A 142648-nucleotide genomic window follows, 5' to 3' on the forward strand; every position below is an offset into this window, starting at 1 on the left:
TGAAGTGTAAAATTACCGCTGCTAAAAAAAAAAAAAAATTTTTACAGATGACACAAAAACTGGCAGAACGAATAAAGGCAGTCATTCAGAGCAATCACGATCGCTTGGTAGCCGCGGCCCAGGCAGGCGGCAGGGCTGGCGCTGCCGGGATTTCGCACGCAACCGCGTGGTGGGGAAGGGGGGGGCCGGGGGGCCCGCTGCTGAGCGGTGAAATGGAGGACGGGGAGCGGCAGCAGCACTGCTCCGCCCTGGGGCTCTTGAGGGGAGCGCCCGCCCGACCGGGGCGGGCCGGGTGCGAGTGACGGGGCTGAGCCGGAGCCCCGATGAGAGCCGCACGGGCCCGGAGCCGCTCGATTCCCCACGGCCTGCGCGGCGGCGGGGCGGGGCGGGCTGCCGCCAGCCCCGCAGTGGAGGCGGGTGCGGGCAGGGCTGCCGGAAGGGGCCCCTCCGCCTCTTGCCGTCCCGGGCCGGGCGGGTGGGCAGGGCCGGCGGGCCGGGGCCCCTCGCCCCGCGGTGGTGTGGTGCGGGACAGGCGTGGGCGCCGCCGCGGCCGTTCGGCGAGCGGCTCCTTTAAATGGCGGTGGAGGTCACCGGAGGGTTCGCCCCAGGCCAGCCCTGTTCGCGCGGCTCGAGCCAATCCCTTTCCAAGCGCGTGCCCTCCCCGGGGCCAATCAGAAGAGAAAACCTCGCAGGCGGGAGGCCGCCCTCCGTGATGGACGGGCGCTGTTGACCAATCACTGCCAAAACTGGACGGCTGATGCATAGGAGCGGCACCCAATAGGCTCGCGGCCGAGTGGGCGGGCCCGGCAGCGCCGGGCGCCGCGAGCCCCCCGCCGGGCGGCCGAGGTAAGGAGGGGAAGATGGCGGAGTGAGAGGAAGAGGCGGAGAGGCCGGGGCCGGCCGCGGCCCCGCGGCCCCGGCCGCGCTCAGGTGAGTGCGGCGGGGAACAACGGCTGCTGGCGCGGGGCCGCACCCAGCCCGGTGCCTGGTGCCCCGCTCCCTGATTGGGCTGGGCCCGGGCGCCCGCGCACCCGCCTCCCCGTCCTGCTCCGTGATTGGGCTGGGCCCGGGCATGTTCGCGCCCGCCGGTTCCAGAGGCGCACTCCGCCCGCCGCTCTGGGCCGGGTCGGGGAGCGCGGCGGGGCGGCTGCCAGCGCGCCCGCCCGCCTCGCCCGGCAGCGCGGCCTCCGTGCTGGGCTGGCCCCGAGCGGCGTTGTGGGGGGGTGGCGAGGCGTGGTGTCCGTGTGGTGACGACCGGCGCCCTCCAAGGAGACCTGCTGGGGCGGGGCGCGGGCAGGGTCGTCTGCCCGCCGTCCTGAAAAGTCCGAGTAACTTCGGAGCTGGGGGCGAGGGCGAGCCGCACCTCCGGCCGGCAGCAGATGGCTGGGCGGGAGAGCCCGTTCCCTGCACAGCAACACACTGCAGCCGAGTTGGGAACCGCCGGGAACGGGCTTTGGGTGAGCAGCTGCAGCTGACGGCGTACGTGGAGAGGAGAAACCAAGCCGTACCGCCCGAAATGAGCCCTTTCATCTCCGGCTACAAGCATAGCGCTGGTTACAGTTACTCTTCTCTGGTGTTGTTATTCATGAAATCTGTTTGCTAGGTGGATTTTGCTGATCTGAACAGTTATATCCTTTTCTGGTGTCTTTATGTCATACTGACACAGGAGTGCACAAAAGGGATGGCTTCGAAGTCATTTTACAAAACCAGAACGTACGAGTAACTTACAGTGCAAAATTAAGTTTTACGGAGAGTGGAGAGATTACAGTTGAATTGACTGTAGCCTTATGAATTCATGTGATTGTTGAGAATAAGGTGAAAACGACTTTACACACGATGAAACATGTGAAACTTAGTAAAAAACATTCTCCTTTCCGTGTTAGTAACTTTCAGGTCAGGTATGCCCTGAATTTTTAAGAATTATTGGAGGTATTTTGTGCAACATGGTACTTTGTTTAAATTTAAAAAAAAAAAAGCGGGGGTACTTCTTACTGAAAGGAAAAGGATTACTGTCACTAGCATGAGATTCCTTATGTTCTATATCTGATAACGATGCAGAAGAAAATTGAAGTGGTTAAATGAGAAATACAGCTTTAGATCTTGGGGACATGTGGGATGTTATCTTGTATGATCTAATAATGAAGTAGTTGTTTGTAACTGGTGAAATAACTCCAAATAAATTTGCTAGGTGTGTTTGTCACAACTAGTTCTGGAAGCAGTAGCTGCTTATGAGACAGATTTCCTAAGGAACATTTTACCAATTTCATGAACTATATTATTCATGTAGTAACAGTAATAGCAGCTTATGAGCCACATTAAGGCACAGTATGCTGCTACTGATGAATAATCCTGCTTATACATGTCTGTATGAATTGTTAAAATATGCCAGGGGATTTGCCTTTGGCATATTACATATAAAGGTATTTGTGCTTTGTATTATCATTAAAAGAATAATAAGCAATCAACTTTCTTTCATATGAAGTTGTAACGCTATTTTAGCAATAAGTACATTCATTTGGAGTAATATTTATTCTTAATTGTTCTGACTGCACAGAGAAGTAGTATCTTAGGAAAAAAAGACCCAACAAAAAAATAGTTTTCTGTTACCCCGGTATATGTCAAATCAATTACATGTACTGTTTTACAGTCTTGCCAACAGTGGTGTGAGTCTGCAGTGTGAAAATTTGCATGAACAGGCTATGCATCTTACGATGGTGACCTGTCATTGAGGGGTGTCAAAAATGGTGGGCCAAGTAAGGCTAAAAATTCTGACCAAGTCTGTGAAGAGTCTGGAGCATCTCTTGAACACTTCCCACGTTCATTCTTAAAAATGTAGAAAAGGAACAGTGTTTGAAACCAATCCTGATATGCTGGAGGTTATGTGAATGCAAGATGCAAGGGCCTGCGCAGTCTTTGAAGGATTTAAAAAAAAAAAAAAGAGGAGGATTTCTCTAAAATAGAATGTGGAGGAAGGGATGTTTCTTTGCCTGAACAGTATTCAAGGAGCACATTATTATGGTATGTGTATCATGGAGTAGAAAGCTCAGCTGTAAAAGAGTCTTCCCTGTTTTCTCTGCTGCTGCACCAACAGTGTAATAAATATACATTGGCAACCTCACAGGAGAGGAAGGTGGTTTTATTTAAAATGTAAAGCAAAACAAACCACTCAGGCTTGGGGTCTCCAAAGTGGCAGAAGGTGAGCAGTGCCTGCGACGTCTGCCCAGCAGCCAAGCTCCACAGCAGGGCTGTTGGAGCTGTGTGTCCAGCAGTGCGGCGCAGTGTAGCTCTCACCTTGGAGCTAAGTCCAGGACCCCATGTAGAGGACAAGGGACATCAGCTGGCAGGTCCTTGCCTCTTCTAGGTTGACAACCATGCTCCATTCGCCTTAGTGTACCCTTTTGGAGGTAACAGTGCTCTGAGTCTCTACTCTGTCTTATCGATGTTCTTTGTCTCCAGATCTGGGTGTCTTCTGAAATTGCAGGGGGGTGTGCTGGGGCCTTGGTGACCTGCTAACGAGGATGCCCTTAACACTAGCCCTTTTGAGAGCCCTGTTCCTGCTCTCTGTGCCTATTGGTGCCTCCACACTTAGGCACTCCCTTTCCTTCTCTAGTCACACCAGTCTATTACAGTTCTCTACATTACCTCATAGATTGGTTTTAGATGCCTTTTTAAAAGGTACCTAGAAAATTAAAGGAGCACAAAGGCAGCTGGGTTTTTTGCAGGACTGTAAGCTACTTCTGTTGTATTTTGTGTTTATGATTTAAGCTTTTGTCATTATCAGCTTTCCAGGTTAAATTTGACACTTCTTAAGCTGTGGGAAGACCTTAACAGACATGTGATCTGTAACACTAAGTTAGCTTTCTGTATCTTCACATATCACCACATTTAACTTTCAAGTTTTTGTGTCTCGGTCTTTCTACATAAACCTGTTTCTAGATCTTTCCTTTATCGCATACGTTTCAGGTTGTAGGGAAGAGAGGAAGAATCATCTTCTGTGTCCCTGTTAATTCTCCTTATCTCCTGGCACGTTTTGTGTGCGTTTGAGAGAGAGAAATGCTAGTATTTTGGAAAGCCAAATCTGATGGATCTGAGTTTTTGCTGGCTAATGTAATTAAAACTAAGGGTAATTTAAAACAGAGTCTGAGGGCTGGGGTGAAACTTGGTAGCATAGCTGTGTACTATTCACTTTGGTATAGTTTTAAACTCTGGTGTGCTGCCAATGATTATTTTTTTTTCATTGCTGCATTGGTAATAGGGCATGTTGATCTATACGAAAAGACAAATACCGCAATTTTTCCGGTAAATTTATTTATGAGGTATCATCATCTCTCATTGGCTTTGAAATTCATGAAGTTGCCTGTATCCAAGAAGTTGTCTATCTGAATGTGAGATTTAATGTTCATGGAAACTAACCTTTAGTTATGGGAGAGAGAAAAAAAAAAAAAAAAAGAAAGAATGGGTGATAGGTCAATCTTAATAAAAATGGTATTTCTTGAATTTTTAACAGAAAAGGATTAATATACATGATGTTGCATTTTCACAAATATTTCCTGTTCCAGATCAATTAATGTGGGTAAGGTATGAAACAAGAGAAACAGTCTTATTTTTTCTTAAATTTTCTTCATAATTTCCACCAGCTTTTAACTGTAGAGTTGGTATTGTCACCATCAGTTTTAGTGCCTGCTAATTTTCAGTAGCCTTGATTTATATCTGGTTGATTTTGCAAATTCTGTTGGTACTAGTGTGAACTCTTCTCCCACATAATCTGTGAAAGTCAGATAGAAAGTATACTGAGCAGAGTAGTTAAAAACTGGGGCACCCAAAGTCAGTGAACTTGTTTAACCAAGATTTTATTTTATTTTATTTTATTTTATTCCAATTTCAGTATTGGATGAACTATTCCTTTGTATGAGTTGCTTTGTCACCAACTGCTTTTTTGTAATAAGTCTTACTTTAGTATTTAGTTTAGTTAATTCATAGTTTTAGATTAAGTGAAAGAAAACTCAACTTTTCAAAGACTGTCACTGGGAATTGTTTCCATGATGATAAGTAAGTTTGGGAGAGTTCCTGATAACTCTTCCTTATCAAATTAATTTGTGAATCATTTGCTGTTGGTTCCTCCATCTCTCAAAGTCACACAGTGCTTGGCAGGTTCTTGAGGAAGGACTTGCAGTGGGAAGGGTCAGAACTGGAACATGAAAATTGAGTAACAACCCTGAAATCGAGGGCTAGCAATTACCTGATGACTGTGGATTTTCTGCAGGTGCAGGTCCCTGGTGCTTGCAGAAATGCTGTATTGTGCAGGAGGGTGGAAGCTAGTAATATTTTGGTGAGGATACTGGGAGTTTTTAATGGTGTTAAGTTCTGTGTGATCAGATAGTTTTGCTTATAGCAATCCATTATTCTTCCAGTAAGGCTGTCAGCTCAGCATCCTTGAGAGCAGTCATTATGCTTCCTTGCTACAACTGTTTGTTATTAACATGAGTTTCTTGCCTTACTGGAGACTCAGATTGTGTCCATCTCAGTCCCTATGAAACTGAAATGTGTGTCTGTTGATGATAGCTTACCATAAGGACCAAGGTCATTGATCTTCAAAATATGGTCCATTAAAAAGGTATTTTGGTAGTGGCGTACACTTAATGCTTCAGGTATAGTTAGTCCAGCATGGGCTGTAAACTGTTCTCATTAAGGTAGAAACCAACAAATTTCAGGGAAAAAAGGTATTGTAATGTGTAAACTACATTCTGTGGAATGACCTGCACACATGATTTTACTTCAGGAAGCAGAATGGTTTCTGAACAAAAGCCTTTCAGTTATGTTTTGGGTATATAGTTCTCCTCCCCGGCCTGTTGTTGATTAAAGTTTGCCTGTCCTGGGTCTTCCATACTTGGGCCCAACTCACTTGACCATTCTTTCTTTTAAACTAAAGGAAGGGGGTGAATATGGTAATTTGAAAAGTAACATTGGCATGTTTTATTTAGAATGTCTAAAAATCTTAACTAGTTCCTGGAAGGTATGGCTCATCTTTTGTGTTATGTGCAGGTAATCATATATGATTTGAATAGCTTTCTAGATGCAAATTTAATTTCATTTGTTCATCTCTTTCTCTCTAGGCTCACTGAAGAGGATGTGGATTGCTCAAAAATAATGGTGAGTAAAGCTGTAAAGTTATTTAGGTCCTAAATATCAGGTACTAAACAACAAGTTTGTTGGTTGATTTAGGTATTTTTTTTCCGTCCAAAGAAATGAGTCATTGAGATTTTATTTTTTTGGAGGATACTTTCAGAGAACTGGAGTATTGCCACAGTGTCAGCTTTTAGCTTGGGCTTCACTTGAAAGAAACTTTGATATAACTATATATTCTATCAGGAATGAATGCCTTTAAAGTTATAAAATTCCTGTTCCATGATGTCATTTTGCTCTGCTAGGAAACACTGATAGCGTAATTATATTAACTTGGAGTAGTTATCTTAAAAGTTGTATTTGTTAAACAGTAGGATTGGAAGAACGATAACATAACCAAGTGTTAATTATCAAATAGAAAAAAGTACATTCAAAATTTCGAAGGATGACAATCAACTTCTGGAGTTTTGTTTTGTTTTGTTTTTTTCCCAGTGAATGAAATAAAGATATTCTGGTAGTTAAGGTGTGTAACAGGGTCCTATATTCTGTTCTCAGCTCTGCCACAAACCTTTGGCATGTTTTGTTGCAGCTCTCCAGGTCTGTTTTTCCCCATCTTCATAACAAGAATAAGACTTTCCCAACAGTGCAAGCATGGATGGTCAAGTTCATGATCAGCTGGAATATTTGCGTGCCTCGAGAGGAAGTGATGGTGACGTGTGATGTATTTCCATTTTCATGATCTGCTCACTACTTCTGACATAGGAGTTGAAAATTGTCACTGGCAGATTATTTCTGAACTTGGTCAACTAAAGGGTTAAGGTAATTGGAATAAGAGAGAAATACTGACAGAGATAAGTAAGGAGGGGTTAGAAGATATGGTGTATCCTCATGTTCTTTTACGTGAGAGAGAGAAACTAAAAAAAATATAAAAAATTCACATCTCATTGTAGTACAGGAGAATGATAATCAAATGTTTCTGGCACTAGCTATGCTGGAGTGCACCCACGTTACCTTCCAATCCAGGCTGGCATCAAACCTAAAGCAAAAAAATCATGTCTTAACAACTACTGTGACTAGGTAATACCAGGTGAGTGTCACCAATGAAAGGCCAGGAGATCAGTGACAAGATGAGTTATTGAAGTATGTCTGTGCTGTGGCTAAGTGGGGAGAAACGAGTGAAAGTACCTAATCTGTGTGATCTTAGAACTGTCATAAGTGCTTTTTTCTCTACAGCACTGACAGTTTTGTAGTTAATTAGGTGATAGTTTATGGTGTCTCTTTGAATTGTGACCTGCTGTAGCAGAGTATACTCTGTGTGTAGTGTGCATTGTGGTGCTACCTGAACATTGTCATGCTGTATGTTGGAGTCGCAGTTAAGAAACCCTGTAGCTAATTAACACTGTTATATTTTTAGATTCATTGCTTCTGAGTAAGCGTATAGTTCAGCATTTCTGTAGTATTGCCTTAGCCACCTTACGGACATCTGCAGTTAGATATAAAACCTTACAGAGCAAGGGATTATTGCAGTTTGTGAAGCCAGCTAATTTCATCCATTGGAGTCAGGCTTTTAAAGTAATGAACCAGTGGGCAATTTAATGTTGAATGTATTTTATTCTGATTCCTAACTACTTCTCCTGTTTTGTTTTTTATTCTGGGATTCCAGATCCTCTCCTGACATTCAAGAAGAAGGTGGTCCTGTTGCTTTCTCATAAGCTGCGAGATGTGGATGCTTCTCTTCTAGCAAGCAAAAACCTGTCCTTCACTTCCATGGAGCTAACCGAACAAAGATCTCTCCACTTCCTGTTTCAACCATCTCACCCAACATTTGATTGACCAGATGACTTCTCCCACAGAAGTACCCCACTGTTCTATCAAAGCTCAAAAGCAGAGTAACAGAAATCAGCATTTGTTTCCCTGAAGAAATGTCTTCTGGGCCAGCTCTTCATCCAGCTTTCTGCATTCTGTTCTAAAATGAGAAATACTTTCTAATCAGACACAAGTGGAAGCTGGTGTTCTTCACTGATACCTCCTTCTTCATTTTAGGAAGTACTTCACTGTGTCGTATTGGAATTCCCAGTGGATAAAGTGTCTGCATGCGTTGCTATGTCAGGCTGTCCTGACATGTATGAAAAATTGCAGCAAAGTTGCAGCAGGAAAACCAGAACATATTTTCTGTTCTGACATGATGAAGGAACTTACCAAACAACTGGGGACATCCCATACAGGTATTTTCTAGGCCAGGACCCAGGCTTGACTTTGTAGATAGATGTCTTGATGTCAGCTCACATAAAGCAGCTAATACACAGGAACAAATGCAGAATCACCTTGTCTGTAGTGTGTAAATGCATCGTCCCAGTGTGTGATCAAAATGTATATTTGCATGTGTAAGCGTATGTAAGTGCTGGGTATGAAGAGCTTTCACCAGGAGGAGAAATTACTCTGCACCATTTCATTTTTAGCAAGGAAAAATGGAAGCTTTAAAGGCCTCTGGGGTAACAGGATAACGATTAGGTTTATGTTAAATCATTCCTTCCCTCTGGCTTTTTATGAATCCTTAGCAGCAAAAAGAACAAAAATATTCTACTGTAGAGGAGATGGGGCAGAACATCTTTCTTTATTAAATAAATTAACTTCTGATGGGGTGGGAGAGACCAGAGGTGTAAAGTTGCAGTTTATCCACTCGGCTTCCTTGGCACAGTTTCAGGTTTTTGTACTGCTGATGCTTTTTGATTTTTCTGTGACTGAGAGCTGAGATGACCTGGATGTTTCCATCATCTAGGCAGAAATAGGCCCAAGAGAATGAACTGTCAGCCACGTAAGAGGGGTGAGTTGAGAGAGAGCAGGGTGGGCCTTTTCTGGTTCCTCTTATTCCTTCCCAAACTAAGGCGCAATCTGTTGTTCTTATGTTTACACAGGATTCTTTGTCTCCATCATTTGTGATTATATAGGGTCTTTTCTGTCATTCTGAGATGGGAGCGTATATTGTTTACATGCTCCCTGCTATGGCAAGTAAGATTTCTTGGCAAAAAACCCCTGAACTGGGATATGTATTCTGTTCCACTTCAAATCTGGAGCTCTTCTTAGTGCACCTTATTCAAGCTTGTGATTTAGAAAATGTGACTTATTAGCTAAAAACAATATTTTCAACTATGGATCAAATAAAGGTATATAGGTTCTGTTAATAGGTTTTGGGAGATAATAGCGTGGTTGGGGTGGGTGTTCTAGATTTCTTGTTTTGTTCTGCTTTTCATTTTGGAAAACTGCTGGAGAGAGCCAGACAACCTGAAAATGGCTGAAAAAGCCAACAACTGAATTCCTTCTTAAATCTTAATAATAGATTGCAAGGGCAGCATTCTGAAATTTAAAATGTGACATTTTATGGGACCAAGTTCCATAAGGACAAGTGTTGATGTTGATCCTAATCTTCAGAGTAAAGTCTTGTTTAGACTTGGGTTGTAACAATAAGATTTTATGACAGCTTCACCCATTTTTTGTTTCAGTGAAGAAAATATCAGACATGTAAGCTAAAGAGTGACAGGCAAGACACTGCATATCAAAATAATGCCAACTGTAATGAGCAGAGAGGCATGCTAAAATTGTGTGTAAAGTTGTGATGAGCTGTGTGATAAGAGTGATCTAGATGAGGCAACCACCAGCTTGGCCTGACTTCTTTTAAGAGCGTACGATTTCTTTGCTGAATATAGTCTGAATTTTCTGGCTTTGAAGGCAACCAGAAAAGGACACTTCCTTTTAGGGCCTCCTTATGCTGAAACCAATGGGATTTAATGTAGATGTCTGTAGAAGCAGGATCCATCTCTTAAGTGATGGAAAGTACTGTCAATATCATAGGATTATAAGTAGTTGGGAGGTATCTGGTGTAAGAAACATCTGGTTTTAGATCTGGGAATTTTCTTTTCTTCCTTCTGCCCATACTAACCCTTCTGATGTTAGAGCTAGCGGTTGTTTCTTGCACAGCTTGATGACAAAATACTTGGGGGACAGGAAGGTATTTTTGTTTTCTGTGGGCATGTACGAAAACTAAGAATTTTATCTGACCAGAGAGTAGAAGTTAAGCTCTTTGATTTCTTTTCCTGTGGGAATAACCCTCAACATTTTGTAAGCCTGCATTGTAACAAGAAAAATAGAATTGTTGATTTTTCCTGACTCCTATCCATGATAATGTAACATCAGTTTTCAAGTTTAATTTTAGAACGTAGTATTTTTAGCAGGGCTAAGGATCTGTGGCTTCCACAGAAGTAATACTCCAATATTGCATGCCCAGAAGACCCCCACTGCCGGACCTTTCTGGCCAGCACCTTTATAAAACTGCTGTGTTAGGAAATGCTGCCACAGCCTACTTACTTTTTCTTGCTCCACTTTTTCTCTGTGTTGGTTAGAAATCTTCCCACATGAAGGATTACAAAAACAAGGGGCATGTGCAATAGATCATATATATATACATATATATATTTTAATACTTGTGGACAAAATGATGTTACAAGTTGTTTGAAAACAACAAAATCACCAATGTCTTCCATTTTGAGATGTGTATAGTTCCATAAGCATTAGTGCTTTGTAGCAAACTGTAGTGCCATGTTAGGATCAGTGCATGAGCCTAGTAGTATTTTTACAATTTCAGAGTGACAAATTTATTAATAAACAGTGATGATAATGTAATTAACAATAGAAAGGATACAATAGAAATGTCACAAACATGGTCTAAACATGCAGTATCCTCCCTTTGACAATGGCAATGCTATCTTTAGAAATGGAATGCATTCACTTAATGGGCTTCATAGAGTCATAGTTGACTTTTTGTTTTTAATCTATCTGTCCTACTGCAATAGTAAGCTAGTGTATGTAAGCATCCAAAATTCTCATCTCAGTGGATTTCTTTTCTTTTTAGTCTTTGTTGAATGTGTTTTCTTCTGTGTGCTTGCATTTTCAATTTTATTATTACCCGACCTGTGATATACTCAAAAGTGTGAATATGCTAAGGGGTTTGTGTGCATTTTGTACACATCTCTGCTACCTGAAGATCATTTACAAAATCTGTTGAGTTTTTTTTTTTCAGATCTGGCTATATAATTGTAATAACTAGTTAAACACTATCCTCATTATATAATAAGTTAATGGTTGCAAAACGCTATTTGCCAATTATGTGTAGAAGACTTATCCATTATTGCAGGAATGGGGAACCTTTTTTGGCTGAAGTCCTATTGAATCTTTTGACACGTTTGGTGGATCCTGCATTTACATACATCTTAATGTTAATAATAAGAAGAGAGAATATAATAAGGTCAAGGGCTGTTGAAAAACAACACTGCAGACTGTATCTGTGCAGCAGGCTATCTCTAGCCTATGGATCAGAGAGAGATTCCCCACCCCTGTATTATTGAGAATTCAATAGCCTGTATTTTAGGTAACTTCCAGTATTGCTTTCCAGCTCTAAGGGCAATTTTAATAATTTCTGCCTCTCCCTCTGCTTTTTTCAGAAGGAAAGTTTAGACCAGGGGAAGTCCAAATGGTTTAGCACTCAATGGGCAGCTTGGGCTGGTCAAATAAAAGACTTGTATGATCCTGAGATGCGCAATGCTCTGTGGATGGCATCCTCTGATTTCCTAGGAAAAAGTCTTTTATTTGGTGCCAGTGTTGCTCTTCCCCCATTTCTCTCTTTTACAAGAACAAAATTCTCTTTCAGCTTAGAGAGGATACTGCATCTTTTTTTTTCCCTGAGACCTGCCTGTAAATGGCCATTAATGGGAGGGAGGGAATGGGTTCATTGGTTTTGTAATCTTCATACAAAACATCTCTCAACTAATTAATCAACAAGCATGTACTTTGTTGCAAAACCAGTAATCTGTGCAGAGTTAATGTACATCAGGGGCAAAAAAACCCAAACCTAAACAAACAACCCTCTTCATCTAATACATTTCCAAGAAAATTGGACAGGTGGGCCATTTACAGCAGAGCTCTGGGGGACCTGTGCTGAGAGTTAGGTTCAATTCTAAATGGAAGTAGCTGTACCATTGAATAAAGTAGTTTAGTGCTTGGGAGAAACAATTGAAAAATACCTCTGAAACTGGAATGCAAAATAGCACAGTATGTAGGGGGAAGAATCCCTGATGCAAACAAAGCCATAAGATGATTTAATAAGAAAATAGAACTTTAGTAGCAATAACTGTTTTGCATGTGATAGTAACTAACTTGCATTAGCAAGACTGTACAGTAGAGTAAGTGGGTAATAACCAAATAAGTTTGTGGCGCTCTGTGCTGCAGGTAGTTGTGTGAAGAGTCTCTTCCTGAGAAGATGGGCGAATTCCTCTTACATTCCTCTCATTGGAGGGAATTTGGCACTTGCATACTTAGTTAATGAACCTGATATTAAAAAAAAAAATTAGCTTTGTCACATGTCTGAAGCACTGATAGTGAGTGCTGGGGGAAGGGCAGACAGTTCTTTTTTAAAAGATAGCTGAAGTTTCCCTATATTTTTTTTCTTTTTTGTAGTCTAGCACTTGCTCTCTTTCTCTGGGAACAAACTAAACCCTTCCAAATACTGGACTGTGAAGAGAACCTGATTCTGAAGTTAGAAGCTTTTATTTTGGGAAGGGATTTTTGCTTTCTTTGTTTACAAAGACCAATCTGTGATGGTCTTTAGATAAAAAATAAGAAATGGGAAAACACTTGACACAAAACATCTGTACATCTCAAGCACAATTGTAGACTTCTAAAAGCATTACTTTAGAGCAAAAAATAATTTTAGCCTTGCTAAACACTATTTCAGACCATAATTGATTGCTGTTGATGCCTGAAGTTTTGCAGAGGCAAGAACTGGGAAGCTTCTGGTAACACAAGGAGATTGGCCTACAGCAGTAGCCTCTGCACCCAGTGAGGTATTTGCAATCAAAGGGTTACATAAAAGAGCCACAGGAGTGCTAAAATGTCCATGGTTGACACTGTTTTCAGTGCAGATATATAGTCTATAGAGACAATATGGCCCAACAGATAATAATGTATTCTGAACAGAATTATTACATCAGAGGTTTAGCTCTATCTGAGTGTATTTCTTCTAGAAAGCTGAAGTAATTTGGACTGTAATTTGGAGGCTTCAAGTGTTTCAGAATTCCGGAGGTGCAGCCCTTTGGCTCTTCATAAGCTGATAATGTGACTGTGAGGGCTGGAGTGTTTTTACAGCATCAAGTAACCAAGATAAGCATGAGAATGCCTAATTAAGTTTTAGCTAATATGTAATACGTGTATGAAGAGCTAATTGATCTGAAAGGTTGTAATCGGCTTAAATTTCAGCTATTGAATTATTGATAAAATTGGAAGCTGGCCATAGGGGACCTTAATTTGATTGTTATCTGATTACACTAGAGAAATTATAAATTTATTCTGGTCTGTGGTCAGCAAGTACATTTACATAATAATGAAATAATAATGAAAACATGGTCATGTTCGTACTCCAGAAGTATGAACTTTGTGGCTGAACGGAATTCTTCAAGGGTTTATTCAGTCAGAGAAGGGGGGGAGGAAGTCAAGACTGATGTAGCCAGGCAAGCAATCTGCATATTCTTCCCAGTTCAGACTTTTTATAAGGATCTGTATTCATTGGGCTACTAGACTAGAAATTACTATTCACAGCAACAAAAAGAATAATTCCTTTGCCTTTCAGCTCTTTTATGATGGCATGACTTTTGCTCCAACCCCCTTGATTTCACTGCTTCTAAAACTAAGTAGAAGTGTTAAATGTTACCACACTTCAGTGTGGGATATCAAAGGTGTAGTGACCAGTACTGACATGCCTCTTCAGCAGTACACCAGATGATACAAGTAAATGCTGTTTCCATACCCGGTAGTGCTGCTGCAGAAGGTCTAGCCAGTACTTGTGCTTGGAATTGCACCTTCAGGAATTGCACCTTCTGCAACTGAGGATAATTGTTCAAATTTAGGATAAAAAAGAAAGTCTTGCAAATACTCCTTGATAGTGAGTGAGAAGAAATTGTACCAAGCTTCAGGATACTGACACTTTACACAAGGATTACATTGTCAAGAGCTGGCAGTGGTTTTTTTTGAGCAGAGAAGGTAGAAATATGAGAGAAGAACAGTTTTTGATGGATAGCCAATCTTAGAAATAGCTGCTTCCTGCATCCCTAGGAAACTGTCTGGTCTTCCTCCAAAATGAATAATCCTGCCTGCTGTTCAGGTACAGAGCTGCGTAATGGCAGTTCAAGTTAGATTTCCCTTGGATGATCCAGCATTTTGCCCCTGTAGCGCTTTGACTGGCACACAAAAGCCAACAGTTGAACCAGGGTGTCTCATTTAACAGTGCAGAACACTAACCATGGATTCTGATGTCTGTTCCCTTTCAGTCTGCTCTACGCTTTCTCCGGAGTTTTAGAGAAAGTGTTGGTGTTCGTGACATAAGCAGAGTGTGTTTCTGTCTCTGAGCCTACGTACCGGGTTATAATAGACAGATTCCCTAAGGCTTTACAACATCTGAGGTTAAAGATAAAAGGTTATACTGTTATAACTTACTGTTTAGTGTGTCCTGTGTAAATCCTGTCTGCTTCTCTCCACTTCCCCTCCAAATGAGTGTGTTTGCAGGTCAAATAAAAGGCGGCTAGTTTGTAATGCCTTAGGCATGAAGAACTGTATGGAGAAACTGAAGGAAGGTGGCACAGGCCCACAAACCAAATCTTAGAGCTAGTATTCTAATTATGCATGATTCAAAATGTCTAGTGTAATGTAGTTATTACCAGTAAATTGAGATATGCATTTATACATAATGAAGCAATAGGAATTAATTATACCAATAGCTTGAACTTCCTGCTTTGATTCTCAAATTTTGTTTAGAGAATGTGCTGCCTCTGTAGAGAAAGGGGCAGAATGTATAGATAGGGACAGAAGCATGGCACCAAAACTGTAAATCAGGAACCAGGATCAGCAGAACTCGCCTTTATAACCTCTCGTCTGGTTCATATTAGTGCCCTGAGCATGTAAAAAGCAGGGCATGAACTAAGCATGTTTAGGGGCGAGATGAGGTTTCTCACCTGCTGCAGCTGTAGCAAGGAAAAGGGTGCAGAGTTTCTTACAAGGTGCAGGGGGGGGGGCAACGGGTGAAGAAAAAAAAAAAAAAAACACAAACACAAAAAACCCCACAAAAAAACAAGTAACGAAAACCACAGACTCAAATTGAGTGTTGTATTTGCCAGGCAGTAGGTAATAAGCTTGGGTGTGGTGAGAGAAATTATTTGGAGAAGACTGAAATTAATAAGCACAGTACATATATTTCAGGTGTTGAATAGCTTTTTAATAGACAGTATTTTCAGGTAACTCTCTAGCCACATAGGCAGCTGTACTGAAGCATACTGGTACCAGCCAGCAATAATGGCACCTGCAGGAATGAACCTGAAAATACTGGTAATCTTGTATATTTTTTAAGTTCTTTAAAGAGATTTTTAAAAACAGAAAATGAGATTTGATCACTGAAGGTCTTTTATCTTCTGCAACACAGGTTGCTATAGTCTTTTTTCTTTATTTCACTTATTAAATAAAGGGGAATTTGGGTGCCATCTTTCTGTAAACTTTTAAGTGTGTTCTCTGTAATATTTCCCAAGTCTTAGTGGATAATGCAGTGAATTTCTGCTGGCAGTTTGAAATAACGTAGAATGTGTGGCATAGCCTCCATCACTAATACTTTTTTCCAAGTTTAAACTTGTATTCAAGCATGTAGAATACTAGCTTGTTACTGCAGAATTCCATACTTCTAGCGTAGCTTAATTTTGTAGGTGGGCTTAACTTGTGCAGAACACTTCTCCGTGTACAGAGGCTCAGTCCTCTTTCTTAAATAGAAAGAGGAAGTGTCTTGCAGGAAGAAATTGTGTGTCAAGTTAACTCCTGTTCATACTTCATAGCCAACCGTGATTTGGGTTTAGAAGGGGGGGGGTGTGTGTTGCGTTTTTCTCATGAGTACTCTTTCTAGTTACACAAGAATTGCCAAATGAAGATAGGAAAATTATAAGAGAACTATCTTATGGTATCAGAAGTTAAACTAAATGAAATCCCTTGAGCCAACTTCAAGCAAAATGAGAATTTGTAAAACAAAGTAGACCCAGCAATTAACCACGGCCACCTAATTTTTATTGGGTATTCTTTAGAACACTTCTCATGGTTTTAAACTCTGTTCAAAATATTTTATTTTGTGTGATGAGTAATCAGTTGTCTCCTTTGTTAATGCTTATTTCCTTCAATATAAAAGCTGGGGAATAAACTACTTTAGGATGTCAGTGAAGATATCCTCCTTTTGAAAGGTACAGTGTAACAACAAAGGCAAAGTATTAGTTATAGATTCTTAAGTTACCTTCATACTAAAAAAACCAGAGTAGAAAATACTTATACTGAACTTCTGATGTCATGCTCATACAGATTAAGGAAGGGAATTACTGGTGTCACTAGAACTATGTACTCCCCTTGCACACGTTTTACATGGTAACAGTGAAAGAATGTCTCCCTGCAAATTCTGATGTTTTTCCAAAAGGCAGCTTGCTTTTATATCTATGCATCTTTGAGGATTTCAAGATAAGATTTTATTCTTTTGACACTGTAAAGAGGAACTGTTTAAAAATGAACTTGGAAACTCTGCACCTGTATACAAATTTTTTTAGCAATAAAGCAGCACAGGCTGAGAATGCACTAAAACTGGATGTGTCATTTGTTCAGAAGACAAGTTAACCAGCTTACTGTACACTCCACTTCTGAGACATGTCTACTTCCAAGAGCCTCCGACTTCTTGGAAGGCAACTAAAGAAAAATTGTTACTTCACTCATACTCAGATAAAAGCTTCAAGGATTGTTTTAGGTGGTAGTAAAAGGCTTCCATTGCTTGTATAGTTGGCCTAAAATTAAAAAGGCCCTCATACAAAACAGTTGTATATGTGGATTGTTTTTTGCTTTGGCAACTACATTTCTGAAAAATTCCTTCTGTGGTTGTCATGTCACAACCTGCAGGGAGGCACAGCTTTTCTTGCAGCTGCTGCTGAAAGTTTTGTGAAGTGCTGTGTCTCCCTCATGGGGACTATACTGAAGAAGCCACGACTCCCAACACTGCTGTGAACTTTCCAAAACCTGCTATGGGTTGCAAACCCTTATACTAGCTTACAGGAAACCCACAGTATGATTGGTAATTACTTCAGTAGCTTGTTCAACCACCTTAATTTGTTTCATTTTCTAGTTGTTTTTAGATCAAGAGAAGATGGCTGCTGGATAGCTAACATCAGAAGGCCTGACCCTGAGACTCACTTTCTAAGTGGTTGGTATTCCTTTATAAAGGGAACCCATCTCTCCCAAGCCAGACTGGCCCTGGCTGCACTTAAAGCTAGAACACATCTCTCAAGATGCCTAGCTAGAGAAGATTAGGTTCTACACTAGAATAAGCAAAATTAGTATTTACTGATTAATTGTAGATTAAGAGGAATTTGAATCTAGGACAGGCTCTGGGATCAAACGCCAGGTCTTTCAGGAATAAAAAAGTTCATAAGCATCACTTAAAGTGCACCCATTGGTTGATATTTCAGTAAGTGTTCATCTCTGATTTCTGAAGATAATGCATTCATTTTATGTGGTTTGCGTCTTAAACCAGAATTTACTTCTAACACCGTGCTGCTGTGAGCAGGTGCATCAGGCAGTTGTCAGTGCCAAGAAAACGCATCACTTGACATAGACATGAAGGACCACAGCTTGATTTACAGTGGAGGGCCTCCCACTTCCAGAGATTAGAGCAGTGTAGTTTTAAAAAAACCCAACTTACCAGCAATTATTTGCTCAAATTCATGCTATGTACTAAACAATACGTAATATGAGGAATCATTAATGTAATGCTTCATAATGGACCAATAATCCAAGCAAGATAAACTGATGTTTTTTTCTGCAAACATAATCTATGAAAAAGTGGGCTCGTGCCTCACATGGTATTATCAGTGATCTGCTCAATATGTATTTCTGAACGTCAGCTTTTTAAAACACATTTATTTACAACTTAATAATATAAAAAAAATGTAATTGACAGCTTTCTTTTCCTTTTAGGGGTGGACACTTAGCTAAATGAAGCAAGACAATTTAACACTGTTACACACAGTATAGATGTGAAGTATGTAACAAGAAACAGTCTCAATGCAGAAACCAGAGCAAAAGGGCATAAGTGAGTAGTCCGTCATCAATCGTGTTTCATAGACTGATGTAACAACAAAAGGGCTGTCACTCTGAAAGTAACACAAAGGTGAATTTATACAAGAGACCAATGTTTACCTGAGATGGGGAGATGCTTGCACAGTATGAGTGTGGTCACAAGAGACCAACTGGCCCTTAAATATAATGCATAAGTCATTGCACAACACAACTTCAAAAAATTCTTTGTTCTTAATGAAATAATAAAATACAGCAAATCTAAACTTTACATGCATATACTGTGACAACTTTTCAGAACCACCTTCCAGTTAAGGAATCAGAATAGAGCTCATTTTAGAGAAGACAATATTTATCATTACAGGCCATGAAACAGAACTTATAAGCATGTAACATTTACTTCAGGTAGTTATACTTTTAATATCCTGAATTTAGCTGTTACTGATAAGCACTATATTTTTGCACTTATGCTTGTCAAATCTGTAAAACAAACAATAAAAATAATTTAGACAGCATATGGTATTAGAATTTAACAGAGCACCCCTCCTCTCCCTGCAGAATGGCTGTTGATACTCTGTTATTGCTTAATCAGAATGAACTGAGACAACCCAGAACTCTTAATCAAAAAAGCATCACAGTGAACATTATCAGAAGTACCAGCTGCCCACCTAAAGCCTCTGAAGTGCCTTGCAGTGAGTTTTGTTTCTTCTGCTCCAAGCCTATTACGAGAATTATTTTACAAATAAGACCATGAAATACAGGGAGTACTGGGCAGCAGCAATGGAGTGCAATCAGCCAGTCATACATGGAAGCAGAAGGGAATGACAAATTGCATCACTGGAATGAAGTTGATCAGTACAAACCTCTGACTACTACAGACAACTACTAATCTTTATGGAAGGTTTAAAACATCAGCTCTTTAGGCAGCAAAAGGGAGAGGAAAAAGTATCCTTAATACTCCAATTACCAAGAATTAAGGATAAAGATGCTCTGTCCCAATAACAAGGGGTAAGTAGCATTCTTTTCCATCAAATTACTTTCTAGGTGTTTGGAAAGAAGCAGAACCCATTCAAAATAGAGAAATGCCCAGAAGTACCCACTACAGATTTTTTATGAAACATCTTGCCTGCCCAAGTGAAGGCAGCAGGCAGATCATCACCACTCCAGCAGAGCAGTGTTCTCACAACTGAGCAGAGGTGAAGAACAAAAGATTGTTCCTTGGTTTCACAGCTTCAGCCCCAGAAAGGCTTAAATCTGTTAAAGGCAGTTGCTCACAGCCTAAGCTTCATGTTGCTGCCAGAACTTGCCTCAGTCCTGTGCAGCCATGAGGCTGCACTTCCAGAGGACTTGGAAGGCATGTGGGTTGCCCTTGAATCTGAAATCCAAAACCTTGTACTCTGGCCAGCATTGTGCCATCCAGATTCATGTACTAAACACACCATGCAATTTCTGTGACATGCTAGCTTGCTCCTTTTGCAGGCCCCACATACAAGCAAATCTAAAAACTAATCAGGAGGCCATTCAGCAGTGTCTCACCTACCAAATGTAGCTAATGAGCCACTTGACCAACAGCTAGCTGCCACTGACACCACACCTCTATGAAAAGGTAGGAGTTTAAGATCTCTGTTAGAAAGTTCAGCATTGAATATCATCTTGTTACTATGTTTTGCATAATTCCAGAAACCTGATTTTAGTATTTCAAAGGCTGATTCTCTATAATGACTTCAGGGGCAAAACCAAAGTCACAGTTACACTACTATCTCTGAGAGTGATGTGCTGCATGGGTGAGGTATTCATTTTCCCAAGCATAACTTCAGTTTGTCAGATTTTCAAGTGCTCCATGTAGACTGAAGGGATGCACTTAAGCATCAGTTCTTTCCATACACAGATAAAATGACAGATCAACACTCAAACCCGCTATGGTGCATTACTTCATCACAATGAAACTCGGCAGAGATGCAGGAACAACTCCAGCAGTTCTTCAAAACTGAGTATTATTAGTTGACCCCGACTACTGCATATCCTGGCCAAGTGCATCTGATGCAGACCTTTGCCTTTCTGACACATTATTATTTTGTTTCAGTTCCTGCAGCTGCTTCATCAGAAGTTCTATGCGAATGTGGATCTCCACAAGCTTTTCTTTCAGCTAGGAAAAAAGAGAAATAAGAGTATTAAAGCTAGAGACAAATGTCCTAACGCTGAATCTTTGAATGATCTGCACGCCGCTTTGCGTGGCTAAAGAGCAGCTGACTTTCGAGATGGAAAATTATACCAGGCTTTAACCTCAAAAATGCATGGCTAGTTACAGCCAGAACTGGCACCCAAATCAGAGGCCTGCACTGCGAAGAGGAGAGAGATGAATGACCCTTTCAGAGACGTACAGAAATACTCTACTTAAGGAGGCAGAGTTGCTGGAGACTTAACCGTGATCAATCGAATCCTTCCCAGTTAACTCATTCCAAGTTTTTACACAGCCAGAGAGAGACCTTTGACAATATGTGGACACAGTTTCATTATGAGTTCAGGATTATGTGTGGACAGTCCCTCAAAAATGCCATTTCTGGAATCTGGGGTTTAACTTAACACATTGAAAGCACAAGAGAAAAATCCTGCTGACATTGTGTCTCAAAAAGCAAACACAAGATTCTTTCACTTGTTCCAGCCAACAAGCAAACTCTCCACGTTTGCAATGAAGTACTACCATTTTTTTACTTTAAAAAATGTGTCTCAACTTTAGAAGTGCCTGGATAAGACTTTTGCATTTTAGCCTCACTTGACCTACAAAAACACTCTGATGTAAGACACTGGAAGATGACTTTAAAGAGGGCAAAATTTAAGAAATGTCATGGGCCCATTTCCATGCTTAGAACAGAAACTAAAAAGAAAAAATAGTAAAGAACAATTAAGCACATAAATACTGGATAGACTGGCTGTCTCCTACACACAGTAACTTTATTTGAGCTATGGGACAGATAATTTACGAAGTTAATAACTAACCGACTTACAGGAAAAAAAAGAACTTAAACACCAAAAGAAATGGGAGATTCTAGTGTTGTCTCTGATGCTAAAAGTAAACATGCTGCTTTGAGCTTACATAGCCACAAATGCAGCTGTGCTAGAATCCCTTACAAATTAACACACTATTTTTTTAATTATTCAGCAGTGACTTATCAATTATAGGTACAACACAAGTAGTAATACTTGAGCAAAGTAAGTGATTGTCGTTTTTTTCTTTTCAAAGCGCAAAGATAAAAGGATAACACATTCTTGTAAAAAAATTTGTTAGAACTCAGTATATTTTGCAGATAAGTGATTCTAGAAAATGTTTGCATGTCTCATGCATTTAAATCAGTCATAGTATAAGTCAGTATTTTTCTCCATCTTATACACTTAAAAAAACCTGTATAAATATTTTTGGACTAATATCCAAAAATATCAGAATTTTAAAAATATTTTCCATAGAAATTAATGTAAAAACCTTACTTTCTGCACTTGTTCCTTTAAGGTCACTGCAGGAAAATTCACCTTAGAAGCTTCTACTATAATTTGTTTTTTTAAGACATAACTGGAAAACAAAAGGGGAAAGGGAAAAAAAAAACCCACACAAGAAAAAGAGTTAAAAACCACATAGTTGCATTCATCGTTTAGACAGATTATTTGATTATTTTGAAGTTGTTGCCAAAAGTAGTCAAATACATTATGAAAATATTTAAAACAGTGGTTTTACTTTGAAATCCTAAGAGCTATAAGTTATAAGAGCTATAATCATCAGCTATAAGTAATTCACAGTTTCTGTAGTCATATCCTCAATCAATCGTGGAACTCTGTTAATACCTTATATTAGCTAAGAAGATCTGGAACTGAAGGAGATTTTAGTATTGCAAACAACTAAATTTAAACTTTAACATGACATGAGGACACTCAAGAAGTGCAAGGCAAATCGAAGGGAGTTACACCAATACAAACAATTTAAACATAGAGGGTATTAAAATCCCACACCAGTGCGCTCAGTCAAAGGTAAAGCCGCTGTTGTTATCTGTAAATTAGTTGTACGCTGTATTATAATAACTTACAAATTCCCCATGAAATCACTGACCGTATGAGTACAGTATACTCACCAGAGGATGCTGTCCTGGAAGAAACAGAAGAAGCCTCGGAGATATGCCAGGTCACGGGAGGCAGAATAAAGAATGAAGCCCACGATCGAGCCACATACACGACAGCATAATGCATTGTAAGCACTAAAAGGAGAAAGGGAAAAATATTATTAAACAGAGGCTTCTGAAACCACTGATGCTGTATGCTTGTCAGAGGACACCAAATCTTCAATTCTATTAGGCCAGCAAATCAAAACGTAATAATGCTTTCTCTTTAAAGAAATAATACATACAAAGAGAATGTGAGCATAAGAAGTTGTTGTATGAGGAAATATAATCTCTGTAATAAATTGCAATTAAAGAAAAAAAATTATAAAGAAGAAAAGAGCCCACTTTTTCATAGTCACTTGTCTTCTTGAAGACAAGAAGAAAATGATGTCATTATCAGAGTGGTTTAGGCTATACTATTCAGACATAATCTAACTGGTAAAACAATGCCTGTGCCAGGTCACAGATGTGAAATTTCCTCCTGATAAAAAGAGATTATAATAGCCTCATGCAAAGAGGGGGGGGGGGGGGGAGTCTTATATTTAAAAAGGTCCCAGCCCTTATAGTTTGCAAAATATCCTTTAAACATCATTTTAACTACTGGTTCTGTAAGCCCTCAGGTGGTATTTACATCCTTCCTATCAGACTAATCCCAGTATTACCAAACCTGTTGCTAGTTGTAGGGTCACGAATTGCACTGCAGAAGTTACTCAGTTTTAGTATTTAAAAAAACCACTAAAACCCAATAAAAAAACCCAACCCAGAGATGTTTTAATTTAGGTAACAGATCTTTTCTTCTTACAGAAGATCCCAAAAGGCTAGGCTGCCTTTTACTGTGCTGCTCAAACGTTCCACTAACTTAAGTTTAGAGGAGCAAAACTCATGATTTTGACAAAAGCGAGAGCTCCATACCTACAAAAGGTTTCTCCATCTGAAATGACGAAGCAGGGGCACAAAAAGCACTTGGAATCTTACCAAGCCCGCAGGCAACCCCAGGGCACAAGCCAGCAGAGTTCCCAGTTCCCAGCTTTACACAAGTCCGGTTCTGCCCACGGGGTTTTACCGCGGCGGCCGCTCCCGGCAGGCCGGGGGCCAAAGGCAAGAGCAAGGCGAGCTACGCACCATCCCAGGAGGGCTCCCTCGAGGCCGATCAGGAGCGAGTCCTCCCACGTCACGTCGTTCGTGACTTCTGCGGAGAAAGAGAGACCGGCTCAAAACGAGACACCTCCAGAGCCGGTTCCCCGCCCCTCCGCCCGCCTGGCACTGACTGAAGCAGACAAGGAAGCCAAGCCCGCACTGCTCCTTCTGCGCGCACAGGTGCAGCGAGTCCCCCAGCACCGCCCAGCAGCCGCGGCAGTGGAATACGGCGCAGTCCTCCATCAGCGGCTCCCGTTGCCGCGGCAGCAACGCCGCCACCTTCGCGGGCGGCGGCGGCGAGGGAGATGAAGAGAACTGCGAGTGGCACAGGGGACCAGCACGGGAGAGCGGCCGCTCCACAGTGACGAGGCTGCTGAGCTGCGAATCCTGGAAAAGGCCCCTCAGCTGCCGCCGCACCGCCATCTTCTCCCGCCCCGCGTTTGAGCGCGCCGGCCTGGCCTCTCTATTTGCGCGCGCTTCACCGATCTGCGGTGCCATTGGGCACCGCGTGCGTCAATCCTCGCCGCCCGAAACGATTGGGAAGTGGGCGGCACCGTGTCATTCGGATGCCCAATCAACAGGAGAGGGCGGGGCTTTCCCTCTCCAGGAGGGCCTATGGCGCTTGAAAAATATTGGGTTTCAGTGGATGCGCCGCTATTGGTGGCTTCCGTACCTCCAGGCACGCCTCCTCTGCCTCGCCCAGCCAATAGCCCGGCGAGGCGGGCGAGTTCGAACGGCGGGGGCGGGGACGAGGCGCGCCGCGTCAGTTGAGCGCGAGATTTGAAGGGCGGCGGTTAGGCGGGGGCTCCTGCGGCCATGGCGCTCTCCTCGCTCCCGCACCTGGAGTCCCTGAAATACGTCGAGCTGCAGCGGGTGGCGAAGGCCGCCGGCCTGAAGGCCAACCTCCGGGTGAGGCGGGGGCAGCGCCGCGGCTGGGGCAGGGGCGGCTGGGGGCAGCTCTGGGATCCCGCCCGCCCTGCGCGGAGCGGTCCCGGCTCTGGGGCCGAGGGGAGCGAGCGTCGTGTAGGGAGCGCGACCCGCCCGCCCCTGGGGAAGTTGTTCTCGTTTTGGGAGCTACACCGACGGGAGCCTTCGGTCCCCGGCCCCTTCCGGGGCTGGAGGCGCGTTGGTAGCTGCGGGGGTTTTCTTAGGAGTCGGAGCTGGTGCCTCAAGGGACGAGAGTGCGTGTGTTTGTTTACCCGTCGTGGTTAAGAAAGAGAAACTGAAGCACGCACCGGTCTCTTTAGCCTAGCGCTGCAGATTTCTGACAGCGGCTCGGCCTCTCCTGGTAGGCACCGCTAGTAAATCCCTGGGGCGCAGTCCGCCTGCTGCGCCAACAGTGGGAGAAGGCACAAAGCCCTAAAAAAAGTGGACAAAGGAACTCCCTGTCCTCACAAGGCTAAAACTTCTTGCTTGGGGTTTTAGTTGTGCGTTATTTTGTCGTTAAACTTATAGTTCAAGTTTGATTTTATGCTATCCTTTCCAATTAGCTATTTAAGAGTCTTTTCTAGCCTAAAATATCAATCATGTAGTTATTTACTGCTATTATCGTTGAATGTATGCAATGGGTGAGAAGAATGCTTTGCATGTAGCGTGGGCAAAACAGAAATCTGATACAATTTTAACTCACATTCAGCTATGCAGCGCTTCTAAAAACAGTCTCGCTCATCCTTGAACAATTAAACTTTCTCGAAAATAGACATACTGGCAGAAACATAGTTGGATAAACTTGTGTTTGTGCATCTGTGGAGAATATGCTGCATATTTGTCTTTAAATATATATAATTGTTAACACTTACATTTTCTAATTTATTTATATATATTATCCATATTTATTAGTACTTTCTCTAATTTGACGGACTTGAATGGAGCTTTATGCATACCTTACTCCACTGGACTCAGGAAATGTTCTGCTTGTTTGCCGGATCGATTTATAGGACACTAGTTGGGTTTAGCCAGTTTTTTGTTTGATGACTTAATGCAATGTTTGGTTGAAGTGTTGTTTTGATTTCTTTCTAGGCAGACAAATTGTTGAAGGCACTGCAGCAACACTTTCATGGAGCAAAACAAGAAAACGAAAATATGGTAATAGATCAGCCATTCTTTTTAGAAGACGTGGGCTTAGCTTTGTAACTAGTAGAGCAGGGCATGTACTGAAGGCTGGCTTTTACCATGATGTGAGCTGTAATAAAAATATATTTTTCTTAACAGTGCCTTTAGTTTAATGCACTCATGTACTGATAGAAACTGATGTGCTAATACTATCTTTGAAGTGGCCTTCTATATGACCCAAAGCTGATCTCCTTTCAGCATTAACAATGTTATCTTTCAGCATCAGTCCAAAATATAATTAAATCTTGCTTTTTTAGCTCCAGGCAGTACCAAATATAAAAATTTCTTATTTTTTGCATGCCTAGATGAAAGGGACTAAATACTCTTTGGAAAGGATTTTGTATTACTACATTTTATTTACATTATAATGAAAGTGATACAATCATGATGTTTCATCTTAATGTATTGTTTCCTAACTTTTTTTGAAGTTTTTTCTTCTGTAAACCGTATTATTTTGTTGGATATGGCGATGGTTTTTACATTATTGATAGAAAGTAAATTGTTATTTGCTTTTTCTAAAATATGTCTCCCTTTAAGTGCTTCCTTTAAAATCTTTAAAGGTTTGAGGGCAAGGTGTAATCCTTGTCAGCTTATTTTTAATTTTTAACAAGAAGGGAGAGGCTCTGATTATTTTTTTTTTTTTTTGGAGGAGAGTATTCCACAGGAATGTACAAATCTGGGAGGGTCACAGCATCATGCAAGTCAGATTACAGATAAAGGATTAGGCTCTTATCATCTTATTTAAAATGCTATATAATAAAACAACTGTAGGACTTCTTTTTAAAGTCTTCAGACAATGAGTTTTGTTTAGGGAGATATAGACACTGACAGTTTCTTGATTACTGCACTCCTAAATGGCATGCTACTGTGTTTCCTCTGTGTGAAATGCTTTTTCCAATAATAAAATTGAAACTGTCTCTTTAGAGTATCTAATTTATGTTTGTATCAGATATGTTCCACATTATGGTATTTTTCTGCTACAGGACTCTGAAAAACCTGCATCTTCTTCCATCAAATCAGATGAACTGACCAATTGGGAGGAAATTATGCCTGACTCAGTATGTTTTATTACAAAACGACGTGGTAAAGGAAAGAAAATAACCCAGAAAAAGAGAAACACCAGTGTGGAAAATAATACCAGTGAAGAAAATACAGGTCTTTGTGATGAGAAAGAGGTGATGCATTGCTTGATTTTGTGTGCTGGTCATCCTTCCTCTTTTCCCAAGCATAATTTAAGCACTTGATTTTTTTTTTTTTCCTACCACCATTTAGCACATAGTGTATATTTTTTGTGTGTGTATATTTATATATAGAAGTTCTTATGTGAATGTTCTGGTACTGGTCTTCTGTACTTTGTAGCACTGATTTTGTCCATCTTGACTACATGCTATTCCATAATGAACAGAGATTACTTGCTAGTCATTACTTCAAGGAAATAATTTAAATTTCTCTAATATACAATTCCAAACTCTTTATCTGAATGCAAGACTTCTTTCACTAGTTCATTATAGTATTCCAGATATGAGACTAGTTTCAGAACTTATCTAAAATAAGGCTGTATTCCCTTTCTTAACGTAGAAAAAAATTAACAGAAGTTAGATGATTGCCTTAACTTCAGAATTTTTTGAATTCCCGCTCCTCTCAGTGGGTTCTTTGCTTGTGGGTTGTACGACTGAGGGAAGGGAAGTCTCAAGGTGAGATGGCAGTAGGATTGTTTTTCTCTAGAATTACATGCAAGTATTGGGTGAACTGAAAACTGTGTGAAAGACTTTTACTGATTTAGAGTTAGAGGAGGGAAATGAGAAGATGAGTTAGTCTGTTAGTGTTAGATAAAGGATTGTACAGTAACCAAAGCTGCAATATTAAAAAGTAACATAGCCAGTAAATTTATTTTTACTTGCAAATAATTAGCTTTGGCCAATAAAGGCAGTTTTATACTAAAATGTTAGAGCTGTGCAGGTAAAAGCTTTCTAATATAGATCTGTTTGTGAAATAACAAAAGTATTTCACAGGTTAATTCAGGTTGGACTTGAGAAAGTCTCTTGCTCAATCTTCCAATCAAAGAAGGGTCAACTACAAGGTCAGACCACAATGCCTAAGGCATTATCTAATCTGATATTGAAAACTTCTATGGATGGAGGCATTTTCTCTGGGCAACCTGTTTCAGTGACTGACTGTTCTCAAAACAGCTTTTCTTTATATCCAGTCAGAACAGACTGTTTAAATGAAGTATGTTTAAACTGCAGGAGCATTCGGAAATGAAAGAAAACAAAGTGCCTCGGGCTGAGTATCAAAAGGAACAGAAGGTATTCCAAAATGAGGAAGAAGTAACTAAAAAGAAAGATATTGAGAGTCCAGGGATAGGTCCTGGTCAGAAAGAACAACCAGGGAAGACTTCTACTAAAGTTAGTGGAGATCAATGTAAGTAGAAAATTCTGAAAAAGTAAGTTTAGTAATTTGTACTACCTAAAATGCACCTTTTGATTACTTTATTGTCTGCTAAGATTTTTGTGGCATGTCTGATGATCAGTACCTTATTTGAGGATACCAGAAAAAAAATCTGTCTTGTTTGTGTACTTGTTTGACAAACAGTAACACAAATCCACAAATACTGCAGTGTAGGAATTGTGCTGGCTTGACTTCAGAACTCTGGACCTCATATTTAGGATCAGTGCCTTTTGGAACACTCTGAAATGCCACTTGGCTCCTTTAAAAAGTAGCAAGAAAGGGAGAGCTGCCTTCCTCATGCTTCATTTTTCTTTTCCTCCAGATGAGCAGGTTTTGTCATTTTCTTTCTAAGAGTAAAATTAGCAGAAAAGGGCATACAGACAGAAACCTTTATCATTTGTTTAAACTGCCCACTAATACCCAAATGTATTACAGTGGATCATTTTTCTATCTGGTAGCTTTTTTTAGACCTTCAAGCATGATGCTGCTGAAAATATGAATTTGTTCCTCCCTCACTCCTTTGTGCATGAAGTTGACGTGAAGAAATTAGTTTGCTTGATCTGATAATTTATTGATATCGTGTGTCTGTCAAATAAGATACATACCATTACTTGTTCCTGTTAGATCAAATATATGTAGTCCTAGAGCTGTGTTACGGATATTCTTGCTGTTTGGTACAAAGACATTTTTATGGGAAGCCACCTCTAATTTTGAAACTAATTTAGCAAATGAAGATTTCTGATGAAGGTTCTTTTAAAAACAAGAAGCAACAGAATATGTAGAGAATGCTTTGGTTGAGGCAGCATTCATCCTGATTGTTGGCACATTACACCTCTCTTCCTGTAACTAATTATGAGTTTTCATACTTTCTAGGGTTTTTTGTTTCTTTTTTTTCAGTAGCTTCAGACATCAAGAGTTTTGTGACAAAAATACTATGTCTGCACTTAGTGGTGAAAAGCTGGGGGTTTTTTTTGTTTTCAACAACCACCCATTATTTGCTTCCAGTGAGGATTTCTTTCAGTATATTCAGTATTGAGATCATTCAACTTTACTTTAAAGGGGATGTGAATTAAGAGAAAAACAAATGTTTGCTCTCAATATAGGCAAATATTGAACTCGTGGAGTCTTTACCTGATTTTTTTCTTAATAAAATAAAATTAATCACTAAAATGTGAACATGAGCTTAATACTATGCCTGAGAGCAGAGATAATAAAAAGAACTTAGGATCTGTGTATGTGTGTAAGGCCGCAGCAGCAGAGATGGCCAAAAGGTATTTCTTTTGTTATCAACACTTAAATAACTCTAGCTTATGAAACAGATCAAGACCTGTGAGTTTAAAGGTGGTTTTGCTTCCCAGAAGCATAGTTCTCTTGTTAACTTCCCCCATAAAATACTTTACTATTAAAAGGTAATAACCTAGTATGACTGTAAAAGATACATGCTGTTGCTGACATATGATTTAAAAGGCCTCTGAGAGACTTAGGACATATCTATTCCAGTGATGTTTTTATTTCTTAAAATCTAAACCCACTTTAGGTGTGTTTTGGAACATACAATTTTGAAAAGGTTATGATGACAAAGTATTTTCCAGGTGTTCTAATGATTTTGTGTACTCTTACTGTACTAGGCAATGCTCATCACACAGGAGGGAAGATCCCTTTATATGTAGGCCGTGTATCTAGGTCTGGGAAAACCGGAGTCAAAGCTACTACACCAAGTAAGATACTCTACCAACTTTAGAAGTAGCTATATTGTCTTGTGTGTGAGGGGAGACTTGACTTAGAAATTTGGGCTGTAAAAAAACTTTCTGCTTGAAGAACATCCCCTCTTTAAAAAGCAAGCAAACAAAGAGTTCCCAAAGGTTAAGTTTTAAGATATATCTTCCAACTTGTAAAGTCATAGTAGTAAATGACTCGCATGTATGTTATAAAACTCATCTGTCAAACGCTGTGGTTTTTGGATATACTTTGGATATATACTTGCATTAGTGATTTTCAAAACAACAAGCACATGAAGACATGCTGTTACTCCTGGTTGTGGAGTTTTCACTTTAGTAACACAGCCCAGCAGTAGCATTTATGTGCATTACGTAATTTTTATTGCTTCATAAAATACTTCCAAATTTTAAACTAATGAATGTATTTCTTTTTTTTCTTTAACTGCAGAATTGGGGAGTTGGACTAGATGATCTTTAAAGGTCCCTTCCAACCCAAACCATTCTATGATTCTATAATTCTCCAGAGCACGCACCAGATGACTGGTGCTGTAGCTGGTGAAGCAGATTCTGTTTCATACTGTTTGGTTACTTGTACATACACAATTCTTAATTATGGGCATATGTTATATTTTCCTTGAGGCCATAACGATAGGTGTTGCAAGATTCTCTGATTAAGTAAAGTTCATCAGGAGCTTATCAGATATGTGACTTCTTATTTATGGAAATTCTTAGACTTTAAGAAGTTGCATGAGGCTCACTTCAAGAAAATGGAATCTATTGCTGACTACATTGAGAGAAAAAAAAAATTGCTTGAAAACAGCAGCAGTTCTGTCAATGAAGCCAAGGTAAGTGATAACACAGGAAGATACCCATTGTTCCTGCATTCACTTATTTCCAGAGCCTCTCTGTAAAAGTCCTGTAGAATCTCTAGAGCTGTAAGTAGCTGGTCATGTGTACATGCAGTGGAATGTTATGATCAGTGAAATTTAGCTGCAGTCCTATATAACTAGTTACATATAGTTATTTGCATATAACTTATATGGTTATGTAAGTTTTTATATATTAACAGTGTATGGAACCAACAAATAACTTGTCAGTTTTGAGTAAAAATAATTGTCACAATTACTTTTGTGAAGGATCTCTTGGAGCTTTTGTTTACGACTGCTTGAATTGCTGCAGAACTTAACTATCGGGATGAGGTTTTTTCAAAAAGCGGGAATTGAACATTAAGTTCCTCTTTTGTGCCTTAAACATTGTCCAATGGCTGCATATGACTCTTTTAAAATATATGCAATCTGTGTTGTTCCCAGTGCCCGCAGTTGTCAGTTCTTGTATTTCACGCTTGCATGGGTGAAAGCTGCTAGAAGGGCCTCTGAGTGCCGCAGACCTTAGAAAAGTCACTGTAACGTATTGATTCATAAATAAATGAATCTGTCAGTGGCCATACCAAAATCATAACACTGAAACTCCCGAACACCAAGTTTCTCTTTTCTATGGCATACACTGATACAATGTGTACTTAAGGCAAATAACTACCTAACTGGCCAAAGAACTGTATCACTGAGAGCATCAGAAAAAGGCACTCCACATTGCAATTCTAAGGTACGTGTTTTTGGATCAGTTTAATGAAAATAAAAGTTTGTTTAATATGTGCTTTTAAAGAAAAGGGGAAAACTCAAGAGACTCTCTGCTTCTGATTCATTGTGTATTTTCTCTTAGCTGCTTTTCTGATAAACTTTTAGCAGAGTCTGCTAACTCACGATTTGCTTTTTCCTAGAAACAAACCAGTGGCAAAACATTGTTATTCAGCTCAAATCCAGAAAGAGGCAGATCCTCTGCTACCTGCACTCCTAGTAACCTCCGGCGTTCACCACGCAGTTCTCTCAACACTGCCAGTCGGAGTATTTTATCTAGGAAATCTTCATTTAATCCTTCTGTCCTTTCAACATCCAAAATGAATGTCAGGTAAAAAGAACAAACTGAAACTACCAGTGAGAAATTTGGTATGATACACCTGAAATAATCAACACTGATAGTGATTTGACTACATGATTTCTATTCCGGGCATGAACTAAACTACGTGAGACTCATTCTGATTGCTAACTTTCAGCCTAGCTTAATGGCTGGTTTAAGCCTTACTGTACTGTTGCTTCTTGATTCTTCACTTTGATGTCTGATGGTAGAGGAATCTTGCATCTCTTGGAGCTTTCATTTTGCTAAACCAGCCAAGCCAAATTAGTTTTTGTCTCTTACTTGTTAAGTTTTCCACTTTGTCAGGCAACATAATAGCCTCTCTTATATCTGAACAATTTATCCTTGAGATTACTTAACTGGAACTGTATGAAGCATTCTGGGTGAGTCTTGCAACGGAGTTATTTGGGTTTTTTTGGAATACTATCTTTTTCCTTTCTTCCATCCCCTTCCCCCCTGACATTGAAGCAGGGGCTCGTCTTGTGAGTGACTACTACAAGCAGGTTGTTTCTAGCAGATGGGAACAAAGTTGACATCAGAAAGTCAAGAGGAATTGCTATATGAATGAACTTGTATTCAATGCTATTAAAATCTCGTCTCGGTTCCTTTTAAAACATCATGCACATTTCATTATTCCTACACAGTAATCTAATTCTGTTATGTTAATATTTTATTCTGCTATCAGTAAATTTTATTAGCTTGTTACTAATTTTTACAAAGTCTAGAACAAAAAACTTACAAAAGAAGGAATCAATAGGACAGTCTTTATGGTGCTCCATTAATAAATGAACCTTTGCCCAGTTTTCTTTCCAGTGGTTCCTTGTTACTATTTCTTTGTTGGTATTATACGATAGTTAGAAACCAATTCCAACTTTATTCAGTTTACTAAACTTTCCACAGTGACTGAAGTTCAGATTTAGACAGTCTATAATCTACCCTTATCCTTCTCCCCCTGCTAACAATACCCACTTAATCTCAAGTGTCAGTTGTGTTATTTTCCATTTTCCTGATAACCTTCACTTCTCAGTTTTTACATGTCAAGATTATAGCTGCGGGGACTTTTTTGTCCCTGAATAAAGTGTGTGTGAAATTGTTGTGAAGTCAGGGCAACTTCTAATGTTGACATCTAATAAATAATTGTGGGACTCTTGAATGCAGTTCTGCTATTCAAAGGTCAAGATTACAGGTTCCTTGTAAAATCATGGTAATGGTTGGACTGGATGATCTTCAAGGTCTTTTCCAACCTAGATAATTCTGTGTGATTCACACTTGTAAACTTACTGGCTCTGTTTCCACTTTAAATGTGGTATCTTTGAATTCAGTAACAACAAATGAAAACAATATTCATTCTGCCTGTGGTGTTCTGTTGAATGGTCTTTGTCTTCACTGCAGCCCTACTTTGTTCTTAGCAATACGTAAAACAAAACACTCTTAGAATTTGGTTTCTTTCTGTTTGGCCAAAGATGTGCCAGGGTGGATCTTGCAAGCTGCACTTCATCCATAAACTTCCTAGCCCTCACAACATAGCTTTCTTCAATGTTTACTTGCTGTCTTTCCATATCTTGCAGGCTTTCAGCTTACTCAGTACCTTTTTGGCAAGGGTATTACTTCATGCAAGATTCTGAATTTTTTTGTGTGTGTTTATGTATGTATACACACATACACATTAAAAATATATGTATACACACACATATGTACAGCACATGTGTGTGTCTTGGTATGCTGGTAACTTGTGGGGGTTTTGACTAAAATTTCCAGCTTCTTGCTCTTGTATATCCAAGTTCTAGAGTTTTGTTGTTAATTGTCTTTCATTTTTTTAAATTTGAATTTTAAAATTAACAATATTCATATGTTTTACTACAGAATTCAAATCTAAAGTAAATCATCTCTGCTGGTAAAGAAATCTAACTTATTGCATCCAAATATATTTGTTCTCCAAAATAACAAAGTCGGTTCTTTGTAATTCCTAATATTACTTATCGTTATCAATGAAGGCTTATACCCTTGCTGTTGGTTTTCAAGTTACTTTTATTCCAGTTTATGCATAAGCTGTGAACATCTTATACACAGTATAACTTTCCACCTGTAAGAAAAGTTAGAACACAGAACCTGCTGTATTCTGTCACATTGCTTACGTTCCTTGTAGGTGACTTAGTCTTCATATTTCTAATAATTTTCAGGTTCTCAGAAGCCACAGAAGATAATGAGCATAAACGCTCTCTTACCAAGACTCCATCTAGAATGTCTCCATACTTGGAGGCGATCTGCACACCTGATAACCAAAAGAGCTGCAAACTAATAAGTCAGAAAAACAGCAAGGGAAATGCAAGTAATAATGATGTGGCTGCATCAAAGGGTGAGTAAAATGGATGGTAAATATTTGGGTTTCTCGGATGAAGACACTTATTGAATTGTTATATAATTTTTTTTATAACCTAATGTCATGCACCCAGGTTTTAATTTCACTCTAATTTATGACCAATTCTTTAGAAACCGCAGTAGTTTTTGTTTCCTTTGGTTTCCAGTGTTTTGACTAAAATGATTAGGTTTTAAGACTTAAACATATGGTACTTAGCTATCTACAGGAAAAAATATAGAAAATCTGTTAGACCTCTAGGGACTGTGTAGCAAAAGATTTGTATAAGAGGTACAGGGAGATCCTGTCTGTGGTGAGAGGAGTCCCTGATGCCTTCCCAGAGGTCTCATTCTCCTTGCGGGACTGGCATGCATCAGGCTTCTGGCTGTGTTGTAAGACACCCTGCCCCAGCAACCCTAATTCAGGAACTAAAATTCATAAGAAAAAGCAGAATTCTTCTGATTGGTGAGGCCACACCTTGAGTATTGTGTCCAGTTTTGGGCACCTCAATACAAGAGAGATATCGAGGTGCTGGAGCAAGCGCAGAGGAGGGCAATGAAGCTGGGCCTGGAGAATAAATCCTGTGAGGAGCGATTGGAGGAGCTGGGGCTGTTTAGTTTGAGGAAGAGAAGGCTGAGGGGAGACCTCATCACTCTCTACAACTACCTGAAAGGACATTGTAGAGGGGTTGGTGCTGGTCTCTTCTCACAGGGAATTAGCGACAGAACAAGAAGGAATGGCTTTAAACTCCAACAAGGGAGGTTCAGACTGGACACTAGGAAAAATTTTTTCACAGAAAGAGTGGTCAGAGAGTGGAATAGGCTGCCCAGGGAGGGGGTGGAGTCACCATCCCTGGATGTGTTTAAGGGTCGTTTAGATGAGATGTTGGGGGATATAGTATAGGGAAGAACTTGTAGAGTAGGGCTGATGGTTGGACTCGATGATCCCAAGGGTCTTTTCCAACCTGAATGATTCTGTGATCTCTGCACCAGCACAGCTCTGCTATCTAACCAGTGATACCTGAATGTCACATGTACATTGGCACAGGGCAGGAACCCAGAGTTGCCTGCCTTGCTGCATGACAATATTGATGATTTTTAGGGGGAAAGAAAAGTTCCACCTGCTAATCTGAAGCTGCTGTGTTCCAGAAGAATGCTGGGTTTTTTTAGTGTGAAAATCCACTTGGTTCCAAATAAGCATAGCGACAAGGAAACATGGTTTGCTCTGAAGGAGTAGAAAAATACATGGAGCTATATATGCTATTGTGTAGCATAATTGGAGCAAAAGGGTTAATGCTCTACAACTCTTGCTCCCTCCATACCTCAAAGCTCCCTATTTCAAGCAAGCTGTATGTGTGCAATTCCACCTTTAGAGGCAGCAGACGATAGCATTTAATGGCCTTTTGGCCTTGATAGTTGTAAGGTGGCTTTCACAGGCACTTTCCAACTTGTTATGTACAGCTTTCTTACCACTGTAATTAAGAACGATCTCTTGATGCCTTTTGTAGTTATCACACCCTTCAAGTTTGCAGCTCACTCTGCAGAACCCACAAGCGCTAAGAAGACATTTGATCTCAAAGCAAGTCTCTCGAGGCCCCTTCCGTATCAGCCACACAAAGGTACTGTGATCCTGGGCAGTTTGGGTCCGTCACACCCCTCAGACTCCACTGCTCAAAGTAAGGTGCTGATACAACCATGGCAGCCTCTTTCCCTGTCCCTTCCCTTTTTCTCTCTGGATTCCCTCACAATCAGTGGACTGATATTAAATTTCTACATAATATATGCTTTAAGAGCCTCCCTACGGAAGAATAAGTATGACCAAAAGCCCATAAATATAAACATCCTTGTATTCCACTGAATAGATGTATGTACAGGAGATATTACACAATGAGGCTTTTTTAATTTTTAAGTGCACTATTGTGTGAGAAGCTGAACTTTGTATGGTGAGTGCTGCTTGTAAGTACAGTCACCTGTTACTACTTACAGAAAAACTACCTGTAGGGAATGGGCTGGTGAAACATAATACAGCTGAGGAGGCATTTCATCTTAGTCAACCAGCAGAAACCAGGCTCGCTAGTATAAAATTCACAATGAGAAGTTAAGCACACAACTACTAAACTAGTAGTTCAATAGTCTCTCTTTTTTGCCCTAAATTGTAGGACGACTAAAACCTTGGGGAGAATATAAAGAGAATACAGTCCTCAGTAAGTCTGGCGGTAGCAACATCTCTTTGCGTAAGAAAGATTACAAACAGCCACCTCTCCAGACAAGGTTAGTACACCACTAGCTTTTTATGAATAGTGTTATTTAAAATACAATGGCTCACTTTTCTTGTTAGGATTTAAAAATGCAGTTCAGGAAAGAGCACTTTTATATTGAAGCAATTTTTGCCTCCAATAGTCTGTCTGGTATCAGAAAGGCCAACAAAGAGGGCGGCTCTGAATCTGATGGTTTTATTCTGTGAAAGCTACCAGTGCTAGTGTTTGGAGATCTACCTTCACCTTGGAAGAAGTGGTGGACAGAGACACGTGGTTACCTTGAATGTTAAACCTGTATGTCTAAGCAGAAGTATTTTCCTAAATATTTGGATTCAGTCCAAAATGCTGCTGTTTTCTCTCTGCCCATGGCAAACACAGCACGCTGGTCAAGTAGATGTTAAGCCCTGGTCAACTTTGGATTCTTCTGGTTGCTTGTGTGTTTACCTTTGATTTAACTTGATATGGTCTGTGTCTCTTCTTTTTCCCCTTCAGGGAAGAAAGGCGTGAGAAACATGAGCAAGAGAGAAAAAAGAAAAAGGCAGAGGCTCTTAGAAACCGCAGAGGGCTTTCTGTGGGTTAGGAGGAAGAAGAAATATTGAAGAAATTACTGTAAATACTGTTCCTGTCATGTAAATATTTGTGCTGTCTGTGTATGGTTCTGGTTGCTATTAGCTAGTGGACTCCAGAGAGCATTGAATGAGGCCTTACAATGCATCTGGGCATAATGTTTTAGTGATCAGCTTCTCAGAGATGAGAGCTCTAAACTCTCATGAACTTTAGAACTACTTCTGGTTCTTTAATAATGCTTCATTTAACTAACTCATTTACCAAAAGATGTTAAAGAAGAACATGTAAGTGGAAAAAAAAAAATACTCCAGAAGCATCCTTGCAACTTAGGCCAGACTTGTCCACCAGCATGCATTTGTTACCCCCTAGAATGCTCGCTTTGGATAGAGAGCTTCAAAATGTACCACTGCTAGATTAAAGGAGTTGGAAACATCTGCTTGCCCCATTCTCCAGGTCACTTCTTAAATTCTGTAACAACAGCTACAGTAATTATTCCCCATTTTTAATTGCAGACCTATGAAATAATAGGGAATTTCCAAGAGAAGAAAAAATATTCAAGCTTTCTGGAAAACTAAAAGCTAACAGCATAACTAGTAAAATACAATATTTTTTTACAAGTCACAACTGAAAAGTGGCTTTACAAGCTACCAACTGGATGCTTTGAACAGTTAAGGTTGTTCCTTTCTGTGGCAAATTGCAGATGTTATTGAAATTCTGCTTTTCATATCTATGATGCTTAAAAGGCTACAGTAGTATTGAGGCAAATCCGATACCTTAGACTTGCAAGCTGTTGTTATTGTTACTCTTAAATACATAGAAACGCTGTCTGGATTTGTTATAGATGGAACTTGAAAGGCAATTTACTAATTGTAATCTCAGCTAGAACTTTGAGCAAATAATTATTTCAACAAATTTAGTGTCCTATCAAATATATGCTGAAATGTCAAGAACAAAGTTGTTTTTGTTATAAACTTAATGGGGGGGAAATAAATATTTTGTACATATGCTGTTTATCACTGGTTTTATCATCTAGTGTACAACCACCTCTTTAACGTAGCACTAGTTTTGTTCACACTTGTATTTACTAAAGTGTCTTTTTTGTGATGAGTTTTCCTTACTGATTAGCCTGCCTCCTGCTTCATGAAAGCATATTTAGAAAGAATAACCCTCTACCTTCTTTTGCTCTTGGGCTATTTAATTCTGTGCAAGAGGAAAATGATAATACAAGACACTGCTTCAGCTTGCTTCCTTGTGGCCTCTTCCATATAAAATGTAGGCATGTTTAACATTTGTAAAGTACACTTAAATAGGGTCACTGCAGTGGAGGTCAGCGCTTTGATTAGATTAAGTTTGTGACAGCTTAAATGAAACCATTTACTGCTTGTTCTTTGAAGTGTTTCTCAAATTACTGAAAAACCAGACTTCTCAAAGAGGCATGGAGCTTCTTACACTACAGCTGTGTTCAGAAGGTGATCTACTCTGCCCTGAAAGGTGCTAATCAAGCTCAGCTCTGCCTCCCCAGGGAGCAGAAGGAGGGGGGGTGGGTTCCTCCTGCCCCCACCCTGGCAGCATTACTTCTGTTCAACAGCCTCAGCTCCAGAAAGCTGTAGGAGGGTCAGGCAGCAGTTCTGAACCAAAGGCCAAGCCTGCTGCATCTTGGCAGGGACAGCATGTTCTTTTTTTAGTTCTTCAGAGGAGCCACAGCTAAAGGTTGAAATACTTCTGCCTTTTTCACTTCTGGTGCTGCTCTTTGTAAACTTTTTCCAGTTTAAAACTAGTGGATGGGGGTATTTTACAACTGTCTACAAGCCATATAATGTAGAAAATGAAAGTGTACAAAAAAGATACATCAAGCTCATGAAATACTTTTATTTCTGTAAAGGTTATGACTTCAGTTTCCCCAGTCATCAGTTACTACTTTGCAGGAACACATCACAGCTCTCCTCAGGCTCTGCTCCAATCAGGTTACATACAATCTCTCCAGGATACTGTCTTTGGCCACTCAGCTGTGCCAACATTGTCACTCTACTCAGATTACTACAGTCAATGCTTCACTCTTTGATGTTTCCACAGATTCTAAGCCACATGGTAAGTGTTATCAAAATGAACCACACATCTGATGAATGTCCCAAAGGCCACCAGCTCACCTTAGACTCGAGGATTCTTTTCATATGTTTCATAGGCAAATTCCTCTGTATGAGCTCTGTCATTTATCAGGCCGATAAAATCAATCTCCAGCTGGAATGGACCATCTATTTTATCTCCAATTGTGAATCCAAGGGTACTGATCTAACAAAGAGATACAGACCTTACAACAATACACAATGTTACAGTCAAACACATCTACCACTTTCATATTTTACAAACAAGTGATGGCCATCTACTTTAAACATATTTGTTCAAAATGCAGCAGCTTTTCTTAAGGCTGGAACACTTCACTATCACATTTTTGATACAGCCCCCAGTGGGAAACCACCTCACACTTGCCTTTTCACCAATGCATTGAACCCTTTAGTAAACATGGCCTGAGTCCAAAGCAACGCTGCAGTTGTTATCCTTCAAGGTTTGTGTAGGGCCAGTTTCACCATGACTGGGTGAAAATGTGTTTGTACATGAAGTCCCTTACAATTCTTTTGTGAGCAGCAAAACAGACCATGTAATTAAGGATGGAAGGAAATCTTGATCAATTCAGACACCCAGTATAGTGTGAAAGTGCACCAAAACACATTTTAAAATGCATAAAAATTTGTTACTGAGTTTTATGTTCAGGCATGGTCCTTAGCCACTGTTTCCAAATTAGAATAACATTCCTAAATACAAGAACATTCCTCATTCCTTTCCTCTACTCTTCCAATTTAAAAAAAAAAAAAAATTTTTATTCTAACTGCAATAAATGCCATGAAAGTTGGGATGGCTCAGGCACACTTCCTAAGCCCGTGGCTGGCCTGAAAGCTCTGCCGTGTCACCAGTCGCCTTTCAGAGCACCCAGCGTTAGCTGTTCTCAGAACAAGTTGGCCGCTGGTGGCAGGCCACCTCTCAAACTCTAGCTGCCCTTAAGCCCTGCTAGGAGTGCAGGTCTGAGCCAAACCTGTGATTTTTAGGACAGCTATACATCATTTAATGCCTAGGATGTGTCAGATAATGTTGAAAAACTGTAGGCTGAGACCAAATTTATACTGCAAATGTACGCTAAATAAATAACGGAACAAAGGGGAGGGACCAAGACATTTGATTAAGATTTCTTTCATTGCCTTCACTCCGCTTCCCACAGTTTTAGGTTTCCTTAAAACACATTTGTAAACTTACACTTCATATTATATGCAAGTGCGTCATTTTTACTGTGAAATATGAAGCATAATATAACAAGGAATGAAAATTAAGTGGAAGATGCTTAGATCAAGTGAATATTTTTAAACACTCCATATACAACTTTATATTTTCATTTCCTATTTTGAATGGCTGTATATTCCAAATCCTGATAAATTCTTTAGTTTCTGCATTTAAACACAGACCTTTTATAACAAACAACTTCCATAAAGCATATTTTTTCTTGTAGCTGGTCCTCCTTCATATCATTCATATCTCCTTTCTACAGCCTCAACTTCTGTTTTAAAACAGATTGTTTTCATGCTTCCAATCACTGAATTGCTCTCAATTTTTTCCCTTTTTTTTTTTTTTTCAAATATATAAACACAGATTTCTAACACTGTTTGTTTTCCTTTTGGTAGTCACTGGGTATTAAGCTGCCCTCAATTACATACTGGAGGGTCACAATTTAAAAGGAACAAAAAAGATACAGAAACAATTTTTTCCAACACGTCTCCTCCTGTGAACCAGTGAATTAGTCTGCCTATTTGCAGAAATAAAATAAAAAATGCTCAACACATTTACTTAATACTTAAGACTAGAAAGCCTGAAAAAAAACAAAAAAAGAGCCTATAAATACATCAGTGTGCTGCTCGCCATCAAGGTCACTGATACAGTACATCCTCAAGTAAAATCTCACCATATGATATCGCTGACAGTCTTCTGTCAGGAAGAAAGTTTATGACACTTTAATTATTTTTGGCAGTACTGTGCCAAGTGGCATTTTAGATTTCTTAGTCACTTTGATCATCAAAAAATTTTTTTATTGTTTTTTTTTTTTTTTTAAAAGTCAAGTTGTGAGTTGTTTCTTTGTTATATAGAACTCTTAAAAATAGTTTTGGAGCTCCTTTGAAATAAACTGACACTGCTATCACAAAGTAGGATAATTGAAATGCAAAGGCAAGCATACAATAATAAGTACCTTATAACAAGAAGAGGCCCTTTGATTTCAAATTCACAAACGTTAAAGGATTTGTAAGTTATCTATATCATGACAACATAATCTTACAGGAAATTTCAGACAGATAAATCCTATAGAAAACTTGCCTTGTCTAACCAGATAGGATGTTGGTCATCTTGGACTCTTCCCCGACTGGAGAGAAAGAATTTGGAGAACGGAATCTGGCAGAAACAAAACCAAACCAGACTTTAGTGTCACCAGTGCATAAAATAAAAATTTAAGGAGAAAAAAAGTCTGCATTAGCAAATGAAATGATGCTTGCTACACCTGGTACCAGCGGTGGTTGGATACATAGAACTGGCCCAGAGAAACGGGCCACAATGACCCTGTCGCTGACCACTCACAGCCTGCTCCAGGCCCACGCTGTGCTGTGGTGGCCGTTGGTAGCCATCGCACAGGACTGTCACCCTGTTAGGACACAATGAGAGACTGCAGCACAGAAGGTGGCTGTTCAGATCCAAAATGTCTTCTTCCCATAATGTCAACATAAAATAGAAACTAATGACAAGTCTAGCATGCGTGTGTATCGACAGCTCCTCTGTACCCAAGCTGTGTATTTAGTTCACAGTGCAAATTTCATACTGAGACATCAGACTTTAGCCAAGCAGTTCAGAATAAGGTAAGTGTGACTTCGAATGCAGTGGGAGCAAGAGGGAGGAGGGGCTGTGATAAGAGGTAGGAAACAGGAGGGCTGGCTGGTGGGGGCAAGAGGAAAGCACACAAGCCAGCAAGGGCACACCCATCTTCATCCTCCTGACTCCTCGTCTGCACAACACTGGGCTCTTCTCAGTAAGAAGCACTCCATGCCAATTCACACGGACGCGCAAACCTCCTTAATGTTGTCATCGGCAAATTACAAAAGCTCTCCAAGTTTCCTCAGAAAAAAGCCAAAACTCCAATTTCTTCCAAATATTATTTTGCATCACAGATTCAAAGGCCGTAAATGACAAACCACACGGGAACCTCTGACTGACTACAGGGAGTTAAGCAAATCCTGCCAGAGGTACAAACCCCACACCACTCTACATCCATTTGTATTACAGACAAAATGGTTATCTCAGAGAATATTCCTGGCAACGCCTGCTGAGCTGCCATCGTCGCATCTGTTCTATTACCCCAGTAATAGCTAACAGCAGGCATTTTGGTGAACATATAGCGAATCAAATCTTTTATACGCCTGATGCAGCGTGCCCTCCCACAATCCAGAGATGTACAGTCTGGGGAACTCCCAAGCCAAAGGCACGTGCCTGATGTATGATACGTGACAGAACATCGTTGAATGGACAGCAACAGCAACAAACTGTGGCTGTTGAAGGAATTCCCCTTCCACAGGGCTATGGCCAAGGCCTGAAGACAGTCTCGTTAGTTTGAGAGACTCATTAATTCACCTTTATTTCCTCCCAGTAGGGGCCTCCTCGCGTGAACATGAAGTAGTTGTAGAGATCATCCTTTTGATGAGAGAAGTAAGGGTCTGTATAAATGTTTACCATCCAAGGTCTGCCGTCTCCACGGACACGTAAATACAGACTGTTGAAATTTGACCAGTCGTAATACTTCTTCCTAGCAAAAGATCCCTACAAATTAGTAATAAATAGAATTATTCCTCCTTAAGAAAGGGAAACTTCCATTACAAATAACAGAGCACTACTGCTTTGATCACTGCCCTCATTATGTCATCAAATAGTATCTACTGTGACATAGTAAAAACTGGGTTACTCTTTCATCATACTAGTTGCTGATCTCACTGAATTTCCTTCAGGACTGTATTAGAGCCCACAAATCACAGTACTACCACTCTGAGGATTCGTGCTATACTTATAAACCACAATCTTGTAACTACCAGCAAACAGACCTCCTTCCTAGTACCAAATTCCCTGCCAGGCAAGTACACAAACAATATAGTGATGGATAAAAAATTATGTAGTTTGTTAAGTTTAAAGTAGTCCGTTAAGGTTAATATTCTGTGGTGAGTACTAGGTTATTCAGAGGTGATTACAAGAAACTGAACAAGTGGGATGATTTATCTCCTGTCATAACTTCTCTTATTGAAGACTGACATAAGCCCTAGAAGCATTTAATGTTTTCCAACACTTTGTCATTAACTGTGCACAAAGATATGGATTGCAAGCATGTCTAATTCTTGCTTGCATTTTTTTTCCAAAGATCTTGAAAGTCCTGGTGTTGTTATTTGCACACAGGCAGATCCAACAGTCATCAGAGAGTTACACAGAGGTCACCTGGAGAGATGGGGGGTAGGGATCAGGGCTATTCTTGGCCAGAATTGCTTTAACCAAGACAAAAATCCGTGCTAAAAATTCAGAGGCTTTCCCTTTATTTCACAGCACCACTACTGCTGTTACCTACCAACTGTCCTTCTACCAACTCATCTGACAGTTAACAGGATGAGTAGATCATCAATACCTTAATACAAGGCCCGTGGCTACTCAATTTTATGGTTTTGCCAGTTTTGAGCCTTTTTATTTAAATAAAGAAATGCCTTTGTATTTATGTTTTCACCCTCTGATTTCAAACTGCATTATAAAGATGGACTGATACACTCCACTACTTCAGAATTAGGAGGTGAAAGTCTGAGTCCCATTTGTACAAGTCAGTAGCAGTCCTGGAGATTTAACTCAGGTGAGATTCAACCTGCTGTTCCACTCCTCTGAGCGACCCAGTGTCACCATTTTAATCAGCATTCGCCTGCCTCTCATTTGCCCATTGATTTTGCTTGCTCTTACTCTCTGCTCTCCAAGTTTCTGGCCCAGAAAAGGTTTTACCTGTGTACCTGTGCCAACTCACAAACAACAGAACAGACTAAAAAATAAAACATTTTATACACTGAGTCAAAATGTCACTTTGCTTTTAAGTGTGCTTAAAAATAAGGAATGAAACAAGCAGCATCAATAATAAGCACATCCATTTCTGGTTGTTTTGCTCAATTTTGAGCTATCAAAGATTTGTGTCTCACTTTTTCTGATGTAAGCAGGAGTCAGACCTTTAAAAAATACATTGCAAAGCATAATTTCTGTTCCTGTGAGAAAAAAGGATGAGCTCATTCACCTAAACCAAATCTGATGAATAGGCCAAGTTAAAGCTCAGAAAATTTGTCCTTATGACACATTCAATTAACTTCAAATTTAGAGACACATCTATTTTAATCATACCAATTTTGGATATAAAAGTTCATTACAGATCCTTCATTTGCAAGGAGGCTGCAAACAGGGGTGTATTATGCCGTTTTGTACATAAATAAATGATCAAACATATACTATTTCTTTTCTAAGAAAGGAAAACAAAATCCAAGAAGTTAAGTTCCTTCCAGCTCAAAGGTCAGAGCAGGAATTACATCCCTGAAGGAATACCTCATACTCCTGAGAGTGATCAGTTTCAACTGCAGTAAACAGCCCACGTGTTGTCAGGGGGACTACACAAAAATGCTCTCTGATTAAACAACAGATGCTATGCAAACATGAAGCTGTACTTACCAGTGGTGGTTTAGCTCTCATACTACAATATCCACTGTATTTTGTCTCCCCATCACGAGGTACTTCCGTATTGAGGGTTCCATACAGCAGAGCAGTCTGGTTATTCCTACCCATTTTGAGGAAAACTTCACTTTTCCCTCCAATCTCTCTATCAGAGGAAATCACCCACTTTTTTAAATCTTCTTGGCCCCGAAACTCCCACAACACCCTTGTCTGTTCCAACAGGTAGTGACTAAGTGGATGGCCTCCAGGTCCTATTAAGTGATCTTTGGTCTCCTTCTTTAGCATGCTTAGCTGAGTCTTTAAGACATCAATGCCCTTCTTAAAACTGAAATCAATATTTTGCCAAGATGGTTTTTTCTCAGGCTGTGACCCTGGTCTCCTGTAGCTACTATACAATTTTGACATGGAATCACTGAGGAGAGGTCTGAGTAAGGGGTGCAAAACTTTTTGCCTGCAGCATCTACCATGTAAGTAAGCACTATTCAGCCACGTAATAGTCAGCGCCATAATGGTAAACTTGAAGAATTTGCTTCCAGCAAGGCAATTAACGGGTTTGAAGTTAATTTAACAACAAAACTAGTATCCAGAGCTCTCTTGCTTTAGTTACCGTAGTTCATCTCCACCTTTAATGAAAAAGAAAAAAGATTTTAAAAATTACATATAGGCTGCTTGTAAAACTGTTAAATTCTTAAACCAGATATTAACTAGAAATCTAAGCCATTGGAAAAAGGAATAAAAAAATAACATCAAGTATTATCACACTTCCTCAGAGTTCTAGTTTACTTAATGAGTTCCACCCTATGTGTTCCCCTCTCCCTGTGATGTGAAATACCACACGGATAAGAAAAACACAGTAAAATACTTCAAATAGAAATGAAAATAGAAAAAGGCAATTCCTGTTCATCCCTTTCTCTGTAAGTAAGTTTAGGTATTACAAGTAACACTGGCGAAAACAACCTCAAGGAGAAGGTTTCTAAAAGATGGCATCTATATAAGTATTATCCCCCATGAGAAAATCACAAATTCACACCGGGTAGACCCTGCTGCCACATGGACCAGAATGACAGTCTCACCTGACAGTCACAGATAACAAGACTGTTCAGACATAACGTCCTACAGCAGCCATACTGCCTGCTGGTTCTGTAAATCATCCAGCCCCTTGCCCCCTCAACGTATCTGGTTTAGGATTACAGAGAGGTTTGCAAAGATCAAAGAATTTAACATGTAAGAATGCAATTCAATAGGTTTTTTTAATAAAGCTTTGGAAAAAATCTGAAAATCTTGTCTTTGCTTCTCTCTGCATCACAGTTGGTAGGAACAGCTATGCCACATTGCTATTCTGTAATTGATAAGGAAGAGCCTTAATGTTCAACGTTCTGTACAAGGCTAATACCTTGGACTCATAAAATTAGTCAGACTAGTTGTCTGGTTTGGCAGTTTTTTTGATTTTTTTTTTTTTTTTGGCCACAGAATAAATCGCAAAACAACGTCAAATCAATTCTCTGAGCTCTTAAGAATGGAGCCAGTCATCCCACATATATCTTCTCTATGCCACATATCCAACTTTTCCTCATGGTAAAATTCGCTACTGTTATTCTCTAAGTTACACACCGTGGACTAAACCCACATGGAACGAATTGCCATTTTCTCTATCCCACCGTAAGACAGGCAAGTTCCTAAAAAAGAACCCCTCCTCGCAGGACTTCTATGCCCCCGGGAGTGAGGCAAAGCACACGCCGTGAAAGCAACGACAGCCGAACAGTGACCCCCTCCATTTCTGGGCCCCGCCGGCAAACCTGCCCCACACCAGGAGCGTAACCAGCAGGACGGCTGCAGCCCCCCGTCAAGGTGAACCCCACTCAGCAGTGACTTGTCTCCTCCGAGTACCACGAAGGAGAAAATGGGAAATAAATGTTACTTTTGCCCGGTTTTTCGCCTCTATGCCGCGCCGATCTAAAGGCGGCACCACACCACCACCCAGCAGTTACAAAACCTCGGCTTCCAGCGACGGGCTCGCTTTGCGCTTCATCACGAACCGCGCCGCGGCCTGAGCACCGGGCCCGGTTCCCGCCCGCCCCGACACCCGCGACCGACGGCCTCCCCCAGCGCTGAGGCGTCCCCTCACCTTCCCGCCCTCACCGGCGGGTCCGGCCGCTTTCCGGGCCCGGCGGAGTAATACGCACCGCGCCGCTCAGGTTCCGCCGGCGGCGGTAGCCACCGAGTTCCCACCCTCACGCGCCCGCCAGAGATCAAATCTTTTCCCTTCACGGTGCCGAGCACTTTATTCGCAAATATCTTTGCGTTTAAAGAAAGGCTGGTGAGGGGGAGATGCCTGTTCGTGAGGAACGTGTTGGCGGAATAATTCAAATCATCACTGGCGAGGGCCGGTAAACCGTCCCCAGGGCAACGGTCTCGCGGCGCAACGGTCACGCAGCTCAACGGCCCCGCAGCGCGGCAGTCCCGCAGCAAAGCGGCCACGCAGCGCAATGGCCCCGCCGCGAAACGGTCCCGCAGCGCAGTGGCCTCGCAGCGCAATGGCCCCGCAGCGACACGGCCTCACAGCGCAATGGCCCCGCAGCACAATGGCCCCGCAACAAAACGGCCCCGCAGCGCTGTGGCCTCGCAGCGCAGTGGCCCCGCAGCGACACGGCCTCATAACGCTGTGGCCTCGCAGCGCAGTGGCCCTGCAGCGAAGCGATCCCGCAGCGAAGCGGCCGCGCAGCGAAGCGGCCCTACAGCGCAGCGGCCCCGCAGCCAAGCGGTCCCGCAGCGGTGCGGCCCTGCAGCGAGGCGGCTCCGCAGCGAGACGGTCCCGCAGCGAGACGGTCCCGCAGCCCAGCAGCTGGGGCACACAGCGGCCCCGCAGCCAGGCGGTCCCGCAGCCCAGCAGCTGGGGCACACAGCGGCCCCGCAGCCAGGCGGTCCCGCAGCCCAGCAGCTCGGGCACACAGCGGCCCCGCAGCCAGGCGGTCCCGCAGCCCAGCAGCTCGGGCACGCAGCGGCCCCGCAGGCAGGCGGCCCCGCCCCAGCACGGTACGCATGCGCGGTGCCCTTTGTGTCCCGCTCGGGCGGGCGGCGCGGGGCAGGCCGGGCCGCTGTGAGCGCCGCGCCGCCGCCGCCGCCGCCGTCGGCGCCGGGGCGGGGAAGGGGGTGGGAAAAAAAGCCGGCTCCGCCATGGTGAAGAAGCGGAAAGGCCGCGTCCTTATCGACTCCGATACTGAGGATAGCGGTAGCGAGGAGAACCTAGATCAGGTGCGAGGGGGAGGCCCGGCCCGGACGCGGGGCCTGGGATCTCCGGCCCGCTCAGGGCTCAAGCGCCGCCATCCCTCCCTCGTTCCCTCACTCCCGCCCGGGGGTTGCGCGCCACCGCCGCTCTCCTCAGCGCGGTGCGGGCCCTCGCGGCCTCGGTGGAGAGAGCCCGCTCCCCTCCGGCGGGTCCCCGGCCCGCCCCTGGCAGGCGGCCCGCCTTGGCGGGTTTCGGGGGCTCTGTGCAGCGGGCCCGGTGCTCGCAGGAGGGCGGCGCTCGGAGGGGCGATGCTCCCGGGGCGGCTTGGCCCTGAGGAGGGGGCGACCGAGGCCCGGCTACCCGCGGCCCTCACCCCTCGGGCAGCGGGGAGAGAGGCCCAAAGGGCCGGGCAACTTTTCAGCGCTGCTTTCGCACGCCGGGAGAGCAGCGTGTCAGGTCCCTGCCTCCCGCCGGCCCGGTGAGCCCCTCGGGGCAGGCGGGCTCCCGGCGAGGGGGGGGGGGGGGGGGCGTTAATACGTGTTTAATGCTCCCTCCTCAGTATTAGCAGATTTGCTGGGGGAGCTCTTGATAGGAAACTGCATGGAGTTGGGAGCCTGTAGCTGTAACAAGGGGAAGTATTTAATGTCACGGCATCTCCTGGGATTGGAAATGCGATGTCTGGTGTCAGTTTAACGGTCTTAGGGCTGCAGAGGGGCGTCTTCCTCTTTGGAGGGGGCTGCTTTCAAAGCCTTAACCTTTTCGGTGTAGCAGGTGTTGATGATGTGATTCAAATGATAAATAAAGACATTATAGGTGAAGTGTCTTACAGCTGGCTTGTTCCGGGGAGAAGTTTGGCTGGCTAAATATGCTGAAGCCTAAATGTCTGATGTAATTTATGTGCTGGACCTTAAGGATTTTTAATATAGAAGCTGTTGCTATGTTGCAATACAAAGCCTTCCCAAACACTCAAAAATAGTTTTGCGGCTTGAAGCTTCAAAAAAAAAAAAAAATCAAATCGGAGGCTCTGTTAGACAAATATACGAGAGCAGAGCTTGCCCTGATGTTGTTGATCTTGCGTGCCTCTAGAGTCTTTAGAGCTGCCAACATCTTGCCACTAGTATGTTAGTTTGGTGGTTTCTTCAGTGCTTGAAAATAGGAGTTGGACTAGTTCTAGCCTAGATCAGGCAATCAGAATGATGGCGGTAGGAATAACCGCCTGGTTCTGCATCTGTTCCATCGTTCACTGGAAGCATGCATCTGCAGCTGTACCTGACTAGTAGGTGCTTCCTCCGCTGAGCTGTTTGTAGCAACTGTAACAGCAGGGATATGGATGTGCAAGGATGAAGATTAGCTAGCAGGGAGGCAATATTTTTGTGGTCTGATTTAAGGATGAGAGTATACTGAGTGAAGCCCCCATAGGTTAAACGTTTGACAGCTTCCCTTGGCAATCTAGGCTTCTTGAATCAAAGGAGTAGGAGCCTTCCTAATAAATACAGTATCATGGAAAACAGAACAAGGGTAGAAAGAAAGAAGGAAAATTGCTTGGAATAAAAGTAGTAAATATGACAAGATATCATCCAGGGCCTTAATCTGGGTTGGAGGACTACTTAGAGACAGTTGTGACAGAGAAGTTCTAGAAAAGACTTTCACAAACATTCAGGAGATTCCTGAAAAGAATGGCTAATTGTACAAATGTGCTCTGTTGATGTTGCATGCCTTCTTCAGAGAAAGGTTTGTCAAATGCCATTACTAATGGAAAGTTTCTTTGTTGATAAGTAGGCTAAGCCATTACTTTCTGCAGTGTTTATGTTCTTATTTGAGGTACTAAATTGTAATCCATTGGCTGTGGAAATAATCTTCCAGTTGTGAAACTACCGCAAACCAATCTAGTATTGACTGCCCAAAACTGCAGAAGTTGGTGTGACTGGATTTCTACTCACACCTAAGTTTCATCAGCCCCAGAGCAATGTTTTCAGAAATAAATTATGTGTCATGGACTACAAAGACAGTTGTGCAGCTTCCGAAATGTTTGTTTTGTACTACTGCTTCTGTCATCTGAACAAGCTGTGAACAGCAGATGATGAGATTATTTGTGAGAGCCATTCAGTTCTTTGTGCTGGTGTGTGTTGCCTTTGAAAGTGCTTCCTTTGGAGGGGAACAGCTCTACTTAGTTTCGAAGACTTTGAGCTTGATGCCTGCTCTGTGTCTGTCCAAAGCTTTAAGTGTATTCTGTGGTGTATAGGGACAGTGAAAAGGAATTGAACAGGCTAACTGAATATTATCAGCCATGACATTGTGGTGATGCCTGAAGTATTTCTCTTTTAAAGTGTAAAATTGCAAACATCTCTTTTGTTTAGAGGAAGGAGCTGCTCTCTAGTGGTGTTTGGCTTTTTGGGTAAATGCTACATAATGTAGTTAGGATGCTTTTGAATTATTACCCAATCCAGATAAAACAGACCTGGACGTGACTCTGAAAGTAGTTTGTCTTATGTCATTTATGCCAAGAAAGCAGTGGTAGTAGTAGTTGCTGCTTATAGCTTCAGAATCCTTTTGTAGTATCCAGATGTATTAAATTTTTGTGTGTGTATGTTTTTATGAAATGTACACTCTGTTCCTTAGTGGGGATAATCATGTTACTGGGATGTGCTCAAATATCACAGAGAAGGTGCATATGCACTGACCTGGATTGGTAAAACTGATTACAACATTTTAAAATAATTGTGTGGTTTTTCACTCCAGGAGCTCTTGTCGTTGGCCAAACGGAAACGCAGTGACTCTGAAGAAAAGGAGCCTCCGGTGAGCAAACCTACAGCATCTTCAGACTCTGAGACGTCAGACAGTGACGATGAGGTGAGTTTGTCATGTTATCAGTGAAATTACTGTGGGTTATTTGTCTGTCTGTACCTAAGCAGTGCCAGTGTATTTATCATACAGTATATTTAGCCTGCTGACTTCATAAAGCGGGACTGGCTGTCAGCAGGACTGAGGGAGACCCATTAAGCCCAGAGGATATGTACTCAGAAATACATTTTTTGTTTGTTTGTTTTAATTGATAGGCTCTGAATTGTAACTGTACACAAAATAGTCTGTCTGTAGAAAATATGACTGCCTGCTTAATCCCATGTTCATATGGGATCTGAATGGTCTGGTGATCTGCCTGCTTAAAACTAGTGTTTTTCCTGTGTAATGCCTGTGGTTGGAGTGATAGTGAAGCTACTAAAGCTGGACTCTGAATTAAGGGTGAGAGATTTTTCAGCTTTAGAAGAGAGCTTCCTTCCTCAGAGAAGAAAATAGTGGTACGATTTTGCAGGTGGTAAAACTCTTCTATTTAGCTGCTTCGATTCTCCAGGACCTCTGCTGTGAACTAGCTTGTCTGGACATTAGAACGTGCAGTAGAGTGTGTTTTTATTAACATTTTTGAAGTGAGGCAAGGAAGTGTTTAGTGTTACTTTGTTCTAGAGTTTTGTCAATTTGTTGTGTAGCAGTGCTTATCTGCTGGATCTGTTTTTATTACTTGTTCTCAGTACTACGTTCTAGAGCTGGTTAAAAGTCTCTGCTTTCATCTATAAGTGAAAATTGAAATAGAATTATTACAACAGAGGAACTGACAAACAGGTCATGCAGGTATTTGAATAAAAACACTTTCTTGAAGGCTTACAAGTGTCTTTTGCAAGCTTTCCGCACAATATAGTGAGGTTGTTTATTCCATCTATTCTTAAAAATTTAACAGCCTTGTGGGGTCGATTTTTTTTCTGAAACTACAGGAAGGATTATTCATTTTGACAATTTAAAGACTAATAGGGTAGGCCAGTGATAAACTGTTAACCATTTGGTAGTGTAGCAGGGTTCTTCCGATAAGTGTAAAGAAAGTCTGGTTTCATTTTCTTAGGCATTTTTAAATAAATATGCTTGGAACTCTGTTTCGATCGATCCTTTTTTTTTAAAAAAAAAAAAAAAGATAAAGACTCTTGTATCTAATACATGGTTAAGATACAAGGAGAGAGAAAACTCTGAATGAACTAGATATATTAGATTTGTTATTGGGTGACCACTCAGTCTGTCACCGTGTGTGTTCTGATCTGTTGGCACACAGCGTATTTACTTTAAGCTGTGTGGAGACCAGCTTGTCTGGAAAAGTAGACTTAGGTGCGGAGAGCATGTCAATGACAAAGCCTTCTGATCTGTGTTTATCTCTGAAAACTGAGAGAATAAATAATATGCTTCAAATTATATTTTTTAGCTTGTGTAACTAACTACACCTAAGGTCTGCCTTTGCATTATGTGTGGAATATGAAATGTATTTCTTCACGAATTTGCACAGACCTTGCAGATACAGTAGTATCTCTGTGGCACTGTGTGCATTTGATACTCTTTCTAATCTGTGTATCATTTCTAATTGATATTCTGTTCTTTCTGACCTCCATGCAGCAAGAGGAAAAGATTTAGAGAAGAGGTAATTAGGACACTTGCTTCTATTCCTGTGCCTGAAATATGCATTCTGAACTGCTGCTTGTCACAGCAGGGTGAGACAGGCTGGGTTATAACAGTTCTGCTTCTGCCAGTCATCTAGCTGTGTGCATCCCTAGGCTTGACTACACTACTCCTGCTGAACAACTTTGGTTTTAATTAGTGTTCTTGTGGATGGTTTGAAGTTTGCTCAACCTTGGGGGTTGGGAGAGGGGGTCTAAAAGTTGAAATCGTCTTACTGGTCTTCCTGCAAGATGAGGACCTTGAGGCAAAGGCATGGAAATTGTTGCCCTGGGCAAATGTACTTAATCACAGCCATGTGCTTCCACCAAGGTTTTGTAGTGTGCACATATATTGTAGTTCCTGGCAAGCTCTAAACGTTCCAGGATTGTCACCGTGTTGCATGTACAGGAAAGGAGCCTAAATCTCTGCTTCAGAGGCTAATGCTGCATTCTGTGTTTTTTAAAGGGAGGAAAGTTTGTGGGGCATAGGGGAGAGAAAGTGCATTTTTAGAATTATAGAATAACATCCTGTACAAATCATGCCACATCTATACAGTGGTGTCCAAGGGATTTCAATAGATCTTTAATGTTGTATTTTGTGTGTCTTGGTGGGAATGCGCTTCTGTGAATGCTCTTGGCCACACCAGGTGTTCATGGTGCAGATGCTGTGTTCTGTAACACTTTAAGGACCTGCGTGTACTGAATCGAATTACCTAGCTAAGGGACTGAAGGTGAGTTGCAGGCGGTGAAATAGAGGGATGCTCTGAACCCTCTTCTGGTGGGTCTGTGGAACGTGCATGGCTGAAGTGACTGAACTGTTGTTCAGAGAACTGACAAATAGTGACTGCAGGGCTTTGCAATAGGAAGTACTGCCTTTGCAAAGAGATACACTTTGCTGGAAGCAGTTGTAGAGGCAGACAGTTCCTATATCTGTGGAGCACCGTGTGGCTGTGACTACTCAAGAGCTCAGCATCCCAAACTGTTAGCTTGCTGTATGTAAACGGTTTGGTGTTAGCCAGGTTACAGCTGAGGCGACTGCTAGAGGTTTATGTGTCCACGAGGTACCCTCGTCGCTTATTTAAAGGCGTTGTGCGGATGGTGTTCCTCAGTTGCAGGAGGCTAATTCTGGGTTCTTGCTCTTTGTTTTATCCTGGCATCACTGCTTACAGGAAGAGAATGCTTTCTGTTGTGTGGTGAAGCCTGGATGACTTCTGCAACAACTTCACTAACATCAGTGTAGATTAGGCAAAAGCCACGATGTTCTAGGAGCTCCCGTTTGTTTCTCTTGGAAGGTTTGTCGTTAGCAGTGCTGGTGTAAGTCTCTGCATCCTCCTGTGCTCATTTGAATGTTGTGAGGGGTTCGGTTGTGCCTTTTCACAGCTCCAGGGTGATGGCAGAAGATACTGCCAGACAAGACAAGTTATACTGTGAATGCTTGGTACTAGTCTGGAGTTTAGTGAGGAATATCCATTTATGCCTTTACTTGCAAATGTGCAGATTCAGTAGGGAACTGCATAGCTGATGATCTTGTCAAGAATGATGGGACAGAGGTGGCGGTGAGCAGTGGTCATGCAGCTGGTGGGGAAATCACTCTCAAATAACAGTTAGCCTAGGAGACTTTATGCCCCTATTATGAAAAAAGGACTTGAAAGTTTGGATCTACTTACTGCGCTTCAAGTTAGAGCACTCTGGTATACTACAGATTAGCAGAAAACTGCATGTGTTCCTTCTGGTTTGGGGGTGTCTTTTGTGGATTTGTAGAGATTACAGTGCTAAATGTCATCTTTTCCTGTGTGCTCCTATTTCATAATAATGCTTAATTAGACCTTCAAGAATGAGTGGGTTCTCCAGTCCTGTGAGGCCTTTGCCATACATTTTTTCAAATTTAGGAAATTTGAAATAGGCTGTCCTTTAATCTTCTTATACACAGCCTTATCGGCTGTGTGTGCTTTGTGACTTCGACTTTTCTTGGAGACACTTTCCTTCAGCTGTTAGTGGGTGCAATAGTAAAGCTTTCCTTAAGGAAGAGAGGTGCTCTTACTTTTCCCACCCCAAACAAAGTGCAAGTGCAAATCTGAATAGTGCGGGGGAATTGTATGGAAGCTGGCATGTCCGGAGAAGTACTGACAAAATAGGTATAAAATTTGGTCTGTAAGTAGCTGTTTTAAATTGCAAACCAGATGGGGATAACTTCCGGGGACTTGATTTATGTAGTATGAGAGTATGCAGGAGCTCTGAAGGTGAGCAGGTGACTCCAAAGATAGATTTGTGGAGGTACTGGAATTGAATATTGTGATTTTTTTATTTAATTTTATTTTCACTGAATTAACTTTTCCTTTGTACCCAGAGAGCAGTTTTTGCTGAGAACAATCCAATCATAAGGCACTAATATCCAGAGAAGTCGCTAAGCCCTTGTTAGTCCAGATGATGCTTGCTGGCTGGTGATGCTAGAGCCGTGGAAGGCACTTGTTGACCAAGTTTTTTATGGCTGTTGCCATCTCCAGCTGTTTGGCCCAGGCTTCCTAAATAAAACACTGCAGGTATTCACAGCCAGTAGCATCCCCAAGTTTGGGGGTTATGAGAGTGCTGCTTCATTGGCATTTCCTATCTACCGTGTTGGTGTTGTCACTCAGCAGTTCTTGTCGTTTTTCAGTACATGGACCCCTTGAAATGCTTCTAGAGCAAATGTTAATCTGCAGTTTAAATTGAATTTGAACCTACTGTAGACAGACTTTTTTTTTACTCCTCGTTACCTTTATGAGCTCCTTTTAGCAGTAATCGGACAATAAGGGTGGATTAGGTGTCTGGTGATATTTTGGCCTGTGAAGCTTTCTTTCAGCCAGTTCCTGGCAAAGCCTCTTCTGTGGCTTTGGAAGTTATTTCCTTTATTTGATTATCTCCTTTCCATTTTGGTGTTGACACCCGGAGTCTCCTCTTTATGTCTGAAATGGTCCGTTAAGTTTTCTAAGTACTGGGCTGTTGTCATTGTGAAGGTGTTTGAGGCCCTGAGAATGAAAAGTAACAAGAGCTTTTTATTTACTGTTTAGTTTTAACAGTAGTCATAGAGAGCGTTTTCCTCCTTGTAGCTCTTGGAGCGCTGTCTCCAGAGTTCTCTCAGTTTTGAGAAACCTTGAAGACAGTAAATGCTGCCTTATCTTCATATCTGTGCTGCCAGCTGTTGTCTTCAGACAGGCTGAAACTGCAGCTTGGTGACTTGCTTCAAGGACTGCCTTTTGTTTTCCCTGTATGAATGGAGGAGAGTGGATGAAAGTTTGTAAAGTGGGCTAATGTTATGTACCTTGGTGCTCTTAAGCTGTCATGTTGTCATGGTGTGTAAGTTTATCTGGCCTAGGAAAGGAACCCATTAGTAAGGGACCTGTTTTGCTTTGATGTTGTGGCTTGTAATTTGCCTTTTGCTTATAAAAGCCATACCCGGGACCGGGGTGGGGGGGAAGGATATGGCAATGACAGGCTGGTAATCTTGGTTGTGCATCTGTCAGGTTTGTAACAAAACAAAAAAAACCACCTAAAAAACAAAAACAAAACAAACAAAAAAAACGAAACCAAAACAAAACCACGACAGTCAGGGGGAATATGTATTTGCAAAATAAAATCTCCGTGGATAATGTGTTTAGGTACTGTGTGAATAGAAGAAAATGGCAACTATCTGAGCAGTGGGGGTAAAACAGTTCTTCTGCGTTCTCCACTCTCAGCTCACTTATCTTTCTTCTCCTGACACCCCCCTTGATCTCATTTCATCTTCCTAGTGGAAATATGGTCAAGGTTTGCTGAGCTATAAATTACTTTCTTCAATCATTTTGTGTAGTTGCTTTTGTAAGAGCTGACTTCTAAATCTGGCTAATTTCTAATGTGCTTTTTTTTTCTTTTGTTATTGGCAGTCCATTCTGGGTCCTGTGGCTTAACTTGGACTTCTTAGAATCATAGAAACATTTTAGGTTGGAAAGCACCTTTACAATCACTGAATCCAACCGTTTCTTGGGGGAAATATGCAAGCTATTAGCACTATGAACCTTAAAAGCAAGAGAAAAAATTGAGATGCTCTTCTGGTTGCTACTTATGAACGAACCATAAAGCTCTGTTGTTCAGTAGTACTAAACAATAAGCAGAAAGCCATGTTGCAGCACACTTCTGCATGGGTTTAGTAACTTGCTGTGTCTGGAACCATGGAGGGTTCCAGATGGTGGCCGCGGCCACAGCAGTGAATAGAGGGGCTGTTTAGGGGAGGCGTTACAGTCATGGAAAGCATGTGAGAAGCATTGACTGGCTTTGCCTGACTGGAACACAGAAGAGAGAACCTGGAGAAGCTGTAACAGAGGACTGATTTTGAAAAATACGGTTATTGTTTGCCGTTTGAGATGCACGGAGTTAAGGGAAACGCAGTGAACAAATGCTTCTGACTCTGTGCATTTTTACTCAATGTTATGTGCAAACATGTTGCCTTTCTGATCTCCGCTGGTGACCTAGAGTGTGAGGAAGGGGCTCAAGACATTTGGATTGCAGGTTGCCATGCAGCTCATGGCTTTCCAGGATTGTCTTCCCCACCCTCACCCCAGATCTGCTAATTTCTAAGAAACTCCACGTTGGCTAGTCTCTCTCTGAACAATACAGAGTGCTCATTCAGTGTCCAAACGACGACGACTGATGGTTCCTGAGCCTGCAGAGGATTCTCTGAGTCTAAAAGAGCCTGGCATTGACTACATCATGGGTTTGAGGATTTACTTGTTCTTAAGACTTGCTCGAACCATTGTCTTGTCCTGTAGAGGTACCAGGAATGACCAGGCATTCGTGAGAGATTGGGGTAGCTGAATAACCCCTGAAGCACCTGAATTGGATGAGGAGGAATTTGGCTTTGTGACAGCACTGAAACTGGGAAGTGACAACCAGTTATTGGAACTTAAAAGACATAGAGGTCACTTGCATAAACAAAAATTTACGGTTGGACTAGATGTTCTCCAGGGTCCTTTCCAACCTAGATGATTCTGTGATTCTGTGAAAAACAAGATGAAGTGTATTCTCCAGGGTGAAATAAAAAACCAAAGCAAAATTTTGTAGATAAGGGCAGATTTTTATTACTTCTTTTATTCAAGAGGTTGTCACATGGTTTTTCTCTTCAGTCCCATCTTCCTGGACCCAAGGTCTCTCCACAATTCCATTTGTGAGTCAAAGGCTGAGAACACTGATCCACAACACGTGTATCTACAGCTATTAAACATTTTATTAACCACTGAAGTCCCACTGTTTTTATCTGATCTCAGCTTCTCTCATCTCAGCATGACCTCTCAGGGTCTTGATAGAAGTGTGGTGCGTATTATGGCTTTCTCTGTGCTATACAGCATGCTGATGCAAGGTGTAATTCGGTGTTGGACTGTTGAAAAGAGGTAGCACAGCTCTGGGAAGGAAGCGCCTCTGCATTCCTGGTTCAGAGGGCTCTGGTCTTCCCTGCTAAATGCTCAGTTCCACTTTCTCACTGTTGTGTTTTCACTGCTATGCTGGCAGAAGGCGAGCTCTTGAGCGAATGACAAAAATAGACTTTTCTGTAAAAGGAGATGCTTCCTTAAGGTTTGAGCAGATTCAGGTGGAGTACCGACTTGTTCTTAACTGATTTACGTGGGCATAGTTAACGACGAATATTATTAGGCAGCAGTATTGTAACAAGCCAATAAAGGCCTGAGTACGAGCTCGGGCTGATATAAAGCCAGATTCTTCCTGTGGATTTTCTCACCTGTCCTATGGACCGTAACAGACTGGGGGAACTACATAGGGCAGGCATTGCAGTCAGAAGTTCACCACTATGTAGCTTTACTTTTATATCAGAAAGCAAAACCTCTGCCTGGCCTTGGACAGATAATTTTGAATGCACAACTGATGCTTAAATATGGTAATGTAGCAGTTGGTACAAGGCTGGATGTGAGAATAACCAAAACCTAGGGAATTCTAAAGATATTAGTTAGAAGCTACTACCTGATCTACTACTCAGTCGAGTTTCATTTAAAGTATTTCAACACCAGGGTTCACTGAAGATGGTGCCTAATCAGGCAGAAGTCGGCATCAAATTTGATGGAATGATTACTGCCTGCAGAGTTGTACTTGATTCATCTCCCAGCAAGGAGTGAATGGGTGAGAAGCCTGAAGTTTGTGTGCATCTGAGGTCAAATCTAAAGATTTTTTTTTTCCAGTTAAGAGTAGTTTTGAGTGCAAGATCTCAGTTATGCAGAAGAGTATTTGCTCATTTGATTTAGTAATGTACTTTTTAATATACCGTATGCTTGAACAGATGGTGAATTGCATGAATGATGAGAGTAATATACAGGTATGAAGAGGGTAACAGTCTAAATATATATATATTTAGAAAGAAACTCATATCCCTGAAGATCTTGTGCCTGGAGAATTTCTAGGAGAGGTACTAAAGTGCAAAATATTGTACAGCTTTAATATAATACACAGGGAATCCTTACCAGTTCTGTTCTGTTCTGGCTTTGTCCAGGGAGTTGTGACAATGCAAAAATTCTATTAAGAAGTCAGAGTGGAAGGTAAATACTAGTCCTTCTCCTGGGACTTCAGGATTTAAAGTTGCTACCCACATGTGTGTGGTGGTATAAGTCCTGTATGTGGAAATTGCAGTCTAAGTTAACTGAAGATATGATATTAAGAGAAAAGTAAAATTAAGGCTTGGTATTTGATTATTTTTTTTTTCCTTCTTTTTTTTCCTGACTTGTGTGATTCTGATTTGGTTCCCACTTACATACAGAGATGCAGGTGGTGGCACTACTGTCTATGAGTGAGTGTAGTATTGTTTTGTTTCATGAAAATACAGATGCTGTGTACTCTTAGTAAAACTGAGATTTTTGGAAAGACTGTCATGTATAATTGGTGTGCCTTCATGACATCTCAAATCTGCTCTTGAATAAACTAGTTTTGGAAATACATCTAATAGTAGTAAACTGAAGCTAATCTTTACAAATGCAGTTGGATACATTTAAAATTGTTTTCCTAGGAAAATGTTTTCAGTACCTCTTTTCTCCTGGCAGATACTGCGGACTCTGAAGCCTTCATTGTTTTTAAAAGGAGTGTCCTACCAACTGTTGGCTTGCCCTAATAATAGATTTTTTTTTTTTAAAAAAAAAAAAAAAGAAACCCAAACCCAAAAAACCTTGTCAAATGCTTTTGTTTAAGTTTCCTATTTGTTGCCTTTTTTTTTTTTTTTTACCTTGTATGCTTGATGCATTGCTGTCAGGTATTGGACTGTTTCTCAGTCATTTTTACTCCAGTGCTTTGGGGGAGGTAGAAGAGAGTGATGTTCATGTTTCGTGATCCTTTTCTTGGTTCTTTCTTTGCAGTGGACTGTTGGAGGTTCTAAAAACAAGAAAAAGGGAAAAACGGGTAAGGCGGAGAAGAAAGGAGCCATGAAGAAACAGACAAACAAAGCTGCCTCTTCAGGCAGCTCAGATAAAGACAGCTCGGCTGAGAGCTCGGCACCTGAAGAGGGTAAGATGACACATGTGCATCTACTTACAGTGTAATTCCAAGTGAAGTGACCCCTTTATGCACACTGCAAAGTAATGTTAAATGGTGATGTTAAAGACTACCTTCAAAGAGTTTTCTTTGTGTTACCGATAGTCTGGATGACCCTTAAACTTGCTCTGTCTTGAAGTGCATATAATTCACTATAGCATTGCGGTAAGCATTCCATCACAGCCGCAACACTACACTAAATACTGTTTCAACTGAAGAAATTATGACACGTTTCACTATTTGACTTTCTCCTGGAAAAGTCTGTTCTTCCTTCTAGCATGTCCCATCTGTAGTGTGGGTAGCATTTTCTTTTATTTTCATTGATGTATTTTCCCTTCCTGAACTTCTCGTGATGACAAAGGGAGAGGCGTATAGTGTTGCGTGATGCAAATAGGAGCTTATCTTGCATGTATTTGATCTGAATTGGAGTTCTTGCACATTTATACTGACATGGCAAAAGAAAAATCATTACTATAACTTTGTCAGAGTTTTTTTACATGAATATTGAATCTGTTCCAATGCCGGGCAAATGTCCTGTGTTCGTTCTTGTTTTCATCATGCCCATGAAGGTTGGCAGGTTGTTGCAGTTGTGATTTCAGTTGATACTAAAAAAGTTAAGAAAGAATATGAAGTAGCCTACAATTTTAAGTATATCAAACACTGCGGAGACAGACCAAAGCATGAAGAGACTGAACCTGTATATATCAGTGCTTACAAATCAAGGGTTTCCACAGTATAAGCTGGAAGTTTCCAGAAATACTGAGACCAGAATGAAAGTGAAAGAAAGAATCCTAATGTCTGCTTTTGTAATTCAGTGTAATGTAGTTGATTAGGTGAGATAATCGAAGCACTTGGACTTGGATCAAGTTTAAAGGTGTTGTTACCCAATTATTGGGAAGCCAGCTGTTCCCTGAGCCCATGCATAACTGGAAGGGTTTGTCACAGTCATGGAGCTAGCATCACGGCCTTGCCAGTCCTGAGGGTAGTGTGTTTCAACTCTGTCTTGTGATGTAACAATTCATAGCGTTGCAGTCTTCAAATGACAAATTTTGGTTCTTAAGTTGCTATAATGAGGAGTATTTGTGGTAGTTGATAGTGGCGTTTGGTGTGTGCATGTGCACACTTACGAAGTGGTGGATGTGTATAAGCAACTTCTCAGGGACATAAGCATGTTACCAAGTATAGTGGAAGTGGAGTGTAAATTAATTTTTCATATCCTTTGCTAGCATGCTATAATGATGTGGTTGGGCTTTGCCCCAGCTGAATCTCACTGCCTTGCATTTTTATTTTAGGAGAGGTCTCTGACTCAGAAAGCAACAGCTCCTCATCTAGCTCAGATTCAGATTCTTCATCTGAAGATGAGGAATTCCATGATGGCTATGGAGAAGATCTGATGGGAGATGAAGAAGACCGAGCTCGACTGGAACAAATGACAGAGAAGGAGAGAGAGCAGGAGCTGTTTAACCGGATAGAGAAGAGAGAAGTGCTAAAGAGAAGGTGAATTTTATATCTGTATGGAGACTATGGTCTGTGCTCTGATGTTTGGGGTCCAAGCATTCAGCACTATAAAGTGAATTAAGCTTCACTGTAGATTTTTTTGCATAAACTGTCCTTGTAGCTAGTTGAGAAGCACACAGCAGGAATTCTGCATGTTCTTGTAAAAGTCAGTTTCTGAAAGTTTCTCAGGTGTTGAATACTCACGGTTCTGTCAGCTACCATTGTAGCCCTGTTACTGCTTTGCACACTAGGAGCCAAACAATCAGACAGACTGCTTTCTCTTCTGTCTTTTCTGTATTAGTTGTCACACGCTGATACTTTGAAAAAAGGTGTATAAAGTGTATATGAGCTTCTGGAATTTTTCAGAAAACAATGGCGAAACACAGAGCAGTGTTAGGGTTGCCTCTATATGGGTGTGAAGCTGGTTGGGGCCCTAACAGGAGAGAGATTGAAATAATGAGGAGTGGTGTTGGATATATAATTTTCAAGGGATCATTTGTGGATTTGTACCTTAGGTGTTGTGGCTTTGTTTGCTTGTACTGGTAACACTTGTCCTATCAGGTAGCTTCCAATCGTACTAAAGGTATTTTTCTTCCCATGTTTCTAACAGAAAAGATTTGGCATGTGTGGGGCAGGTTTTCTCCAGTTTCTCCCCTCTTCAGTGACTTCTTTCTTTTCTCGATGAGAAATTTCTCTAGAGGACTGACATCTGTTGAGTAAATCATGTCAATACAAGCTGCTGTCAGACTGTCCACTTGTCCAAGCCATGGTTAGAGTGCTGCTTGTCTGTCTGTGGATTTAACACCACTTTCAGTGTCTTATCTAGTTTGCTGTTCTCCTCAAAGGGATCAGAATGAGTGAAGGATTGGATTTAGATCGGGTAGAAGGACACCATATTTCTTAATTTCATTCACTGGTCCATGGTAACTGAAAGTCTGTCTTTTAAAATGAACACTGAGGAATACTTGATACAAACAAGCTAAACAATCTAAGCTTGAGTTACTGATTTAATCTTAAACAAGTTTGTCCTGTTCTGTGTAAAGGAATTGGCAGGTAGCACTAAGGGGGTGGTGGCAGGGGGTGGGTAGTTATTTAACTTTATGGTAAGATGAATCTTTCAAAATGCTGTTTAGCTCTTTGTACGTTGTACATCGTGCTGTGAATCCATTGGGATTACGGCAGGCATTGCATGCGATACAGTGCCTGTCCCCTGTGCGTGACACTCCATTTTAAAGGCATAAAGGGCAGCAAGCTCATCTGGCACTTCAGTTTGTTGTCCACAAAATCCAGGTGTAAAGGAGTCAAGGAGAATGGACTGTGTAATATGCATGTGGATCTTACGTTTTGAATTTCGGTTACTGGAAGTTAAATTTTTTTTTTCCTTGTATTTGTCCATATGTGCACTTCACTAAAGCAATTACCAGTCCATGGTGCAATGGAGTCTCAGCGACAGACAAGTTCCAGCAAAATCACTACTCTTCTGAATACAGTGGCTGAAAATAAGATTTCAGGGTGATATATATCGTGAAAGTAGAAATGGAAGTACCTATACTGGACTGCAGAAACTGCCTGAGTCTGATTGGAATGTAGCTGCTGAAGGAGGACTCCCTGTGTTGTCTTTGCAGTCGTTCCTATACAGACTGGTGCCAGTAGAAAGGTGGAGTTTGAGCATGAAAAAGTTAACATGATAGTGGCTTTAAAGAACCAAGTTTTTAGCTGTTGAGATTCAAATGATGTGAAATAGCCACTTGTTTTTAGATTTGGAGACAGCATGCAATGGTCACTACACTGGCAAAGATGAAGATGGATTAAGGACAGATTTCTGGGGAGTAGCCATTACTATGTGGTCTCCTCAGCCCTTTAGGTTAGCTGCCTGTAAGTCTGCAGTTTTCTCTGCTCAGCTTTTCTTCACCTTTTTATTTTTTGGCGAAGGGAGGGGATGGAAATGGGTGACAGGATAATATTAAAGGGTTCTTCATCTGGGACAAGCATTGGAAGTGTTCCTTACAGCCTACTAACAGCTTAAGCTCTGATAGCATCCAAAAGGTACTTTGCGCACTCGGAGAGAGAGGATTCTTTCATACATTCTTTTTCTTTCAATATCTGCTACTAGATTTGAAATCAAGAAGAAACTAAAAACAGCAAAAAAGAAAGAAAAGAAAGAGAAAAAGAAAAAGCAAGAGGAAGAGCAGGAGAAGAAAAAACTCACACAGATCCAGGAATCCCAGGTAGGAAATAACTGACCTTGGTAACAAACCGTTTTCCCTTGGCAATAGGAGATGGAATGCTGCCTCTCTGTGCCCCTAATGTTTTCCCTTAATGTCAACAGCGTGGTAAGCAGGTCAGAATTTAGTTCATTTATATGCTCAAGCTATCTTTAGCCTTTCCAGTTCATTTAAAGGAATTAACATCTTTGGCCTGCTGAGGGGTGCACTGATAACTCCTTTTAATGAAAAATGCAGTTGCTGTGATAGACCTCCCATATGAGAACAGGAGAGCAACCTTTTGCAATTCCTTTAGCCAAACTTCCGTCATTCAGTCTGAAAGATTAGATACGTAGTCTTTCTCACAAGTGAAAGTTTGAGAGAGCAGGCCAGAAACTGCTCAGCTGTTGTCTTAATTGTTTTGCATGCACATACTGTGGAAAGAATGCTTGGTTTCTAGTGGTAGGGGTGTCAAGGAAAAGCTTGGATGCTAGGAGGAGCAGAAGTAGTTCCATAGTTTTTCCACCTCCAGCAGAAAGAGGATGATAGCTGGTTTTGTGGTGAGGCCTCTGTAACTGAACTGTAGTTTCAAATGGCTAAATTGGCTGTAGTTTCAGATTATTAAGATCCTGGCCTTAACTATTTATAGAGTCTGGGTAGATGGGCTCCCAGAATGGAATGGGATTCATCTTGCCTAACTTCAGCCATCTAAGAACTACTTGATTGTTTGTACTTGTTGCCTTTGTCTTTGTGCAGTGGAGGAGGGTATCTCCAGCTGGCAATTCATGCCATGTTATTTTCTGGTGAAACAGATGTTGAACACTTAAATTAGGTTAGATGACTTTTCCCTTAGGCACATATTAAGTGGAGTGAATCTCATCTCCCTACCCCTCTCAACTCCGTATGTGTATACTTATATAGTTCATATATATAGTACATAATGTGTAGACACATATACATATATGCATATATAAAATGATCTTGTGCAGAGTTCTTTTACAGTGCCTTCCAGAAACTACTTTGACTTACTTCAAATGAGTGTCTCTTATGCTTATTATAGAAGCTGCTTTCTGTGCTACCTGGTATTCCAGATAGACCTGTTAGAAACAGAAAATGTTAGAAGACTTACACATTTTAAGATCTGGATCCATATTGCAGACTTTACACACAATTTATTTGTGCTTTAAGTATTTTTTGATATAACTTTTCTCTTTGCTACTGAATGAGAGCAAGTCCCTTGATTTGGCCTTGCAAAAGAAGCAAATGAGAAGAATATTAATTGCATTTTTTCCTCATTACTTAGTTGCAGAATTACTTCCAGCTTATTTCTCTAGTCTTTTTTTAATTTCAAGGAAGAGTTTTGAGACTAAAACTTGGTGGCAGAAATGTTGAAATGTAAATATGTTCATTATTTTTGATACAAAATAGAAAAAAGAAATATGCTTCAGATTGATTTCCCCCTCCCTAGCCTCTGTAAAAATGAACTTGAAAAAAATTATTTCAAAATGGAGTTTGTTAGTAGTTTCTATTTGAAAAGTTTTCAGAGTGTGCAAATAATCTTTGTTTCAATACATTTCAATTTATGAATTGTACTTGGTGTTGAGGGACTTTCTGTGCATGTTTTTAGGTCATGTCACATAACAAAGAGCGGCGATCAAAGCGGGATGAGAAGCTAGACAAGAAATCTCAGGCAATGGAGGAGCTAAAAGCAGAAAGAGAGAAAAGGAAGAACAGAACAGGTATGAAAGCATGTTGCTACAGTTTCTGAGGCGTTATTACAGCTTTCTGCTACTTCCTGTTTCTAATTAATGCAGCAATGCTACACCTCGGAGTGAATGAATTCCATGTCTGTGTTTCCTTTGGTCTTTTGCCCATCATGACCACCTAGGGTATTGTGTGGCACCACTGATGCTGTATTTCTCCCCGGAATGGTCTGAAAACAAAGCAAACTTTCATCACAGTCCGTCAAATGGCATTTAGTAATGCTTATTTCATGTATTTGAATTGGTCACTCAGATTCTGTTATTTAATCTCTAAACCATCCAAACCAAGTTTCTTGTACCTGTGCTCCCTCATCCATACTTGCTTGTTTCTTCACTAACACATCATCTTGTCTGTCTTGCCACAGACTTTTGATGCCACCCTTTTTATGACTCTACTGGGTTCTATTGTGGTCCTCTCCAAACACAAGATTTTTTTTTTTTCCTTGCAAAATAACAGTGAGTTGTCTGATCATAATAGTTTTATCTTGCATATCCAGTTGTTATGCCCATCTTGTATTGCTACATGCAGTCAAATTGGGAGACTGAAGATAAGCACAACTGAAATTTAAGGTGCTTTTAAATACTTCAATTTCTCTCTTTGAATATACACAATGGAGTCCTTAGCTTACTAGTGGATTTGAACATGTGGCACTTGTATGCAGTGTAAAATTAACAGCTATCTGCCTTTTTTTTTTTTTAAAGAAAAAAAAAAGTCTCAGCTCAAAGAAAGCTTTCACAACAAATTTACAGCTTAATTTTTCGTGTTCTCTGTCCTTCCCCCAGCTGAACTGCTTGCAAAAAAACAGCCATTAAAAACTAGTGAAGTATACTCTGATGATGAAGAGGAGGAAGAGGATGATAAGTCTAGTGAGAAAAGTGATCGCTCATCCAGATCCTCATCCTCTGATGAAGAGGAAGAGTAAGTAGTAAACATTGGACTGTGATTACTTGTAAGTGTGTGTTCAGAAAGAGAGATCCACTTTAAGTAGACACATGCTGTTTTAGAGGCTTGTTTGGGGGCAGTTCAGTGTCTCTACAATGGTCTTGCCTCTGGGCATTGCTTGGATTTGAGTCCTTGGCTTCTCTATCACGGAGCATAGAACTGATTTACTTCAGATGGCTTTGTAACTTCAGATCCTGCTGTTAGTGTTAGGCATTTGCACTGTTGTTTACAGATTTGTTTAGTCCTACAGTTTAGCAGCTGCAAAACCATAGGGTATTAGCAGGGCAGAGATATGTGCTGGCTTATCTGAAAGCATTGGCCTATAAACTGCCTTGGTGTGTGAGTCTACTGCAGCAACAGGGGCAGTGGGTAGCAAGTCAGGTACTTTGCGTTAAGCCTTCCTCATGAACACTAGGTGCAATTCCTCATGAATGCTAAATTCAGTCAATTACAGTCAATGTGATGAATCATTCCTTTTACTAGTAATTTAAACAGGTAGCACTCATCCTGCACCTTGCTCAGGACTCCTTTTTTTGGTAATTATGTCTCTACCTTTTTTCTTTATTCCTTCTCACCTTTCCCAAATCAGGAAGGAAGAAATTCCTCCTAAGTCCCAGCCGGTGTCTTTGCCTGAAGAACTGAACCGAGTACGGTTATCACGACACAAGCTGGAACGCTGGTGTCATATGCCCTTCTTTGCCAAGACTGTCACTGGCTGCTTTGTCCGTATTGGCATTGGAAATCACAACAGCAAACCTGTTTATCGGGTGAGTTTGGTTTCAAGGGATTTAGTTCTTTTTATAGTGCTGCAATATAATATTTGCAGCTTAGCAATTCTCAGGTACCTGTGAGTTTTTGAGTGATTAATATAGAAAGATTGCTTATAACTGGAAAATGTAATTGTTGCTGAAGAAGTGGAGGAGACTAGTTTAAAAATAAATCTATGGGACCAGTTAGGTGAAGAGATATATTTGGTGAGAGAGAGAGGGAGCACTGACAAAGCCTGTTCTTCCAGCTTTGGTTCATGCTGTCTTGTCTCATCATTTGTATTGCAAACTAGAGGTCAGGACTCTGCTTTGACCAAGTAAGGTTTCACTCCTTATTTCTGGGAATGTTCCCAGGTTACTGCATGATCTTTGTTCTTTTTTTAGTTTCTAGTGTTTCTAAGTGCCTCAGCAGAGAAGGGACTTGAGAACACAGTTTTGTTTTTCATTGCTGCAACTACACAATCATAGAGAATGCAATAACATTCTCAAAAACTACATTAAAAAGGTCCCCAGAGGGGCTGTGTTCAGCATGTGAACAACACTGCTGTATTTCATTTGGGACGTATGTTAATCCAAAACATCATTAATTGAAAAGGAAATAGGAAAAGTAGGAAAGCCTACACTGTTTCGCCGGGAAAGCAGAACTGAGAAGATAGAAAAAGTGCATCAAGTATTCTGATTGTATTATTTGTCAACGCAGAGGTGATGCATGAAGCAACTAATTCAGTACCTGATAATGTACACTGAAGAGTCTTGCTTTCCTCGATCTAGTTAGAATTGCTTGTTAGATTAAGGTTTCTGATCCCTAGTGAAAAGGCTTGAATATGCTGTGTGTATTCCAGGAACATAAGTGAAAACCCTCTTACATCCTTCCTCTTGTGTATTGTACTCTGTGGTATAGGTTGCTGAAATAACTGGTGTGGTAGAGACTGCAAAGGTTTACCAGCTCGGTGGTACCCGGACAAACAAAGGACTACAATTGCGGTAAGATACCAAAGTAATCCTCATTGGTTTGTGATTCGGTGCCCTTTTCATAGCAAATAATGTTCTGTGTGTGGTTTGGCAATGAGAGCTAAAAATCAGAGTGGGCCCTGCCATGCTGCTTACTGCTAGAATGTTTGGGTTGGTTTTATTTGGGTTTTTTTTTCCCCCTTGGGCATAATGGTAATTATATTAAAAAAAAAAAATCTCATGCAGGCACTTGTGATTGTGTCGACATCTGAGCAATTAATTTGTGTTAGTAACCCATGATCGCTTATTGCCTCCTGAGCTTTGCAGTACTCTCATAACTTTTCTTCACTGCTGTTATAATCAGATGTTGGAAACGTGCATCGTTTAAAGGCATATATGACTGGGTCTGGCGTATGTGTTACAACATAAAATGGTACTTTGCGGGGAAGCTGCTGAATGTAGCATTGGATTTCTCAGTTGTTCTTACAGCCCTTACAAGGTTCATGAGGTGAAAGTTAACGCTACAATACAAACCAGCCTGGTGAGATAGGACAAGGAGACATTAACCATTTGGGAGAAACTGGAAGGCATGTGGAGAATGCACGTGGGTGCAAGTGTGGAGTAAAAATGTCTTCTCTAAATCCATTGTGACATTCAAGAACTTCTTAGGCTACATCAGAGAGAGCTCCATGCTTTGAGTGAAATTTACACCATAGCAACTAATCTTAGTATTGGCTAGTAGCAGTACAGTGGTTTAGCTGGTAGTGCCAAAGGTGGTGCTCCACTGAAAATGTTTTTGAATTTCTGGCTTTTGTCTGGCCAGCAAATGAGAAATGAGATAGGGCTTGGCTCCAGCATTGTGTAATTCAGGACTGCTTAAAGGTTACTTCTACTGGTCCAAACATGAAGGAGCTTTGTGTTTCCGAAGATCATGCCATAGGTCACCAAGTTGGATATGTAAGGTCTAGGTGTGAGAGAGGTCTGTTGCTCTTTCTTCCTGAGGGTTTTACTGCCACAGCTGCCACAAGGTTTCCTGCAGACTTGCTCTCTAGTATCCCTTTGCTATGAATAGCTGACGTAGGCTCCTGAACTGTGACTGACCTGACTGAAGTTAGGAACAGATAGCATGTGAGCCACAGGAGTAGCCTTAAGTGTCTGGGCTCTTTGAATCAGTTTACAACTGTAGATCCAAGATCACAGTTCTGTACCATCAGAAAGGGATTTTGTTACACTTTCTTGTTGCAGGCATGGCAGCGATTCACGTGTGTTTCGTTTGGAGTTTGTCTCAAATCAGGAATTTACTGAAAGTGAGTTTATGAAGTGGAAGGAAGCGGTAAGTTTGCCAGACTTTAGTTTCTTCTTAGGAGCCTTCTGCCGGGGATACTTTAAGTGGAAAGTAACTTCTTTGTCTCTTGTGTTTAGATGTTCTCTGCTGGGATGCAACTACCCACACTAGATGAGATAAACAAGAAAGAAGTGTCTATCAAAGAAGCCCTCAACTACAAGTTTAATGACCAGGATATTGAGGAGGTAAACAGTGTGTTGTTTGTGGCAGTGCTTAAAGGTGACAGGAGCTCGTGGAGTAGAGCCCTAGCTGTTACAAAGCAAAATGATTTGCCTCCAAAGAAGAAAATAAAAGGCTCAAAATGAAGTTGCATAACTGGATAGAGTAACTTGGTGATCCAGCTGTTGTTTGGTGGTCACACGTGCTTTACTTTATCCTTTGTGTCCTGTTACCTCCTCTTGAACTTGTGTTGCAGAGCTCAGAACTCCTAACCTGAGTGTGGCAACTTAGTTGTCAAGTTCTGAAAAGCTAACAGTATCATGATAGATGTATTTATCAGTTTCTGCAGTTTAATACTTGCTTAATACAGACCAAATGTGATTAGCGTTAGATTTTTGTAGGTCATTAAGTGAGGGGAATGGAGCTGTAACTCATTACCAAGTCACAAATCAAAAAATGCAGCAGAGAAAGAGAATGAGTAAAATTCCGTTGGCAGTAAGTGCATTTCTTAGGTGATATCAATCTGTTGCTTCTAGTGTCCAAGTATTGAAATAGACATTTCACATTTGCATTTTCTTGCTGTTTCCTCTGCATCTTACAGATTGTGAAAGAGAAAGAAAGGTTCAGAAAAGCACCTCCAAATTATGCTATGAAGAAAACCCAGCTGTTAAAGGAGAAGGTGAGAGATGAGATGATGCCTGCAAGCTTAATTCAGTCTTTGATTTTGAAGAACTGGAGCTCATCTGGATTTTGGTGGTAGTCAGCAGTAAGATCAACTTTAACTATGCAGCTAAAAAGTGGATCTCAAGGTTCATTGCTGGGTTCAGAACATGTAGAACCCAGTTAAAGCTATTGCATTCTTTTTCTAAAGGCAATTGCCACCAATTATAGCTGTATCTTTTGTGTTCTTCAAACAAGAAGGTCTTAAACTGTTCTGCTTTAGAAACTCTTTTTCTTGTTTTTTTTTAATTTTCATTTAGAGTACCCCATGGTAACATTTGAAAGTTGATTTCCTATACTTTTTTAAATAGGAAAAATAGAAGTTGTGTTAAACTTGTCTTTTACTCAGGGGTGACTGAATTGTCATTTCATGGCCAGTAATTTATATAGAAAATAATACATTGGCGAAAGATTTACTTGCTACTGAACTATTTTACATGTAGACGACCTGGAATGAATAGACCTAACAGTGCTGAGAAGTCAAAGCCAAGAAGTCAAGAAAACAAGCAGTCTTAAGTACCTCAACAGATAGACATAACATGTTTTCCTTTGGCTTTATTTGCGCAGTCCTTTTTCAAGGCATTCATGCTTCATATACAGTAAAACCAAAGAGTTTGGATTAATCTTTAGTTCTACATTCTTTGGCTTTACTGTATTGTTTGGTCATCAGTTTACTATGCACGAATATGTAAATTGTTAGTCTCCCATTGCAGAAGAGTGCAATTGCTTTTCGTTGTCACCAGGTGGCATAATAAGATCCTATTGTTGGTCAGGCGCCGTGGTAAGGGACTGTCCCAACTCCCCTAAATACGTAGCAGCTGACAGTTGCAGAAATAATCATTATTTTCCTGAGCTGGTAAATAGTGATACTAAATTTCAATCAAACCTGCAACTTAAGTCATCTAACTGACTTGCCCTCCTCATGCTGGGATTAGTGTTCCTGTGTCTTCCTTAGTTTAAGGAGTTTCAAAGGTTTTCAGAGTTCTTCAGAGTAAGAAGTCCTGTTTTGCCTTGAGCTGTAAGGAGAGTTTAGCTCTTTGTTGTATTCTACCACGTGGGGTAGAACATTTGCAACTGGAATAGGGTTAGCTGGCTGATTCATGGGTCTATCCCTTGTTTCTCTGACTAGCTCTGTGGTGGAGAGTAGTGTCTAATGAGTTACTTTTTGGTTGAAGGCTATGGCTGAGGACTTGGGGGACCAAGATAAGGCCAAACAGATTCAAGATCAGCTTAATGAACTTGAAGAGAGAGCAGAGGCCCTGGATCGTCAAAGAACAAAAAACATTTCTGCAATCAGGTAAGAAGCAGATGTTGGAAGTTTTCTTTCTTAAATCATACCAATCAAAATATACAAAGAAGAGAAACTAATGCAGTAGTGAATTAACTGCAAGATTTTGTCTCTTGTTTTCTGTACAATATATTAATGAAATGTGAATCATTGTGGCTCTATTACTGTTTGCTGATCTTCACTTCCTCATATGTATCATTCAGCTAAAACTGTCAAAAATGTAAACTCCTGTCCACATACCCTAGTTGGAAGTTGTGTTGCAATAGGAGTAATCTGTGATCAGGATGAAGCTGCAAGAATGCTGTCAGACATTTTATTTTGTAGGGATTGATAAATGACAGTAATTTTTTTTGTCTTTCCCCCACCCTCCCTTTTTTCCTTTTTGCAGTTACATCAACCAGAGAAATAGAGAGTGGAATATCGTTGAGTCCGAGAAGGCACTTGTGGTAAATAGTGCTGAGTTAATATTTCTGTAGAAGTAGGGATGAAATGATGCAAACGGGAATAATTGCATGGTGAAGTTACTCAATTTTTTAAATGATGCATAAAATCTTTCATACAGGCAAATGACATAATTTTGAAGCAGATTGCTTTGTGCTTTTGATAAACTCAATTATCAGCAGATTACTCACTGTAGTAGTGACTTTGTGCATTTTGTATGGGAAAGAAATCAGGAAGGAGACTTCAGACAAGAAAAGAGTAAAGGGAATACTCAGTTCTTTGCAGTGACACTTCTATTAAGGAAAAGTTAAGCTTAACAACTGGTTAAGCCTTAGCTATCCTAGGTTTGTGCATCTGTTTTCTGTGTTATATTCAACAAGGATGGTTTTGCCCTGTGAAGCATAGGACTGTGGGTGTGTCAAAATCTTTCTAATCTGTAATGCTGTTGCTGGTTTTCTTCTGATCTTGATATTATACCTAATGAGTGCTTGTATGGATGGAATGCTGTGGGAGGATTTAGAAGGGTGCATGTAGCTAACTCTGCCAAAACCATTTGCTTTTTCTTCTTCAGGCTGAGAGTCACAGCATGAAAAACCAACAAATGGACCCCTTTACTAGGCGGCAGTGCAAGCCCACAATAGTGTCTAATGTGAGTGTGATACTTCAGTTCAATTGAAGCAATTTGCAGAGAAACAGAAACCAATGTAATATAGAGAGTAGGAAGGAAAATGTGGTTTGTATTAATTCCCAACTGTGCCATATGCTGTTAATGTTCCAGATGCCAGGGTGAGATGTAGTTGAGAGAGATCATGGTCTCACTATCCCAAAAGAAGGAAAAAGCAGTATTTTTTTTTTTTTTAATGCAAAGTCTGAAGGACATAAGTGATGTGGGCAGGTACATGGAGAAGCAACTGGTTTAGATTACTGTAGTGAGTTCTATGTAGAATTACTCAGATTTAGTTAGCTCTGGGCAGATAGCTTGCTTTAGGTGTGAGTTTCGCTTCTAATTAGTTGAAACTTTCCTGAAAGATCTGTGAAAGGAGAGAGGAGACCAGACATTTCGGGCCTGTGATGGATAAAGTAGTTTAACATGAAGTTCCCCTGTGATACTATAGCAAAGCCTGCTACTGAAGTCCCTGGCTATAGAAACCCCTCACTATAGGAATGATGGATGGCAAGGTGATCAGCTCCTACTTCTAAGTAATCTGGCTTTGCTGAGGCCTGTTCTGGAACAGTATATGGTTCTAGTATCAGTACTTAATAAAAACTGATCAGATTGAATCTCATCAGTCCCCACAAACTAGCAAGGGAATAGAAAAGGAACTTTCAGCAGGGCTTGAATTAAATAATTACTTATTAGAAAATAATCATAACTGAGTAGTTTTAATATGGTAGACAACTATAATGTAAAGTCTTTTAAAGATTTCTTCTCTCCAGTAGAGTGTTTCAGATAGATGTATTTGTTTCCAGCTTACAGTTCTAACAGTAGTGTTAAGACCAGGCCCGGGAGCAAACCACATCAACAGGAAATGTATTGCTTATTTTCTCAAAGAAAGACTTTCTGAAGGATAACTTAGTTTGTTACTGACAGGTGCATTACACAGCTATCAGGATGATTTCAATTGTCACTAAGATCCTGAAGGTTGGGTTAACTGATCTACAGCCTCTTACGGTTTTAGATTCGTGGATATGAGTGCTGTTTTAACAAAATGGCTGTACAGTTTTCACCAATTTAAATACAGTGATTTTATTTTTTTTTTCTTTTTTTAAATTTTTCCCCCTGCAGTCCAGAGATCCTGCTGTCCAAGCTGCCATCCTTGCCCAGCTAAATGCAAAATACGGGTCTGGTGTATTACCAGATGCTCCAAAGGACATGAGTAAGGCAAGTTTCCATTTCTGTCTCTGTTACGTTCCTCCTACTGTCACTGTTTTGCTCTAGAAGCTTATGACTAATAGTAGATGTGCATGCTTCAGTTCTAGAAATAGGTATCCTGTAGAACATTATCATAGAAAAGGAACAGCTTTTTCTTTCTTGGGGAAAGAAAATTAAGTTTCTCTAGCAGTATGAAAGCTAAACTAAGTATTTTCTGACGGAAGTGGGGAAAAAGCATTTTTATCTCTGTTTATCTGAAGAGGTAAGGGTTGGAAACTTACCTGTAGTTTTTATTTTAGGGTCAAGGGAAGGATAAAGATATGAACTCTAAATCAGCCAGTGACCTTTCAGAAGATCTTTTCAAAGTGCATGACTTTGATGTAAAGATTGATCTTCAGGTTCCCAGTTCAGGTAGGTGTTCCAGCTGAATTTGGGGATGTGATTGTCCAGCTCATTACAGTAGAGCTTACTTTTTCCAGAAGAGCCCTTTCAAAATCATTGGTGGACTTTTGAAAAGTGGAGAAAGGACTCAGTGTTTGTCATCTTGGCAAATATCTTGAACTGAGGAGGAGGAGATATGTGTTATTGACATCCGTTGAGAGAACGAGAACAACTGAATTGTGTTAGACTGAAAGCCTGTATATCCCCATATCCTTGCTCCAAATGCCTAGGGAGAAAAGGAGGTGATGTGTGTTCTGGTGTACTCTTCCAGTCTACAGTTGAATTGACTTGTCCGTTCCCCAAAGATTATATGAGTGTTGTATTTAATAAGCCTTATTATCTACCTTCATACTTTGTTAATTTTTCTAATTCGTTTTGAGGACAAAGAAGCTTTGGGTGTCTGTGGTGTCCTGTTCCATTAACTGTGTACATGCTATGTGGATAAAGTATTTTTATTTGATTTTGAATCTGCTGCATTACCAAGTTGCTGGTCCCTAACTTTGGTATTGCAGGTGGTACTGAAGCAAAATCTTAGGGGAACCAAAACACTGGACAGAGAGTGAAAGTATGCTTACAGATACACCTTTCTGACACTTCCTCTTTGTGGTCTCGATCGAGAGCCTGAGATGTGTGACAAGAACAGTTTAGCATCGTAGAATTGTTTAGGTTTGAAAAGACCCTTAAGATCATTGAGTCCAGCCATTAACCTAACACTGCCAAGTCCTCCAAGCGGATGAGGGTTAGGCACTAAAGGATACTGAAAACCAGGAAGGAGACTGAAAGAGAAGTATGAGGGAGACACAATATAGGTAGAGGTTTAAGTATGGCTGGTTTGATTTTTTTTTTTTTTCTCAGACAACACCATGTTGGCATCTTGCTTTGTGCAGTCTCCTTTCTTAACAGAAGGACCTGGGGACTGGTTAAAATTTGTATTGTAAACATGTAGAAATTTGGCTTCTGCCTACTTATTATGTGTCTCTTTATGCTTGCTATTCTCATGGGATAATGATTTATCAAAGATCCCAGAACTGAGCCTGAAGGGCTGTTTCTATTGTGATTTCAGTGCACTACAGAGTAGTTTTCTTAAGAAATGAAAGTATACTTATCAGCAGAAAGCTGGATTAACAGAGTCAAAATTGAACCTGCTTTATCTATGAAGATAAGCTACCAGATACTGCCTGCATTATTAACTGAAGTTCTAACCTGATATATACTAGAGAAGCTGAACGTGATTTTGTGTTGAAGTTGTTAGCAAAAGCAAGAAAAATCTGTAGTTTTCATGTGTTTTTGTCCTCACTGTTTTCTTATCTCCAACAGAATCTAAGGCACTGGCCATCACCTCCAAGGCTCCACCAGCAAAAGATGGTGCCCCTCGGCGATCATTGAACTTGGAGGACTACAAAAAGAGGCGGGGGCTTATTTGAGCATGCCCACTCTGCTGCTTCTGATCCTGCATGCTCCATGACGATGTCCTACCTTTTCTTCCTCCCTTTTCAGTTCTCCCTTCTGGGTTGGAGCAGCAATGGAGCTGGGAAGAGACTCTTTAAAACTGCCAGTCATCTGTAACATAAACCATACAACTATTTACTGTATAGACCTCCCTTCTTGCCCTTTCCTCCTGCCCCCCTCACAAATGTGGATCTGTGCTATTTGGGGTTTTCCCATTTCTTTTAGTTTGAGTTTTTGTTTTTATTTTGTTGATGCAGCTCATTGGTCCACTCTGTGTTCAGTATTAGCCTGAGGTCTGGATTTACATAGGAATCTCTTGGTGGTCGCAGAATCAGCACTTGGTGATTTCCCCTTACATACCACCACAGGCACGGTGAATAAACATTGGCGCAAGACCTTTGTGGCTGGAAGGTCATCTGCACTTTCTTCCTCTTCTTCTTCCTCCTTCATCCTAGCTTTGGAGAAGGGAATCTTCAAAAACTGGCTTAGGTTCAAAGTGTAAATTTTTTTGGGAGGGTCGTGTGACTTTTTTTCAGGTGTTTTTTATCATTTTTAAGCTGCAGTACTATTTGTATCCGTCTGTCACAGTTCTTTACGGCTGTTTTGAATTTCTACCAGCTGTACTTGAGCATCTGAAATTGCAAGAAAGAAACTCATTAAATGTGATTCTTCTTACTAAAACGGCTTGGCTGATATAGCTGTTTAACTTCATGTTCCCTTTTTTACTTACACTTAACTGATGAGAGAGGTACACAGCTCTTGATGTGGGACTTGTCATCTATAGCACATCTGGGGTCTCCAGCTGTAACTGAGTGGAGTAGCTTTTCCTGGGATGGCCCTGGGGTCCTCACTGGTTGGGCTTTAATTTCCTCTCCAAGCCTCCAATATTACATATTTGTTAAGTCACTGTGTCTTCACTGGGCTCCAGCTCACTTTGTTTCTTGCTTTGTGAACCATTTAAACGGGGCTCCTATAAACAAACAAAAAATTTTTTAAAAAAATCACTTTGTGTGGAAGGGGAAGGACACAGTAAGGACATAGTAAAGGTCAGTGGGTAATGTATGAGAAGTAGCTGATGCACATTTTTCATATATGAAGTGGTACAAGTGGGGTGCAGCACTAGCACAAGAATTGTATGGCTTTATGGAATATTTGACTGGACACAAGGTGACAGCTAAATTATCACTCAGGTGTAAAAAAAAAAAAAAAAATCAAAGTGTAAATATAAGTGACATTTAACAAAGAACTTTTCCAAACAAGATACAGCTGAATATATGGAGCTAAGAACTACGTTAAAAGAGAATTAGAAGTCTAAAAGGTTAGAGGCCCTCGTTCAGGTAGGCGTGCAAGCACGTGTTTGTTCCTACTCAGGCCAGTACGTACATAATAACTTAAGCACTGAACTGGATAGGAATGTTTCTGGGGGACCCTGAAGAGGGAAAATGCTGATGCTCTTCTTGTGTCAGAGCATTACTGTTTTTCTGAAATCATACACTGGTTGTGTTTAAACCTGTGTTTGATACTTTCTTGTTGGATTCTTAATGAAACTTTAATCTAGTTCTTATTTAACTTTCTTTTCCTTTTTTAACAGTAGCTTTAAAGAAACGCCATGTAATTGTGTGCAGATTGATACTATGGACTGTGTATAAAAAGAAAATCAACCTATGAAGCAGCTCGTATCTACCATGTAAACAAATAATTAGAAATCCTTCAGTGCTTATTTACCGAATAGTCCATAGTTCTAGGACATATGTGGGTTATTCTGTAAATATGTAATCATAGACTGCTTTATTTGATGGCCTATTTTAGCAGCTTCTCTGGAGTTGTAGTAGGCTTTCACATATATGTACTTTTAACTTTTTAAGAGTGGATTTATGGAATCTACCATGATAAATTCATAGGAGACATCGTGATTCACTGTGTAGATATGCATTTGATATGATTTTGTTTTTTTCAACAGCTTCAATGATGTTACAGATTTGTAATAAAAAAATCTAAAGTTATTTTGCAATAGCCAGTTTTCAAAATAATCACTCTCCAATGCTTTGAAGAAATAATTGCCAAATCAAGCAATTCAGGAACTGATTTTTCCACAGAAATGCCTCAGAGCTCTGAGGTGCAGTGACAAGTGGTTTCTAAAGGTAAAGTTAACTGAAATTCAGTATTTTTAATGTGCTTGCCCTCATGTATTGGTTCTAGGTAACTTCTACATTTGGTAATACAAGAATAGTGTGTACTACAGCCAAAATATCTATGAGAGCTGTACAGTGTTGCAAGTAACTTTTAGTGGAGATAACAGAAACAGGGGAGATGCAGTGAGTTTAGAATGCAGATCCAAATGATGGGCTATGTCCCAGTTATCTGCGACTCTGAGACTGCCATTTATCCTCTCAAAGTCTTTGGATTCTGCTGAAATACATACTGCTTTGAAGAGAGACAACAGTCAGTAAATTGTCATGCAAACCTCTTATATTGAGAATAATACATCAGGAAAGTACTCTGGAATAGTTACAGAACTGTGTATGAAAGCTGTAATCTTTTTTCCTTTAAGTGCATGTAAAGGTGAGTGACTACACCTCCCGCTCGTTAGAGAGGGAGAGATTTGTTTGCTTTGTTTCATTGGTGTCCTAGCATAGTTCATCACAATTGTACAGACTTCTATAAATAAACTTGGTTTGTTGGTTTAATAAGGTTGATTGTTTATCCCTTGATCTGAGGTGCTAAGGGTTTCCTGTCTGGAATTTGTTTTTTCAGAAACTGACACTTCATTTATCAGTCTGGATGATTTTATTTAAAATACTAATACTGTAATTAATGGAAAGCAAGCCCCCTCTTTTGCAAGAGGGGCTATTGACTCCTGGATCACTCTCTAACTCGAGTTGCTCCTTATTAGAATCAAACGGAGCCTCTTGGAAGGTCAGTTCACTTGCACCTCTGCTACGTTTCACTAAAACCCAGGCTACTTTTATGATCAAAGATGCTAAAATACTTAGCTGAACTTAGAGAAGCTATTGAATGAGATGAAGCAAGGCTCTTCTCAGGGGGTGCTTGGTGGGAGGGATAAGACACAACAGGTGTGACTTGAAACAGGGCATGTTCTGCCAAGATGTAAGAAGAATGTTTTTTACCCTTTGGACAGTCAGAGAGTGGACTAAGTTGCCCAGAGAGATTGTTTCATCTCTGGTTTGGAGGTTTTCAAGAGAAGGCTGGATTAAGCCATGAGTAATACGATCCAACCTTGTAGCTTATCCAGCTTTGAGCAGGAGGGTGGACTGGAGACCTCCCTGAGCTCCTCTCTGACCTGAATTAGCTTCTGATTCTATAACTAATTTCATATAGCTTTCTCCAGTTTTGTCTGTCTGCCCTGTGTGTACTGCCTGCTCCCCATTCCCCTCCTACCTGCAGCACACAGAATTTGTCTCAGACACAGTGGCTTACCGTGAGGAGCTTGGCCTTTCCCAACACACATCCTTTCTGAGACTCTGGGTGTATACATCTGCAGAGTTCATGCTAGGGCTGTCTGTGAAACAAAATTTTCTCTGTAGATTTATCACCAAACAGGCTAGAAGACTCAGTGTCCTAACACTGTAGAGTGAAGAGCTGTAATGGAGATTTGATTAGCAAGTGTCTGATGCACTTTAAACAACAAAATACATTTTGAGTTTTCTACCTTATGAGCTTTTTTAAAATGCACATGCTTTTAAGTTACTGTGCAAGGTCACAGATTTTCAAGGAATCTTTAGGATAAAGGGTCTTTTTATGTTTGGTTGTTTTTTTTCTTCTTTGGGGTTCTTGTTTGGTTGTTTTGGTTTGAAAAAAAAAAACAAACAATGAGACAAAACTGTGTTTAGGGAGTAGCAGAACAAAGAAGTCATATCTAACATATGTGAAGGAAACCATATATCACAAATTTGGGTATAGCGTGGAGCTGTAGACCAGTGAGGAAAGAGGAAGACGTAAAAGCATGTTAGCAAATATAAAAAGAATGCCAAGTGGATCCTAGAGGGGGAAGGAATAAAGCAGCAGCTTATTCAGCCCTGAGCAATGTGGCCTTGGTGCTGACCCTGCTGGGTGCAGGGCATTAATCTTGGGGACCTCCTGCGGTCCCTTTCAATCTAAATTATACTATGACCCTATTTACAGTAAATTTGAAGTAAAACCTGAGTTTACTTTGCTGAAACTTGTCAGCTCCATAGTCAAGCTGTTTTAAGACAACTGATGGGAGTTATCCAGGTTGCCAAACCCAGCACTTAACTACTTGCAAATGAGGATTGTAAGACTACTGATTTAATTACAGTCTGGCTTCTCTAAATGTACAGTCCATGCATAAGTTTCTTAATTTATATTTTTTAATGGAAAATGTAAAAAGCAGTTTTGCTACCGTAGCCCACTGCTGGGGGGACAGCGATTCTCACCTCGCGAAGAACCTGGAATTTAACAACTGGCTCTCCCTAAGTTCTCAGCATCCTGCGTTACAGTAGTCTGTGGGTGATAAAGTGTAACTTCTGTAGAGCAAATAATTAATCTGAGTGTGATTAGGTTAGGTAGAACGTATTTGGGGTAGAATGTATTCTTTAACTTTGCGCTCGATCTTTGGAATTGAAACCTAAGAGGAATTATTTGAAATGGAAAAGTACCATTTTATCTTGAAGTGCTGGCGTTTAATGTCAAAGAGTGAGCTGAGTGCTTTAAGAGACTTAATACCCTTATGCAGGATGAAGTAAAGCAGTGTCATTTTCTTGCTTTAAGAGTAATATAGTTATGGAGGGGGGGTGGGGGTGTGTGCGTGCGTGTGTGTCTTTTCTCCATATCAAGCTTAAAAAAGTTGATTCACTTTCCTTATGACTTTTTTTGATCCTGACAATAGCCAATGTCTTTCTAATTCCTGAAAGCTAGCTGCAGGCTCTGCTCTACTAAAGCTATTTACATGCCGTTCTGAGCTTCTGTCTTTCCACACATTTGGAATCTCCTGACAACAGAAGAAACACTGAGCCCTAATGAGTGTGGGAAAGAGTGGTAGTAGTCTGGAAAATACTGAGAACCTCTGGTCCATAAGGATGAATACTATGTACGCTTCAAGGCATAATACATGCTGCTTTCTGATAGCTCCTGTTCCATCTGTGCCAAATGTGGCACCTGGTTTCAGTGAACCACGTTATTTTCCCCCATGTTGTAGAAAGCCATCATGCATTAAGTAATTTTCTGGAATTATTTTTAAAGAACATAAAAGTTTTGAAATAGGTTAATTGGGAAATTGGTGGTTACTCATATAAATGCTTGCAAGCAATATCACTGACTTAATTGTATGTGCATAAATTATTAAAATTTGTTTGGTCTTAGTAAATGTATAAAATTTTGCTTTGAGACCTATGTTTTTGAATACTGTTCTAGAGGAATTATAGTAGGTCAGTGCAGAAGCCCATGGTCACAACAAAGGAAAAGGGAAGAAAACCATGAGGAAAAAAACTGCTGAATTTCATGATAATTCTCAAGTATAAAAATATTACATTTCCTTAATCTTCCTGGGTCAGGTTTTTGGTTTGTCAGTAAACCTATCAGCTTGTTCTGCAGAAAATACAAGGGTGGATAGGATAACAAATTACACTGTGGATGAGTAACTTTGTCAAGTTGTTAAAGCCCATTTTAGACAAGATTCATGAGTACAGATTAATGCTAAATAACATACATAGAATCAAAGAATACAGGCAATTTTCAGGCATGAGTTTATGTACGTACGATGACCAAAATACATCAAGTCTTTGGGGAGTTTGGATTTGTCATTCAGTGGGTTGGAGGAAGGGTCAGTACTGACTAGAGGCTGGGGGTGATCTACCTTTGTGAACAGTATGAACAAGATCACTATGCCTTGTTTCACTGCACCTGTTTCAGGAGAGAAATTCAAAAGATCACTTAAGAGCAGGGAGGAGAAAATCTCAAGGGCTGCAAAATGTGCCACTAAATCAAACAGATAAAACTTTATCTGGAATCCATGATGACTGTGACTTTGTGCTTTATGAAAAGACCATTCTCGAATCATTTGTTTGCTCTCCTTCATGACTATGGGCAAACATTCAATTGCTAGATATCCCACCTGGGGCACAGGAGTGTTTGCCTTGAGTGCAACAGCATCAATGGTGGCTACTTCAGCCCTTCTCTGTAATTCTTCCTGGTGGCACGTCTGCCATTATTTTTCAAGGTGAAATTGCTGTGCGAAAGATCAGCTCCTAAAACCAGATGTGTGGCTATCAGGTTTTAGGCCTTTTACTGGAAGCGGTAGTGGAGAAGCACAAGATGATGTGAGGAGGCTGTCTGAAAGTTAGTGATTTGGCAGCTGCCATATGGATGTTTTCTGAGGTGGCAGTTCTGGTTACAGCCTCTGCTGCTTACCTATGCCAGGTATTTCTCATTCAAGCAACAACTGACTTTTTTTAATGATTGATGCTATGGCAGGTAGAACAAAACTGTTGCATGTATCCCAGATATGCTTTAGGAGATTACTACAAAAAATGACATCTTCTCCCAAGAGTGGCCCTAATGCAGTGGTTTTTCTGGCTGCAGTTAGCACAAACACAAGCTCAACAGCTCGTTTAATATTGTAGTCTTCCTTGATTTGGGAAAAAAGCTGATCTATGCGACTAGAAAAGCAGATGACATACAGCATAAACACTGAAAGGGGAAAAGACTAATTTTTGTTTCATACTTTGCTCTTGAAGACTTACCAGTCACGAAAAACTGAGAGTAGCTATTTGTGTAATGAAGCTCTGCCCTTGGAAGTATTGTAATGGACCATGGAGGCAAACTTTTTCCACTACTAATGTAAACTTGAACACTACTAATGTAAACTTGAACACTTGAATAAGTGCTGACTTCGTCTGAAAAAGACTAGATGAGTTTTAAATGCAAAGAAGTCATTTTCAATTTTGATTTGGGATTAGTTGCTTATTAATTGATATCCATTGCAAATTTCCACAATATTTTCCCAAATAATCAAAGACAGAAAGTTGAAGATAAAAAAGCATGATAGCAAAAACTGAAATTAGAAGTAAACTGAGAACAATTTTAGCCTTTTGTAAAATTGTTTTTTAGCTCTGCTTCTAGTAAAAGTTTTGCTGTGAGGAGTTCTGCAATTTAGCTTAGCAAGCAAAGTCTGGGTGTGGGAATGAACTATTGTAACAGCATGGGATACATGATCTTTAACAAAAACTTTCACTTTAAGCTAAAATCCCATTACTGCTTAGAACCGAAGAGTTTTCAATATTACAGCACTAATATTACAGAATGCACTCCTGAGTTTCCTGTCACTGTCGCCTGTTTCAACTAGCACGATCTGTTCACAACAACTAGTATTCTTCCAGAGGCAGATAAGAGTACTGAGGGGGCGGAAATTATGTTTATAAATTGTATCTTGAAACACTTGAGGGCTGAATGCCCACAAGCCTGAAAACGTACAGTCCCAAATGTTATATAATGGTCTATTTAGCCTCTGCTGCAGCGAATGGAAAGACTCTGTGGGAGGCAGTGGGAATTGGATAGAGTCCTCATAAAGAATATTTTCACTCACCGGTGACCTGAATTGCAAAGTCACAGGGCAGGACTGTTCCCATAGTGATTATTTTGTGTTATTTACTGAAAACTAAGGTTGAGGTCTTTGTAGACTGCCACACACTGAAGTTTTGAATGCTGGGCAGAGACAAGCCTGGGTAATTCCTCTGGTCCTGCTCTCTTCAAGAAGTGATGCGTAATGGTATCCACTGTAATCTACCATAAAGTGACTCATCGCTGATGACAAGTTTATTGATGCCTGGTTACTAAACATAAGTTATGACTACAAAATGAGAGAGCATTTCAGGCCTGAAGGTTGCTTATTGCCCCTTTGTTTTCTGTGTTCCTGCTCATTAACTTTCACCTTGAAATAAATTCTGAGTTTTATCACACTTTGTGTATATATATGGTCAATTAGTTCCCTTTGCTGCAGTCTGTTTTCAAAGGGAGTAATGATGCTAACTTACCCTTGGAGGCAGAAGCCAAGCCCCATTCATTCATAAAAGGTTTTAAGCTATCCCCTTTGTCAGACTGTATTTATATGTATTAGGTTTCAAGTAACACAGTTTTTCAAAGTACCTGGGTATTTTTTGCCTGACTTCTTGGAGATGGTAGCAGATGGCCACAGCAGAACAGTAGATGTTTTTTCAGATGCTGAAATAGGGCCAGGCTGAAGTGGGAGTTTGTCAGGATCAAATGTGATCTGAACCTCAGCTTTGGAAGAAGAGGCTAGCTGAGGGGCTGAGTGGGCTGTCGGAGGACACAGTGAGTGGCCCACGCTGTGTGAAAACACTTCAAACTCTTTGGCTGAGTTTGGGCTTTTTCAGACACCAAAGATGAATTGTGTGGTCCAAGCCCTACCGCTCTGCTGCGTTTATTCACTTGAGCTCTGTGCTTTGGCAAGGTGGCAACAACAGAAACCAGAAAGGAGGCACAGCAGCCTTGTTCCTCAAACAGCCTTTCTGACTGTCCCTTCATCCTGCATCCTTCTCCCTCTGCAAGGGGGGAGCATGGGGCTCAGAGAAAGCAAGGACTGGGGTGCTGGGATGGGGTGAGGGGATCTAGAGATGCTGGAGCTGTGGTACCTGGGGAGCAAGGGCAATGAGAGACAGTGCCTTGAAGGCTGACCCACACAAGCCTGGGAACTGCTCTTCTGAAGCAGGGCCTGGCTTCACTGACTGCACTGGTGGTCCTTTGACTTGTTTTCCCAGTCCCCTGAGCTCAGGAGATTGAGGAGGCGACATTGCTACTGAAAGGGCTCAATTTCCGATTAAGTCTAAACTGTGATGCATGAAAGTTTTGCTTGTGTTTGTTTCCCAAGGACTCCTCAACTGTTTTTCCTAGGCCTCTTTTCTGTCTAGACAAAAGTAAAATGCTCCCTATATAACTCACTGACAGCAGCCTTCAATGGGCACTTGGCCAAACTAAGATAAGGGGGAACTTGAACAAAAGGACACAGAGATACAATCTAGGGAGGATGATCTTGCCGATTTAGGAAGAAGACAGCTGGACTTTACCTCACAGCGCATGCTCTGGAAAGAGCGGACACCATGAAGAAAACCACGTACTTCTTCCCTCGACCACCGAAGACCCTCACTCTATTTTTACTATGCATGCTCAGACGATGTAAATGAATTCTGGGAGCTCATTATCATAAGACACCCCTTTCCAGGAAATCTAATGAATATGTATGATTTGTGTGTATGTAAACTGATGTCCCTTGCTAGTTTGTGGGAGCCCTTATGGTGGAGAATCCCCAGGGCGACCCCAGTGCTGCTAATAAAGAATACCTGCTTAACAGTTATATTGGATTCTGACTGTAGAGTGAATTTCTTCGTTTCACTACTGAGCATGCTGATCAACTTCTACAGCTCAGCAGCGTCTTGTAAGCACCCTTCTCTAAATACCTTCACCGGCTTTTTGGCACAAGTCTGTAATAACACAGCTGTACTTGATTAGGTTCTGGAAAAAATGTGCCTGGAGTTTAATATTGCCTTTGGTTTCTTTATAAAACAATAAACATATATATGTATATTTCTACTCTTAACTACTGTGGCTGAAAATTAACCCTGGGAAAAGACCAACATGGTATTGTAGAAAGTCATTCAGTATTAAAAAGAATCGATTTGTCAAGTTCAGGGAGGAAAAGCACCGCTCAGCCATGGCAGGGAGCTATGGTAACCATCCACTTGGGCAAGCACATTCAAAAAGATCACCTTGAGGATCACATGGTTTGGGGTTTTTTTTTAATCTCTAAAAAAAAAAAAGAAAAGGGTAGTAACAAATGGCTACAGCATGCACATCATCCAGGAAATCAACCATATCAGGAAACTAGGTTCTTCAATAAAGCATTTCATATAAAATTGATGAAAATATCTTACCTGGTACCCATCTTTGCAAGCAGAAGACAATTTGAAGACAGCCTTCAGAAAATCTGGAGACTCTGTTTCAGAAGTTCTGTGGCTGAAATTAGACTGTTAAAAATAATTTGAAACAAAGCTACTGAGTCTATGAGTATAGTTATTTGTGAGGAGAAACAGACACACAAAACCAAAATCCAGGGAGGAGTAGTTGTTTGTATGTGGACTGAGCCATATGATTTGACCAATCTCCTTTTAATGGATTAGCATTTGGGCTGTTGTTAAAGTTCCAGGTGCTTTTTTAACTCTAACATTGAGCAAGGACAGCAAAAGATAAGTTTCTTGAGGGGTTTCTCTTGGTGCAGCAGAACTAAGACTGTAGTCTTTGGATGCGAGTGAAATTGTTTGGTTTGATTGATTGTGGAAGAGCTGGTGGCTCGCTTGCTGAACAGGTTGAGATGGTGCTCTAGCTTACACCTGATAAAATATTTACATGTTTTTTTGTCTCATATGCCTTGATCCCAGACTTTACAAAATGTAATTTAATTAAATAGGTACTTCTTGCATTATCAAGACAGAAAGAGGAGGAGCACTTACTTGTAATGGTAGAACACTTAAGGTGGAATTTCTCGTTCCAGGCAATAGCAGACCACGAGGCTACAGAGCTAACTCGCATCAGCTGTGAACACTGCATTCAGTTTCCACAGATTAAACATGAAGATTCCTGAAACTGGTAGTCAGGCTGGAGGGACAGGAGTTTTGCAGAATAGTCTTTTTTTTGGTCTTTAAATTGATTTGGGATTCATTTAAAATAGCCAAATGCTTGTGAGGATCTCTGAAAAAGTAAAGATTTCCTGTGTGGGACAGGCATACAGCTATAATAATCTTCACTTTCTTATCTGACCACACTGTAAGAGACTGATTTATCTCTTTGATAGAAAAGGACTGAAAGTTTCACAGTAAAACTGTGTGGTGAGGAAGAAATACAGTAGATTTTTTGAACAGCTTCCCAATAGGAGGGACTTATAAATCCTGCAAATCTGTCAAGTGGAGAAACAAAGATGCCAGGCGGGGAAGGGCTCCCACAAGAAGGCAGTTATGCTGTCAGAAGTTCTGCCAGGGAATACTCCGTTGCTGCTTTAGAGGGAGAAGCAGCATTCCTCTTCTAGGCGGAGAGGGGCTGCCACTGAAGCTGCCCTGCCGAGCCTAATCAAATATCCCTTTGGGCCATTATCCTGTCTCAGACAACAGCCGGTGTGGGATGATTAGGACAACAGTATGAGAAACTGGGTGCAGAGAAAGTGATCTTTCCCCTTGATATCTTCTCCCAGCTTCTCAACATCCACAGTTCAGGGGCATCCTGAGGCAGAGGTTGTTTTGAAACTATTTCACCTAGTAACCACCAGCAGACCTAGCCTCTTCGGGTTTGTTCACGGTCTCTTTTGGAACCAAGAAGAGAAAAGTGGCAGAAACCACTATATTTTTCACAAGCAATAGAAGCCGAGAGACATGGAGAAGAGCAGTCTCTGAGATTCATTAGTGAGAGTCTATTGGAGGAGGAGGAACTGCAATAGTCTTCATCACATCCAGAATTTACAGAGGAGTTGCGTAGTGTGGGGTGCGATTGTAGTCTTTAAAATAGCTGACTTATTGCTAAAGATCTTTTTTTTTTTTTTTTTTTTTTCCCCCCAAGCAATGAATGGGTGAAGAGGAACTAAGACAAAAAGTGGTACTGGGGGAAACGTATGTTTGAGTACTTTTCAGTTTGGGTATTCCAGGAACATTTGTGGTGAGCAGATGTCAGTGATATTTTTTAAAGCCTCTGCTTCTGATTTGGAACAAGAGCAAACTGCAACATGAGCAGTGTAGGAGCAGAGTGCCTGCCCAGCCACCACCCCTCTAAGCTGGCTGCCTGCTGCCGTGTGCTCCTTGCTGAGGTGTGAGCAGAGCCAGTACAGGGGTTTTGCTGGGGTGGGGCAATGAGCATCGTTCCTCTGGGAGGCAGCTGTGCTCAAAATCCCCTCTGTTGCCAGGGCTGAGCTGTGCTGTCATGAGAAAAGACTGTTACAGAACCTGTCAGATGCTGTCCCCATGACATTGCCATCTTCTTAATTTAATTACAGAATAACTTTGTTGGGGATTTGTCCTAAAATCTTATTTCTTGCGTTTGGATTGACAACATATCCACTCTCTCTTTTGAACCCTTTCCTGCCATATACTTTTCTAATTACATCAAACATTGGCTATATGCCTTCATTTTTAAGGCTATCTGCTCTTTATCCCCACCCTACTAATTATCTTTCATCATTAATGAGATACCAACTTCTGCCTCTAATGTCTATGACCAATTTAAACGTCTTTCAGACAAGCTCCTTCACGCTTTCTACCACGCTGCTTGTCGGGTTTCAGAGGCGCTTTGTTCAAACGCTCTCAGGGGTCTCAAATCATCCTTCTGTTTCCTCTGCAGAGCTCCAGTCCCCCACCCTGTCACATCCAGCCACGCGTCCCTCCCCTCCCAGCCCGTCAGGCTCAGCCGTGCCCCCAGCTCTGCCCTGGGCAGCACCCCTTGGCACCTGGGACTGCAGCCGTCCAGAGGGAGCGAGCAGCAGAGATACTTTTTCCATGATCTTGAGCCCACGTTCAGAGGCGGCTGCCAGTGATGCTGCCTGCAGTGCCAGCACCAGCTCCTGCAGCCTTATTTTGGGCTGCAAGTCACTGACAGACTTTTTCAACAGGTTGTTAAAAGGGAAACCATGTTCCAGGCTGGGACAGGGGGTACAGACTCGCTGCCATTTGGTTCTTCATCCTGCCAGCTGGCGAGCATTGCTGCTCAGCTGCCACTTCGGTTTGGTTATACTTAGTGCAGCTTTTCCTTTATTTTGCTTTAGTTTTCTGTTTTAAGATGAGGTCTGAAGAAGAGATTAGTTGTGAACTTGTTTGGTGAGCATTGCTTAAGTGCAGAAGAGAAGGTAACACAGAGCAAATAAAACACAGACCTCCGGTCCTGAGAGCAGATATGGGGCGAAAAGCAGAAAACTTAATCCTCTGTGGCAAGCCATGGTAAGTAAAGCAGGGAGGAAAGATTTTTCAAATCTAACAATATTTCCTGATCCTTTAGTACCTGTGGAGCCACTGGCATAGCTTATACACAAAGGACTGTGTAAAGAGAAAAGAAAAAAAAAGAAGATTTGCCAGCTCAACTGTTTGGCTGTTCACTGGAAACTCACGTCCCCGTTCTGTGATTGCTGTAATATTTACTACGACATCCAAGGCAAATACAGGGCCTCGGGACAAAACGCCAAGCATGCCTCAGGCAGGCTGTGCAGAGTTGAAGGGGTACATCTCTGAGGAGAGAATGAGGGATTGCTATTCCCCAGCACAGAGCACCTTAAGCAGCTGGGTTCTGTGCAAATGCAGCAGGTTGACAAAATGTTCATGAGTGGTATCTTTTTATTTAACTATTCTTTTAATGTGTTTGAAAAGGAAACTAAATCATGAGCCTAAAGGCTGTTTAAGTGTTCCGATTAAAAGTTTATACCCATACACTGGGTATTGAGAATATTTATTTTCTCACCTTCCATAAAGATAATAATTGTATTGCCTTCCACATATTTTCTCCTTCCACACAACCTTTCTTCAGACCTAAGATTTTTGTAAGGGTGTGTGAAAACTTAATTTTGCGATGAAAAATGGGAAAAATAAATCACAAATTTTTCTGGTTCTTTTACAGCTTTTACATTACATTTTAGTAATCTTGTTCTCTCTCAATATCACGTACTTTTTCCACTTTAAAATGATACGCAGCACACGTTCTCTTTTCATTCAGTCTTTTCCTCTTATGAGTAACTAAGTACAGAGATGAACTGATTCTAATGTTCCTTTTTTTCTTTCGTTTTTTCCCCCAAATCTCAGGATGTTTTTTAATGGGATGTAAGTAAAAAATGAAAATGTGTAATTTCAGGATGTGATTGGCTTAGGTAGTATAAATCAGGTGAGTTCGTTTTTCAGACACTACTTAAATAGGTTATGAACATATGGCTTAATTTCAAAGATACTCATCTCTTGTCTACTAATGTCAATCCAGTTTGGAGCAAACAAATATTTCCACCTCACATCTTACCAGCACAGACAAGCCCATAAGGAAACTCTTGTAAAAAGTGTCAGATCAGTATCAAAGGAAAGGCACAATGACTTAATCCCTTTACTCTGTTTAATACTTGAGATTTTTTACTGATGTATTTATCATCTGAATGAACAAAGCAAATGTTTTGTGTGAATGTATTTTATGTGAATCAAATCTATGAGTTGTTTGTTTGCTCTTACTTACAAATATTCATTCCAGTACTTTCTTGCATTAATCACAGGGCTTGAATGAAAAATTTTCTCTTAAATGTTCTCTTAAAACATTGCATCTTTTATGTTTGTGCCTTCCAACATCATGAACAGGCATCTCTGTGTGGACAGAGGACATTGTCCAATGCAGTAACTAAACCTAACTGTGGCATTCTGCAGCTTTGGAAGACAGTGCTGTCCATTCAGACTCCAGGTGTTATTTTTCAGTAGTGCTTTAACATTTCCATTAAAACTATGAAACAGTTACAAATTCATCATTAAGTTGTTCTGATCAGAGCTCAGAGATTGCTCCCATAATGAAGAAAAGAAGCTCGTTGCCCAATGTATCTCCAGACTTTATAGGATGGCAGTTTGGAAAGACTCATATTAACGGAATTGGTAATTTACTTTTTTTTTTCACTCTCTTATCACACCAAAGCTACAAATCCCTTTGGATTAGCCAGTCAACACTCGTCTTCAGTCAGCTGTTAGAGTCCTTGTTGTATAATCGCAAAACCATAGAATGATTGAGGTTGGAAGGGACCTCTGGAGGTCATCTTGTCCAACCCCCCTGCTTAAGCAGTGTCACCTACAGCAGGTTGCCCAAGAACATGTTCAGATGGCTTTTGAATGGCTTTTGAATATCTCCAGGGATGCAAACTCCTCAGCCTCTCTTTGACAACCTGCTGGCAACACGCCTCCTAAGTCAGCCCAAAACACTGTTAACTTATTTTTTGCAACAAGAGCTTGTTTCTGGCTCATGTTTGACTTTCTGTCCACCAGGTCTCCCAGGTCCTTTTCTCCTTTTCACTCCCAGGTGCTTTCCAGCTGGTTCACTCCCAACATGTACTGGTAACTGGGGTTGTTCCTCCCCAGTTGCAGGACTTTGCACTTCCCTTTGTTGAGTTGCATGAGGTTCCTATTCAACCCATTCCTCCAGCCGGTAGAGGTTCTTTGGATAGCAAGACAACTATCCAGTGTACCAGCCACTCCTCCCAGTTTTGTGTCAAGGGCACATTCTGCTCCATCATCTGGATCATTAATGAAGATATTGATCAGTACTGGATCCAGTATTTGATATGTTGGATGAACTGCTAATTACTGGCCCTCCAACTAGATGTTGTGCCACTGATCACCACCCTTTGGGCCTGACCATTCAGTCAGTTTTCAGTCCACCTCACTGTCTGCTCATCCAGCTCACAGTTCATCAGCTTCTCTATGAGGACCTTATGGAAGACAGTGTCAAAAGCCCTACTGAAGTCAAAATAGACATTTTTCACTGCTCTGCCCTCACCTACCAAGCCTATCATTTCATCATAGAAGGTTATTAGGCTGGTCAAGCATGACTTCATCTTGGTGAAACCACAATGACTACTTTGAACAACCTCCTTGTCCTTCATGTGCCTGGAAATAGTTTCCAGGATTAGCTGTTCCATCCCTTTCTCAGGGATCAAGGTGATGCTGACCAGCCTGTAGTCCCCTAGGTCTTCGTTCTCCCCATTTTTGAAGGTAGAAGTGACGTTTGCTTTCCTCAGCTCCTCAGGCACCTCTCCCAGTGTTTTGCTGATTAAGGATACCAGTTAAACTCAGACACCAAAGTGAAAAGAGTAGGCGTATTTTACTGATGATAACCAAATAATATAACAGTGTAACAGAGAAAATATCCAGTAAGAAAAAGCAGAAGAGTGCACTTAAAGCAGCAAACAGGAAAATACCATGTAATGCATCAGATCATTACTACATGAGAGAGAGAATAGTGATCAAGAAAAATACGTCACCACTTGCATATGTTACCATCATCCAGACCCGCAGTGGCTGGGCAGCCCCGGTTACAGCGAGGGTTTGGAGAGCCTGTCCCGGCAAGGGGAAAATCCTACGCGGTGTGTCCATCCATAGGTGAGGCTTCCAAAGTGGCTGTGAGTGGGTCCAGCTTTATATACCAGAGATCAGCAAGCCAGAATAGCTGGCACCTTTGTTTTGAGCGGAAAATTTCTGGTTCCATTCTCCTGTTGGATTCCACCCAAAGCCTGGCCAGGGCTCAGGGGGGGAAACCAAGGGAGTTTCTAACAAGGCCAAATACATGGGTTCTCAGCCTTGAACAAGGCTAAACAAGGGAGGCTGGATACATTCTCAGCAATTTGTCCTCACTACCGATTATATTCTAGGCTGCATCTTTCACTAGCAAGCTTACATACTTTGCTAGTGATTCCAGACTAAGTTAGCAGCTTCAGCTTGGGGCCTTGTTGTTCAGGCTGCAGTATTTCAACGCTTTAGCACTTTTTACATCAGCATGATTGGGTTGTTATAACTTAGTACAATACCTACTAGCACAATGGTTATCAATTATAAAATATACAGGATTCATCTATAGGTCAACTCTGGCGTGGGCCGGTTGTCCGAGCCTTAGCACTTCACCCAGTCACAATGACTGTTCAAAGATAATTGAGTGGCCTTGCAATGACATCAGTCAGCTCCCTAGCACTTGTAGGTGCATCCCATCAGGCCCATGGACTTATATATATCCAGTTTGCTTAAGTATTCTCTAACTTGATCCTCTTCCACCAAGGGTATGTCTTCCTGGCTCCAGACTTTCCCCCCTGTTCTCTGGGGCCTTGGATTTTTGAAGCTGGTCTTGCTAGTAAAGACTGAGTGTGAGTCTGAAGTGAAAAAAGCATTCAGTATACCTCAGCCTTCTCCATGTCCTATGTCACCAGGACCCCTATCTCGTTCAGCAGCAGGCCCACACTTTCCCCATTTTTCCTTTTGCCACTTTTTGACAGGAGCTCCTTCTTTATTCATGCTGGCCTCCGGGCTTTTTTTCCTGACTTCCTGTTCATTGGGATGGACTGCTCTTGAGCTTAGAGGAGGTGATCCTTGAGTATCAATCAGCTCTCTTGGACTCCTCTCCAGGGCCTTATTCCATGGGACTCATTCAAGCAGATCCCTGAAGAGGCCGAAGTCTACTCTCCTGAAGTTCAGGGTTGTGATCCGGGTTTTGCTCCACTCCTTCCTCTCAGGATCCTGAGTTCCACCATCTCACAGTCACTGCAGCCAAGTCTGCCTTTCAGGTTTGCATCGCCAATGAGCTCTTCCTTGTGTGTGAGCATGGGGTCTAGTGGTGCACCTGTCTTCGTTGGCTCTCCTCTCAGTTTGGTCAGGAATTTGCCATCAATATTCTCCAAGAATATCCTGGATTGCTTATGCCCTGTTGTGGTTTTCCTCCAGCATTTCTCAGGGTGGTTGAAGTCTCCCAAGAGGACAAGGGGCTAGGAATGTCAAGCTACTTCTAGCTGTCTGTAGAAAGCCTCACCCATTTGTTCTTTGTGGTCAGGTTGTTGTCCCACAAGCAGGGTCGTTTACCCAGTGTACAATACACCAGTATACACACAGAGCAGAGGTATTTTATTTATTTCATGTTTGCACAAATATGGGTGCAAGGTGGTAATTCCACAAAGCCAGCATACTGCACAAGAGAACTTCAGTATATTTATACTCTTCAAACTATATGAATATGCATTTACTGTAATGACCATTGGTTTGTTTCTTATTGCTTTGTCCTTCACTGGTTAACAACATGCCTTGTCTTGATCTAAAGTTATGGTGTCTTTTAATTTTTCTGCACAAACTCAAAGGGTGACTCAAATGTCTTCTTGGTCTTAAATTGAATTGGTGGTTGCGATCTCCCCATGCTGTCTTTACCTTTCCCCCAGTTACCATTGGTTTTTGCTGACTTTATGCTTCTTTAGCAATTACTCAACTTTCAGCACCTTCTGGGCAGGACGTTCCTTTCTCATCAGTCAGTTTCTCTGCAAGGGCCTAGTCGTTAGTGAGGCCTGCAATGTTTGTATTATATATAAGCAGGCATATATAGTAAAGCCATGACTCCCTGTCCTCCTCAGAAGACTTGGATGCAGTATATCTAATTCTGGCTTGAATAGTGTCACTATAACCTAGGCACTTATTCAAACGCATGGTTTTACACAGGTAACAAGGTGGCCTGTAGCAGACACTCACTACACTGTCATCGATACTGGTCAGCTCTGTCGTCCTTACCCATAGGCTCTCAGTTGGCTCATCATCCATCCCCAGGCAAAGCTCCATGCACTCAAGCTGTTCTATCACATAGAGGGCAACTCCTCTTCCTCGTCTTCCCAGCCTGTCCTTCCTAAGAGCCTGCATGCCCCTGCTGGAGCACTTCAGCCGCGCAGGTCATTCCACCATGTGTCTGTGATCCTAAAGAGATCATAGCCCTGAAACTGCACACAGATCTCTAATTCCTCATGTTTATTCCCCACGCTGCAACCATGAGTCTGCAGGCGCTTCAGGAGGGCAACTGACATGCTGGTGGGTTTTCACGTAATGGTGTTTTGTAGTCACTTCCTTGCTTACATGCAATTGTTTGTAAGCAATTGAGGTGACCTTGCTTAACCCTGTTCTGTTGATTTTGTGTTCCCTTTCATTCACATCATCCTAGGCCCTTCGCTTGTCAACCCTGTCCATCACTCCCTCTCAGGGCTGCTGGTAACTCTGTCCTTTCCCCATCATAATGCACATAACCTTCTGTTCCATCCTCAAGAATAGTTGTTCTGCAGAATTGCATGTGCCTCCTTGAAAGCAAAAAAAAACCCCAAACTAGGTTTAGTTTAAGAGTGTATGATAGGGACAGAAAATTCTATTCTGTCCTCAAATATTTATGCTCACTGGGTTTGCTGTTTCTTTTCATGCTCTACAGTAAAGACTACACAATGTGTGCACTGGTGCTAAGTAAGGTGGCAAGGAGGAATTGTCTTTTATCTTTGACACAAACAAATGTTACAAAAGCCTCTTCCAAAAACCTGAACCACACAATAAGCTTTCAGAGAAGAGAAATGGTTTGCTATGTTCACGTGTTTATTAATATTTCTCAATAAACTCAAAGGTCATAGAGTTCCCAAGTGGTCAAACAATGGTATACCACAATGGCTGTTTCATCATCTCCCTCCCTCCCTCCCTCTATCTCTTTCTCTCCCCAAGCCTGAACATGTTTTCAGCTTTGCCCCATGGTCTAAATGAAGATATTAAATGCATCAGGGTTAGGAATGAATATTTCTGACACACACAATGTGAATTTCACAGGAAACTGAGGAATAAATAAAACTGTGACTGTCCTCTACAGAAATCTGTCCTTTTGGATTAAAAAAAGTCTGTTGTCCAGGCTCACGATAATAGATTTAAACCAGTGAATAATTTGATCCAGAAAGAAGGGAAATGGTATTACAGAAAGATTTAAATTTTACTCAGGAGAAGCTGAAATCCTGGCGTTAAATTTGCTACAGCATCTGATTTTTTATGATCTGCAATAGCTTAGCCTCTGTTTACTCTGTGCAAACATGGTGCTGGTGTACGGTGCCTGTCTTGCAGCCCTGGCGGGGAAAGTCCTTTGTCTATTCAAGGAGCACATTCTGTGTTCCTTCGGTTGCTTCACCGCCTGGCTGCTGGGCCCTCCTGCCTGCCTTGCTGAAAGGAAACCTCAGGGAAAGAGGCAGAGAGACATGGTGGTGCCCGGCCTGGGGCGCTGATTTTTTTATTTATTTATTAACGGCTACTCTTAACTCTGAGCCACCAAGCCTAACTTCATTCTTACTGCCACAGAAAAGTGCTCCCTGGTACCAGGAGCATCATCTTTGTACCAAGAGCCTCATCTTCATTAGCAGCCAAACACAGGCAATTGTGGCAGAAGCAGGGTAGGAAAAAAAGTGTGTCAAGAAGCTGCACAAGAACTTGTGTGAGAAGAGGGAACCAAAATCCCAAGTGCCTGAAACTCCACAGGAGTGTGGCAGGCAAATTGGAGATGCTCAGGTGAGAGTTGTGTCTCACCCTGAGAGCCCAGAGAGCCATGTGAAAGGGAAGTAAAGCAGCTGTTTAAAAAGTTGCAGGATCAGAGTCTAGATACCTGTCAAAAATACAAGGTAAGTTAAGAAAAGTCAATCAGGTACCAAAGAACACTGACTTTCCAGAAAGAAAGAAACACAGCTTAAGTCCTTACAGCAAGATTGAGTAAAAAGATGTTGGGGAGAGTCTCTCTGATCCAAGGGCATCTTGCAATAGGAGGCTGACATCCAAAAGTGAGGAAAATATAGATGGAATTTCCCAGTTTAAACTTAGAAAACAGCAATCAAACTGCACTGGGATGCAAAATAAAACCAACAATGCTCTGAGTGTTGGAAGGGAAAAAGCCTATATAATCCTGGGTGATATTAAATAAACACCAGAAACAACTACAATGGGAATGGACAGAGGAGAATGGAAGTGAAAAGGTCTAAGGAGGAGTCTGCCAAAGGCAGTCAGCATGCACTAACAGGGAGCAGTACGTAGGGCTGCACAGGGAAATAACAGGCTGAAGCAGCCCGCAGCATTTGTAAAGAGACAGTACACCTGTCAGGAGCAAAACTATTTCACAAAAGTCCAAAGAGAAGGACTGAAAATGTTTACCAAGAAACTGAGTAAATGTATTTTGTGCAACACAAAAGAATTATTCTGAAGACATTAAAGTGAAAGCTATGCCAAGAGACCGAATCGTCTACTTATTGGCTGAAAACTTAACAGGCATTTACCAGACAGTGAGATATTAGGTTCATGTGCAGTAAGAAAAAAAAGGAAAATATATTTCTGCTAAACATGATTCAGAATGTATCGCAGAGAAATAATTTCCCAGGCATAAGTAATTTCGATATAAAGATAAAATCTTGGAAATAAATAGCTTATAATTGCTTTACAGAAGAAAATATTTATTCCATGCTTGTAAAAAACATGCCAGGGCTTGTTAGGAGGATATGTGCATTAGGTAGACATGTACTTACAGACATCATGATCAATCTAGAAACATTTTAAAGGTGTAAGAAGGAAATTGTTGTAATATAAGATGTACTGCCAAAAAAAATAAATCTACAAATGTTTCTTTAGCGCTCCAGCAAAAACATCTGGAGGAGGAATCTGATAAATAGAACAGCAAAGAAAAGCCTATTAAATGGCTTAATTCTGTAGTAATTATGGAGAATGAAGGTATAAAGGTTAGCTTAGCTTTAGCTCCAGGGACTAATGCAATATAAAAATGGCTAAAATTGTATAGTGTTGAATATAGATGTAGATGTAGAAGTATATCAAAGGATGTGAAAAAAACCCCTCAGACGTGCCCAAGAAAAGTTTGTAATGATAACTGCAGAAACTTAAGATCTGCAGTTGAACATGGCCTAGATTTTCTTGCATGGGCTTGAAAGAAATTCTGTACCAGTTTGGATTATTTTCTCAATTTGCATAAATAGTACTGTTCAAGTACTAAACGTGTAATCTCATTTAAAAAAAAAAAAAAGCTATAAATAATATCTGGTATGTTTGTGGTGCCATACTAAATGTGATAACTGCTTATAAATAGTACCCAATTTGTTTACTATAAGTTCAAATATTTTGCAAAAGGCTATGACTGTACCCATTTTCTACTGAGTATAGAGTATCCACAGTCCAATATTCCTGTGAAAAAAAGTACAGACATTTTAAAACATTAAAGAGTTAAGCCCAAACTCTTAACTGACATAGCTAAAAATATTTGAAACTATGACATTTTCAATAAAAAGCTGAGAACCGGACTTCTTCACAATATAATGGGCAGTATTAAAAATGTGAATATTGTGATGTTACTTGCACAAGGGAAAAATAAAACCCAAAATGTTCTAGAGAAAAGCAGACTTGAGACAGTGGCAAACAAGGTGGAAAAGACTGGAGGCTTTTCTAAATTTTCATCAGGTTCCTGCAAGATGATTATTGAACATGATCAGGTATATAAAAGGAATAGTGAACATTTGAATTCTTATGCCAAAAGGGGAAGGGGGGCAAAAAAAGAGAGGTAGGAGTTTCTAAGTTAAAATAAAGGACAGGCTGTTAAAAGTTGACATCTTTGGTGGACAGGAGTGAGTCAAACCTTGTAGAGAGCAAATCCCAGGAGCTGTTCTGTAGAGCCATGAAATTATGTGTAATTTTTTTTCTTATGGAAGACAGAATTGTAAAGCTGTCCCTTTCTGAAACTGGCATGACTGATCCAGATCAACCATTGATATGAGGCAGTGCAAGATACACAGGGTTTCTGTCAATACTTCATTCTATCCTAAACTCCCTTTTTTTCTCCTACAGTCTTTTAGCTCTATGTTAAAAATAGACCTTTCCTATAAGTTTTTGATTTAGAGTTCAAAGTTTTGGTGTGATAGAGAGTGAGACGATTTGTACAAAAAATAAAGAAATAAAGAATAAGAAAACCAGTTTAAAAGTAGACTATATTCATCTAATTAGATTATCTGTGAACTGGTGGATTTATTGGAGCAGCTTGGTGCATGCGTTATTTCTGGCTTAGTTACTCACACTCTCTTCTTTTCCAGTAGAATAGGGGGAGTGGGACACTGAACAAACAAGACAAGGAACAAAAAAAAATATTTTAAACTTGAATTGCAAACTGAACATTTCAGAGGATTAACTGAAGGTCTGTTAGAACCTGAATGAAAAGAAAATACACAGTTATGGCACGGCAGTATGATTATTTCCATTCACTGTTTATCTTACTTTCTCCAGCAAATGAGATTAAAGCTACAAGGGCAGATATGAAATTTTGTTGGGAAGGTTGCTTTTCAAAAATTATTAACTCCATGAGCACAAGACAAGAAGGACTTGTGAGCATTTCATGGGAAACCAAAGCCCTACAACCCATATCATTGCAACAGTCACTGCAACACTGCAAGGAAGCTGGGGAGCTTGCACTGAGCACGCCGTGAAGACTGTGGTAGCCCCAGAGAGTTTGTGTTAACCAGGATTTAGATGGGAGGAGAGCTTCATCTCCAAGACATGTCTGGGGACCTATGGAGAAAACAGTCCAGAGAGTATTTTCTGCCATAGACTTGAGGAAGCTGTGGCGCCCAGAGGTGAGTGGGATCCTGCTGACTCGAAGGACCAACCAGCCTGTGCAAAAGGATTGGGCTTAAGGGACTTCACTGAAAATGCTTTTCACAAAGTGCAGTGAACAAATTAAAATAATGTAAACCAAGCATTGCATAAAAGAAATACAGGAGTATAATAAACAGAAAGAGAAGTTGCTTTGATGGCCCCAAGCAGCCTCAGCTGGAGCTTCTACACACCCATGGGCTCAGGGGTTCTATTTAAGCTCAGCTCAGCCCTGCCTGGCCTACTGGGGTGCTGTTGTCCTGCTCAGGTGTACCTGTGGAGCATGTTGCCTGGGGCCTCCACTGGTGGGTGATGGCCTGTCTCCATGGCTCTGGCTGTGTCTGAAGCTGACCCCAGCCTGGTGGGTTGGTGTTTTGGCCTGCCCTGCCCCAACACTGTGAGCCCAGGTCCTCTCGGTCAGACCCAGCTGCCTTCCTGGCATCCCCTCGCACCCAGCCCTGCAGGAGCAGCTGCCATCGCTGCTCCCCAGCCTGGAGGTAGGAGCTTCTCCACGCGCACAGCGTTTGTTTGAGGGATGCTGCCCCAAGGAAGGGTCGTGGTTTCAGTGTCAAATCATTAGTGCAAAGCTGTGCTATGACAAATAAGCTGGTGAGTAGTGTATTTAATTTGGCTTCCTAATGCTAAGCCAGAGAGGTCAAACCTTTGTCTCATGGTTGTCTTTTGTGATACCTGCAGCTTTCTCCTGCTGTCAGATCCAGCTCAGGTTATTTATAGAAAACGTTGGTGAAATGACTGTCTGATATTAGTGACCAGCAGAAAGAAAGCCTCACTGGGGTGTAATGACTGCTTCTCTACTTCAGTCTCCTAAAATTATAGTGCAGAGCTCTGCATGCTCAGAAAAACTCACAGTGGTCACCATCTGTTCTGACCCCTCTTTGTCTACTTTGTTCAAATTATTTCTTTACAGTACAAAACTTTCTAAAATGATATACCCATTTTCTTGGTTACACATAATTTCAGATTTTATGGAATAGCTGGACCAGAAGAAACCCAGAAACTACATGTTTTGATCATGTGTCAAATTCAGACGAGCAAGATGCCTGGAATTCTCCCCTTTCTGTTTCAGGAAGATGCCAATGTTCAGAGTCATGTAGGAGGAAGAAAAAATGGCAAAAGATCCAGATATGAAGACTAGCTAGTTCTGTGACAGAAAGACATCAGTCTTGCGTTCCTGAATACAGGAAGACTCTCAGGTAGCTTTCCTTTTCACAGCTAATATCTTTTCAGTAGGCTCTTCCAGTACTTTACTACTTCAGGATTTTCCCTAGGGTGTGGGGACCTATGTTTAGGACAGACTTTCTCTTCTCATTGTTCCTGTACTTTTCATCCGCCTCCCCAAATTCATATTCTGCCAAATCCCTGCAAACAGAGTCTGAAACCTCAATTGGACTTCCTATAATTTTTTTCTGGTTGGAAACTTCTTATTTTAAGGCAAAGACAGGGATTAAAATCAGCAGTGTTTAGCCTAACTTACAATTATTGTCCCAGTGCTTCCCAAGTATTTAGGCACTTAGATCTGAGAAATCATCACGTATTTTCTACATGAATTTGTTTCTATTAGCTGTCTTTCATCAAATTAGGATAGGATAGAGACAGTGCTTAATATTAGATACAGTGATTAGCATGTTATCTTGCTCTTGGGAGTCCCAATCTTCACCTTCTAGTCTTGAAGTCAAAATAAACACCTGTTTTCCCTGCTTTAGGAGCACCTGTGGCACTAGGTCTTCAGTTTTGCTGAGATTTCTGACAGGGAAACTAAGAGTACTTCTTGTGACAAAGACAATGCTAAGGCACACTTACCAAGAGCACATACAGTAGTAGGGATACCTGGCTATCCATATATGCTTTCAGTAGTGATGACAAGGAGAAAAATGAGGCAACATGGGATCTCTTCTTGCAGAGGCCACTAAGTCCTTTATAGCAGTAATTGATGGTGGCAGCTACAAGGACTGGTGAAACTCAAACTGAGCTGTATACACCCGACCACAAGCAGGCACACTGAGTTCAGAATAGTCACCTACATTTCAAAAAAATCAGTGGTTAGGAACTTCTTAAGCTGAAAATGGTACCACTTACTACTTCAGAAGAGGGCTTTATTTTTTGCTTCAAAGCAACAGCTGATTAAAGCCATGCGCTTATTCAACTTCACTATGGAAGGAAAGCTTTATCTTTAAAAAGCTGAAGAAAACAAAAACACTAAAGATTTTACTTTTTTTCCAGAGCTTATTTGGATATCTGCAAGAATGTTATGCATTGTTATAGCTTGAGACTGTCTGCAAAAAGAAAAATACCCCCTACCCTGGTCATCTTAATTCAGTTTTTATTCTTTGAAACTTTCCCCAAATGGCTGTTCCTTAGGATGTTCCTCAGACTGTGCTGAGTAACAAAAGTGACGTTAAAGATCAGAGCCATTAATACTTTCATGCATGGCATTCAGTAATGTGTTTAACTCTAGTAGATTAGTATAACTCAATGTAGTGCAAGGCACTTCTACTCATTGGAGCAATGTGCCAACCCCTTTCTCTATGTTAGAGAAAAACATGTTAAAGTAATCTGATCTTTCTGCAGGCTCCAGTTTCCCATTTTATTTAACAAGGTTTTAAAAGTTATTCAGCGCTTTTCAAACAAACACATGAAGATGAAGTGATAAGCAGTAGTAAGGATTTCCCCTAACAGTCATACACAGGTAAATTCTGTGGTTTAATGATCACTTCAGCAAATCTTCAGGACCTCAAATACATTCTTACCAAGTTGTTTGCACAAGCCCAGCCTATTCTGTTTTATTATGAGAACCGATTATTGGTGTAGGAGAACACCTTTAAACAAAATAATGAACTTTCTTCTTCCCCAATTTCTCAGACAATTGCTTATGTATTAGACTGCACAGTGCTTGCACGCCTTCCTCACCCTTCTGCAAAGGCTGGAGTCTTCTGTGTGGCAGAAAAAAAGATTGGTTTTGTGAAACTTTTGGTAATAAGAAGACAAAATGTTCTCTGCATCTCTTTGAAGGGATTCTTGCAGTCCCTCCTTCCTGTAATATGCTGGCTTTCAGGGCAGCTCTGAGGTGATAGCCCGAAGTATATTAGCCTGCCTTTTCCTCAAAACTGAGCTGCCTAGAGCCTCTCCCTTTCTCCTCTGAAAGCTCTCTCCTCACACCGTTGCCAGCTTCCATCGGGAGCACTGCCTATGGACACCCAGCCTAGTGCTTCAAGAAATCTCTGCTTCCTTCCCTCCTGGGAGTTCCTGGATGTAGATTTTGCCATTTCTCCTCTCTGTCTCCTGTGAGGATGTGGCAGTGTGTGTAGCAAAACCAAACTCTCCCTGTAGGTCGTCTGGATCTCCAGGAAGCTCATTAAGTCCTTTGAGGTGCAGCATATGGTCCAAAGCAGTCTCTCCATCAGGCTGTAGCTTGTTTAGAGGGGCACAATGTGACACAGTGGCTCGCTCCTCCCAGGAGAACGTAAAAGGCTGATGAGGAAGGGCCACCTTAACCACAAACATCAAGTGCAGAGTAGTCAAGGGACGCTCCCTAGACACAGCAGTGGTAGGCTCACTGTTGCAGCAGACTCATGCAGGATGGTTTGGGCTGCTTAGCACAAGCCAGGTTTTACTTGTATGGTAAGTGCTAACAGGTCTGAGCTGTTAGTGTACATTTTCAGTGCTGTTTAAGCACTGTTTAAGGTTATAAAACTGTATCACTCTTGGCAGGATGTAGTTAAGACAAATAACTTCATACAAATCTCTTTCCAAGTTATCAAAAATGTGAGTCATAGAGGTATAGTGGAGACTGAGAATAGGTTGCACAATGGCTGTATCGTACGTGATTGTACTGAGATACCATCAGAAAGCTGGTGGTAAACTTAATCTTACTACAAAGCAGAGGACAGGCATCAAGACACACTATATGAAAACCAGTCAACATAGCTGACCATAATTGCTGGCACTGCACAATGTAAATACAGTTTTATTTAACCCCTCAGTTTGTTCTCAGCTGTACAACAAGAGGCTATGGAAAAGGTTCCAGGAGAGTCAGATATGCAGACACACCCCTGCCTGTGAAAAGGACATAATGACTGTGCTGACATTAATGAAAGTACAGGGACTTTCTGAGGAGGTGTCTCCAGAAAAAAACCTGTCCTCTCATATGGGGACAAGTGAAGATGGTCAGGAGCAGAGGTCTGGATGACTATTACCAGTTATGGCATGGGTGCACTACTTTCTTTGTGTGTTAGGGTTATCGGAAAGACTTCATTAGATCAGGTTGCTCAGAACCTGATCTAGTTGAAGATGTCCCTGCTTCTTGCAGGGGTGTTGGACTAGATGACCTTTAAAGGTCCCTTCCAACCCAAACTGTTCTATGATTCATTAGGCACAAGCCTTTCCTAAAGTTGCCTGAATCTAGTGAATGTGCACTGATCCCTTCTCAGTGGGATAACTTACCCTGAATTTCAGCAAAAACTTCCTGTTTGGAGTTTTCAAACCCTCTAGATGACAGCCCTAGCTTCAATTTCACTTCCAACCCCACTATCCCGTTTTCTACTAGCAATGAAACATCATCTGTGGCCCTTCAAGAGGCTTTAACTCTTGGAACAGTTGTTTAGGTGAAAACTTTATTATGGAACAGAGAAAAAGATAGCTATTTTTTAATACAGCTCATCTTAACACACCTTGTTGTTCATGTCAGATTTGTTCTGGGATTTTGTCAAAGCAATGATAAATACGCAGCTAATGCAAACGGTCAATATGTATTGTAAAATATAAACAAAGAGATTATTTTCCTCCGCTGTCTTCAATCGCCCTTATGTTGTATTACAAAGACTAGAGAGTAGAAGTGTGTTCAGAACACTGTCCAAGGGCTTTTGTCTTCCTACCATTAATATATCTCAGTGAAATGTTCCCAGAGAATGAGTGCAAACACTGTATGAGCTGTGGTAGTACCCTCCTATGGTACCTTCTAACTTGCTATGCTTCACTTTTTAAAGACTTGACAAAGCTGTGGGTGGTCTGATCTGTCACTGATGATGTCCCACTTCAAGTGGGGGGTGGGATCAGGTGACTTCCAGAGGAATCTTCTAAACAGCTCTTTTTTTTTCTTTTCTTTTTGTGATTGTACAGTCTTTGTCTTATTACCTATCAGCACAGTGGCAGCATTTTGAGCAGAGAATGCAATATTCCAAGTAAAATGAGGGAATAAAAGATTGTACTACCTTCTGACAGCCACATTCTTGATTACTACACTTCTTAATTTAAGAAGCTTTCTAAAATTATTATACTGACTGGTGCCAGCACTGTTTTAATTATTGCTGTTGAGCCGCAGCTGATTGAACTTTAAGAACTGAACTGCATCCATACCTTTCCGTAACTACTCTCCTCCCTTTACACTGGAAGCCAGGAAGTTTCAGGGTGGTCTGATTTCTCAGCAGCAAGAGAAACCAAATTATTCATTATCGTAACTTCACTACAGTGGACTCAGACTAAGCTTTCTGTGGAGTCTGAAGTGGTGGTACAAGACAGTTACAGAATATTTATTGCCTTTTCTGTGGCATATCTTGCATGTCTCAAATCTTCTGCCCAGTTGATAAATGCATTTTCTTCACCCATTGCCTAGTACACACCTGGTGGTATATTCACATCTGTAGAGGTATGTGACAAGATATAATCATTTTAATGTGCTGACAGGTGATCTTCGACATAATTGACCCCTGACTTGGTTGAGAAACGCTTACAAATCTGAAAAAATGAAAAGCTTTCTTTTTCTGAGAGCTTAACGTGTGTGCTTCAGGCTTTTGGAAGCACTCTTCTAGCAGTTGTTTGCATCAAGGATGAAAGTCATTGTTCTTGTCTGTCCCTGGCCACTGATGCACACATTGTGTGGTATTCACCGTCAAGCATGAAAAAGCAGCAACCCTGGTGTGCATGTGTGGGTGTGCATAGATTTTCTACAACAGAACAGAATTTTGGTCCCTGTTGTAGGTTACCACGGCAGAACAAACCTCCTTTGCGTGGGGAAGTAATGATGGTTCTCCAGAGGCAGCTCTGCTGCTGCTATACTGCAGCTACACGGCTGCGTAGGCTGGGGCTGGGAACAGCACACTCTGCAAAAAAGAGCCCCCTTTCTCCCTCGGGGAAGGGGAAACCAGAGCTGACCCTCTGTTGCAGAGGGTTGTTTCTCATTAACTCTGGCCTTAGTGGAGGGGAAGCATTGAGAACTAAGAAAACCCTATCAGGAGAGTCACAGAAAAAGAGGGTGGAAGACCTGCAGATCAGCCACCAAAGCCCCAGCCCCCGTAGGCAGAGAATCTTCAGCCTACTTGGACAGCCTCTTGTTGGGGTTTACTGGCATTATCACTACAAGTTTATTTTTAATAACTAACTGACGTTCCTTGCTGTAATACAGACACATTATTTATTGTTATTTCCAAAGACAAGAGATTATTTTCTTTGCAGAAGTAGCTTTTTACATATTTGAAGACTGTTGGGTTTCATCTCGGTCTTCTCCAGGTCTAATAACCTCAGCTTTTACATTTCTTTATCAAAGGTCATAGTGTTTTGGTGTCTAATCATTTCCACCTCTCTCCTGAGTCCTCTTTGGTTTGATGGTGTCTTTCCTGAAGTGCTGTGTCTAAAACTGAATGAAACATATGACAATCTCAGGAAAATCTGTCTTTATTTCTGTTTGGAAAACAGCTTAATGTTCTTTTTCTCAGAGCTTTTCTCAATTTTCCGTTGCAACAAGGGTAAAGAGCTTGCTGCCCCAAACATCACAGTCCAGGAGTATGATATCAGGTTCTTATTACAAAGTGAACCCTTCAGTGTATAGCCTAATAATGTAACACTAGAATCTCCTCTCAGTCCTGGTTTGCTTGTGATGCAGTTGCCAAACATAAAACTGTTCCTTGGCCCATCTAAACTAAGGAAATTTGGTCTACAAAAAAGCATGACTGTAGCATCTAGCAAATACTCTCAGATGCAGTGATTATTAAATAAGGTTAATTTTGTAATTAGTGAGAACTACTTGGAGTGTGAAGTTTTGGAGAACTGACCATTATTTCAATAGCCCTTTCCTGTCTCCTTCCTTTTCCTATGCGTAATGACGCATGATGATACAGGTGAACATCAATATTATTAATCTTACTGAACAACAGAGAGAACATTTATGCTAATATTGATACACTTGACTGCCGCTTGTTCACATGACCTGATATCCACAAGCTTAAGCACGTCTGCTGTTCTAAATTACATTTTCTTTCCTTCTGTAAAGGCTGTTCCTATTATAGTGTTACAGACAAGATTTTACACCACTAGGAGTCATTTATTATGTATGTTAATGAAGATTTCAGTTAGCATGCTGTGTCTTTGAATGTCCTTTGTCATAAAATTTATGCACTGTATGCAATGTCAGTCAAACCATACAGTAATGACTTTTTTGTGACAGCTAAGAGATTGCCTTTTTGCAAGCTCAGATTTACACTGGAGAAAGTGTCCCAAGGTTCCTCAATGTTAAAGGTGCAGAGCAAGAAGTGGCCTTACTGTTCCAGAGAAAGTATCACAAAATTTGTAGGTATTAGATTCAGTGTACAAAACATTTCCAGAATGATGGCCCACACAGTGAACTCATCCAGAAAAAAATCACTGAGGAAAAAACTGCTGCTTAAATTGACCAACTCTCAAATTTAATCAAACTTTATTGCTTTATTAGCCTTTTAGTAGAAATGGCCAACTATTACTGAATAACATGGACAGTTCAGCAGAATGGTACTTCTCCTGGGCATGCAGTCTAGCATTTGTGATCTAGGGAGACGGAGTAGAGAGAGCTCCATGCAGATGTGAATGTCTTTCAGGTACACCAGAAAGATCTGTGGAAGGAACAGGAAACTGTTTGTGCCAGAGATGACCAACCCCATGTGGGAATAACAGACCATTGTGTGTTCTTTCACCAATTCAATGAGTAATTCTGAGAAACATGATAAAGAAATCCACAGAGTGAAATACATTAATGTAAAACGTGTCTCACTTATCAACTAAGCCACTGAAAATATTACATTTTGAACAGAGGCAAAGTATTAAATTATTGCAAGACTACTCTGACAAACTTCAGAGGGATTCTGCATACGTCGGTAGATGCTAGTGGAATTTAAGAAGTGATCTGTGTGCTCTGACCTAAATCAGGAGTCAGCAGTCAGAAGATAGATGTTCCTTAACTGCCAAAGTGCTATTTGAACTGAGAACCTGTAGAGAAACAGTTTTGTATTTTGTTAGTTCCCCAAGACAATTGTATCTTAGATTTCTTATGTTTTATTTATTTTTTCAACATAAAATTACTGACTACTAAATTTCAGAATTTAGACAATAAAGTCAGTAAAAATGTCTTGAAATTTCTTTGTAGAAAGTATTTTTTAATCAGTAAGATGTTCCTTGTGCCATGTCCCCATGAGAAAGAATGAACAAGTAAAGAATAGGTACAATTTTTCATTTAGAAAAGTCAAAGTATAACTGAACTGTACTAAAAAGAATTGGAATACACATATGCACACATAAATATGTATACACAGTTAAAAATTAAGAGAAAATGTACAAGAAAAAATTTATTTCCTCTAATTGCAAGTAAACATAAAAATCATAATCCTTAAAACAGTGTTAGAATATAAAACCAAGGGTTTTATTGAATGACCCTATGTGGAGGCTCACAGTTCTTCTCTTTATAGAAAAATGAGTAAAACATGGATTTGGTAAAGTTTGCTTAGTCTGTAAGGATTTAATCAAGAACTTCTTGAAACTTATCATTCTTGGTCTTTTCTCTGAAACAAAGCTTATCTGATACTTCCTGCTATAGGTTTGGCACTGTTTCTTGCTCTACCTGTTTGTTGGCTACCCTAAAATGTATGACTTTTTTCAGGAATGAGGTTTTGGATACATGCTTAAGCCCAGAAACATTCCTCTAACACAATGGTGTTAAGAATATCCTAGAGGAACCTTAAATCCAATAGATTGTTATTTAACTAGAAAGAGTTTATCAACTCCATGTTGGAAAATACATATTAAGAAGCACAAGTAAAAAAGAGTCATAGCTGTGTATATGATCATGACATAAATACCCAGAAAGGCATAAACAAAATTTAGATGTGAATTTCTGAAGTTTGGGGGAAGTTTTTGTTCAGGATATAATTTTAGTAAGTTTGCTATATCCAAGCTTGAACAAGATGCTTATACATCTACATGCCAAATAATAAATACAGTTTATGTAAGGTGAGGGAAACATTTCACAAATATTCATTTAAAAAATCTGTGTTCATTCATCTGTATCCATTGACTGCTGATGCTGTTTTGGTTTCGTACAGCAGCAAAGGAGAAAATAGACCACAGAGATTGCAATTGCCCCATATCCAGAGGGTTAATTCTTCCAGAGAAAGATGTTAGGTAGGACAGTTTTAGCTATACCTGCCAAGGCTTCAGTCCTTGGTGCCAGTTATCTGTTCGTACTTGAAGATATGAAATGCTCTAAGATCCTCAGACCTACCCTGTTCTGCCTCTATCTTGGGGCTGTAAAGAAAAAATACTTTTTGTTCCTTCTTGGTAATATATTAATTTAGCCTCAATTAAAGAAGGTTAAATTCAAATTCCATATAATTCAGATTCCACATAAGGAGAAATATCCCTAACTGGTCAAGTGCATATGCCAAGTCCTTTAGTATGTGTACAGAGGGAACGGCAGAACTTTGGGTACAGGGATATTACCCCTAAGAGAATTCATCACCGAGTTAACCAACACACCAAATTGTTTTGAAGATCAATAAAGCAGAAAATAAGAAAAGGAAGCCTCTATCATTATACTAAATAGTTCAACTGAGAAGAAAAAATGAGTTATTTTTTCTTTTCAAGACAGCCAAAACACTTCAATGTGTGAGTGCGAGTCTGGGGAACGCAGGCATTTTGCCCACATTGAAAATAAAGTTATAGTGAATTTTCTTTGAACAGCTGTAGTACTGTCAAGGGTTTGGTGAGTGATTTGTCTTTTTTTTTTGATGAATGAAAACTGCTCACTTCGATCAAACTGCAGCTTGCTTATCAGCAAGATCGTTAGATACCCAGATCTTAGCACACAAATTCTTTCAGAGCCTGTGGGGAATGAGCCGTGCTCAACCCACTGCAGCTCTGGACTGCTTCAGATCATGCACTTTACAGGACAATCGGTTACTCTTCTTAGCAGATGTTGTAACTGTATTAAAGAAGGACCAGGAGTGGCAGTAAAACTGATTCAGGCAACAATAGGGCCATTAGTCTGACTCAACAGAGTGCAAAGCTTTAGAACAGATTTTAAAGGAAAGAAGTAATTAAGGCAGGACAATAAAATGGAACATACGTTTTTCCAAAGGCAGATCATGCTGTACGGATATAATATCTCTGATACAATCTAGTTAAGAGAAATGTTGTTGATGTAATTTGCCTGGAGTTCAGGAGAACATTTGGTATGGTATCAATTTGAAATCTTGCCACTGAGAGAGCTGCACTTCTGATGAACGTGGTAAAGACATGCAGGGTCTTCAGAGCATTTGATGTGTGGTGTGATTGAAATATAGGAAAGGAGATGTAAAGAGTGGATGGGACATGACAGACTATTGAATTAGCGGTTACAGCAGGGCAAGACTGAGTTTATTAAGGCCTGAGAAGAGGCAGTGCTAATAACTGATGTGTGAAGAGCAACAATCTTTTAATTTTTTTGAGCCATATTAACCGAGGGACTGTGGAGGTTTTTCTGCATGTTCTCTTTTCTTTTTTAAGTTCTTTAGCGAGCATTGCTTTTTCATGTGTAGCAAGCATACGTTACTTTCCCTCCTTTACCCTGTCCGGAGAGGAAACATGTCTCTTCCAAACCTAGATCAGAGCATCAACAGTTTTGTTCGTTTGTTTGTTGTCAGACTATTGAAGGAATTTGTTTATAAAATACCCCCAAACAAACTTTATTTTGCATCGGTTATTTAATAATCAAATTTAAATAGCTTTGAATTATTCCTTTTATGGAAAAGCTGGGTGACAAATCAACTATCCAGAGATTAACAGAGTTTAGGCAGAGAATGCAGCCCAATCGCTAGTCCCGCTGCTTCCAGAGGTCTGGCTGGCCTCTTATGAGGTAACCCTGTCACTTCAGCTATTTGCCTTGGCACTCAAACATATCAGTAACATATACAGATATTATTGTAATTTTATTTTTTACATAGGAAATCTTATCCCCAGATTAAGCGTTGAAGATCACCCTGTTTGACTGTGACCAAGATTTCTCCCTGCCAAATGTTTGTTTGAGACACACCTGCACTTACAAATTTATCTCCAGAAGATTTAAATATGTATCACCCATTTTCATTAGTTTACTTGGGACAAATAATACAGTTTGCATGTAACTGATATTATTATGCTTCTGAACTACCATGTAAGTATATATGTTAATGTTTATCCACCTATGGAGGTAAAGGGTCCTATATACAGATACTCCTACATTTAAAGTTGTACCACTTTTTTCCATTGTAAGTGTTTGTTACTTATGCTTTTTCCCAAATTTAGTTGTTCAGATTGAAAATGTGCAAGTTTGATTTTCACTTGTTACTTTTTGCAATTAAAACTAGAATTTATTTGATATTTCCAAAGCAAGATCAGTGTGTTTTGTTGCGGGTCACTGTTTTAGAAGATAAAGGATAAAAGAGACTAATAACTGATGCCTGCTACAAGCCATCATATTACAAGAGAGCATGAGGCCAGCCCTTTAGGCTCCTGTGTGTTACATTTTGGGAAAATACTGCATTTCAAACACTGACTTAATGAAGCTGAATGTCTTAACTGTGTTACTGATATGTAACCTTTTGTGGCATTGGCTCCAGTACTTCTGTTTGTACTTTACGGATGATATTGAAGATTGGGAAGGGTGATAAGAATAACCAAAATACCTGAAATGTGTTTATGATGAGTATATTTCAAAGTTACTGGCTGCTATTGGCTTGTTTTCATTCCTGTCTTTGTCCCACCCTGCAGACCAAAGCTTGATGGGCAGGAGCCTGTTCAGTCTGGCTGGAGAAAAGTTTAACAAGATTCTGGGACTGAGTTTAGGCAAATTCAGGCTGGGAAAAAGGTGAAAATTTTTATTAGGAAAGGCACGAGTGGTAGTGAGTTAAGATAGAAGAACTGAGGGTGGATTCCTTATCATTAAAAAAATTTAATTGAGGTTGGGTGCTTTTTCAAAAAGTGTATTTTAGTCCAAACCCTTGTATGTAATTTCAAGCAGTAATTAAATCAGATGTGAGATCTGCAGGAGACTAGCCTAGATAACCAGAGTCTCTTGCCCCATCACATCTAGGAATGTTTTTCCATTAGTAAAGCTCTCAGTCATTTCACTAAGAAGCTCTCATACAGCTGTGACGTGAACCAGGAAGGTATGAATGTTCTTCCAGGAACAGGAATAAAACTGTGAAATACATCTATATTTGGATGCTTTCTATCTCTCTAATCTCTTATTCAAGCCTTTTAAGTCATGGAAATTTTCAACAAAATTCTTCAAGAACTGTATGGATGGCAAGCAGGACTGTACAGCTTTGCAGGAGCTGTGGGATGCTGTAATACAGGGCATCACAACTGAAAGCATGGGCACCTTTTTAAACTTTGCTATACCTTCTCCTTTTCCCACCACAGGTAGAAATGGAAGTGAACGAAAAAAAGCTCTACCAGAGAGAGCAGCTAAACTTTTTAAAAGATGAGATTAAAAGATTCTCTTCCGTTTGCACCATGTTGCTCTGCAATAATACCAGCATTTGTTGATCTCTCTCACATCTGCGGATGTAAGCATGTTAAAACACTTTTTTGTGATCTGCTTATGCCTTTTTTCTACCATAAATATATTTCTCAGTGCTTTTAATAAGAACATGAGCGTTAAGATAAAGGAAGAAAAAAGCCCTTATTTCTCTAATACCAAAGCCACTTATCTTAATATGTTGGGGGCTTCTGCTTAGGCTCCCTAATAATGAGCACACCACTCCATCAGGATCAGTTTGTTCTATCAGCAGTACGCCTTTGTAATTCAGGCCTCCTGGGTGAGGACTGTCTTTCTGTTATACATGCAGATAAGAACAATGATCTTCTGATTCTTCTCTAGGGATTGCTGTCTTAAAAACAGTCACGATTGTTGCCTGTAGGTCATACTTTTGTCATAGTTTTGGTTGGTACTCTAACTTCCAAAGATATACATGTAATGTATAACTGATGTGCTTGTGGTTTTAGCTGATAAGGTGTTGCTCTGCCTAACAAGGTACAGTACAAAGATTATCTGGAAATTATTCAATCTTAAAAGCTCATTAAATGGTGATTGGCCAAAATAGTCAATAACTGTCCATCACCCATCAGAGGATGAATAACTCTCAGATGATAAAAAAATGTATTGGGGAGCAACTTCCAGTGAACTTCTGTGGCTTTTCTTCCTTTTTGTTTAAATGGACAGTAGTTAGCATAGTGCTATTCCTGCAGAAGGCATAAAATCAGCAACTTTATCAAGCAAACCGCTTGCAATTTGGCATTTTTAAAAAGAAACCATACCACTTCTAGGCTTTACAGGAATTGAACACATGAGGCTCCTGCTGTGGACTTGGTTCTTAGGTGGTTGCCCTTGTCTTTGGGTAGGTGAGTACCAGTGATACACATCTTTAGGCTGTCGGTGTGATCTGGTCTAATGATGCAGTCTGATTTTCATCTCCCAGACTAAACACCTAACTCTATTGCAGACTCTCAGTTTTGAGGTACAAATGAGGGTGTGAAATGGACTAAAAGACAAGAGGCTATGCAGAGCTGTTGAGGCAGAACTACAGGGAGCTACCATGTCCTGAACAGAACTTAAAGCTTTTGTGAGCTTAACTTGATGTTAGTGTCAGCTCAGAAAGTCCAGCTTACCTCACACAATCCCCTTCCTGCTCATGACAAAGGTGCAGTCACAGTACACAGAGCGCTCTGTGTAGGATAGGCCCATTTTCTATTTACATATTTGTTACAGTTGAACTTTTTTCATCATATCATCAGTGAGCTGCAAGAGAGTTAAGGACAGATATTGGAAAAAGATTTCCAAATGCATAGTATTAAGGTATTGAATTGCTTTTCCTGCCTCCATAGATCCCTCTCTCCTTCTATAAATGTGAATGTCAGGATGAATCCAACGCACACACTTTCACACACATCTCTCTGAATACTTCAGATATGTACTTTTGTCCGTCCTTAGGTCACCAAACAGCTCTTGTCACCCAGAGAGGCTACAAGTGAAATAATTGCATACTGCTCCAGAATAGGTAGAAATCGATGTATTTGACATCAGTGTTGGAACCATCTCAAGCAGACTTCTGTGAGCTTCGAATCAGACCCTTTCTGAAGTAGAGATCAACAGGTTGCATAGTGCAAAAATAGTGCATGGATTAAGGAAAAGGTTTAAAATCAAAGAAAGTGTTAAAAATAAAGGCAAAGGTCACTCAGCCCAAATATTTTCTTCCATTTTTTCCTAGGGTCTAATATTGCTAAGAAAAAAATTCAAACTCTCTTGCTGAAGAGACACTACAATGGGTTGTGCTGTACGTATAGTATTCAAGGATACACCTTCTTTTTATTTGAGCTAAGGCATTAAGGAAACAGAAAGCAAACTGGAGACAGAGTTGTGCAAAGCTGTATCCAGACAAGAAGCTCCAAAGACAGAAAATGTTGTAGAGGTACTTCCTCTTATGTTTTTCTGTTTCTCTTAGAACATTAATACGATTTTTTTTTTTCCTTCTAGGTCTTTTGCTAGTAAATCAAAGCATTTGTATTCTCTATTTGTGTTTTAAAAGATACTGAGTTGTGACTTCATGTTTAGTGATTTCAAAAGAAATTAGCTTTTCAATTGATCTCTACAGATACAGAAATAATTTTGCTGTTAATGATTTGATGTGGTTTGTTGTTTGGTTGTTTGGGGTTTTTTTTACATTGCCTTAATTGCAGTGAAAAGAAAATAATAAATACACAACATATTAGCTAGATATCCACTGACTAATTCCTATTACCTGAGAAATATTGTGTGTAATTATCAGTGTAAAGAAGGTGCATGAATTAGATAAAATGCTAAATATTTTGTAGACAATAAATTTAAAGTAAAAGTATGAAGAGGAATTGTTCATGTTATTTATAGATTATTTCCTTTATGGGTTATTACATTCTAAGTTTTCTGTAATTTTTTTATGTGTGCTTTGATTAAAAGCCAGGACACCATCTCATTTAGCGTCTTCAGTTTCTTCTTTGATATCTAAAACCTTTAGCTGCAAAACCCTGGAAAATCCTCTTAAGACATTAAAATTTTTGCCCTTTCAAACTCCTGATGTGTTTTTAGCTACCAATGTGATGTTGTAAACTTATTTTTATGCTAGTGAAAGGACTTTATTCATGAAAACAAACAGAGAATACAAAAGCACACACAAGTTCCTTGGTTTACTTTCATTTCATTATTGAGTTTATTTCCAGAATACTCTTTCCTTTTGCATTCTTATGTGTCAAAACCTAAAGCTGTTTTGGTAATCTTTCCACAATAAAACTTCTAAATTTTTGAGCACTTTTACCTGTAGGATTAATTCTACTACACTATTTTTCAGCTCTTGTAGTGTTTGAGTAGGTGTTGACAAGGCTTATTGAGAATACAACTTAATTACTAGCTTCTATTTCTATTTCACACTCTGCTTTAATATTTTTTAAATTTTAACCTTTTGAAAGATAATAATAGTTCTAAATTTGAGCCAAAGAAAATTGAAATGAAGGATCAGCTTGGGTTTTTCCCCTCAGGCTTCAAATATACTAGGAGTGCTTCATTAGTTAGAGATTCTTGTCACCTGTACTGGCAGATTTTATGAGTAAGCACATAAATGTAAAACAGTGGTATGCTTTATACATTTAACCATCCCTGTGTTCTGTGGATGAAGGAAAAGATACCTTTAAAAGTGCTATTTAATTGTGACTGTACGAAGTGCTTCTGCCATCTTCCTCTCTCATTCACGTGGAGATTCTCCATTCTGCTATGGACATTCTCTATTCTGCTGGGTCATAGCTGAGCATATGTATGGTTAGTCACATTTGTACACACCCTATTATGGCTATGCAACGTGATACCACGTCCTGTTTCTTCAATAACAGTAAAAGGGGCCATTAAAAGCCATATTTACTTTGAATTACTGTATTCAGGCTAAACTAGGATCTGTGAAAAAAAAAAAAAAAATCAGTGAAGAGTCAATAATTTAAAAAGCGATGATCTTTCCAGAGGGTGTCATTGCAGACCTTCATGCAGATATACTTTTCCAAGGCTACATTAGTTTTCCTACATCCAGATGCTGCTATTGCTTCTTTTACTTTCGGAGGAGTAGAAGTTGTGGGAAAGCTGTGATTTATCTTAATTGTTACTTAGTTTTAGATGCTGTTGATGCTAATTACAATGGTTTAAATGAACATCTCTCATCTTTGCGGCCTTATAAGAATACTGATATTATAAAACAGTTCCACAGTGTCACAAAAATCTGTCACATCTGAAAATATATTCGGCATCTTTTAACCTCAAAGAACCAGGACTTTTCTCTCAAGATAGCTACGGCTTCATATACTTGGGCCCTGGGACTTTTAAGTTTATCAAACAATTTATTACGTCTTCCACTAAATTTCACTGGAAGATGGGCTCAGGAGCAAGCTCTTGGCATTTACCTTTGGGGCTCAGTCACTGATATTGCATGGTGGGTTTAGATGGATGTGGTTATAGGTCTATGCCCAGGCAGGAAGACAGATATTGCCTTTATATGTAAGGCTATTCTCTGTTTTTATAAAGTTTTGAAATTCTGATAGAATAAATGAATGCTTTAGTTTATTTGTTCCTTTGAACAACTTTCATCTCAGTCTTATTCAAGGTGAAATACCAAAACTTTTCTTCAGCAAAGTCTGAAAAATAATAGGATAGTGAATTTGTGAAAACAGTATTTGTTGTATGACTCCTGCAGTATTTGATATTAGACAGGCATGGATTTCATGCTACATTGTATATTACTCTGAGTTTAAAAAATATGTCTCACAGAAACTGATTATCTTGTGTATTTTAGACAAATGCAGTGTTCAGTAAAAATTCAGAAGCAGTATCAGATGTATTTTTCCTGGTTCAATAGTTCATAAAATGTGGAAAATGTAATTTTTCTGCAAGGTTAAAACTGCTTTAAAGTTTTTTTTTCTGTACAAAATCAGCTGAACACATCTACATAAGTGAATTGCAGAGGCAATACAGTTAACGCCCAACACTGGTATTTGCTGTCTATGGAGTCATGTGCCCTAGGAACTCCTGTAAAGCATTAGTACAACAAATATCCCTCTGTGAGATTTTCTTTCAGCTGGTCATCCATATGATATAATTCTTTTTCCAAGAACATCTATGCAGTGACAGAATTTGATCTTTAGTAGAAGGCATACAAAAGAAATTTAACATTTTCTTCCCAGTGAGGATACATTATTAAATCGATATGACCTTCAAGTTTGATTAATACAAAGAACAAGCACATAAAAAAATCCTGAGATGAATCAACCCGATTCTGCAGCCCTCTAAGGAAGTGTGTCTCCATGTTTTCTACCCACATCTCACTTCACTCAGTTGAGTGCTCTTCCATCTCTCATCATAAGTGCCCCCTGGGGCAATGAGCACCATGCCTTATTAGTGGTTTGTGAGGCAGCTCACCAGGACATGCTTCAGCAGATAAGAGTACTTCTGTTGTGGTTTAGGCCCAGCCGGCAACTAAACACCATGTGTCCGCTTGCTCACTCCTCCCCACCCCCAGTGGGATGGGGAGAAGAATTGGAGGAAAAAGGTAAAACCTCATGGGTTGAGATAAGGACAGTTTAATAGGACAACTCAAGGAGAGAAAAAGTAATAATAACAATAATACTAATGAAGGAATATATGAAGCAAGTGATGTACAGTGCAGTTGCCACCACCCGGAACCTGATGCTCAGCCTGTTTTTCAGCTGTGATCCCCCCTCTCCTCTGGCCATCTCCCCCCCGTTGAGCATGACATTGTTAAATATCCCCTTGGCTAGTTGAGGTCAGCTGTCCCGGCTGTGCCCCCTCCCAGCTTCTTGTGAACACTAACTTTATCCCAGCCAAATCCAGGACAACTTCTCTAGCAGACTCCATTAGGAATCCCCAGGAAAGAAACAGGCACATTTCTGACATTTGGAAAAACAGAGCACAACCATCACATATCAGATACACTAGTCTCTGAAAGTCCTTGTGCTACAACTCTTCACATTTCTTATGAGAGCCAAAAGGATGTACAGTAGAAAAAATGGCATCATGCCAATCCGGGCAGTGGCCAGCCCTGTAGTGGCTTCACTGGTTCTGAGTCACTACATTGAAACAGCAATCTGGCTTTGTATAATTTAGCATGAAATCTCTGATAAATGTAGCTTCTCTAGAGAGCTAAGACAGGACTTCTGAATTATACAACAGGATGAACCACAGACTTACAGAAAAGGAGACTGGAAAAGACCTCAAGACCTCATTGTGTGCATTCTGAAGCTCCAAGAGAGAATCAGCTGTACCTCAGGAATGAAAAGTTAATAAGTTTTCTTAATGTATAGCATAAACATCAGTGTCATAATTTAAACCCATCACTTTATATCCACTACAGATAAAAAATATTAATCCCTCCTTACCTCTTTCCAGGTAACTTATATAGGTGACCGTTTTCATTTGTTCCTTTGGCCTTCTATTCTTTAGACTGAGCAACGCCAATTCTTTCAACCTTTCTTGGTTTTGTTTTTTGTTTTGTTTTGTTTTTCTCAGATAACTGACCATTTTCTCTGCTCTTCTCTGGACTCTCCAGTTGGTCTACCTTCTGTCTGAACAGTTTTGCTTGAACAGGACACAGTGCCACTTGTTTCTGTGCTATCCAGAAATATAATAGGAGGTATTCCTTAATGTATTGTACAAGCAAACCAGTTTATCTTCCTAATATGTGGTTTGCATTCTTGTACATGTATGGTGTAACACTACTTATTCATGTATAGCTTATGACTGACTGCTACATCTTTTATCCCCCTTTAGCAGAATAGCTGCCTAATTGGTCATTGCCAATCCTACATCTTTACAAACTTATTCCCCCTCAAAACTTCACGCTTGTAAACACAAGTGCATTGTAATGTGTTTTCTCCTACAGATAATTTATCTTATATGTCAATATAATTCTTAATGTAATGTATGATGAAACGTATTTGCTGTTCATCTGGGCTTATTGTTGTCTACAAGGTTGAAGGATTGTTCCTTTATGCTATTATGTTATTCATGACTTGGGCCCTTACCTGGCCCAGAGCAGACCCAGCTAGAATCTCACTGATTATATTTTTTTGAGTTCGATAGCAAATTATTAAAAACTAAACTTAAAGTCTGTGGTTTTGGTTTTTTCCCCAGGTAATTTTGCACTCTCCTTGAAGTAGTTACACTTTAATTTCCTCCTGAAAATGTTATAACTTAATGTCAATAACATGATTAAAAGTAAAACATATTACATGGCCTGCTGCTTCTCTATTTGAGACATGTTGCCCTGTTACAGAAATTAATAACCAGCATGCCAAATATATAAAGCGGTATAGCTTTTTTAACTATCTCTAACCTTTTACAATTTTTGTTTTTCTCATTTATTCTAGTATTTTTCCAGAATTGGTCTCTTCCTCATTTCTCAGCTTTTTAAAATAATCACTGTGTCTACCTCTTCACACATTTCTCACACAACTTCTGAGAGTTTTCAGAGGAAGCTAACAGCTCTGAGCTTGCTTCACTCTGTTCTCAAGGTATCTTCATGTGCATTTCCTCAGACCCAGCTGTTACTATGGATAGGACTCATTTCAACTAACTTTAGCTGCCTGTAATACCACCATCAATATCTGTGCAGGAGTGTAGGTTCCTATCAGTCGAGGGAAACTTAGTACAGTCAACGACCAATAGAGAGCTCTTCTGGAGACATGCTGGAGAGGCATACTTGAGGATGAGGTGAACTGCAGTTATTTCCAAATTATTCTCAGGCCTGTTCTTTTCCTATTTAGGAGGATTCTTTCTTACAGAGTTTAGTTGTTAGTCATGTAATTACAGATCATCTTTTTATGAAGAGTGATGGAAAATGTACTTCAGCCTTCTGCAAGTGAGGTATCACTAGGTTTTTCTTTTCCTTACAGATTTGTTTTCTTGTGATCCATTATGTCTATTGCTTTTTGCAATTAAGTTTGTGGTTTGTACTTTCTGACTTTGTTTCAACATCTTGTGCTATTCTTTCACACTCGTCCTTAGGAGTTTGACCTGGTTTCCACATTCTGTACATTTCCTTCTGGTGTTTCAAGCCATTGAAGACCATGTTGCTTAGCCAAGTTGATCTCTGACCATACTTCCTATCCTCCCACTGTGTGGGATTGTTTGTGTTTGTACCCTAAACATCATTTCTTTAAGGAACTGCCAACTCTACTGAATTCCTTCTGCTTTAGCCATGTTTCCCATGAGAACTTACCTTCCAGTTCCCAGGGCTTATTGGAGTCTTCTTGTAAAGAGTTCATTGGGTTTGAATTGATTTTTCCTCTTGTTCCTCATCTAAAAATAATATACATTATCACATCACTGTTGCACTCAACCAAATTACCTTTACCCTCATATTCCAAACCATCCTTCTTCTTGGTTGCTTAGCAGGCAGCCTCTTGGCAGGCTGCTGTTGAAGCACTTGGCAGGCTCTGACAGCTGCTGTAGACCATACACAGGGAGTGGTTAAATGCTGCTCGTTACACCCAGAGACAGACACAGCACGTTGCTTTGTAATGTGCAACTGGAGATGCTCACCTAAACATCCACAGGGAAACGCTTGCACCTTTTAGCTGGGCATTTAATCAAAGAGAACTACTACGTATACAGTGTTTCAGATGCTCTTCTGGGGAAGCATCTGTGTGGATGCAGAAACACTTTGCCCAGCCTTAAAGTTCAGGTAAGGAGAAGACAAAAACCTCTCCCTTATTTCCTTTGCAGACCTATGCGTAAAATTGAAATAATGTGTCTCTTTGGACTGATGGGTCTTTGTCTCAATCTTTGTTTTCTATTTACCATCACTCAGAGGAATGGGAGTTCTCCACTGAGGTTGTCTGATTGGTGAGTAAAATGGGATTGTTAGTAGCTTTTCATGTTTCTGTGATTTTCATAGTGTAGTCAGATCGCCACAAAGAGGGATTTCTTTGTGACAGAGCTCTTGGGGTTTTTTTCATTTATATATTTAGAAATTTCCATTGAATCTCTTGAGAAATAAACTGAGACATTATTCAGCTTTACAAATCACACCACAATGAAGTGAATCTACAGAGGATTTTTTTCCTTGCTATAACTCTCCTCAGTTAAAAACGGGGGGGTTTAACATACAGCTAAAAGTTGATGTTATGAGGGTTCTGGTGCATGAAACGAAGAGGCAGAGGCTTTCTGGCTTTGCTAAGGGTAGTATGCCTCTTGACACTCCCCATTTCAATACAGTTTGCAACTGCATAGGTAATTTCCTAGTTACCTGTCTCAGGATCATTTTTAAAAACCTTTGAGCAAGAATAGGTTACAAATTTTTATACAGGGTGTTTTGGAAACTGTTTTTTTTTCTCATCATAAATGGCTCTGGTGATCTTTCTTCTAAGAAGTTCAGGCACTCTGCAGGCTTTGGAAAAAGCATTTAAAAATGAGGTTAAGGGGATTCCTCTTGTATATTCACAGTGCAACCTCTCTGGACTGAGGTGGCACAGGGGAGTAAACCACCCATTTTAAATAATAAAACAAGCACAAGCAAGATTTGGGGGGGGAAAATGTTGGGGATCACTGGCAAAATAGATTCAAAGAATGAAATGAGCAGGAAGAAACTGTGCCTTGATAAGTAGTGTGAAAAGTGATGTGGGAGGGAAAGGAAAATGTGTCAGTATAGTTTGGGAGATACTAAAATAGCTAGGGGAGCTGAAGTGCAGAGCTTGGGACTAGCTGAGTGCAGAGCTGAGAGTGAGAAGCAGTGGGGCTGCGTGGGAGGCTTGGAAGAAGAAGGAGAGACAGATCTGATGAGCTGGGCTCGGAAGTGTGGTTGGTGCAGAGGGCTGTGAGGTTGACTGAGGAGACTAAGGGAGGAGTCTGGCACTGGGAGCCAGCAAAGAGCTGGCTTGTGCATGGGGAAGACTGAGCAGCAGAATCGGGGTGAGATCTGATGGGCATTTGGGAAGCTGGAAAACAGGATTTGCTGGGCAAGCGGACTGGGAACGATATGAGAATGGCTTTTGGAGGTGAGGATTTGCTGGAGACTGGGTTAAAATTTTGCCTGAGGAGTGGAAGCAGGGACTGGGGAAGAAGGGGTCACAACTGGGGCTGGGGCTGAGGGAAAAGCACTGGTGCCCATGCAAATATATGTCCAGCGGGAGGGGAACTCACTGTTGGAGAGCCGCTGGGCAGCGGGGTGCAAGGAGATGGAATTGGGGGCAGTGGGAATGGGAGATCTGGGCAGGCCATGCTGATGGTGGGAGCAGGGGAAGCAGGGACAAGCTGTGCTAGGGACCATTCTCCTCCAGTGCCAGGAATGGCATCCCGCATGCCTGAGTCTCATCATTTTGTTGCTGTCAGCAGGTAAGTCTAGCGAGCTTGGGTCTTGTCATTGTTGATGCTGGGTTTGTTCAGAAGATAGCAACCCACTGCCACCATCGGTTATTCCATTAGAGTGACTGTCATAAGATCAGTCAAGGGAGCTAAATGATTCACCACTGACAGTGATGTTTCTGTATGTTGTTATGATGCCATATGAATACATTTTCAACATTGGTTTTTAAAGAAATAAGATATTCCACACAACTTGACACACTCAATTCACATGCTCTTGAGATGCTCTAGAGCTGTGCAGTAGGATCCCTACTGTCTACAGCAAATGAGGGAGAGCGTGCAGTGAAGAGGTTTTAGGATGAGGGTTCGGGTTCATTGTCACAATAATCCCACATGGTGTGGGGCACCCACCTTTTCAGAGACTCTAATGGACTGTCCAGTCTCCATTTTCTGGGTATTTGAGCAGGTTCTGGAAAACAGATTTGCAGATCTTTTGAGCATTCATATCTGTAACTGAATCAGCAAGACCGTTTTGAACTTAGAGTGTACTGTAACGTTAAATACTCTGACATGTCAGGTCTTTAGTTTCAAGACTGTGTTGCCAAAAGCCATCAGATACTTCATCTTGTGCTCTCTATGATTTAGCTCATGTACCACGTTAATCCTACTGTTTCCTGATGTCTTAATATCTGATACTGTATGTCCCATAGTATGATGTAAAACATGTTTCATAAAAACATAACATTTCTGCTGAAGGGCTTGTCCTGCAATCCAGAGGAGACCAGAAAGGAAAGGAAAAACAGGCCTAGATTCACGTAGGAAGAGAGAAGAATGCATATGCACAGTTTGTAAGTGTCAGGATGTTTCAGGCAAAGAGGTTACTTCTATAAACGAACATGATTTCTGTACAGGAGTCTTTGGAGGAGTCTAAAAAAGAAAATAGTTTGGGGGAATGGGAGTAGAGGTATGGTTTTGGACAAAACAGTGACGGATCCTGAAAACGAGGGTCAAAAAAGTGGACTAGAATGATAGAAGAATCTGGAGAAGATATGAGCAAAAAAGAAAATAATCTAAGCAGAGATATTTTGTATGCACTGGAGTGTAAAAAGAGAAATCATGACTGCCATCAGTTATGGCAGAGGGCTACTGGTGGAGGGAATACAAGAAGGATATAATGAGGTGAACAGCAGCCAGGAGGTTGCCTGGGGGCTGTGTGCTAAGCAACCAGGACTGTTACAGACAGTTCTGGCTATGCTATTTGGTGTCCAATGACAGGAATGAATGAATCAAGTTTACACAGGGAGGTGAAAAGCAAGAGGGCACAGAGAGGATCTAGGGTTGAGACAAGGTGGGTAGACCTGAATGATAAGGACAACAGTGCTATTCCCAACAGTAACTGAGAAGAGAAATATGGGAGGGAAGTCTAAGACACATGAAAAGCCAGAGACCTAGTTACCAATACGATGAGAAAAGCAGAGGGATTTTGTGAGGCCCCACCTCCCATGAAATAAGCCTGGAAGGATGTAATTTGTTGCCACCGTGATAGGCATGCATCGTGTTCTAAGCTCTTCTTCCATACTCCCTTTTCTCCCTTTCTTCCACCTTTCCAAATTCCTTAGGGTCATCTAGACTCCCTAAAAGAAAGCAGTGAAGATTGCTCTACTGTGATTGGCTTTGCAGTGGTTTAAATGGCAGTTGATATGTGCATGGGATTTTGAATTAAGCATTTAGATAAGAAGGCCCCACAGCCCGTTACCAGGTAACCAAGCAGAGGAGGTGGACTTTGTTCTCGTATTATCTCTCAGGCCCCAAAAGCACTAATTGTCCCTGCCCAGGACCTCATGTCAGCCCTCCCAGGGCCATTGGTCCCTGCCCCAGCAATGCCACAGCAGGGCTGGACACCAGCTTCCCACGGCCCACCTGAGCTGGGTCTACTCACGAGCTGATGTGACCATGGCTTTGCCTAATGATCTGGTCTCTTGGTTGGACCTGGCCACCATCTCCACATTTTCACTCTCCAGGGGTGAAGATGGATCCAGGCTGGTGAGCCCTCTGCCACACTGGCCATCTGGTTATTGGACTTGGCTCCCAGCTCCCCATCCCGAAAAGAAGAGCTGTCCCTCACTGCTCCCTGACAGTATCTGTGGGAAGTAGCCATACCTGCAAAATGAAAAGCCCATGGCCTTTCTGGCTACAACTACAGGAAGGAAAACAGAGACAAGTTTGATCACATAGTAAGGGTTGGATCCCAGTGCGTGAGTGACTGTAGTGCCTTTAATCTCATTCTCCTTTAAATGTCTGTCGTGATTTATTGGATAGTTTTGCGTATTCCTTTCTATACTCATTTCCTTCAATTCGTTCTTCTTCACCTTTACTTTACCAAACTATACTTTGTGCCTTTTTGACTCCCATTCTCAACCTTTCTTTCCCACAGCAGTGTTTGAGCAGGCTACACAGCCTTTCTATTTCCCATGGCCCCATCTCCACTACTTTTCCTGAGGTTGCTGTTCCCTGCCTCTCTGTGAATTTTTCTGTCAGACTGTGCTGCCTTTTCCCATGTACTCTTTTTCTCTCTTCGCTTTGGTTCTTTTCATCCCCAAATTGGCTCTTCCCTTCGCTTGCTCTTTTGTGGGCTTGTTGGTAACAGTTTTAGCACACTGGCAGCCTAACTGGTGTTGGCATCCCTGAAAAGGAAGATTTTAAGGAGAGATTTTAGGTGAAAAATGTAATAGCTCTGCAGCTGCTTCAGAAACTTTTTCCAAAAAGAAGGGCAGCAGAGGAGAAAGCAGAAGCTATTTGTTTGTTGTCAGGGGCTAATGGTAGCAGGGCCTAGCAATAAGACTGATCAGAAAGTAAAGTTGAGATTTTAATACTGCATGAGAAATGACAGGTAAAGAAAAACCTTGGAAGGCAGACAGGGATGAAATAGAGGAGAAGCTAGAAGACAGACATGGGAAGGTGGTGTAATGAGAATAACAAGCAGTTTAATGATGTCAACGAGGAAGGCAGCAATGTGGTTGCTGAGACCAGAAAGAAATCTGATACAGTAATGGAGGGCTGAGATGGCCACTGCAGGGAACAAGGGTTTTTGCTTGTGCCTGTGCTGGAAATTGTGACTTTGTACCTACCTCACTGCTGCGAAGTGTGCTATTCTGTAGGACAACCCCATCAGCCTCTTCCTCAGTAGCCCCCATTCTAGCTCATACGGTGTCTCCCTACTGAGCTTGTGCCTGTTCTCACACAGCACCTTTCAGCCCTTGCTGCTGGAAGTGAGATGATGTCACACCCTGGCTCCTGTTGGCAAAATGACCCAGATCAGATGGTTCTTCTAGCCCTTGGCTGTCTACAGCCTGCTGGACGTTCCTAATCCCCTAATGAGTTTCCACTTCGTGGAGCAGGCCGGCCTGCCCGCTGAGACTCCAGTTTCTGGGGTCTGTCTCCCTCCTGTCCATCTATAGCCAGTTGTACAGGAACAAGGGGGCTGTAGACTTGGGTGAGCAAGGGTCTTGCTTCTAAAGGCACAATTCACCCTGTTAGAACAGCACACTCAGAATTGTGTCCAGCAAAGCTTGTTTTTCCTGTTCGTTTTTTATTCTTGCTGTTCTTGGGGTGTTTCTACACGTCATCCCCTCCTCAACTTCTATGTACCCATGTACATATCAGTATGTATGTATTTGCAGTCATCTTTTGAAGGGATTAACAGGGCTTAGAGTACAGAATGGGGCTCAGTGACTGAGAATGTTATCTGTTTCCAGAGATTTCCCCTACCTTCCTCTGAGCCGCCCTGCTGGTACCTTTTTTCACTTCTGGCTTCAAATGTATCAGGAACACAAATAAGTATTGTTGTAATTTCATTTTTTTTAATCCAGTAAATCCCACTTATCATCAAGTAGGGCGCAGAGGATCACTCCATATGCTCAGCTGTGACCAAGGTCTGTCTGCGAAAAACTAGCTTGAGACACACCTTTGTAAGTTTATCACCAGGACACTTTAAATCCTTATCAACCTACTTAGTTTACTTGGAGCAAATAATATGCCAGTATAACTGATATTAATGTGTTTCTGAACTACACATATGTGTGTGTATATATATGTGTACACATGTGTATCGTTCAGAAATAGATATACATATACACACACACGAGTGCGTGTACACGTATTTCTGTACTTGGGTAATAGGTGCCATAGATAAAGACTTAACATTATTCAACATTACCAGTTATCGGACTTCTCTTTGTTTATAAAAGTATCAAAATACTGTTTTTTTCAGACTGTTTTTTTAAACACTTCTTTAAAAACTGCAGATTTTGCAATTGCAATGGTTCAGCAGTTCCAGGAGAAGGATTAGGGAATGATAAATTATGAATCATAGTTTTAGCAGTTCAAGGGCAGAGCAATGTAACAAATACCTGTTCAAGGCAACACAATCTACGCCTTCGGTGCCTGTGCTAGGAATAAACCTGCATGGCGGGAGGGAGACCTTCAATCTGTGATGTGCTAGGTCATGTACTCGCGTGACTTCATCTTTAAAACTTCTTTAGACTGTCTAAATATTTCCTAATTGAAAGAATACTAGAGACTCTATATCAGACCTTGTTTTGGTCAGGGGAAAAGGAACTCATTCCAAAACAAAAGTTGGTGGTTGGATAAATGTGTTTGTGGTGTAGCTACATATGGTACGAACAGTTGAAGTCCAGACTGTAACAGATGTATGGGACGGTTGCAGAAGGTCTAGCATCACAAAATGGAAAGGAAGTATGAGACAAATGAACCGAGAGAAATCAATTTAAGAGAAAAAATTATCCAACCACTCAGGCATATGAAAATTTTATGAGAACCCTCAAAAAGTACAATCTCATCTTTGAGACAAATAGCTCTTCTGGGCCAAATGATCTAGCCTGACATACAGGGGATGTGCAAGTAGGTTGCCAGTCACTCCTCCATACACAGCGTAGCATATAGAAAAGGGGGATGATGAAAGTAATTAAAAAGCAGAAAATTGTCATAAATTTCTTGAAGGAAACAGAAGGATGGAAAGCACATTTTATGGTCAGCAAACTTGAGAGCAAAGATATGAACGTGACACAACTATTTTTGGTTTTGTTATGAGGACCGTGTATATCAGGAAGAAAAGAATCTTCACAACAGATTAGTAGGGGGAGATGTTAAAATTATCAGTAGTGCAAAGAAGGTTGGAATTCAATAAATATTTCTCATTTTATGAGGGCTTCAGGTCTTTTTGCCACCTTGCATGCACATGAGCTGATTGTCATTGCTTTCTCCAATAATCTGTTCCCCATTTGCTACCACTCTGGGCTTGAGGAATTGCTCTGGTTGCTCTCACATAGAAACTTTGGAAATGGATCTCACCAAACTGTTATTTTTGTTTGGATTTGGTTGATTAAGGTAATAACACTGATATAGTGGATTTAGAATTGTATAAAGCATTGAACTTGATACTGCAGCATGTTTTGGTTAAGAAGACAGAAAGCCATCAAATCAGCTGGACACACAATAGAAGGAATTAAACACTAGCTAACTGGCAGGCCTCAGAAAATCTCATCACCTGATAGAAATCTTCTGAAAGGGTTCTGCAAGAAAGGGTTCTGTGAAGATCGTTCCTCTTACTGCCTGGTTTACTGTTTAGTAATGTCCAAGGAAGAGTCAAAAAGTGATTTCTGATGAAATCCGCAGAATCCAGTAACACAGGCAGAGTTGAAAATATTAAGCCATAGCTATGTATGGTTGATCTATGGTTGAAGAACAAGCAGAAGCCAACAGTGCAGTGTAAGGCTGTTATCTAGGAGATTCTATGCTTCATTAAAAAGAAAAATAAAAAACCCCAAAAGACAAAGAAAATCCACAAAACCTCCACAACTATGTGTAATAAGAAAAAAACAGATTAATTCCCTATATTTAGTTTTTACTATTTTCTCCTCTCTTTGGCATTATGTTAGTTCCAAAGAGACATTAAGATCTGTTTACACCAGAAGACATTACTGGGTTTTTTTTTCCTTTTTTTGAGTCCTCTGGTACTGTCTTTCCACCTTGCCTGTGGGAGCTCATTCTCCTGCCCTTCGGTTACAGCAGAACTAGACTATTTATTATGGAGTCGTGTTAATAGACTCACCACACCTTGACTCAGGAATGCCTTGTAGTTACCCAGTCACCTTAAATCACACCTAATTCAAGGTAGGATGAGGTAAAATGCAAAGAGAAGTATTAATTCATTACTTCTAAAATAGACAGCACAAAAATATGTGAAAAAGACTTAAGAAATAGAAGTAGTTCATCTGATCTGATCTACTGACACTGAATATATCACAAAAGTGGTTTCTGTTTGTTTTTTTCTACCCCACTTTTTCATTTCCAGGTGACTTGTCCCTTTTCTGATAAAATGGCTCTCAGAATGTTCTTTCCTCCTATTCCTCAGGCTGCTCTTAGGTGATTTTCATCGCTGGAGACGTTGCATTACACAGAACTCCATACTGGGGTCTCCTATCAGAAAACATCTTCAGAAGAAGCCGTCAGACTTCACCTTCAGGTAGCTTTTCTGAATCGTCATGTGGGACTCACTTGTTGATGCACTTTTTTAGCTCTTACAGCCAATCTGCACTTTGAAGTTTTCTAAGGTGCTGAGACAGATTTCACCTATCACCTTGGAGCTTGTTCTATCCCTCCTTATGGTCTGACTGTTGTCCTGATTTGAAATAAGGATTCTTTTGCTTCCACAAACACGCACGTGTCTTAGAATAGGAGTTGTCTCCTGTGTTTGACTAGCTCATAAGCAGCTTCTTTCCCTCAAAGCGGCAAGTTTCCCTCTGGTGAGTCACCGACATGTTTCAACATGAAATGTGTCTTATGGCAGACCTTATATTCTGTACCAGTAATTTAATTAACAAATATATATGATACACGTATCTAAATAGGGTAACTGAATCTAGTACATTTTCTGATTCCTGAGATGGGTATGATAACAATAACTACCCTGGGGTGACAGCATTTAAGGTAAATGAAGCCCAACCTCTTTCTCCTAAGCATACTCTAACAAGGAGTCACTGTACAGAATTATTTAGTGTCATATTTATTTTAATTGTTACACAGTGTGAAATTGTGTCTTCAAGCCAGTTCTGAAAAACTAAAAAGGGATCACTCAGTCTTGGACCTCATGAGATCAATGAACAATCTGACTGGCTTTAGCTGGCCTTGAAAACAGCCCTTGATGCATTAGAAGTCAATAGATTGCACAGTGAGGGAAGAATTGATGTGCAGTGAAGAAAAGGTTAAAGGCCAAAGATCAACCCATATTTTTTCTTGTAGCCTTTATAATGGTCTTATGCAGCCAAGAAAATGCAAAAACATTAGCTAAATGCCTCTGTAAAAATATTGCATTCATTTGAATGAGTATTTTAACAATTTAATGTAAATACCAGTGAATTGTTAACATATTTACTGCAGATTTGTTCATAATGATGTTTACAGGTCAGAGATAGTGAACAGTCATCCCTCTCCATTTCTCACATCATGCCTACATTAAGAGAGATTTAATAATTAGTAATGCTGTTAGCTGTATGAGTTTGAAGATATTCTGGTAAAGATGAATGAGATAATAGTCACCTGTCAGCCCTGAAAGGAAGAAGCCTTGTGTGAAAGTACATTTTCAGCAATTTAACTAGTGCTGCCTCTACTGCTGTCTCACAAGGCACAAGAAACCAGTTTCCATTATGGCAGCTGGGGTTTATGTACATCCACACGGGAGAGGGTGACACCACAAATAACTTCCAGAGTGGTCCTGTTGTATCTCTGTAAAAAAAAAACCCACACCAAAAAAATGTCGAAGCTACATCCTCAAGAAATCCATGCAATGATGTTTTTATTGCCAGCAGGTTCAGGGTGAAAAATTGCAAAGCAGAAAAAGAATACTGTATTGCTTGACTTCTTTGATGGTGCAGACTTTGCGGGACAGAGATAGAAGGTCATGTTTGCAGTAGTTATGGTTTTACACTTAATTTTGCTGTTTCAAATTAGAAGTAATAAAAAGTATGGTGATGAAGAGCTTTCTAATGGGGGCAACACATTAAGACTACAGAGGACTTAGAGAGCTCTCCACAAAATGCAAGGGGACAGAACGAGTGAGCACAGGAAAGGGAATATGTTGAGTGTGAGACTGCACTGGCCTTCTCTCCTTTTAGCTGCAGACAAGGAATATCTCCTTTTCTGTTGTTTCCCCTGCTGCTTCTATATATGCTTCCTGCCACAGTGAACCATTCTGAGGCTCTTACGCTGCAGCACCAGCGGCAGCAAACATATATGAAGTGCTGGGTCTTTGGGAGAGAATGGGAGAAGTCACCTATTGTTAGTAGTTAGGATTCTCTGATGGAATGTGGAAGAGTTTCTCCTACAGTGAATATCAGTTTATTTGTACAAAGTTGAAAGCTTCAGTGCAGGAGATGAGAAGAATCTCATCCTGAATGCATCATAGGCTTGTGGACAGGCCTGTTGCAGGTTACAGAAAACTTTGTACTCCCAGACTGCAACAAATGAACTTATTTTTAAAAAAAAATACATCTCTGTAATCCTAAATTAGGTTATCATTACACAATGGGAAGGGATAGACAGTTTTCTTGGCAGGAACACCAGCTTTAAATGAGGAGAAGGGAGGCGTATTTGCTCATACACAACTCATTGTTATGACAAGGGGGGAGATTTTGTAATACTTTGAAATGGTCATATTTTTTTTTTCTGTTTGGTTTAACAGTATAATTGTGGTGAATCTTTGTCATAGGAGATTTTTTATTCGTTAGCAAAGCCTGTTTTATAGGGCTTGAAAGGTCCTTCTGCTATCATAAATTCTGTAAGAGAATACCATGTTATCTTTGTCATATGTAATACAAAATCTGACTTGGATTATCTTTCCTTGTTGACAGAAAGGCAGATTTCCACTTTAGAGATCACGTCATCCTCCTGCCTGTGAAAATAATATGAATCAGAAGGTGTTAGTTTTCCTTCTCCCAAATTTTATTTTTGGGATATTTCTTTTTGGGTTTTTCTGTAAGAGACAAAAAAACCTAACAGGTGAGTAAAGAATTTGCCAACAGAAAGACTTAATGTTTTGTAGAACCAGGGACACCTTTCCCAAATGTGTTAGAAAGTAACTATGGAGCCTAAGGGATAAACAAGACTAAGAAAATATCCAAGGCCCTGTCATTGTGATAGCTATCTTTGTAATGTCTGAGAGAAAGAGCACTACAAAGAATAGCTGACATTAGAAATGTGTCCTGGTGTCAGCTGGGATAGAGCTCATTTTCTTCCTAGTAGCTGGTACAGTGCTGTGTTTTGGATTTAGTATGAGAATAATGCTGATAACACACTGAAGTTTTTAGTTATTGCTAAGTCAAGGATTTTTTACCTTCTCATGCCCAGCCAGCAAGAAGGCTGGAGGGGCACAAGAAGTTTGGAGGGGACACAGCCAGGACAGCTGACCCAAACTGGCCAAAGGAATATTCCATACTGTATGACGTTATGACCAGTATATAAACTGGAGGGAGTCAGCCAGGAAAGGCAGATCGCTGCTTGGGCACTGGCTGAGCACTGGTCAGCCGATGGTGAGCAATTGCATTGTGCACCACTTGTCTTTCTAGGGGTTTATTTCACTCTTTTTGTTATCTTCCTTTTCATTACGTTTATTACTATTTCTTTCATTACTATTATAATGATAATGATCATTATAATTGTGATAATGACCATTATAATAGTTTATTTCAATTAATAAACTGGTTTTATATTTATACTTGTTTTCAGTTGTCCTCCCCATCCCACCGGGAGGGAAGGGGGAGGAAAGAGCGAACAGCTGCGTGGTGCTTAGTTGCTGGCTGAGGTTAAGCCACAACAAAATGTTAGAACATTGAGCTTACTTAGAGTAATATTGCTAACACGTTGAAAGTTTGAATTTTAACAAAATTCTCACTAAGCAGGATAGTTTATTGCATGTTTGCCATAGTAGAGTCTGGTGACAGTAAACGAAAAATTGATTTTAGCATCTTCATTAGTTTTCGTATGCAGGGAGACAGACTGAGTGCTATGACTGTCACAAAGAAAGAGACTTATGTAAGTCTATTCCACACTAATGGTTTAAATTTCTTGCTCGGTTGCAGGTGCTTTTCCTGATCGCACAGAAGATTGGCTGGCAATTCAAAATGATCGCAAAAGCACCCTGGCTTCTGTCTGCCTGAAGAACAACCTGCTTAAATTAAGAAGTAAATTGGATTCTCGTGTTGCAAACCAGCTCTTTGTGGAGCACAAACATAAATTTATGTACTGTGAGGTGCCCAAGGTAGGCTGCTCCAACTGGAAGAGAACTATTTTTCTTCTTCAAGCAGACTTGAATGCAGAAGCTTCAGAAATTGAGCATGATCACATCCACCAAACCTCGTTGATCAAAAAGATGGTGACTTACCCTCCTGCCATACAGAAGGAATTTCTGAACAATTACACCAAAGTGATGTTCACCAGACATCCCTTGGAACGGCTGGTTTCAGCTTACAGAGACAAACTTCTGCACTCTGAGCCATTCTACAGTATCACTGTTGCTAATCAGATTAGGGCAATGTTCAGGAAAAACAAAAATTCTTCTGAAAAAGTGAGTTTCCAGGAGTTTGTCAACTTCATTATAGCAAAACCGCCAAGTACTCTCGACATTCACTGGAAACCAATGTTTCTGCTCTGTGATCCTTGCAACATTCACTATGATGTTCTGGGTAAGTATGAAACTCTCGGGTTAGATTCTGAGCATGTTCTGAAGGTCATTGGAGCACCAGAGAGCCTGCACTATCCCAGCTTGAAGAGGTACGGCTCAGAGAAACGAACTAACGGTGATATCACCTTGGAGTATCTCAGACAGTTGAACTCAGACCAAATTGAGAAGATCAAAAAATTGTATCAAATGGATTTTTTCTTGTTCAACTATACTATGAAATATGAGGACTATTTTTCCCTGAATGACTAATGTAGGTTAATCAAAGAACAGTTTCCTTTGTACAAAATGGACAGAACTGGACCTCAAAGGTGCAGGTGCTAGATAGGTGGGTTGGTGGCTGACTGTTGCAAAGATTTTACTGCTGTTTAGAGACATTGTTTACTGTCCTAAGCACTCTTATAACAAATCCCTGCCATGATCTGTGGTACTGTACAGTGCTTTATCTATATGAAATTACTGTCTTCCTATTGATCATTAATGGCATGTTTGTTTCATGAAGATTGTTCATAAATTATAGATTTTGGTCTGTTGGTAGGAGGTAGGGGAAGGATGACAAACGTTTTTCACAATGAATATTTTTAGAACACTGTTTTTTTAATATAAATTATTTTAATTTTTTATTAGAAAAAGACATACAAAGCAATAAATAATCTGCTTTAGAGTCAAACCACTCTTTGTCTAGGAAAGGAGCAAGTAGCTTCAGATGCTTGAAGCTGCATTACACAGAACTTAATGCCTGATTATATTCCCCTCCTGCAGTGCCCTCACCACAGCCCACCAGCCTCATACCTCAAGCAGTGTAGTTGGCAGCAATCCAGCCAGGGGTTCCCTTACACCTCTTCAAAATCTTCTGATGAGCAGGTCTGCTGTTCACAGTGACTTTGCCAACTCTTCTCACTGCCTTTGTGAGCATTACCATCTGATTTAAGAGGGAAGGTCTGAAAAATGTATCTTTTTTTCAGAGAAGTAGTTAGAGGTACCTTCTAAAGTGTACAACTGGAGTGGTGCAGATTCTAAAATCTCAGTGGAATGGTGACTCTTATCTACTCTTCAAAAGCCCTTACCTCCCAGCCAACTGACTGTTTGGGCTTTCCCCATTTGTGCCTGCTGGAGCCCATGAACCATTGGGACTTACCTGAGCATGGCACTTAAGTGGAGCTGGGTAACCTCAGATAACACATTTGATCTACCTGTACGTTTCTCACTTCACAGGAGACTGAGTGCAAGTAAATTGTAGAATTATGGTGAGGGGAGCAATAGAGCATGTGGGAGAAGCAACTCAAACCATTATCCACTTCTAATATTCCTAGGTGGGCTTGGTTTTAGATCACTGAGGAGTCTATCAATGCTACCATATTAAGTATGAGACTTGCCCCATTTTTAAACAAAAATCTATTACCTAGTCACATTGAAAATTAATTTGTGACCATATTAATTGTAGCTAGTTTTAGAAACAAATCGTGAGTATTAGCACCACCTTTAGGGGATGTCAGTCTCTCAGGAGCTAACTCAAACATCTCAAATGTGCTTAGTTCCTGTCAGTTATATCTGCAAATGTACAAAGGCTGGCAGGCTAGTCTTGGATCCAGAGTTGGCTCACAGCTTCTCATTACATTGAAAAGGACAGCGATAAAATAACTTAATCACACTGCAGTCACCAATCTGTATAGCCATTGCTACCAGCAGCATGGCCAAGGGAGAGGGAAAAGCAGACTGGGAAAAATGGGATTTGAGCCATGAGGGTTGCAAAGAGAGCTCCCAGTGCAGGGAGTAGGATGCAGGGGTGGTCTAGCCCAGAGGGAAGATGCAGTGATATATTGGACATCAGCTGCAGACACTGATGAGACCGTGGTGGTAGGAGGAGGCAGAGGAAGAAGCTCTCTGCATCCCTCCCTGATGGCAGATGGTACACAAAGCCAGGACTCCTCTTTGGTACATCTGGCAGCTCTTGCATGGCTGACTATTCCATAAACGGGGCAGCTTTGGCACGGGGAGAGATCCAAAGTGAGAAGACCAAGCAGGAACAGAAAAACTTTTTTTTTTTTTTTTTTTTTTAATAGCTTGTGATTTTATGTGGAGTGATTTATGGTTCTGGGTCTTACCCTCACCACCACCATATTTGGTGTCCCCACAGTCCTGCTATCCCCTGCTGCTGGATTGCTCATGCCACCCTGGTAACCCTGTAGTTCACGGGGATTTTTTTACTTTTTAATTGTGCTGAGTCAGAAGAAGCTGGAAATGACTCCCATCAAAGTTAAGGCTATGCAGGAGGATGCAGTCTCTCTCTCTCTCTTTTCTGAATCAGAGCCATCTCCAGCTATGTGCTTCTCCTACTTTCTTTGCCAGATCACGCAGAGAAAGAGGGCAATAAGGTTTACTTCATAACTTGCTTCTACATGATACATCCCTCCAGAGCTATAAGCTTCAGCAAAGATACTTTAATTTTCTGGCACCATCAGCCAGCCTAGGAAAACTGGAGAAATAATACTGATAGAGTTTGATAGGTGTCTTTGCTATCAGCACTCTAGTGTTAATACTCCTCTCCAGTTTCTTGCTGTTAAATATGAGTAGCTTTCTATTCTTATTTCCTCTTTCACACAGGATCACATATTTTTCCTACAGTGGTGACAGAAAACAGATGGCTAGTTCATTCACTACAAGTGCTAGTCAGTAACAGAAGGCTATCTGTTGATGCAGAAAATTCTCTGTAACTATTCACAATGGACTTTCAGATTTGACATTTGCCTAGGAAACTGTAAGCAGCACACTGACTGCAACCACTGGCTGCTGTAATGCTGTTTAGCTGCTGTGGGTCTCAACAAAGAAACCTGCAGAGGACACGTGTGTGCATGTGTGCACATATAACAACAGTTTCAGGAAGCAGTGTCACACAAGAAGGGTCTAAGTTGTGCATCACCAACACTAACAAAATGAGAATAACGGTTTGATATCTGTTGGAAAACAGAAAAAAATGGACACTACCTTAAAAAGGATCTTGTAACATTCCCCTGCAGACATCTTTTAATTTTCAACCCAATTTACCACATTTCCCTTTCTGTGAGCTTGAGAATACTTCCTGACACCACCCCCCCAAGAGCTGCTGTGCAGTGGTGCAGGAGTATGTAAGAGCTCTGCAATATGTTTCAGAGTTAATGAAAACAATGGTGACTCGCTGTATGTTGTAAAAAGCTTTCACAGCTTGTGAAGATGGGCATGGAAGTTTGGGCTGAGCTCAAAAAGTTAGTCTGCAGGAGAAAATTGCAAGGTATTTAGTACTTGCCTGTATTTTTTGGCAGTAGCTGTCAAGCGGCATTGCTTGCAGAAAACTCTGGTCTATAATATTTCCTAATGTGTGAGCAACTGCCCGTTGCCTCAAGCAGAGTGGAGACTGTACCACCTTGTCTATTGCCCAGGAGAACCCCACGGCACATTCTACTGGACAGCGTTGTAAGTTCGCTGATAAAAGGGCTTACTCTTGTTTCATTCTTGATATTGTAATGTAATAAAAGTTGATGAAGGCTCTGGGCTTTGACCTAGTCAGCCCACAAGAATTGCAATCTTGTAAACTTCATGATGAAAATGATGACTTTATGGCCTGGGAGTGAGATTTCCTGTACTGTCTCCCCTACAAGCGTCCTGTCCAGAACAAAGTCTCTAAGATGGGCCAGCCTCCCTCCTGCCTTTGTCTGGAGAAGAACCCCCAGTGGAGCTTCTTTTCTTTGGATGTTGACTCTGGGTGATGTTTTCATGGGAGGAAAGTGGGTGCTTGCTGTTGGGAGCAGGGGTGGAGATGGTGTGGTGGGGCTTGAGGCTCAGGCCCCAGTGTGGTTTCGAAGGGGTAGGGGGTGCCATAATTCATCCTCTGATTTATTGTTATAAGCCTGTGATATGACCATTGCTATGTTTAATCTCTAATTACCATAATAAACTGTAGTGAGTTAACACACTAGTCTATTTGTTCATCCTTCTCAATAACATGTTTAAAAAAAAAGACTCGGAGCTGTTTGAAATCATAACACAGGCCACACGCTATTAGACAACAACAAATATGAAGCCATTTGGCTCTGCTTTGGTACATTAATATAAAACTGTCTCACAGGACTTGTAAAGAATTGAAAGAATTAGCAAATACTAATGAGTGTTCCAGTTTGGAGAAAAGATGGAGTTAAGTGGGGAAAGGAAGAGAAACAAAAAATATTGCAAAGTCAAGCTTGCAGCTTTCCTACAAATCTATCAGCAGTAAGAAAATAAGAGAGAATTTTCCTATTCTCATGGATAACCACACACACCTCCTTTCCGGATAGGTATCGACAAACCTGACGTGTTACTTTCCTTGTGAAAGTATAACAGATCTGATAGTTGATCAGTGTATGTCAGCAACGGAGACCTTACCACCAGTCCTTTCTTGAAGCAGATACTTCCTCTGCTTAGAAGTGATGATTCTGCCCATAAGCCGTCCTAATTTTTCTCAGTTTTGAATGTGAATCTTAAAAGGTAAACTGTGATTAATGGTTTCTTGTTCAGGGAACTTCCCAGAGCAGGACAGCTGTGAACAGAATAAAAGGCATGAGCAATGAAACTTCGAGTGCTCACTGCTCCACAGAAGTGTCCTCTGACCAAGGGGAACAAGAGGAAACAGCACCTGTATAGAAGGTGATTCTATTTCTGCATCCACACTGTTAATATGTCAAAAGCTTTTATCTCCATGATCTTCAGTTGTCTTGGCTTGTCTGTCATGGAGGTAGAACAAGAAAAGAAAGAGGAAAGAGGAAAATAAAATGAAAAAGAAATAGACACTAACGCTTTGTGACTGTGGTGTAGGCTTGGCATGATTTCTTGCTGTCACAGCACTACTTATCTCCTGACCTCCCAGAATTATATGCTAGGTCATGCTTTAGTAAAAAACAAAAAGTTACTAAATTATATAACTTACATAAATTAATGTAAACTAAACAAAACCAAAATAGGCAGAGAATTTACCTGATAGATGTGTCTGAAATTTCAGGATGTCCTCTTACAAGTTTTGACTGTAAATTGAACGTACACAGGTGTGCAGTTACAATGCTGCTCCTAGTAAGAACTATTTTTTAAGAAAAAGCTCAAGTGATCATAAATCTCAGTCAGTATACTGAGACTAAAATTCCAGTGAATCAGCAGATCAGAAATGAGTGATACATCACAGGATCAGGTCTGTGAAAAGGAACCGGCTCAACAGTGGTTCAGTGCTACCCACGCACGCCTCACCTTTGCTCACAACTACTAGAACACTTTCTACCTCTAGGATCCTTCTTCTAGCTTCTTCTGGACATGTACCAAAGCTTAACAAGATGAAAGGGCTTTCTCAAAAAGTCCCATCACCTCACCCTGTAGAGACGTTGTTAACGAGATGATACATCATTCGTGGTGCCCCACCAAAGGTACAACAATTCAGCCATTACTGGAGCTCAGAGCCGAACTTAGCACGAGTACCCAAAGCCAGGGAGGCATATTCCAGTTTATCTATCTGTGATTTAGCAGACTTATGGGGAAAGCTTTTTACCTACAAATCTATGACTAACATCCTGAGTCCCACCTCAAATCTATGACTAATATCCCGAGTCTCACCTCACTTGATTGCATTGTTCTCTTTTTTTTTCCCAGATCCCTTCTTCAGTATTCACCTGAACTGCATGTATGGACTCATGCTGAGTTCCCACAGTTAGGGGCCACCAAACAGGTGCTGCGGATGCTGACTTAGTCACAGATTGTTGCCAGGTGCATGTTGCTGGATGTACTGCAACTATTGTAAGAAGGATTTTTGTGTGAGAAAGTCCTTCAAGCACCTGGCTGCATGAGTGAGATATTACTACAAGGTGAGATGTGAATATGAAAGTGAAGGATGTTTTGAAGACATTTTGCCCCCTAAGAATAAACTCATCTTCTGTTCAGATAGGTTTAGTGGATAAGGGAGAAAGCTGATTTTGGGATCATCAACATCAAGTCTCAGAGGGCCCTGTAAATTATTAACCAGAAGAGACAGGAAACACTCTCTCATGAAGGGTCATCACTCCCTGCAGGGTTAAATTTTGTTTAACCTCAGAGATTTGTTAAGACTTGTTTCCAGGGGTGCCTGCATGGTAAAGGACCCCCTTGAGACTTCTAGCTTTTGATAAGCATGGAAAAATAGAGCTATGACGTTGGGAGAGAATCCACCTGACAGCTGAACATTAAACAATTGATTCTGGGTCCATCCTGTTCCAGAAAGACAGCACAGGTAAGAAAAAAAAATGGGGAAAATATTATAAATCAAAATAATATAAACAAAATATTATCCTGAAGATTTTTGGTATTTAGCAGCTGAATTGTATGTCTTTTGATCTTTTGTTATTAGGTTCCTATCTGGAAGGCTGAGATTATGGGTTTGGCTTTTTGGGGGTCTTGCTGCACAGCAGCTATTGCTACAGGTAGAGCCCTTTATGTTTTGTAATTTTAAACAAAGGGTCACAGCAATGCTTTTATTTATAGCAATATTCTCTGTTGCTGTGCAGAGCCAGACACCCACTTAGCTTTATACTGTGTCAGAATTTGGATTTGTTCCCTGAGTTCCTGTTGCTGTGGTTTACGCACCGCGGGACTCTCAGGAGTACCCTGTCTCCCTGCTGGCAGCCAACTGTGTGCTACGTGGTAGGCACTGCTTACAGCTGCTGCCAAGGCTTTTCATTCTACTCAGGTTTTGGGGTTTTGTTTGTCTCTGAAAGAGATTTGGCCTTTACATTCTGTAAACTGCAGGTTTAGGCATAGATGAGAATATTTAGTCTCTCTAAAATTGTAATAATATACATAAAAAATAGCCTGAAATAGCTGTTTTAACCACTTATTTCTTATGTAAACTGTTTTATAAATTCTTTATATGAATTTAAGTCTTGCAGCCTTAGTAAAGACCATGTATTGCAATTTCTGTTTGCTTTGCTTTACTTTTTTCCTAATTTGTGTTCTAATAAACTTTGGATTTTGTGAGTTCAGAATATTTTTCGGTCTTTCAGGGCAGCACACTGCAAAGCAAAGGTGTGCCTAAAAGGGCCCATAACTTGGACACGTACAACACCCTGCAGTAACAAATAACAATTCAAATTTATTGTTGAAGCAGAAGGTGTCTATGTGGGTGTGGTGGTGCAATTCTTACCCCTTCCTGCCCTCCTTGTTGGGCTGCTTGGTGCCAGGTGTGATTCCATCCACACTTCCCCGAGCCATACACCAATCTGTGGAGATAAGGACTGATAACCTTGACCAGCCTGGCTCCTGCCCGCCCCCCAGTTGCTTGGAAAAGGGTATAATGGCCCATCATCTCCTGATGGCCTGACACACCTGTGCCTGGGATGTGGTCAGATGGAACAATAACAGGGTTGCATGTTATTCAAATTCTTGTGCAACTGCCAGAAGGCACCAGATAGTATTTGACAAAAGTCAATTATCTTGGATCCTATAAACTGCGACCACCAGAGAGGCCCTTTGAGCTCTCCTGGATCACAGCGGCCTGTGACCAGCATCTCCCCTGAGCTGGGAGCCTCTCAGGTGTCGTCTGCTCCAGACGGAAGGCCAGGGCGAAGTCCACCCGCTCGAGTCTCAATTATCGCCCGTTGAGGAATGCCAAGGCATTGTGAGTATTTGCTCTAAACTCGAGAGGGAAATTTTATTTGAGCTAGCTTCTATTTCACCTGTTTATTGGGGGGTGTGTGTGGGTACATACCCTTGCCCTTGTTCCTGTGTGTTTGTCCCTTTTGTGTTCATTTTACCGAATCCAAATACTTTCGTTTCTGTACGTATATGTCTGTTTTGTGTATGCGCATGTACATATGTGTATAAATTAAGGTACCGTTAAGTAAGTTAGAGTGAATATTGTCATTTTAGAACCTGAGTAAGTCGCTTTTCTTTCTGAGTTATTTTGTATTGACAAATAGTTGTTAGTTATTAATAAATCTAGATTATTTTTCTAAATCATTACCGTGTCAGTACTTTCATCCGTGACAGTGGGTTATAATGATCTTGTGGTGTTTGAAGAGTAAAATATACAAACCAATCAGTACATCAGTGAATACTTCCTGCTCTCTTGCTCAGGATAAGGTGTGGCCAATATGTGCGTCTCTATCTGAAAGCAAGGAAGGAAAGAACTGTTCAGTTATTGGTAATATTTTACAGGGCTGCACTGCAGTGCTTCATGTTGCTGTCTGACTACAGAGGCTTTCACAGGACATTCCTCCAGGCTGGGAGACACATGAACTCTGAAAAGCATGCCAACCATTTTAGGTACAGGTATGCACTAGCGAGCTGCTTTGGATGCTTACACAACATTACATCAACCTGTCAGAGGAGTGAACGTGCTTATGCTATAGCTATGTATGTGGGTGCTTTCCACTTTTGAATTAGGCTAAAGAGGATTCTAGATAAATTTTTTTTACTTCCAGGGTTAATGTTCTAGTCTGAGAAGAAAAGTAGGATTACCATGGCTGTTGAGTTTTGGAAATATCACAGTCCTTTATCTGTAGGACAGGTGTATCCTGTGCACACTGACCAGCAAGAATGCCTCAAGGGCTGTGAGCTCAGGATTGTCCAGCCTGGAGGTTGCAAGTGGCCATGGGCAGGAGAGAATACAGATCTTGTAAAGTTCCACAGCAGTAATTCCTATGAGAATATATTCATAACATGCTTCACTTCATCAATAGAGATTAAGGGATTAGAAGAACACAGTGCCTTGGACCTGGAAGAGGAGAACTGGGAAGTCCAAGTTGAATGTCCTTACCGAAGTGTGCAAGAACCTTTGGGGCAGCAGTGAGGGCCAGGAATTGTTTGGGTCAAGAAGCCTGAGAACTGCAGCCCAACACTGCTGCACCTTGAAGTGATAAACTTCAATAAATAGACCTCACTAACTAAACTTCAATAAATAAACTTCACAACAAACACTGGTTCATCAAGGATTACTTGTCTCTTAAATTCTACTCTATAATTAAGCTTACATTCATCTGGCCTACCCCTGTCAAAAGGCCTGGGATGCCAAATACACTGTACTTCACCTTTTCTAGAAAAGGTTTTGGTGGAATTCCTGCAGGTGTTAAAATTAGCATTCAGTGGTTTCCCACTGATACGTGTAATTGTTAATTCCCCTGCAAAGAAATCTCCCAGACATCTTTAGAAAATGAACCTGAAGGTCTCCTCAAGACACTGTCTGATCCAGGTCTGTTACGTCTCCTTTGCTGGCTCATGGCACCAGAGTCCTATCTCCCGGCTAAACCTCCTTATTTTAACCCTTGCCCACAACGTCAGCTGCTGCCTGCAACTGGCTGACAAAGTTCTTCATCAAGCAGTTTAGCAAGCCGTTTGTTTTCAGGCTTTGTACACTGGTTATGTTTTGCAGAACTTGTATTAATCTGTGCTGCTCTCCTTTGAAAGCTCACCAGTTCCAGGTGGTCTCCACCTCTCCTGAAGCACGATGCCCAAAGCTGGGTGTGAGCCTGTAACTTTTCAAGTGCCACATAGATTGGAAGCACGAACTCGGGTATGTCACATATTACATTCCCATTTGTACTGTGAATTCAATGTCACCCTTGTACTCGTGCATCACCTCTTGTGTTTTTAAGACTGAACCGTGATACTGTATCCAAACACCCTAGAACTCGAGATGTGGATTCTAATACAAGCTTTTGAACTTGGAGCTGTTCAAACTCTCTAGCCTCCTATGGTCAGACTTTTGGACGTTTGGGTTATTTTTGGTTTTGTGGTGGTTTGGGTGTTTTGGTTTTTTTTTTTTTTTTTTTTTTTTTTTGTTTTGTTTTGTTTTGTTTTTTTGGCAGCTGGCACCCTTGGAAATTAGATTTAAACGCTACGTGCCTTTGAAGCGAGTAACGGATTATTCATCCGCGTTCCTATGGGGCCATCTGGTGGTGCTCCGTGGGCCAGGCAAGGAGGGCTGCCCCGGGAGAGGTGCTTGACGGCTGGTGCATTCCATTCTTTTTTTTTGGCCTGAAGTCTTGTATCTCAAGACTCTCGTGCTTGTTCTTTCCCTCCCTCTTGCTCTTCCCCGCTCTCCCTCTGATTATCTTCCTCAATCCCTGGGAGAAGAATTCAGTTTCAACTTGGCCACTAGCGGCTTTCTTGTC

General features: G+C 40.8%; 5 protein-coding genes across 11 annotated transcripts; 3 read left to right on the forward strand and 2 right to left on the reverse strand.

The window, feature by feature from the left end:
• The first annotated feature begins 811 nt into the window (after positions 1-811).
• NUSAP1 (nucleolar and spindle associated protein 1) lies at positions 812-38681 on the forward strand. Of its 4 annotated transcripts, XM_074909554.1 has the most exons (15): positions 812-930; positions 6114-6150; positions 6713-6942; positions 7787-8348; positions 17357-17434; positions 25608-25673; positions 26684-26875; positions 27947-28121; positions 29777-29866; positions 30599-30711; positions 31644-31831; positions 34018-34193; positions 35701-35811; positions 36352-36463; positions 36943-38681. In XM_074909554.1, the coding sequence occupies exons 6-15, from the start codon at positions 25671-25673 to the stop codon at positions 37028-37030; spliced, it is 1248 nt and encodes a 415-aa protein (XP_074765655.1). In that variant the 5' UTR covers positions 812-930; positions 6114-6150; positions 6713-6942; positions 7787-8348; positions 17357-17434; positions 25608-25670; the 3' UTR covers positions 37031-38681. The 4 variants fall into 4 exon arrangements, 2 of the variants coding, with proteins under 2 accessions (XP_074765655.1, XP_074765654.1); XM_074909553.1 differs by lacking the exons at positions 812-930; positions 6114-6150; positions 6713-6942; positions 7787-8348; positions 17357-17434 and adding an exon at positions 24405-24497; XR_012633853.1 differs by lacking the exons at positions 25608-25673; positions 26684-26875; positions 27947-28121; ... (5 more) ...; positions 36352-36463; positions 36943-38681 and adding exons at positions 18208-18322; positions 18865-19314; positions 20390-22426.
• Positions 20262-24032, reverse strand: OIP5 (Opa interacting protein 5). Its single transcript, XM_074909560.1, has 5 exons — positions 23720-24032; positions 23574-23640; positions 22425-22547; positions 21790-21871; positions 20262-20452 (listed from the first exon to the last, which is right to left on the reverse strand). Exons 1-5 carry the CDS (start codon positions 24009-24011, stop codon positions 20318-20320), a joined length of 699 nt encoding a protein of 232 aa, XP_074765661.1. The 5' UTR covers positions 24012-24032; the 3' UTR covers positions 20262-20317.
• NDUFAF1 (NADH:ubiquinone oxidoreductase complex assembly factor 1) lies at positions 33858-47578 on the reverse strand. 4 transcript variants are annotated; one of them, XM_074909559.1, is made up of 6 exons: positions 46829-46955; positions 44833-45458; positions 42733-42918; positions 41431-41505; positions 39165-39306; positions 33858-34109 (listed from the first exon to the last, which is right to left on the reverse strand). In XM_074909559.1, exons 2-5 carry the CDS (start codon positions 45340-45342, stop codon positions 39166-39168), a joined length of 912 nt encoding a protein of 303 aa, XP_074765660.1. In that variant the 5' UTR covers positions 45343-45458; positions 46829-46955; the 3' UTR covers positions 33858-34109; position 39165. The 4 variants fall into 4 exon arrangements, with proteins under 4 accessions (XP_074765660.1, XP_074765658.1, XP_074765656.1 ...); XM_074909557.1 differs by lacking the exons at positions 33858-34109; positions 46829-46955 and adding an exon at positions 46961-47578 and having other exon boundaries at positions 38869-39306; XM_074909555.1 differs by lacking the exon at positions 33858-34109 and having other exon boundaries at positions 38869-39306.
• A 296-nt stretch (positions 47579-47874) lies between these two features.
• On the forward strand, positions 47875-77120 carry RTF1 (RTF1 homolog, Paf1/RNA polymerase II complex component). The gene is made up of 18 exons (XM_074909561.1): positions 47875-48087; positions 50801-50911; positions 59889-60036; positions 61356-61560; positions 63674-63788; positions 65392-65503; positions 66311-66446; positions 67060-67237; positions 68139-68221; positions 69434-69521; positions 69611-69718; positions 70294-70371; positions 71588-71709; positions 72089-72146; positions 72713-72790; positions 73928-74023; positions 74314-74425; positions 75773-77120. Exons 1-18 carry the CDS (start codon positions 47875-47877, stop codon positions 75877-75879), a joined length of 2148 nt encoding a protein of 715 aa, XP_074765662.1. The 3' UTR covers positions 75880-77120.
• Positions 77121-130743: 53623 nt separating this feature from the next.
• Positions 130744-132767, forward strand: LOC141961761 (carbohydrate sulfotransferase 9-like). Its single transcript, XM_074909066.1, has 2 exons — positions 130744-130837; positions 131917-132767. The coding sequence occupies exons 1-2, from the start codon at positions 130744-130746 to the stop codon at positions 132765-132767; spliced, it is 945 nt and encodes a 314-aa protein (XP_074765167.1).
• Positions 132768-142648: the final 9881 nt, after the last annotated feature.

Source organism: Athene noctua, chromosome 6 (assembly GCF_965140245.1).
Source record: "Athene noctua chromosome 6, bAthNoc1.hap1.1, whole genome shotgun sequence".
In the NCBI taxonomy this organism is placed as follows: Eukaryota; Metazoa; Chordata; class Aves; order Strigiformes; family Strigidae; genus Athene; species Athene noctua.

What these genes read in the sequence shown, in the direction of transcription:
- OIP5 (XM_074909560.1), bottom strand. Translation starts at nt 24,011, where the DNA reads ATGGCGGTGCGGCGGCAGCTGAGGGGCCTTTTCCAGGATTCGCAGCTC. An exon ending in GAGGGAGCCCTCCTGGGATG is followed by an intron (nt 22,548 to 23,573) that starts GTGCGTAGCTCG and finishes TTCTCCTTTTAG; the next exon opens with TGCTTACAATGCATTATGCT. An exon ending in TTCCAGGACAGCATCCTCTG is followed by an intron (nt 21,872 to 22,424) that starts GTGAGTATACTG and finishes TTTGTTTTCCAG; the next exon opens with TTATGTCTTAAAAAAACAAA.
- LOC141961761 (XM_074909066.1), top strand. Translation starts at nt 130,744, where the DNA reads ATGAATCAGAAGGTGTTAGTTTTCCTTCTCCCAAATTTTATTTTTGGG. An exon ending in GAGACAAAAAAACCTAACAG is followed by an intron (nt 130,838 to 131,916) that starts GTGAGTAAAGAA and finishes GCTCGGTTGCAG; the next exon opens with GTGCTTTTCCTGATCGCACA.
- RTF1 (XM_074909561.1), top strand. Translation starts at nt 47,875, where the DNA reads ATGCGCGGTGCCCTTTGTGTCCCGCTCGGGCGGGCGGCGCGGGGCAGG. An exon ending in AACAAAGGACTACAATTGCG is followed by an intron (nt 68,222 to 69,433) that starts GTAAGATACCAA and finishes TTCTTGTTGCAG; the next exon opens with GCATGGCAGCGATTCACGTG. An exon ending in ATGACCAGGATATTGAGGAG is followed by an intron (nt 69,719 to 70,293) that starts GTAAACAGTGTG and finishes TGCATCTTACAG; the next exon opens with ATTGTGAAAGAGAAAGAAAG.
- NUSAP1 (XM_074909553.1), top strand. Translation starts at nt 24,405, where the DNA reads ATGGCGCTCTCCTCGCTCCCGCACCTGGAGTCCCTGAAATACGTCGAG. An exon ending in TCCGTATCAGCCACACAAAG is followed by an intron (nt 35,812 to 36,351) that starts GTACTGTGATCC and finishes CCTAAATTGTAG; the next exon opens with GACGACTAAAACCTTGGGGA. An exon ending in CAGCCACCTCTCCAGACAAG is followed by an intron (nt 36,464 to 36,942) that starts GTTAGTACACCA and finishes TTTCCCCTTCAG; the next exon opens with GGAAGAAAGGCGTGAGAAAC.
- NDUFAF1 (XM_074909559.1), bottom strand. Translation starts at nt 45,342, where the DNA reads ATGGCGCTGACTATTACGTGGCTGAATAGTGCTTACTTACATGGTAGA. An exon ending in CCTACTGGGAGGAAATAAAG is followed by an intron (nt 41,506 to 42,732) that starts GTGAATTAATGA and finishes TGTTTCTGCCAG; the next exon opens with ATTCCGTTCTCCAAATTCTT. An exon ending in ATCCTATCTGGTTAGACAAG is followed by an intron (nt 39,307 to 41,430) that starts GCAAGTTTTCTA and finishes TCTCTTTGTTAG; the next exon opens with ATCAGTACCCTTGGATTCAC.